Below are 103,366 nucleotides of genomic sequence, written 5' to 3' on the forward strand. Positions count from 1 at the left end.
GCACCAATGGAAGGAGAAGCCTTTGGTCCTGCCAAGGTTGAACCCCCAGTGTAGGGGATTGTGGAGGGGGGCAGTGGCTAGAGGGGAATGGGGAGGGGAACACCCTTATAAAAGGGGAAGGAGAGAGATTAGGGGGCTGATGGACAAGGAAACCAGGAAAGGGAATAACATTCCAAATGTAAGTAAGAAATACCCAATTTTTAAAAAATGGAAAAATTAATTAATTTTTAAAAAGCCTTTAGTGTGACTGAGGGTCATGTGAACTGTGTACAAGTCTCACTCGATCGCTGAACAGAGAGCACCTTTCACCTAAGGATGATAAATGGTGTCCCTAGGAAGAAACAGCGACACCTACATTCTAAAGGACATATCATAAGTATGTAACTTTAAAAACTCTACATAACGAAGGGTAAGAAGGATAGCTACTGCTTGGTAAGGCATGCTTAAATCCAAGCACCCAGGGGGAAAGAGGCAGGGGGATCAGAAGCTCAGTTACCTACATAATGTGGGGGGATACACAAGACAGTTTCAAAAATGATAATGACAATAAATTCCAAAAAAGAAACTGCAGATCTCAGATACATTTCCTGGTGAATTGTATAAGAAATTAAGGAATAATTAGTGGAGAAAAATGAGGAGTGGAGAGATGGTACCACAGGTAAAGGTGCTTGTCACCAATCCTGATGACCTGTGTTTGTCACCAATCCCGATGACCTGCGTTTGATCTCCAGAACTTGAATGTGGAAAGAACCCTGCACGCACGCACGCACGCACGCACGCACGCACGCACGCACGCACGCACGCACGCACGCACGCACGCACGCACGCACGCACGCACGCACGCACAGACAGGCAGAACTCTGTGAATTCAAGGCGATCCTGGTCTACAGAGTTCCTGGACAGCCAAGGAACCTTGCCTTGAAAAACAAAAGCAAACAAAACAAAACCCCCAGCATCCTTTAGGAACTTGTGAAAGGGTTTTTGGTCCCAAAAGGAATCTCTCCCCCAGCTACTACTCATCCTTATGATCTGTATAATGTGTCCACCCCGATCTCTCTCTCACTATCCTCACTATTCTCTCCTGTCTTCCACTTCCCCTAGCCCCGGCCATGTCCTGTCTGCTTTCTATTCTCCCAGTTCTGGACTCTTCCAGATGCCTCTGGATATTTTCTGTTGTCCACAATAGAAACCTTACCCTTCTTTACTGAACCTTCTCAAACATGAGTAGCAACAGCCTATCCCAACAGCTAAAAACCTATGGGCTGGTAAGATGGCTCAGTCAGGAAGAACACTAGTTCTGGCAGAGAACTCAGGTTCATTTCCCAGCGCGACATGGTGGCTCACTATCATCTCTAACTCCAGTTCCAGGGGACTGGCAAAACGTCCATACACATAAAACAAGTAAGTCTTTTAAAAAGCGAAAATCTGGCTGGGGATTTAGCTCAGTGGTAGAGCGCTTACCTAGGAAGCACAAGGCCCTGGGTTCGGTCCCCAGCTCCGAAAAAAAAAAAAAAGAACTAAAAAGCGAAAATCTAAAATAATCTGTACATAAAATATCAGAACTGGCAATAAGGTCACCAGATTCAAGTTCAATATTCCATAAATATCTAAATTTCCACTAATAATACTCAAATACAAATAATTTTTGTAAGCCAAACAGGAAAATCCCCATAGAAGATGACCATTATTGTTGAGAGAAATTAAATTATACTTAAGTGCAGTGCATGCCTTTAATTTTTAGCATTTGAGAGGCAGAGGAAGAAGGATCTCTGTGAGTTTAAGGTAGCCTGGTCTACATAGGGAGCTCCAGAATAGCCAGGACTATGAAGAGAGACCCTGTCTCAAAACAAAACAAACAAAACAAAACAAAGCAAGGTTAATCCCATCAAAGACTAAGTGTTCATAAATTGTAAAGTTAATATCAATGTTATCAATGTGACCATTCTAAGTCAACCTTATAATTTAAAGCAATACCACATTTCATCAGTTTGAGGGTAGAGATAAGGAGAGAATTGACAATTATAAAGTTTACACCAAAATAAAAAGGATTAACTAGTCAAGGCAATCTTAAAGAATAAAGGCAGAGGGGTTGGGGATTTAGCTCAGTGGGAGAGCGCTTGCCTAGAAAGCGCAAGGCCCTGGGTTTGGTCCCCAGCTCCGAAAAGAAAGAAAAAAAAAAAAGAAAGAATAAAGGCAGAAAACTAGTCCCTACAGAAGAGCACATTTATTTATCTGTTGTTTATTCGTTTGAGGCAGGATTTTTCTGTAAAATTCTGTCTATCCTGGAATTCACTTTGTAAACCAGGCTGATCTCAAATTTTAAAAAAAGACCTGCCTGCCATCTGTCTCTGAAGTGCTGGGATTAAATGTGTGTGCAACCAGCCTAGCAGATATGCACATTTTTAATGGTTAAGAGTATGTAAGGTGGGCACAGATCTAGCTAGCCAGAGACATCTGCTATACAACCGAGAATACAGGAGACAGACAGACAGACAGACAGACAGACAGACAGACAGACACACACACACACACACACACGCACGCGCGCGTTGCCAGATATCCTAGAAGGACCCTCCTGCAATTTAGTGGGAAAGTGTTAATCCCAAAGATGGAAGAAAGACCACTGACTCAAACCATCTTGGTCAAATTAATTAAAGCAACCAATTTATTAAAGCAAACGTATTTATTCATGTACACAGCTGCCTCTCCCTAAGGTAGGGTTCGGGGGTCAGCATTGAATGTGAGGAACACAGGATTTGAAACGTGTCTTTCTTGTTTTATAACTTGGTTCCGTTATATAAATCACTCGATCAAAACATTACTACATTAAAAATGGAATTTGAAATGACCCGAATCTGTCATCCTGGGCCAGTCACTTATATGTAGCTCCAGAGTAAACTCCCTTTCTACATCAACACCTTAAGAGAGGAATAGGGGCAAAATGTGAAGGGGCGCGTTCTCCACGAAACCCTTGTGGTCTCACATTTCCACACCCGTACACCTCTTCTCGCGGTCCGGGGAACTAGAGTTAAAGTTTACTGGACTAGGAACTTGCTGGATCACTTCCGGGAGCCTGCTCTAGGAACTTCCGCTATCCGGTTCTATCCCCTAAGTTTAGTAGCTCGCACTAGGTCTGGCGCCCTCCATTATGGAGTATGACGCAAAAGCCCAGAGACACCACAAACCCAAAAACCTCAAGGTAGAGGAGACCCCGCAGCGGAGGCGAGTGGCATGATGCGCACCGTTCGACCCACGCGCAGCTTTCCTTCATGGGGAGGCGCGTGTGCCTTGCGCACAAACCCTTGGCTGCTGATTGCGCAGCGCGCCCTCTCCTAGGGGCCAAACTGCGATCCCGCGCTGGGGCCGAGTTTGCACTGCGCGTGCGCAAGAGTATCATTGAGTGTCGTTTGTGCTCCCGGCGCTGCTCGCCAGGGGGCGAGCTGTACCCTCCCGCCAATGGTGTTAGCATCGCTGCGCGTGCGCAGAAACAGCCGCGCCCAGGTTCTAAAGGACGCGTGCGGCCCCGGGGACGAAAATCAGATTGACAGCCGTGTTCTCCTAGGAGTGGAGCCACGTGGCGCTGGCGATCGCGGCGGAAGTAGTGATGACAATAACATGCTACGACATGCTGGCCTAGCAGAACGGTGCAACAGAAACGAGAAAGTGGCTGGAGTGCTCGCGAGGCCCTGAGGTTCCCTTCCCAGCGCCTCAAGGTAAAAGAATGGAGGAAGTGATTCAGCCTCTTCTCCCTAGGTGACTTTTACAAAAACCAGAGGAACGGAACTACACAAACTTAGGAAAGCGCATGCGCGTCCGATCCCGCTCCTTCTCCCTGGTTGGACGCGGGAAAGCAGGATGAGTAATCCGCCTGGGTTGTCGCTCTTTCTGCGTCGGCTCAAGCCGCGAGGGTCATATCCGTCCCAGATCAGATCCGGAAATGGAGGACGAACCTAGTACGCAGTTTCTGTTCCTATAGATGGGCGCGTGCTAGGCCTTTGTACAAAAACAAATAAAGTTCAGAACGCAAAGAAACAAGAAAGGTATGACTGTTTTCAGAAAACAGTACTAACATATCTTGTCCTGGGCTTGGAACAGAGCTCAGAGCTCAGTGGGGGGAGTGCTTGCAAAGAATGTGCAAGACCCTGAGTCCGATTCCAGAAACGCTAAAAAAAAAAAAACAAAAAACAAAAAAACTAATAAATATTAGAGCTTTAAAAAGGTAACTTGAGTATTAAAATAGAAGCAGAGATAGCAAATCACGAAAATCTCAAAGCACCCATTACAAAAAAAGTGTGTCTTGTGCTAAACAGGCACTTTATAGCAATAACAATTTGTATTCGTTAGTTTTGAATATGAGGTCAGCCTGGAGTATACAGAGGCCATTTTGAATATAAGAAACAAAGCCCAAAACATTAAGTATTCGGAACTTAGGGAAACACACAACTTTTAAATATTTACATTTTTTGGAATTTGCACAATTCAGACTGTCATACATGACACGACTACTGTTGACACGAAGGAGTTATGGTTATCTTGGTTTAGTGAGCCCCAGTGTAACAACATGACACAGATCCCTAGTTCCTGGAGTACGTTAATTGTGAGTAAGCACAAAAGTACACATTTAGCTGTTAACTCTACAGTCTACAAACACTTGTGCTAAACCCAGATGAGCAGTGACCAGGCACACCACTTATTTGTGTGGTGTTGGTGGTGGTTGTAAATGTATTACCAAGTTCACAGAGACAGAAATATGGGTTTGTGAACTTGCCTCAGTGATAAACTGCTGTGGTGACAGACAACTGCTGAGCCCTTGACACCCAACACCTGCCTGAACCTGCATTGAGACCATACTATATACTATATACTATATACTATATACTATATACTATGGCATACATAGCTTCTAGCACCATAAACGCGTCCAAAAGATTGCTGTAGGCCCCCTTTAAAAATAGCAGTCATGAGCAAGAGCTGGGAAAGCCTAGCACCCATGGGGTGGAAGACGAAATACACACGGAAAATTATGTTTATGCCATTTATATTTTTTTCCCTAAGAGAATTAAAAATTGCAAATTTAGGGCTCAAGAGACTGCTCAGTTCTTTTTTTTTTTTTTTTTTTTTTTTTTGGTTCTTTTCTTCGGAGCTGGGGACCGAACCGAGGGCCTTGCGCTTCCTAGGCAAGCGCTCTACCACTGAGCTAAATCCCCAACCCCAAGACTGCTCAGTTCTTAAAAGTACTTGCTGTGCAAGTAGGAAGCTCGAGTTAGGCCCCTCAGCACCCTGAGAAAGTAATGCACACCCGTAATCTCAGCATGGGGCCAGTAGAGGCAGGAGGATCCCTGGAGGCCTGGGGGACAGCTAACTGAGCCCAATCCACTGGCCTATACAGACACAGGGTGTGTGTGTGTGTGTGTGTGTGTGTGTGTGTGTGTGTGTGTGTGTGTGTAGGCCTGAGAGAGATACTGTTTAGAAAGCTCTACTTGCAAGGGGAGTCCTTGGCTGGCCTTTGGGAGCTAAGGTAGTATGTATGTGTGTGGACTGGTGCCCTAACTGATACAAAACTTACCCTAAATAATAAAGGTGATTGCATACATTATGCAAGCAGTGTGCGTTATGCTGAATAGCTGGCTGCTCCTTCCTTTTGCTATGATAAAATATTGCAACAAAGTCAACTTTAGGTGGGGATTTTTTTTTTTCTAGCTCACAGTTCTGGGTTATTCATAGTCCATTAATACAGACCAAACCAATTTGTTATAGGAAGACAGCTTAAGCTGAAAGGGTTCCCGTTCCTCAAAAGCAGCTGCCTGGGGAAGTACTTCCCCTAGGTCAGCCCACAAAATATGCTGATGCAATAGGCCAGGCTGGCCACCACCATACACCTGTAATCCCAGCACACAGGAGACTGAAGCAGGCAGATCTATGAGTTCGAGGCCAGCCTGGTCTACAGTCAGAGTTCAAGGACAGCCAAGGCTACACAGAGAAACCCCGTCTGAAAAGTTGATCATGCATACCCATCCAGTACTCTCTCTTAATTACTGTAGATCTAACATGATTATCTGCCTCCCTGTGACTGCCCACTGTGGGCTTGAACTGTGAACTAAATTAAGCCCTTTCTCCCTTAGTTGCTTCTTTTTTTTTTTTTTTTTTTTTTCTATTCTTTTTTTTCGGAGCTGGGGACCGAACCCAGGGCCTTGCGCTTGCTAGGCAAGCGCTTTACCACTGAGCCAAATCCCCAACCCCTTAGTTGCTTCTTACAGCTACAAGAGACCCACTCTCCTCATGGGTGTGTGGAAACTCATTGGCTCCTGTCAATGACACAGATACTCTATGCCTACTGGACTAACTCCAATGAGAAAACCTTAGACTACTGGCTTCAGGTGCGCTTCTCCAGGAGGCAACACTTAAATAAGTTTCCAGTTGTGGGTTTGGGGCAGCTCTAGGAAGCTTATATTTGATTTTATTTTCTGTTTCACCTTGTTTCTTTTTTTGGTTGTTTCTCCCCCCCCTCCCTCATTTCCCCCCCATCTCAAACTGCCTCCAGCTTCTGATCCTCCTGCCTCCACTTATGGAAGTGCTGGGATCATGATGGGATTTTACCACCACAGAGTTTTGCAACTGGTTTTTCCTCAGACTTGTACCTCATACATACTTTTCCCTCTTACTGATTCTGGTTTGCATCCCTATAGTGTAATAAATCAAAGCGATGAGCATGACTAAGTCTGGTTTAATTTAGGGGAGGAGGCAAGGCCAGCCTGGTCTATCAAGTGAATTAAACTGCACCCCCCTCCAAGGGAAAATATTGAGTCGTGTCATTTTCTTCCTTTTTTTTGGGGGGGGGGTAGGTTTTGTTGTTGTTTTGTTTTGTTTTTTTGTTGTAGGTTTTTGTAGGGTTTTTTGTTTTTGTTTTTTGGGTTTTGTTTTTTTTGTAGTTTTTTTCTGACAGTTTCTCTGTGTAAGTGACCCAGCTACCTAAAACAGATTTTATAGTCCAGGATGGCCTTGAATTCACAGAGATCTGTCTGCCTCTGCCTCCTGAGTGCTAGGATTAAAGGTGTATGCTACCATGCCTGGCTAGACAGTGTTTTAAAATGAATCCAGGATAAATCCAAACTCATGATTCTCCTGCAACCACCTCCCAAATGCTGGGATTATAGTTCTGTACCACCACATTTATCTAATAATCTTATAAAATCAGCTCTAAAGCCAGGCAGTAGTGGTGCATGACAAGCCTTTAACCCCAGCACTCCAGAGCCAGAAGCAGATGGATCTATGGATTTGAGGCCAAACCCATACTACAAAAGCAAAGCTAACCAAACTGCAAAGCTAGTTCAGGACAGCCAGGATACACACACACACACACACACACACACACACACACACACACACACACACACAGAACCCAGAAAATCTAAAGGGTCACTTACCCTCTGGAAATGTAAGCACCCAATAAACTGTTTCTGCATTAAGTTGCCTTTGCATGTTCTTCACAGCAATAGAAAAGTAACAAGACACATATGTACAGACAGACAGAGAGACATAAACTATCACGCAATTAGTGAAAAGTAGAAATCATCAATTTTTAAAAGAGTATGGATCTAATAACTTTAATTTTTCAAAGGCACATGCTTTTCAAATGTCCTCACTAGAACACAGTATAAAACCTTGTAATGTAGATTAGCACCGCAAAGGAAGTCTGTAGGTCATAGAAAGACCTCTTAAGGCATCCAAAATGCTGAAAGACAATGAAAAAGGAGGATTTTACAAGCGTCTAGTGAGCTCCACTTTTGTGAAGCAGCAGATTGCAGTTGCCTGGCTACCTATACAGAGTTAGACTGAGGTAAGGGGGGGTTTCTTACAAAACTGGCTTCACAGTGTGGGCTATTCTGACTAAATGCTGCTTACGTGTGTCGCTAGCTTTAATACCAATCCATGTTAAGTCTGTTTGACTTATGTTCCAAAGAAGCTTTCCTCCGCTTTTTTCTTTTTTTCTTTTCTCTCTTTCTTTCTCTCTCTCTCTCTTTCTTTCTTTTTTTTTTTTAATTTTTCGAGACAGTGAGTCTCCATGTGGTTAGTCCTAGCTGTCCTGAAAGTTTACTCTGTTACCCGGGTTGGCCTTGAACTCAGATCCACCCTCTGCCTCCTGGGTGCTGGGGACAAAGGCAGGTGCCACCACGCCCCTCTGTCTTCAGACCATTTCATAGGCTTCCTGACACAGAATTCAGATCAAGATGAAATGAATGCTTGATGCTTTCAGTTCTCCACTTCTGCAGAAACTGGGTTGAGAATCTGCAACCCGATTAACCCTATTTTCTGAAATGACTTTTGAAAATGGGAGAAATATAAGGAAAATTTGTTTCAAAGAGCCTAGATACCAGGCAGCAAAGAGTATCCTTTGGAGTCAGGGAACAAAGATGAGCTCATCCGTGTCCCAGCTCAAGGCCTTGAGAGGCGGAAACACTATGCTCTCTAGGCTGCTGGGAGCTGCGGCTTGGACGACTGCCGGACTTTAGAGCCCACACACTTGCATGGGAGAAAGTTGGTGAGCGAGGTCCACAGATCTGCAGCACAAAAGCATTCTACAATTTGTGTTGGTAATGGGAGCAGTAGCTCAGGCCTGTGGTCTCAGTCCTTGAGAGATACAGGTAGAGAATTCAGGAGCTCAGGGTCAGCTATCATCAGCTACAAGGGAGTGTCAAGACAACCACTGACATCAGAGCATTTTTTAAAATTTTTTATTATTTATTTATTTATCATAGTACACTATGGCTGTCTTCAGACACACCAGAAGAGGGCATCGGATCCCATTACAGATGGTTGTGAGCCACCATGTGGTTGCTGGGATTTGAACTCAGGACCTCTGGAAGAGCAGTCAGTGCTCTTAACCACTGAGTCATGTCTCCAGCCCTGAGCATTTTCTTTTTAATGAATAGAAATTTAAAACACCTCAGGGTGTGTTGGTAAACCCTTCTAATCCCAGCACTCAGGAGGCAGAGTCAGGTGGATTTCTGAGTTTGAGGCCAGCTTGGTCTACAGAGTGAGTTCCAGTATAGCCAGGGCTACAGAGAGAGATCCTGTCTTGAAAAACAACACAAGGGGTTGGGGATTTAGCTCAGTGGTAGAGCGCTTGCCTAGCGAGTCCCCAGTTCCGAAAAAAAGAAAAGGAAAAAAAAAAGAAAAACAACACAAGCTCACTCTCTCTCTCTCTCTCTGCCCCAACATGTTCCCTCTGGCCTCTCTGTCCTCCTGGCTCTGCTGCCATCTGTCTACCTCTACCCCTTTTCTTCCTCACTCCCCTCCATTCCCCAATAAATTTATACAGAAAGAAAGAGAGAAAGAAAGAAAGAAAGAAAGAAAGAAAGAAAAAAAGAAAGAAAGGAAGACAACAACAACAACCAAAACAAAAACCACATACAAACAAAAGGCACCCCCCAAAAGTCATGACATCTATTGTTGAGCTACACGCTCACTCAGGTCACAGCAGAGAATTTACTGATTGATCAGTACATACGTGTATGAAAACCATGGCCGGGGTTGGGGATTTAGCTCAGTGGTAGAGCGCTTGCCTAGGAAGCACAAGGCCCTGGGTTCGGTCCCCAGCTCCGAAAAAAAGAACCAAAAAAAAAAATAAATAAATAAAATCCAGCATCCAATAAAGATTACAGAATCAGGTGTGGGAGGGGCCCCAGTAAGCCCAGCCAGAGGCAGGGGTTAATGCCTTCTGCGACCACCTGGGCACAAGCAAAACTTCATCTCCAACAAAACCAAACTTACTAGGGGTTGGAGAGATGGTTTGGTGGTTAAGACCAGGACCCATCTAACAAACTGGTGTCCTGAGTATGCCTCTAATCCCAGCCGCCAGTGGAGCAAAGACAGGAAGTTATTTGGGTTAAAAAAAAGGTGGGGGAAGGGAGGGGGGAAGACCCTGATCCGAAGAACAGGTGGAGGGTGATAGAGGGCACCCTCTTCTGGTCCCCTCACACATAGATAGACACATATAAACGGGGGACGGGGGAAGCACAAGCGCTAGCTCTCAGCAGTTAAGAGCATTTGTTGTTCTTGCAGAGGACCTCAGCTTGGTTCCCAGAACCCACACAGTGGCTCCCAATCATCTGTAACTCCACATCCAGGGGATGAGATGCCCTCTGGCAACCTCTCCTGGTACCAGAAACACAGATGGTGAGCAAACATACGTGCATATAAAATACTCATATTCATAAAATAAAAACTCTGCAAGAGAGAATGTGTGCGACCACGAAGTGGGGTCTGCTCCATCTATTTATTGTTGTTGTCTGTGTGGCCCTGGCTGTCCTGGCACTCACTCTACAGACCAGGCTGGCCTTGAACTCACGGGATCTGCCTGCCTCTGCCTCCTGGGTGCTGGGATTAAAGGCGGGCCCCACACTCTGGAAACCAAAACTACAGCTGGAAGTTTTGCCTTCGCTTACTTTGGTGTGGTAGGGGTAAGCTCTCATTACATAGCCCAGTCAATTCTCAAAATCGCAACCTCCTGCCTCAGTCTTCTAAATGCTGTGTGCTGTTCAGCTCCACCTGAGCAGAAGTGGGAGGGAAGGAGCAGGTAGGGAGTGAATGCGAGCCTGCACAGTTTCCGTTCCGCTCAGCACCTGGCAGCCGCAGACGTGAATAGCAGGCAGGCAGAAACGCTGCTGTTAGGACAATGTTACCATCTCCGTGCAGACTTTCCTTACTACGACCTTGACCCTTGGCAGCCATCAGCATTACAGCGGCCCTGTAGGGAGGTAGGCTCTCTGGAACTTGGTTGGGACCAGCACCTGCAGGTTCTGACTTGGCCACTTAGGTCTTATAACTTCTCAGCTTTCTTGTCTTCAGTTCCTTTTTTTTTCTTCTCTTTCTGCCCTGGCCTCTCTTAAGTTGTTTAGCTGTTTCTTTAGTTGACAGACACCCTGTGTCTGGCTCTTTCCATAAAACTCAGTGGTGACAACTCAGGCTACCTCTCTCAGCTGAGAATGCAGTGAAGAGCCAGAGTGTGAGCCTTCAGGCCCACTATCACTCAGGACCCAGAGGGCTTGGAGAAGAGGGGCGGGGTCCAGCATCACCTACCCATCAGGGACATCGCTATGAGAGGCTCCCAGACCCCCGAAATTTCTTCAACAGTTAAACAGCAGTTGCCATCTCTCTCTGAGCTTGGAAACTTGGCACTGGTGACAAGCTGGGCTACTTGAGAGCCTAGCAGCAAACAGAGAGCAGACATCAGAATCCTGGGGAGGAGCACCAGGTCCTCTTTAGTTAGAAGCACTGGCTGTGCACTATCCGCTCTGGGAGCTGAGGGAGGAGGCTCACCCAGCCGAGCTTTGAGTACCCCCAAATAGGGGTGGGGAACCAGGCATGAATTGTTGGGACCGCCTGTGAGGCTGCCAGGACCTCTTCAGCTGTGAAGCAGGAACATGGGCTCTCTCTAGCCATCTAGCTGCTGCCCCCAGCTCTCTTATTAAGCCTTCAGGCCATCCCAGCTCCACTGCCTCCACTGTCCGGGCATCCCATCCCTCTTCTTAGGGAGGGTTATCAGTTCTGCACAGGCTTCTGAAGGCAGGCAGGGGAAGGCCTCCTGGGAGGAGCCTTTATCAGCCTTGATGTTGCAACATCAGGGAGACACAAAAAAGTTTCTCCCAGGCAACTCATTTTATGCCACCCTGCATTCACACAACAGAAAAAAACGAGGAGGCCAAGGAAATTAGTGAGCCCAACGTAATGTATACAACAACCTTAGCAGGCCAGCCATACTCCTGCGTGCCTGTAGCCCTGTCGCTCAGGAGAGGGAGGACAGGTACGTTCTTCTTCCAGACAAGTCAGGGATAAAGTGCAAGATCCTGTCTCAAAAAGAAAGTATTCAATGAAGCATATCCAAAGCATGTTTTATCTTTAGTTATGTGTATGTATGGGCAGAGGTTCTGGCCTAGAACTTGAGTTACAGGCACCTGACATGTTGCTGGGAATTGAACTCAACTTCTTTGAAGGAGCAGTGCAAGCTCTTTTTTTTATTTTTATTTTTTACAGATTAATTATTTATTATATAAGTGCACTGTAGCTGTCTGCAGACACACCAGTATAGGACATCATATCTCATTACACATGGTTGTGAGCCACCATGTGGTTGCTGGGATTTGAACTCAGGACCTCTGGAAGAGCAGTCAGTGCTCTTAACCACCGAGCCACCTCTCTGGGGCCCCCAATAGACATTAAAAACAGAAAAGAGGGGTTGGGGATTTAGCTCAGTAATAGAGTGCTTGCCTAGCAAGCACAAGGCCCTGGGTTCGGTCTCCAGCTCCAAAAAAAAAAAAAAAAAAAAATCCAGAAAAACAGAAAAGAACCCAGGAGTTGGTGAAAAGTACACAAAGAAAATTGCTCATATTGGAGTAAAGTGAGTAATAAATTTGGGGATTTTTCCTATTTATTTATCACTTCTTCTTTTACACTTTAAAAATATTTTATTTATCTGGTGTGGAGAAGGGCCATGGGCCATCAATCAAGCACATATGAAGTCCAAAGGTTTACAGAAGTCTCCTTCTATCTACCATATTGGTTCTGAGGATCAAACGCAGGTCGTTGGTCCATCTTGGCCACAAGTGCCTTTACCAGGTGAGCTATCATCCTGCCAGCCCTGGGATTTTGTTTTAGGAGGTTTTTTTTAATGTGTCTCTGTGTGTATGTGCCCCAGGAGCCCAGAGAGGAGAACGAGAGCCCCTGGAGCTGGAGTTGGATGCCTCTCAGCAGCCCATGGTGGGTGCTAGCGATCTGATGGGATAGGTCAAGAACTAACCATGGAGCTCTCTCCAGTTCCAAGGCTTTGTTTGTGAAGACAGAGTCTCTCTATGTAGCTCAGGCTGGCCGAAAGCTCATTATGTAGCCCAGGATAGACAGGAACTCCAGATCCTCCCACAGGAGCCCCAGGAGTGCTGTAAACCCTGGTGTGCACCATTATTTCTAGCTTAGAAATAAAACATTGTAAAAGAAAGTTCGAAGATTCGAAAGCATCCCCTCAGGGGAAGATTGGGAAATATGAAGCTGGAGGAGGCTGAGGATTCCCACTTTCAATTCCCTGCACCCACAAGGTGGTTTACAACCATCTGACAGCCTCTTCTGACCTCCTCAGGCACTGGTACCACATGTGCCTATGCATACATGCAGGCAGAAAGCATTCACATGATAAACACATCTCTGGGGCAGAGGTAGGATGACAAGGTGAGGGTGTCGGTTGGTTATTTTGGTTTTGTTTTTTAAAACAGGGTTTCCCAATGGACTCCTGGCTGTCCTGGACTTCACTGTGTACATTAGTCTGGCCTCCAACTCAAATCCACGGTCTCTGCCTCCCCAGTGATGGACCCAAAGACATGGGCCACCATGCCTGGCCAAGAGGACAAATTTTTCACAGCCTTGTGCAAATGTGTGTTGTCTAAAACAGAACAAGGCCAACAACAACAACATCTTATAGGCTGGGGATGGTTCACTGGGAAGACCAGTTGCTATGCAAGCAAGAGGACCTGAGTTCCAATCCCAGGTACCCCTTTAGAAGCTGTGCGTGGTTCTACAGCTTTGGGACCAGTGACAAGCAAATCCCTGGAGCACGCTGGTCAGCCAGCTTCGAGAAAACTGCAAGCTTCAAGTTCAATCTTTGAGACCTGGTCTCACAGGAGTAATGCGGAGTTAGAACACCCAGCATTCTGATGGAGCCACCCTCCCATGAGCAGCCGTGCAAAAGCACAGGACTGCGAACTTATGAAGCGCTTGCTCCCGCTGCTGTTTAATTCCCTTGAAGGTATCCTGATGGATAAGTGCAGCCAACTTGCCCCCCAAGAACTTACACAGCCATAGGTCTCTGGGCATAGTGTGTCTGCTAGACCTCCTCAGGATAGGTTTCTCCTAGTGTTCCTCCTCTCCTTTCTCCAGGGCAAACACACTGTTGTCTCGCTGGGGCCAATTACTTCTCCCTCTCTCAGGACTCAGCGGGGCTACAAATCCCATGCCTGCGGTTCAGCATCCCATGGGCACAGTCCTCAGCCCACCGGGTTAGCGGCCCTCACCTCGGGCTCTTTGTCTCTGTGCTCCTAGTCACACCCGGAACCTCGCCAGCTCTCAGAGCACCTAGAGGAGGAACTCCGCAGTTGTAGCTGAGGAGGCTGAGGCTTGTTTACTGTCACCGTGGAAACTCCCAGGCGCCATTCCAGATAGGGCCTGGTCCACAATTCCCTCCTGTGTAGAGCCTGGGGAAGCCCCGCGATCCCTAGCTCTCTACCCCTGCTCAGCCCACCTCCAAGTACCTGGGAACAGTAGCAAGGACCTGGGTTTTGCTGGATCAAAGTGATAAGGTAGGAAAACAGCGCAAGAGGCTGAGGCAGGAGGATCAGAACTTATAGGCTGGCTATCTTAGTCAATGCATCTGTGTCTCTTAGAGAAGTAAATAGAATCTGGAAAGACTCTAATGGTAGAGAATGCACTTAGCATTCTTAAGGTTTTGAGTTCAATCAGCACCTGAACAATAATACTTAGAAAGAAATACATCAAATAGGGTCTCAGGATCGCAAAATCTGGCCTCTGTTGAACTTGGTTTGTAGCCGAGGCTGTCCTTGAACTTGAAGTTGGTTAGAACTTGTATTATTTCTGAAAACATAGCAAGGTGCAGGGTACTCCTCTGATTCCAGCTCTCTAGGGAGATAACTAGGGAAGTAAGAAGACCAGGAGTGGGGTTGGGGATTTAGCTCAGTGGTAGAGCGCTTGCCTAGGAAGCGCAAGGCCCTGGGTTCGGTCCCCAGCTCCGAAAAAAAAAGAACAAAAAAAAAAAAAAAAAGAAGACCAGGAGTACAAAGACACCCTCTGCTTGTTCATGAGTTTAAGGCCCAGGCTACAGGCAATCTGAAACCTAAGACCCTGTTTCAAACAGCAAAAGTAAAAAGAAAGAAAGAAAAGAAGAAAATATAATGTCCAGCTCATCCCTCAGCTTTTTGGACTGGCGTGGGCAGCTTGTTTTCTCATACAGCCCAGGAACACCTACCCTGGGCACCACCCACCGTGGGCTAGGCCCTCCCATATCAACCATTAGTCAAGAAAATGCCTGCTCATAGGCCCACCTGATGAAGGCAATTCCTCAGTTGGAGCTTCCTCTTCCCAAATGACTTTAGTTTGCTTGAAGTAGACAAAAACGGGCGCAGGTGGGTTTTGAAACAAGGTCTCACTCTGTGGCCCTTGAAAGCCTGGAGCTCACTATGCAATGTAGGCCGGCCTTAGTCTTAAACAGTCCTCTAGACTCAGCCTCCTGAGTATGAGATTACTGTAGCCAGCTTAGGTGCCACATTTCCTTTCCGGTGTTATTGTTCGGTTTGGTTTGTGTGTTTTTGTTATGTAGCCTGGCTGTCCTGGAACTCCCTACGTAGACCAGGCTGGCATCCAACTGCACCTGAACAATAATACTTAGAAAGAAATACAGAGATCCTCCTGCCTCTGCCTCTAGACTTCTCATCAAACCCAAGCTTATTTTCTGGGGATTTTGTTTGCTTCCTGTTTTTGTTTCTTGGTGCTGGGGCTAAACCCAGGACCCTGCACATGCTTGGGTACGTGCTCTAATGTAGAGCTACATGCTCAACTGGAAAGGTGGCTACTTTTTTTTTTCTTTTTTCTTTTTCAGAGCTGGGGACCGAACCCAGGGCCTTGTGCTTGCTAGGCAAGCGCTCTACCACTGAGCTAAATCCCCAACCCCGAAAGGTGGCTACTTTTAAAAGTAAATGAGTAGGGGCTGCAGAGACAGCTCAGCACGGAAGATTACTGGCTGCTCTTCCAGAGGACCCAAGTTCAATTCCCAACGCCCACATGTTGGCTCAGCGTGATCCCTAACTCTGGTCCAGGGGATCTAATGTGCTCTTCTGGCCTCCCAAGGCACCAGGCATACACACGGAATACAAACATACATGCAGGCAAAAGGCCTATACACATAAAATAAAAATAAGTATTTTCAAAGGAAAAAAAATGACCGTATAGGAAAAAATATTCCCATAGCCATTAGAGAAATGTAAACCAAACAGAGCAAGTCAGACTGTCTGTCACTGTGCTGGCTAGTTTTATGTCACTTGGACACAAGCTGGAGTCATCTGAAAGGAGGGAATCTTTTTCTTTTTTTTTTTTTTTTTTTGGTTCTTTTTTTCGGAGCTAGGGACCGAACCCAGGGCCTTGCGCTTACCTAGGTAAGCGCTCTACCACTGAGCTAAATCCCCAGCCCCGAAAGGAGGGAATCTTAACTGAGAAAAGGCCTCCATAAGACCCAGCTGTAAGGCATTTTCTTAATTAGTGATTGATGGGAGGCGGTGCCTCCCCTGGGATGCTGGCCCTGGGTTCTATAAGAAAACAGGCTGAGTAAGGCACAAGGAGCAAGCCAGTAAGCAGCACCCCTCCATGGCCTCTGCATCAGCTCTGCCACCAGGCTCCTGCCCTGCTTGGGTTCCTGTCCTGACTGTTTATCCCATGATGAAAACATACATCAAATAACCCTTTCCTCCCCGACTTGCTTTGGTCACGGTGTTTCATCACAGCACCAGCAACCCTAACTAAGACAGTTATGGAGAAAAACAACAAATGTAGCAGTGTTGGTGGGAATGTAAGTTAGTGCACTTACTATGGAAATCAGTGTGGAGGTCCCTGAAAAACTAAATTTATGCCCCAGCTACATAATTGCTGAGGATAATTGCCGAAACCCTCTTGGCTCAGACCCTGGATCCCTCACTAGGGATGGCCAGGTAATAAAGCAGGTAATGCACACAGACATATGTACAGAAAAGCTGGAGTCAGGAGAGAGTGTGCACCTAAGGGACTGTCACCTACTGCTCCTGCAACCAAGCCTCAGCCTGTTTATTACCTTCAGGGGAGGAGTTTGCGAGTCTCGGCACCAGGTCCCTGTAGGCTGGCTTCCTAGAAGTTTGTGTACGTGCTGGTCAATCCCTGGAACTTGGACTGGGAAGAATTTACCCTTGGAAACAGAGCTTCTGCCAAGTATGCCGGAACCAAGGAGAGCCAACATCCCAGTAGAAATGATGAGTTTACACTTCACATTTTGTCCTTCATTGCTCTATCCTTCTGAGCTCCATCCAAAGAAGACTTTTCCACTTTCCCGTGGGTTCCGGGCATGGATCTGTGTTGTGGCTGTGCCCATGTCTATGATACATCCACTCAGGACGTCAGTCACTGAGACTTTCCTATGTTCCCTACGTATAATAAACCCAAAAGGCATGAAAGTCAGCCTACAACACAGATTCCTGCACATCCATATTATTGTGGCTTAATTCTTAGTAGCCAAATCATCTTAGATGTCCATCAGTAGGGGACTGGACAAGGAAAAGGTGACATTTGCACCCACCATTATTTTATTCATGTATAAAGGAGGACTGAGCATGGGGAGATGGCTAGGTCAGTGAAGTGCCTGCCAGGTGTGGATGCCACAGCAGCACACGAAAGCCAGGCCTGACTGAGCACATCTGTAACTCCAGCACTTTGTGGAGCAGACGCAGCAGAGCCCATGGGTTTGCTGGCCAGACTGCTTAGTGAGAGAATCTGGCTTAAAAAAATAAGGCAGGAGACATGAGAAGACACCCAACACTGATCCCTAGCCTACATACACACACACACACACACACACACACACACACACACACACACACACACACACATGGGAAAATAAAAAAAGACAAAACAGGAGAAACACTGAATGTCTTCAATGTCAGAGTTTTAAAAAAAATCTAGAGGCACATAAAAAGAACATGTTTTCCCAGTGTGCATGTCCGCAGAAAAAAAGCCATGGTTACAAGAACTTAACCATAGCTGGGCTGTGGTGGTGCCCATCTTTAATCCCAACACTCAGTTGGATCTCTGAGTTCAAGGCCAGGCTGGTTTATAGAGCAAGTTCCAGGAAAGCCAGGGCTACACAGAGAACCTCTGTGTTGAAATTAAAACAAAACAAAACAAAACAAAGCAAAGCAAAACAAAACAAAACAACCCACAAGAATTTAGCCATGGAAACAGGGCTTCTGCCAAGTATGGCCAGGACCAAGGAAAGCCAACATCCCAGTAGAAATGATGAGTTTCCACTTCACATTTGCTTCTCATTGCTTTTACAGTTTTTTTTTGACAGTGTTCTGTAGCTATTTTTTCCAAACTGAAACTTTCCCTAAGAGGAGGAGGCTTTTAGACTCTTGAAGAAAATTTACCAGGCTCAAGAAAAATAGGGGACAGAAAATTAAAGATTCCGCCAAGGGTATATGAGCAAACAATCTCAGGGAAGAGACTGTTCAGTGCTGCTGTCTGAGCTTTCAGGAGTGGTCACACACTGGGGTGAGGCTTTTGTTAACATGGCTGCCAGGAGTCACCCATGCTCTTGTGAGTGACTCCAGGATACTGATTGGCGCATCACGGTAGGCTTGGGTGTAATTGTTTCTTTAGCCTGCCATCTGCATTCTACTTGCAGTGAACAGAAGTTCACATGGCTCCATAAGTCACCCAACACAGCACCTAAACAGAGGCTTCAGAGAACCAAACATGGCCCCTACCAAGGAGGACAAGACACACAGCTGATCCCTCTGAGGACGGAGCATCTGGAGGGACAATCTTGTTATGGTTATTTCCCCTATAAGTTATAGCATGGCAAATATGTGGCCCTTGCTCTGGGTGATAAAACACAAAACCAGGGCTTAGCTGAAGGTTGAAGTCCCCGGAAAGGAATCCAGGTGGCTGTTTTCCTTCAGGTAACACAGAGTGGTACGCATCCTCGATGAATGGGGTCCTCCACATAAATGCAGGGATGCCCCCAATATTGATGACTGAGTAGAGACTTTATTACAGTAGCACATGTGGAACAAGATCCTGAGGAGAATGTGGCATTGGCCTTGTAGCCCTTGCTTTGGATGATAAAATACATAAAGCTGAGCTGACCAGAAGCATCCCACCCATGTGTGAGGGAAAGAGGACATGCAGATCTTGTCTTCCGCACTGGCCTCTGATTGGCTGAACAAAACTGGAAAAAGCAGAATGTGAAATAGAAGTTTCTGTTTGCCATTTTTTTCCTTCTTTTTTTTTTTTTTTTTGGTTCTTTTTTTCGGAGCTGGGGACCGAACCCAGGGCCTTGCGCTTCCTAGGTAAGTGCTCTACCACTGAGCTAAATCCCCAGCCCCCTTCTGTTTTATTTATTTATTGGTTGGTGGTTGGTTGGTTGAAATAGGATCCCTCTATGTAGCCCAGGCTGTCCTAGAACTGACTATGTAGACAAGGCTAGCCTCAAACATACAGAGATCCATCAACCTCTGCCACCCACACCGTTAGGAAGGGGAGGGGGAGGTAGGACGAGAGGGGCCAGGGAAGGAAAGGAGGAACGTGCTTGGTCTCATTTTAATCTTATTTTCGCGCCATGTTGACTCTGGTTGTGTGTGCGTGCGCCCTTGCTTTGTCAATCAGTAAAAGGCTGGAAATGAGCAAGAACGAAAACTGTAAAGTGATTTTTTTTGTTGTTGTTTTTGTTTGATGAGACAGGTTTTCTCTGTGCAGGTCTCACTCTATAGACCGGGCTGGCCTCAAACTCAGAGATCTGCCTGCCTCTGCTTCCCTGGTGCTGGGGTTAAAGGCGTGTGCCACCATGCCCAGCAAATCTACGTTTCCCATAGGCAATGTATTTGCTATTTGTACTGCTGGGATAGAACAGCACAACCAAAGCAGGGGAGGAAAGTTTATTTGGCTCACACTTCCTGGCTATAGTTGCTCATGGAGGGAGGTCAGGCAGGAACTGAAGCCAAAGCTGCAGTGGAATGCTGCTTCCTAGTTCACTCTCCTTGGCTCACTCAACTTATATAATTGCCCAGCAGTGGCAATTCCCACAGTGGGCTGGGCCCTGGGCCCTCCCACATCAATCATTAATCATGAAGATGCCCCATGGCCAATCTGGTGAGGACATGTTCTCAGTCGGGGTTCCCTCTTCCCAAGTGACTCTAGCTTGTGTAGAGTTGGTAAAACAAAACAAAACCTAACCAGAACAATCCAAATACCTTTAGATTCTTATTGACATAATTAAAGAGTCCAGTGGTTCTCTTCCTGTTATGGTGAACACCCCCCCACAACCATAAAATTATTTTTCCTTGCTACTTCAAAACTTTAATTCTGCTACTGTTATGGTCGTAATGTAAATGTTTTTAGAGACTGAGGTTTGCCGGAGAGATCACGATCCACAGGTTGAGAACTGCTGGAATAGAGACACGAGAATCCATGTAAGCATGACTATTCATCTTCTTGTCTGAAACCTTTTAACACTGTGGGATACTGCACTCTCCCCCCACCTCCCGACTGGAGACAGAACTGTGTAACTACCTCAAAAGACCTCTGCCTTGACTGCAGGGAGGGGAAGGACAGGAATACCTTCATGATTAAAATCTATGAGAAAACTTCATTTAGTTTGCAATAACAGGTGTTAAGTCCAGCTTCCTCAGCCTCGCTCAATTGGGGAAGGAGCGGCACCCAAGAACGACAAGAGACTGAGTTCGATGAGATTAAACAGTCTATCTCCAGTGGAAGGGTGCCTGGTAATGAGGGTGAGGGGCACAGTATGCATAAGGGTAGACAGAGTAGAAGGTACGCTAGTGACTGGCGAGCTAGTACTGCTGTTATGTCCCCTGGGAGGGGACATGGGCGCTTTCGCCAGTGGAGCTGCCAGAGAAGTTACTGGGGCTTTTTGGCCGCGGAGGTGGTGCTGGGGCTTTTGGAGACCCTTGATCGGGCAGGACCTTATTAGGGCCCACTGGGGGTGATGGCAAACTTTCCATTGTGTGTTGAATCTGGATCAAGTATCCAGGTTGGTTTCCATACTTATTGTAAAAGTCGGATCAAGTAGAAACAGGAGTGTTTTTCCCTATGTCTGTAAACTGGACCTTTATATAATCTAGATCTGAGGGATGGCAAGATTTTCCTGCATAAAGAGGGAGGTGACGTATCTCCCAGGTCCAGTGTTTGCAAAAGAGAGAGTTACCCGGTCGGTAGGACTGACTTTCCACTTCCAATCTCCATCGTTGGAGGTCCAATGTCTACAGAAAAACTCACTAGACGCCCCACATTTCCATTCATCTGAAGTCCCAGGGCAAGCATAAAACCCATAGCTCCGGATCAGGTTAGGGGGGTTAGTTTTGGCCGTAGGATTTATGTCCCAAAGACAAAATCCAAGCTCCGGCCACCAGGTTCCTGGCAGTGCACTAGTTCGGGAGCTGTTTATAACTTTTCCTGAGTCAACGTCAACTATTTGCCAGGTTAGGGTCATGGCTCGGTGGGGGTTGCTCTGACTCTTTGCCCCCCCCCCCCCCCGCTGAGTGTACCCAGGTAGGGATCCCGTCCACCTTCACCGGGGTGGGGGTAGTCAACAGTACCAGATAGGGTCCCTTCCAGCGTGGTTCAAGGTTCCCCGCACGATGTCTCCGTATCAGGACCGCATCTCCCACTTGGAACTGGTGAGGTATGGATAGGTCCCTGGCCTCATAGGAGTCCTTCAACTGGTTCCACACTTGGTTTCTCAGAAGTTCGAGGGCTTTGAGTCGGGCAAACAGAGGCTTTGAAGGTATAAGATCAGAGTCACAAGTCATCTGGCCTGCTCTCGTTACCGGGGGAGGGGCCCCAAAAAGGATCTTGAATGGTGTCAACCCAAGTCCTCCCAGGGTATTCCTTGCCCTGAACAGCACAAAGGGTAGGAGGGTCACCCAGTCTGATTCACTGGTCTCTAAGACAAATTTAGTTAAGGTCTCTTTTAGGGTTTGATTCATCCTTTCTACCTGTCCTGAGCTCTGGGATCTATATGCACAATGTAGTTTCCAATTCATCCCTGACTTACCTGGGCAACAAATGCAGGTCCGTTGTCAGATCCAATAACCTTGGGCACACCAAACCTGGGGAATATTTCTTCCAGGATCTTCTTTACTACTACTTGCACTGTCTCTCTCTCTCTCTCTCTCTCTCTCTCTCTCTCTCTCTCTCTCTCTCTCTCTTTTTTTTTTCCGTTGGAAAAGCTTCTACCCAACCAGAGAAAGTATCCACAAACACTAGCAGGTACCTATATCCATATTTGGCTGGTTTTACCTCTGTGAAGTCTACTTCCCAGTAAGCTCCTGGCCTATCTCCCCTTAGCCTGGTCCCGGTTACCTTATGGTGGTGGCCTGCATTAGTGAAGGCACAGGCCTGACACTCGGACGTTACTTTCTGTAGAACCTCAGGCAAATCCAGGATGTAGTAATCAGAGCCTTGGACAAGTTCCTTTAGTTTCTTTGAGCCCAGATGGGTTAGTTGATGGAGATTTTGTACATAATGATAACTTCTTTGCTGGGCAGGATCATGCGTCCATCAGAGCTGGTCTTAATCCCTGGTGTCTTCTCTAGACAGGGCCCAACCTTTTTCTTGATTTTATCTAGGTCTTCTGGAGTATACTGAAACCTTTCGGTGGTCTCCAGGAAGATGGCCTCCAGGTCCCAATATTTTCGTGGTCGAGCAACCAGAACCATTGGGCCCTGAGCCACTCATTTGGCAGCCTCGTCAGCCATACAATTGCCCTTTGCTATGTAATCTGTACCTTTCTGATGTCCAGGGCAGTGGATGATGGCCACCTTCTTGGGTAAATGGATGGCCTCGAGAAGACTTATGATTTCCTCTTTATTTTTGATTTCCTTTCCCCACGACGTCAATAGCCCCCTCTGTTTGTAGATGGCTCCATGTACATGGGCAGTGGCAAAGGCATAACAGCTGTCCGTATAGATGTTGACACAGTTCCCACTGGCCAGCCGAAAAGCCTGGGTTAACTCGATGAGCTCAGCTCTTTGAGCAGAGGTGCCCTCCGGCAGGCTGCTAGCCCAGACAGTCCTTTTCCCATCTACCACTGCTGCCCCAGCCATCCCCTTACCCTCCACCACGAAACTGCTACCGTCCATGAACCAGTTAGGGCACCCCGGCCATGGCTGGTCAGTCAAGTCCTTCCGGGTGCTGGTTTCTTCTGCCAGGATGTCTTGGCAATCATGGATGGGAACTCATTCCTCTGCTTCTGGTAGCAAGGTGGCAGGGTTCAGAATGGCTGGGGGGGGGGCAAAGTTCACTCGATCTGTCAATAACAAGTTCTGGTAGTGGGTCATGGAGGCATTGGTCATCCAGCGATCTGGGGACTGCCGGATTATGCTTTTCAGGGCATGCGGGGCCACGACCGTAACTCTCTAGCCTCGAGTCAACTTGTTGGAGTCTTTTACTAAGACAGCCACTTCGGCAATCGCCTTTAGGCAAGATGGCCATCCCGAAGCCACTGGGTCCAATTTCTTAGATAGGTAGGCTACTGGCCTCTTTCTTCTCTTCCTTTGTTGCCCAGGTACCCTCTCTGTAGCTCTCTCTCTCTTATCCTCCACTACAGCCGCCAGGATCTTGGTCAATGTCCTGTCTCTTTCTCTGTCCCTTTTGTCTTCTCTTTCTTCTCTCTCTCTCTTTTCTCTCTCCATCCTTTCTTCCTCTGTCTCTCTCCTATGATACACTTTCTCCGCTTCCTTTACTAAGTCCTGCAGGGTATAATCCTGCAGTCTCTCTATTCTCTGGAGTTTCTTTCTAATATCAGAAGCCGACTGACCTATAAAGGCCATGGCTACCGCTGCCGCCTGACCCTCGGCCGTGGGGTCAAACGGGGTATACCTTCTGTAGGCCTCCATCAGGTGCTCAAGAAACACTGAAGGGGGCTCAGCAGGCCCCTGCATCACCTCTCTTACCTTGGACAAATTAGTGGGGTGCCGTGCTGCCCCTTTGAGACCTGCTACCAGAGCCCAGTGACAGACAGTTGACTGCTCCCTACCTTCGGCTGTGTTGTAGTCCCAGTTCGGGTGGTTCAGGGGAAATCCGGCATCAGTCTCATTGGGGAGGTTGGTAGGTACACCTCCATACCTGGGGACATTTTTCCTGGCTTCCAGCAAGATCCTCTCCTCCTCTTCAGGAGTGAAAAGGACCTGTAACAATTGCTGGCAATCATCCCACGTAGGCTGGTGGGAAAACATGAGGGATTCCAGAAGGCTTGTAAGGCCAGCTGGGTTCTCAGAGAAAGAGGGATAGTCTTCCAGTTATAAAGATCAGCTGATGAAAAAGGCCAATACTGTAGGGGTTGGATCCTAGGGGGGTCCACAGGTGGCCCAAACGACCGCAACGGGAGGGTGGTGGGCGAGTCAGGCCCTTCAGGGCTCTGAGCCCTCCTGCTGCGGGTTCCAGCCGCTGCCAGTCCCCTTGCCAGGGCACTGGCACCAGCATCATCGAGGCCCTGGGGGTATGGGGGAGGCATGGGAGCTGGCCAATTGGGCAGCTCCTCAATCTTGGGGTAAATCTTGGGTGGAGGGGCTGAGGGTCCCTCCATGGGACTCAGGGTCTCTACTTTTCTTGTTATCACCTGCCTCTCGGGCAGCCAGTACCCTGGGTTCCAGTTTCTTACCCAGGGTCTGACCCACGGTGGAGGATTCAAGGCCAAATCCTCCCAGACCAGAATGTAAGGTTGTTGGTCAGGATGTTCTCCTGGCCCCTCTTGAAACACTATGGCCTTGACATTGCTAATGGTGGCTATATCAAAAGTTCCTATAGTGGGTCATCCTACCTCAAAAGTCGGCCATTCAGAGGTACAGAAAGTCTGCCATGGTCCCTTCCTGACCTCCACCAACAAATTGTGGGCTCTAGTTTTCACTTCGGCCCAATGATCCAGGGTAAGGGAAAGCGGGTGGATACCTTTTGTCCCATCCCCGCCTCAAAATACAGAAAACAAGACAAAATAACCGGAGAGACAAAAACACTAAGGCGCCGAGACAAAGCCTCGGGGGCGGCGCTCAAACAAGAAACCGAAAGCAACTTCACTCTCGAGTCTTTCCGACGAGGAGCAGATGCTCCTCTCGAGGCACAAAAAGGACCGAAGTAGGAGGATTCCACGTCTCCCACACGCCTTGTTCCTTAGGGAAGGATTCCATGTCTTCCCTCTCACCTGGGTCGGATTCCATGTCACCCCACAGGGAGGATTCCACGTCTTCTCAATCCTTCAGAGGTGTCCCTCCGCTCCCCACAGCCACCGGCGTCCTCATGGTCCCCTGGGCAGCTGCTCCTTGGCTCCTACCTGGAGCCCCTCTATGGCCGTCCCAGAAAATACCACAGAAGAAGGCCACCAACAACGACACTCAAGACTAACACCACAACACTGAGGACACAAAAGCAACACACTGAACACATAAAACTGAAACAGCTTCCGAACTTCCAGAGAGTCTCTGTCGCATGGGGCGTTCGCTCAAATCCCGGACGAGCCCCCAAATGTTCAGTCCGGCTTCCTCAGCCTCACTCAATTCGGGAAGGAGCGGCGCCCAAGAATGACAAGAGACTGAGTTCGATGCAAAAAGCAACAAGCTGTATTCGGGCAGAGCTCTGGGTCAATACGTACCTCTTGCAGGAGGCAGAGGGATTGGCCCCGAACCACAAAAACACAGAGTTTATATAGGGTTTTGGATAAGGAGCGGGAAAAGGATGTCGGGGCGATACATGATTGGTCCCCGAGCTTATTCAAAACTTAAGCAAGTTTTGAGTGGGCAAAAGGGATATCTGGGGTCCCACAGATGTTCTTTGTGGCTTTTCTCGGAACTCTGGTTACAGGGTGGAGGAGGTCGTTTGCTCCCTTTGAGTACAGCTATCTGATCTCATGACGTGTCTGAGTTCCTGGAACACAAACTTCCCGGTGCATAGGTCATGTAAGAGTTAACTTGTACGGACTGAAAGCCAGGTTCAGGCCTTGAGTGGGTGGGCGACAGGGACAAGTTTTTGAACATTTCACAGGTAGTTCATCCCCATGTGTCAAAATAAAAACATTCCAGGAACAAGTAGTATGTTTTAAGTTATATTTATTGTTGTTCATTATTCAAGGTGGTCCCATTACTGTTCTAGAGATGGGAAAGGCTTGCAAGGCGAGGCTTCTGCCACGGACTTACACCTCTGCCACTTTAGCTTGCCTTTTATGTTTCTATGATTCGAGCTTTGTTCCTTCCTGTTTTCTTTGTCTGCTCTCCTTTTATTTTCCCCTTGAGATTTTTGTTTGTTTGCCAGGCTGTCCTCAGCCTTGCGGTCCTACTGTGTCAGCCTCCTAAATAGCTGGAGTGATTTTCGTTTTCTTCTCTTTTCGGTGTTTTTGAGACAGGGTTTCTCTGTGTAGCCCTGGTTGTCCTGGAACTCGCTTTGTAGACCATGCTGGACTCAAATTTAGAGATCCATCACTGGCTGGGATTAAAGTCAGGCACCCTTATATTCAACTTGATTTTAGTTTCGTATACCCTTATTGTTTTCCAAAACTGCTCTTTGTATATGGAAGCACAGAAACACTGATGAGTCTCATGCATAAGGACAGCAACAGTCCATAGCTCATGATCTTTGGTAATATTTTCCCCAAGTCTTCAGAAGAGAGTGAGAACTTCTCAGAAGACTACCCTGTTCCCCAGACTCTGCTGGTAGCTAGGTGCACTGCCTGTTTGTAAGGGCCACTGGAGACCTTTAGGAGTCAAGAGAAGCAGTTTATCCCTGCACACAAATGACCTGCAAATGAGTTAGCTGCAAGGAGGCCACTGAGTCTAGACAACAAGTGAAGGAGAAAGAGCTGTTTTGAAGTTTGTCTGATGATTCTAGAGGAAGAGTAGTGCAAAACCACTGTTAACATGCTTCCATACAGCCTTCTAGAGCTTAAAAGGGGATTACTTATTTTATGCATATGAGTGTTTTGCCTGCATATATATTTGTGTACAATGTGTGTATGTTTGGTGCCCACAGAGGCCAGCAAAGGCCATTGGGTCCTCTGGAGCCAGAACTACAGATGGTTGTGAGCCACTACATGGGTGTATGGGTGTTGGGAACTGAACTGTGGTCCTCTGCAGGTTCTCTAAACTCCCAGTCCATCTCTCTACTCTGTAGCCTTAGCCTCCCTCTAGAACACACTGACACACAACTTAATCATAAGACTATGATACAACAATCTAGAAAAATATACAACTGAATACTCTTTTTTAAAAGTTAGCGGAGTGGAAGCCAAGCCAGCTATGGTATTGCACACCTTTGATCCTAGCCCTTGGGAGGCAGAGGCAGGCAGGTCTCTGAGTTCCAGGCCAGCCAGGTCTACAGAGTAAGCCAGGGTTACACAGAGAAACTCTGTCTCAACACACCCCCCTCCAAAAAAAAAATCATGGTGTCATGGTCATCCTCATCTACATAGAAAGTTGGGTCCAGCCTGGGCTACATGAAACCTGTCTCAAACAAAGACAACAACACCTTACCGGCTCAGAAGGCTTCAGTACTTCAAAACAGGCATAAAAGGGGTTGGGGATTTAGCTCAGTGGTAGAGCGCTTGCCTAGGAAGCGCAAGGCCCTGGGTTCGGTCCCCAGCTCCAAAAAAAAAAAAAAAAAGACAGGCATAAAATCAATACTTGTCACCTCTCAGGAGCACGGCTGGGAGAACTCTGTGAAGTTGGTGCTGGCACTGGAAGTTCTTGCGCTTCAGCTGAGGAAGTGGAAGCCGGTGGAGCATGAGTCTGGGGACAACTTGAGCTACATCCGCTAAAGCCTGTAGAAAAAAAAAAAAACAAAAAACGGAGGGAGGAAATTAAGTGGGGACAGAGGAGGACACTCCCTAGCTTGTCAGTGAGCCCCAGCTGCTGAAGCGTGGGGTGGGGTATGTCAGCTAGTTAGCACCGGTACTGACCTTTCCTTTATCTGTTACGGTTTCAAGGGAGAAACACCCACAGGAAATGTATGCAATGGGCTGCTATAGTGATTTGTCCTTACACAACGGAGGAGCAGGCACGGAAGCTTTCTGAGTTTGGTAGTGGGGTGTGTAGAAGGCGGGCCTCCTACACCAAGTGACTCAATCCCCTGCCCTGCGTTTCCAAGGAGTGGGTGTGAAGGGAGGGGGGACACCAGGCGCCAAAACTATAGTTAGAGAATGGCAACTGCTTCAGGCCACAGACAACAATGTGCTGGTCCTCCAAATGTTGCCCAATCTCTGAATCCCCATCCCCAGCAGGGGCGTTGTGGTTTAGGAAATGTTCTGTAGAAAGCAGACATAGTGACTTTGCAACATCTAGGGATGTTCTGTGGGCAGCCAGCAAGTCATGAGGACAGGCATTCTGTTATGCTTGTGAGGAAAGTTGGTTTTGTCCACAGGAGGCTCCAGTCCTATCTATTTGATTTGGTTGAGTTCCCCCATCCCACCCCTATCCCCCACCCCCATCCCGCCCCAATTCAGGTCACCCATCAATGTCACCTGTGTTCCTCAGTCTCTTTCTAGCTTATTTCCTGAGATGGTCTATTGCTGAACTTGAGCTCCTGGGCTTCAGCTAGACTGGCCAGCCAGGAAGCCCATGTTTCCCCGTCTCCAAAGTCCCATGTCTGGAAATTCACTGGGCCACTCTTTTTAAGTGCTTGCTGGGGATCCAAACTGAGGCCCTCGTGCTTGAGCAACTAACTCTATATTCTGAGCCATCACCCTAGGCTTCTCTGGCTTGTTTGTCTTTTTGTTGTTGTTGTTGGTACCGTGTCCTAGTTGAATCTTTTACCATCCCCAACCCTCTTTTTTTTCTTTCCTCAACAAAATTCGTTTTGAGCCAGAATCTCAAGATAAGAGTCCTGACACACCTAGTACTTGGTAGGTAGACCAGGCTGGTCTCCTACCTGCTTTTGCCTTCAGAGTGCTGGCATTAAAGGCATGTGCCACCAGACCTAGCTAATTTGCTTCTTTGAGGTAGAGTACGTAGTCCTGCCTGGTCTGGAATTAACTGTGTGGACCAGGCTGGCCTCAAACTCACCAAGATTTGCTTGCTTCATGCTTTTTATTCTATTATTATTTTATTTTTGCAAGGCAGTGTCTCACTAAACTGCCAAAGCGGTTTGGAATTCACTCTGTAATCCAGGCAGCCTGGGATTATCAGCAGGTCCAATGTATGTTTGTATGTATTATGCATGTATATGTATAATATAGGTGTACACATGTGATATATATATGTATGGTATATGTGTGTATGTATGATGTATGTATGTATGATGTATACATGTATGTATGATGTATACAGGTATGCATTTTGTTCTGCAGATTGTCATTCTGTTGCGTCTGGCTCCTCAGTTCTGGGATCAACCCTGACCCTTCTCTCATTGTCACATATACCAAACTACTTTGTTTAACTAATCATTAATTTAAAGCTATCTCTGACTTTCTTCCTCTCTGTTGTGGATCAGAAAACTCCAAGGTCGACATTATCAAAAGCATCATTACAAAGATGTAACAGTAACACTTCTGCAGACACTGTTAGGTCTCACCCCAAGGACAAAGGGCTAACTGAACATATCAAATCAAACCTGGCCATCAGGTTTTCCCAGCATCCCTCAGTCTCTTCCTGTTCCAGGATTTGGCTGTCATACCAGTCCCCCTACCCTGAACTTCTGCAGCTCAGGGCTGGGCTGCTCTTCCCCCAGTTCCCCTCCTCTATATGTGCTCCAGCCATTTTGGTTTCCTGCCCCTTTTGTCTACCCTTTACTCTCCTGGCTCTCCCCTCACCCCAGCCCCTGTCCACATACAGCCTGCCTCAGGATCGAGTTCACTCTGAACCCTTCCAGATGATTCTGCAATAAGCCTTCTCTGCCACACCTTTGGACAGTCATTGACTTTGTGTTTCTTTCTTTCTTTTTTTCATTCAAATGTGATTTTTTTTTTCTCTTTTCAAGATAGGGTTTCTCTGTGGAGCCTGGCTTTCCTGGAACTCACTTTGTAGACCAGGGCTGGCCTGGAACTGAGAGATCTTCCTGCCTCTGCCTCTGCCTCTGCTGCTGGGATTAAAGGCCTGTACCCCCAAGGCCAAATATGACTTTCGTGAAGTAGTTTTTTTTTTTTTGTTTTTTGTTTTTTTGTTTTTTTTTTTTTTCGGAGCTGGGGACGGAACCCAGGGCCTTGCGTTTGCTAGGCAAGCGCTCTACCACTGAGCTAAATCCCCAACCCCTCATGAAGTAGTTTTAAAAAGTATTATCAAGTCCTAACAAGGAGAAAGAATGTCTCCTGATGAAAGCACAAGGAAAGAGCTGCCATGGTGCCTCTAGTTTGTAATCCTAAGACTCGAGACTAGGCTGCAGGCAGGAGTGGTGCCAACTTTAATCCCAGTGGTCTGGAGGCCAATGAGTTGGAGGCCAGTCTAGTCTACCTGAAGAGTTCCAGGCCAACCAGGGCCACACCGAGACACCCTATCTGGAAAAACCAAAACGATCAAACAAACAAAACAAACAACACTATTGTCTAAGGGGCAAGAGGATCATGGGCTATTGGTGTAGAGATAAACAAGAACTCAAAGATTCCAGGGCTGGACACTGAGCTCCGTGGTAGAATGTCTGTCATTCAGGGGTGTAGTTTCCCCTTCCATCTGTACCAAAGGGTGGGCTTTAGCCAATGCAGAGCACATTGTCAGCTCTCGCAGGGAGCCCTGAAGTTTCCCTCCTGGCTGGCCTGGCTCTGTCCTCCAGCCCTCTTTCCTACAGGAGTAAGGCTCAAGTACCTCCCTTTGGCTGTCCAAATCACTGTCCCCTACACTTGCCAGGGATTGGTGTTCAGTCAGAAATGTGAGACTAAGGGAGGGCTCTAAAGGTCAGTGTCCTTTCCACCTATCCAACCTCGCTGGGTGTAAAAGAGAGGCCACAATGGAGATGGGCACAAGGGCACACGACAGTAATCCCAGCCCTCAGGATGAGACAGAAGATTGCCCAGTACAGAGGAAATCCCAGATCCAAACAAAACACCTACCAAAGACGGTTGTGCTAACACCTACAACCCTACTCTTTGGAGGCCCAGCAGGAGAATCAGGTCGAGGTCACTCTCTGCTACATAGTGAGTTTGAGGCCACCCTTTGAGTCTGCTGAAGTCTTTAAAAAACAAAAAAAGAGGCTGCAGTAGGGCTGGGTCAGCGATAAGAACAGGTTTGCTCTTGCAGAGGACGCAAAGTTTGATTCTCAGAGCCCATATCAGGCCACTCACAACTTCCTGTGCCTCCAGCTCCAAGGGATCTGGCCTCCTTAGGCACTAGCATCTCAGTATACTGGACGCAGAAACACACGTGCACATTACTTTAAAATAGTAAAATTTTTTTTTAAATGAAGCTGCAGTAGAACAAAAGTTTGCTGCATCAGTTTTTCGGGAGACAGGTTCTCACTAAATAGTTTTGGCTGACCTCAGAGACCCTCCTGCCTCTGTCTGTAAGTGTTGGGGCTAACGGAGAGCGCTGCCCACCCTTCTATTTTTATTTGGAGACAGTTTCCCAGGTGGGTCTTGACCTTTCAACCTTCCTGTGCCATTCTTGAAAGTAACTAGACTCATTATCTATGCTGTGCCACTAGGCCTCACTATATGCCTTTTCTCTCATACGTACATAACTATGAAAAAATTTATAACTCAGCCACAGTAAAGATTAACAATTGGATCAGGCATTGGTGACTAACTCCTTTAATCGCATCACTCTGGAGGCAGAGGCAGGAAGACCTCTAAGAGTTTAAGGCCAGCCTGATTTTCAGAGCAAGTTACAGGACAGCCAGGGCTCTGCAGAGAAACTCTGGAAACACTATCTGGGTGTGGTGGTACTTCTTACAATCCCAGTGCTCCCAAAGCTCATGGAGAAGGAAGATCCAGAGTGTTGAGGCCAGATTTGGCTGAATAGGGAATTCAAGGCCATCTGGGGCCGGCGTAAAAAAAAAAAAAATCCTGTCTTTCAGGTTTGGTAGTGTACTCAAAGGCAGAGGCAGGTGGATCTCTGTGAGTTCAAGGCCAGCCTGGTCTGCAAATTGAGTTCTAGGACACCAGGGCTACACAGAGAAATCCTGTCTCGAAAACAAAAACAAAGAAAAAAAATGAAAACAAAAGAAGAGAGGAGAAGATCCTGTCTAAAAATAACGCATGGCAATGTAAGTTAGATGACTGTGGTCCTTCTCAGATGTGTCACTCTCTAACAAGGCATCAGATCCCATTACAGATGGTTGTGAGCCACCATGGGGTTGCTGGGATTTGAACTCAGGACCTTTGGAAGAGCAGTCAGTGCTCTTAACCGCTGAGACATATCTCCAGCCCCAATAGCAGGTATTTTTAACCACAGAGAAATCTTGTTTTTTCACTGGGTTTCTCTTTGTAGCCCAGGTTGGCCTGGAACTCACTATTTAGACCAACTAGCCTTGGGCTTGCAGCAATCCTCTTTGTCCCCTGTATCTTACTAATAGGAAGTTAACTAATTATCCAGCAAATGTGCTGGATGAAGGGAAGATTGAGGGCCTGAGTGGGAAGAAGGATGACCTGAGATGTCACTGTTGCTCAGAACAAGGCACAATACAAAATGAGTTCTCTCTAGAATTCCCCAATTCTGGGCCATGGCTTGTCAGAGGTAACTGAAACTACACATAGCAAAATCAGGTATTCAGGGAAGGAGATTGATGTACTGAGTTTCATGGGGCGAATGCAGCACCCTGTTCCGGGATTACTTAGATAAGTCAAGAGGTTCAAGGAAAGCCAGGCACGGCAGCACACGTGAATAATTCCAGCACTCAGAAGGCAGGAAGATGTCTAGGCCAAGGGCTGCCTGGCTGCACAGTGGAGAGAGGACGCTATCTCAAAAGGAGAGGCAGAAGGAGCAAGGGGAGCTAAGGGCACAGGTTTTCACTGTTGTTGGGGGGGCAGGGTCGGGGGATAGGGTTAAGCAGAGCACAGCTTGAAGCTTGCCGATTAGCCCATTTGAGTAAATCCTAGAGGCTTTGTGGCTGTCTCTAGTTGTCTGGTTCTGGGCTCTCATATGAGTAGGGATGGGTAGTAAAGGAACCCTGATAAGGGAGCTTGCTGGGGCTTCCTGGAATTCTTCAGTGGCAACATGAGGAGCTGAGTGGCACCTAGCCAGGATATAAAAATTGGGTCAAGGCAACATACAGTCATACGCAAACTATGCAAACTCTAACAGGGAGCAGTATTCTGGAGAAATGTATGTAAAGGGAGAACAGTTTTGTTAGCTTTCTGATCCTGAAACTTGATTACCTTCTGTGAGGTGTCTATTGGGTGTGCGTGTGTGTATATCACAGCACCTAAATGGCCATAGAAGCCAACTTTCAGGGATTGGTTTTCTCTCCCACCTTTTTGGGCAGGATCCTTCATTTCTAACATGATGCACAGTCCAGGCCACTGACCTTCCAGGAAAATCTTCACTTCCCATCTTGATACAGCATACAAATATGAATTACCACACCTGACTTCTTAAGAATGTGGATTCTGGGGATGAAACTCACGTCGCCAGAGTTGTGTGATGAGTGCCTTTACCCCCTGAACCATCTGAATAACCTGGGCCAAAAACTGTGACCCCTTCCCCCTATTTATTGTTACCTTCAAACTTTGCTTTTTAAATTACATTTATTTGTTATACTTTTTTTCTTTTTCATTTTTAAAGACTGGGTCCCTCCCACCTTGAGGCCCTGGCTATCCTGGAATTCACAGAAATCCACCTGAGTAAGATATTCAGTAACTTTTTTTTGGTAATGTCTCACCATGTAATTGTTTGTCCTGGAACACAGTATGTAAACCAGGCTGGCTTCCAACTCAAGGAGATCCTCCTCCCTCTGCCTCTCCAGTGCTAGGATGAAAGGCCTGGGACATCACTTCAGTTCTTATTTTGAGACATGTAGAAGAGCTGTGTAGCACTGTCTGGCCTGGAACGATTTTTGTAGACCAGATTGACCTGGATTTACAAAGACATGCCTGCCTGTGCCCAGGAGTGCTGGGATTAAAGTCTTGGGCCACTATGCAGGATGAATCTGGAAACTTTAAAGTTTCAATTTAAATTTAAGATGTACTCCCTAGTACAGATTGTAACTCCTCTTTTCCTTGACATATCTTCTCAGAGTTTTACTTTTTTCTAAAACAACAACAACAATAACAACAACATCATCATCATCAATAATAATAATAATAATAATAGCCCCGGTGTGATTGAGCACACTTTTGATCCCTCACTTTATGCCTCAGGAGGCAGAGGCAGGTGGATCCCTGTGAGATGGAGTCAAGTGAGTTCCAGGACAGCCAGGTCTACAACAAAGAAACTCTTTGGGGGTTGGGGGGCAACCAAAAAAAAAAAAAAAAAGAAAAGAAAAGAGTTGAAGGACAATCTGGGCTACAATGAGACAGGTGAGTGAGCCTAAGAATGAAATCTCTGGCTGTAACAGTCTGGTAACCTAATTTGATCCCTGGAACTCACAAAGTAAAATGAGAAAAGTTGCTCTCTGACCTCGACAGGGTTAGAAGCCACTTGCACCTTTCTCTGCCAATAGTAACACACTTTAAAAATAAATAAAACCCACCCCAGGAGCAGGGTGAGATGTCTCAGCAGATAAAGGTACTTGCTACACAGGACTTTCAACCCAGAGTTTGATCAGGAACCCACAGGGTGGAAGGAGGGAACAGAATATTAAAGGTTTGTCCTGACTTCCATTGAAAGAGCGGCGGCAACTCGCATAAATTTAACAATTTTAACGCCCCACCCTCTAGGCACAAAAAACAAAACCAACACACCGGAGGGGGGTGGCACAGTTTGTAAAACTCGTGCTAAGTACAAGGTTCTGGGTTTACTGCTCAAGAATACTTAATCTAACTTTTGTAGCAACTGTTTTTTTTTTTTTATCATTTGACCTCTAAATATTTTTCTTCTTGAACAGTTTCCCTCCGAAAGTTTTCTTTCCTTTTTCTGGAGTCAGTCTGTTGTGTGTTGTTGTATAAACGTTTCCTTCATCGTTATAGTTGACTTATAACCTGAGACTATTGTGACTGCCTTGTGACTTGATTTCTCCAGTGTTTAGAGACAGCAGCTCACGACCATGCAATGCAGCCCCGGCCTTCTTCTTACGGAGATTACCAGCTCTCGTCCCCACGCCCGCCTAGGCGGTTCTGGAAGTTTCAAAAATAATCTTCAGCTTAGCTTGTATCTCGACATCTCACAGAGAGACCTCCCAAATTACTACACATCCAGAAAATCTACCCCAGCATTCAGATAGTGCTGGCAGTTAGAAATTTAAAACCCTGATTGGGGGCTTTGAGCTACTTCAAATCTCTCAAGACTCTCTGAGATGGCCTTAGGCGGTCTTTCTTTTTACATTCTAGTTTTCAGCTTGCACGCGGTCAATGAATCCTTTGGGATCGCTTTTCGGGGTGCGGAGACGCGCGTGCAGCATTCAGCGTCCTCCCAGAGTCGACGGGTCTTGAGGCTATCTATGGACAACCCCCTCCACCTCCCCCCCCCACCTCCCCCCCACCCCCCCCACCTCCCCCCCACCCCGTTCGCCTACCCCCTCCCCCCAGCTACTCCCCTCCCCCCCGGATCTCCGAAAGTTTGCGCCTGCGCTGTCGCTGTCATCTCCAGTACTCAGAGGCAGGTCCACACCCTCTGGTCCCGCCCCTCGTCCCCCTGGCCAATCCTGGGCTCCGTTCTGCGCTCGTCAGAATGGCGCCCCTGCGGCCCTGTGCCCGGATGTCCGCTGCCTGAGGCTCCGCCCCACCGCCGTCTTGCATCCTTCCGGCTCCGTCGTGGAAGGAGGACTGCGCCTCGTCTTCCTGAAGGTGGGGTTCGGGGAAGGCCAGCCCGCGGTCACGCCGGCTGTGGGAAGGGAAAGTGGGCTCCCCGGGCTACTGTTTCCGGGTGCTCGGGGCGTGGGCCGAGCGGGGATCGGACCGGGGATCTGGAGGGCTTCCGGAAGCGCCGTGGGCGCTCGGCAGGCGGGAGTTGAGGACCAGGCCGGCCTCGCGGTTGACTCGCTCAGCGGAGGCCCCACCGCGAGCGCGCCTGTGGGGGTTTCCATGGTGACAGTAAACAAGCCTCAACTGCCTCAGCTACAACTGCCAAGTCCCCGGGGTTCCACCCTCCTCTAGGTGCTCTGAGGGCCGGCGAGGTTCCGGATGTGAGTAGGAGCGTGGAGACGAGAAGCCCGAGGTGAGGGCCGCCAACGGGGTGTGCTGGCGACTGGGCCCATCGGGCGTTGGACCGCGGGCGTGGGATTCGGACTCCGGAAGAACGGGTCCGAGGTCGTAGCCGCACACCTCTAGCCGTGCGAAGGCGGCCCACTGAGCTTGGGACCGCGTGGCTGGTGTTTGGGGTCGGGATCCGAAGTTTAGAGCATTTCTGACAGGGATTGGGCCGCGTGGCTGAGGTGTGCCGTCAGGGAACGGGGACTGAAGTCTAGAGTTGAGTTCGGTAGGGGCGGGCCGCGGACTGAGGTGTGGGCCTCGGAGACCGCGTCTGAGGCGCACGCCTGGAGAAAGCGCGACTTTTCCTGAGGGCCGTACCCTAACCCCCGGGCGCTGCTCGCGCGCGGCTGTCTTGCCCGGATATTTGGGGGTGAGGGTGGAGCGTTTCTCACCCGCCGCGGGTCACGCTCTGTAGCCAGTCCCCGGGGAGGCCCGGGCGCTGGTTGCAGTTTTGAGAAAGGAAAGCGGGCGCTCACGTGGCCCGAGGCGCCTAAAGTTTCACAAGACTGGGCGGGACGACTCCGCCCACCTCCCACGCCCGGCCCGAGCCTGGGGCCTGGCTTCCTCCTCGTGGCCGGCTGGGAGTCTGGAGCGCCCGTCTGCGTTGGCCCGGTCCCCTGGAGGTATCGCGTTTGCATTTGGGGGTGCAGAGTCCTTGCCTAGGGAGGTTAGTCCGCTGTTTGCTTCAGTTCCGTGTACTTTTTGCTGTGTTTGTGGAGTTTCATGTTTCTGGTGAAAGTTGAGGAGGGCCTGCTCAGCCTTCGCTCGGCGCGTGCTCTGCTGAGCGTTCCCGACACGGCGGGCCGCTGGCCGGAGGCATCCTCCTGATATCCGTGAGGCAGCCCCACGTGGCCTAAGACACCCACATAGCGACCTTGGCGGTTTTTTCTGCCCCTGCCAACCCTGGAACAAACAAGTGGGCCTCCTACCTGCCACAGTTAGTTGCATGCTGTAGCCTGCAACTGGCTGGTGAGTGATCAGGCGAGCCGAGTGCATGTAGCCGCCATGTGGAATCAGCCTCCCGAGCCTGGGCAGTTTTGTCTACGAAACTTTTGGGCTTTATTTTGGCCCGTCTCCCTTAATATTTGTGTGTAGTGGTGTGGAGGTAAGGGGACAACATGGAGAAACCGATTCTTCCAGCGATGGATCCTGGGGGTTGAATTGAGGGTCCCTATCGCACTGATCTATCTCTCACGCCGGGAGTTTTTAAATAATCAAAAATCCTCTAGTTGATCACGTTAAAGATAACCTTAAAATAGTTCATTTATTCGATGAGTCTTTTTTTCCTTCGTGCTTCGGGGTGGAGGTGAAAACGTGGTTCAGGTCTTCCATCTTTGTTCGGACCGAGCTCAGGTACCTAGGCCTGGCCATAAGTGCCATAAGCCACTGAACCCTGTGGAAGTACTTTTGGGTTGGGCTTAGGCCGGGTGGTAGGTAATGTAATGCATGCCTTTGCGCTCAGCGCTCGGAGGCAAACCTGATTTCGAGAACAGTCTATTCTATAGTCAAGTTCCGGGACAACCAGGTTACTCAAACCCCCTTGGTTCCCCTCAAAGACACTTGAGTTTCTAGTAAAAGTAAAAATATCGCAGATTTTCGGGTAGACAAAAAACAGTATGAAGTGGAGTTTTTGGTACTAATTTCTAGACATTCTTTTACTTTTCTAAGTAAGTTTCTGTTTCCGGTGAAATGTTAAGACTGTTGTAGCTTGTCTTTTCCTGGAACTATGTACAACGGACTAGCCTAAGAACTCATTGCCTGCCTTTGCCTCTTGAATGTTGGAACTATTCTGCAACTTTAGAGGATTTTTAACAGTATTCCTGGGTTGAATTTTGATCTTTCTGCCTTTTCTGTCTACCTGATGTTGCGATTACAGGCACTAGAAAGTCTTATCTGTCTTCCCCCTTTTTTCTTTTTGAAATTCCAGATCTCTAGTCACTGAGGATGACCTTGAATTCCAGATCACCTAGCTCCACTAGATTGGATTACCAGACCACACCCCGTTAGTAGTTACTGGGTATGGCAGACAGGCACAATGTGTCAACTCCACCATGTCTGTACCATGCTCGATTTTTGGTAGTAATTTTTTTTTAAAGATTTACGGTTTGAGTTGGAGGAAAGCCTGGGTACCCTGATTCTAAAAGTAAATGCAAAAGTGATTACTTTTTGTTTCTTGAGGTAGAGTCTCATATTGAGCTTTTGTTGATCCAAAACTCACTGTATGTATATATATATATGTATGTTTGTGTGTGTGTATATATATGTATATATATAGGTTAGGCTGGCTTCAAACTCAAGTGTGATCCACCTGATTTGCTTCCACAGTGCTGTGGATTGCTGGGATTAAAGGCATGCACCACGAAGCACATCTACTAAATGGTACCTTTTAAGGGTTTTTATTTAAAGGTGGTGTTAAAAAAGTCTTAGATAAAACCTGACTAAGCGTGGGAGGTGCGCACCTTTAACCCCAGCACTGCAGCGGCAGAGCCAGGCGGGTCTCTTGAGTTCCTGGCTAAGCCTGGTCTACAGAGCAAGCCAAAGTTGTATAAAGCTCAAGGTGCAGATGAGAAAATGGAGGCTGGAAGAATCCACTTGCCAGGGTTACATTCAAAGCTGGGACTTAGGTTTAACAGGGCCAGCCTTCCTCTACTTTTCCTGTCTCTACTGTTTGTGTTGAGAGTTCTTACAAGGTTGATAGCAGAGGAAGAATTGAGCTCAGTTCACCATACTTTATTTCCCAGCAAAGTAAAGCTTATTGCTGGAGATTGTAACTAGGGACTTAAATGCTAGGCAGGTGCTCTCATTTTCCCTGTTTTAGATCTTTGTGTAACCCATGAGTGACTGAGGGTGGGCACATGCTACCAGTGACATGCAGAGTCGGAGGAGAACAGCTTTTGGCTCACTTTGCTACTAGTGGGTTCTGGAATAGAACTGAGGTCATCAGGCTTTGAGCAGGTGCCTGTCTCCTCCCTGTCATCTCTTTCACTTAGGAATTTTATTTATCTTTTGCTTTCGAGGCAGCCTCTCTGTTGTAGTCCTGTAGCTGGTTCTTTAGATCAGGTTGGCCTTAAAATCATCCTTCTGGCTCTCTGCCTCTTGAGTGCTGGGACTAAAGGATATACACTACCACTCTAGGCTCTTTTTCCCTGATTTTCCTACGATTCTCTATAGCCTTGGCTGTCTTAGAATTCTGTAGACCAGACTGTCCTTGAATTTAGAAGTTGGACCTCGGACTGCTCCTGCAAATGATGGGATTAAAGGTGGGTACAAATCAATTTAGCTCTTCAACGTCAATCAAAAAGTGGAGTATGGGGGTTGGGGATTTAGCTCAGTGGTAGAGCGATAAGGCCCTGGGTTCGGTCCCCAGCTCCAAAAAAAAAAAAATGGAGTATGCTTTAGTCTTCACTTCTAAGATTTGAGTGCAGGAGTGAAACATGAAGGCTATGGGCCACCATGTGCAGCTTAAGTCAGTATCCAAACAGGGTTCTAAGTAAGTAGGCAGGTGTCTTTGTACTCCAAATTAAGCCACAGTCAGTGTTTTTTTTTTTTTTAGATTTATTTATTTATTATATATAAGTACACTGTAGCTGTCTTCAGATACACCAGAAGAGGGCATCAGGTCTCTTTACAGATGGTTGTGAGCCACCATGTGGTTGCTGGGAATTGAACTCATGACCTCTGGAAGAGCAGTCGGGTGCTCTTAACCGCTGAGCCATCTCTCCAGCCCCACACAGTCAGTGTTTTTAACTAACCAGCTTTAGTATTGGTTAATGTTTTTTAAAGTCATTTTGTCTACATACCAAGAGAGAAGCTTGTGTAGCTCAGGCTTGAACTCCAAGTAATCCTGTTAGGTTCTGGGATTCCAGTGTAAGTACAGTCTGGGTGTTGTGTGTAGTTCTTTCCTAATATACCTTCAACTTCACATTCTGCTTGTTAGCATATAGTTTACAGGGTCCTGCCTGAGTAAGGGACCAACATAGCATTGCTTAGGAAACATTGAAGAAAGGATCTTTTGTTAATGTGTAGTGGTTAATTTTTCCCTTTATAGAAAGACCTGGCCTTATTATGTAGCCCTAGCTTGCCAGTAACTCAGATTCACCTATGGTTGCCTCCTGAGTGGTAGGAATAGAGTAATAGTTAAACTTTTAAGGTATTGCTCCCCCTTGGTCATGATGTTAATTGCTTTTTATGTTGCTGGGTTTGACCTGGTTTTCTAGACTTTAAAAATCTGCTTTTCCAACTGAAATTATCATATGTAACTAATTTAATTTCGAAGATGGATAATCAGTTTCATTTGATTAAAAGATCCAAGTCTTGAAGGCTGTAGTTAACAGCATATAACAACAATACAGGATAGCTTTGGTTTAGGAGGTATCTCATTTCTGTCCATGGTCCTAAAACTTAAGAAGTGGAGGGGGGATTGGGGGACCTGGGACTGGAGTTTTAAGGTAAGCCTAGGCTATAAGGGATTCTTGAGCCCATTTTTTTTTAAGACTTAAATAATATATAAGTACACTGTAGTTATCTTCAGATGAACCAGAAGAGAGCATCAGATCTTACTACAGATAGTTGAGAATCACCATGTTGTTGCTGGGATTTGAACTCAGGACCTCTGGAAGAGCAGTCAGTGCTCTTAACCACTGAGCCATTTATCCAGCCCGAGCCAGTCTTTAAGAAAGCCAGGTGTAGGGGTTGGGGATTTAGCTCAGTGGTAGAGCGCAAGGCCCTGGGTTCGGTCCCCAGCTCCGAAAAAAAGAAAAAAAAAGCCAGGTGTGATAGTACACACCTTTAATCCTTGCACTTGGGAAAGCAGATGCCAGTTAATCTCTTGGGTGCAGAGGAAATGAAAAGTATCAAAATCGGGCGGCTTATCAGAAGTTTGTCTTCTGCTAGCTAGTTTTTTTAAGATGAAGGGAAAAAAGATGAAGGCATAACCTTGGTTGGTACATCCTACACTAGTCAAATCAAAATTGAGATCTCAGAAGGAGAAAAGACAAAAACTGGCAAGGTGGTAAGAGAACAGCTAAGGAAGGAGGTTTTTTTTTTTTTGTTTTTTTTTTTTCCCGGAGCTGGGGACCGAACCCAGGGCCTTGCGCTTGCTAGGCAAGCACTCTACCACTGAGCTAAATCCCCAACCCCAAGGAAGGAGATTTTAACATTTGATTCTGTGGTGTTTTCAGGATAATGAAAACAATGCAGGCATGTTTGTAAGACATTAAAAGTAGAGAAATTTAGAAAGTGTGTGTCTTTGAAATTTGATCTTTTGCAATTCCAGCATTTGCCAAGCATGGGTAGCACAAGGACTTAATCTAACATCACTTGTGAGTTAGAAACAAGTGGATCTCTGGGTTCCATGACAGTCTGGGCTACACAGAAACCTTGCCTCCAGAAACGGGGGTGGGGGAACCCCATTAGAATGAGGCATTAAGCAAAAAGATAACTGCAAGTTAAGTTCTGGGCCAGCCAGGCTTGCAGTAAAACCTTGTTTTATTGCCAGGTATGGTGGTACAGAAGCAGGACCTTCCCTTCTCTTTCCCCCCTTTGTCCCTGTATGTAGCCCCCTTTTTTCCCTTCCTCCACAGTACACCACTGGCGTGGGGGATAACAGGCTAGGAAGGCAAAGGCAGGCAGACTCTTGAGTTTGAAGCCTGCCTGGCCTACAAAACAAGTACCAGGGCAGCCAGAGCTACACAGAGAAACCAATCCTATCTTGAAAACAACCCCCCTCCCCGCCAAAAAAAAAGTTTATTTCCAGAAACTGCCATTTTCAAGTTTTTTACGTCTAATTTTGTAGAAGACCATTGTTCTTGTTCTTGGTATGAACTCAAAATTGGGTCAAAATTGAGTGGAGGTAGGAGTAGCTTGCCTAAAACCTCAATGTCCAGGACATCATAGTGAATCCAGAATCCAGAGTACTTTGGTAGAAGAATAAAAATTCAGGTACTGGAAATGGAAAGATAGCATAGCCCCGGAAGACGAATATTCGTTTCTCTTACCCAGAACCTGGGTTTGATCCTCAACATCCAAATATTTATAACTCCTCTCTTTTCAAGGAGATTGAGTTCCGCATGCATCAAGTAACACATGCAGCTCATACACCTACAGGTAAAATATTCAGATTATAAGTATGAAATAAAAGGGGGCTGGAGAGATGGCACAGGTTAACATCCTGCTTCAATTCCCAGCACCCATAGAGTGACAACCATCAGTAGGAATGTATATACTATGGGTGTGCGTGGGTGCATGCATATAAAATATACGTGAAATAAAATTGTGAAATTTTAAAAAGGAAATGTTTAAATATTAGGAAGTTTTGATTCCATAATAGAGCATCTTTAAGTGCTGTGTTTTGTAATTTCCCCTTAAAATATTTATGGTGGTATTAGGCATTTGTTCCCTGAAACTGTGTGGTAAAGTATGGTAATTGTCCCTGCTAGATCCACTCTTATGTATTCTTAATGTTTCTTAGCTCTATTCTCATACATCTGTAATTGAGTTCCATCACAGCAGTGTATTTGTATAGTTTACAGTAGTTTTTTTGAGCTCCTGTAGCCAGTCACATGAGACCTTGTGAAGTGTTCTATGGTATCACCTAATCCTTTTCTGAGATGGTATGGAGGTCTGTTCAGAGACCTGGGGCCCAAGCCACAGGTAACCCGAGTTTACTTAGTTCTAGCCTTTGACCATTTTGGAAATGGTTACAGGGAAATGGGGCTCATGATCTGGGAGTATATTCTACCTTTTCAGTTGTAGTTTCTTTAGTTACTGTACTACTATGGGGGGAGAGGTACCAGCCAATCTAAATAATGGAATTTTTAAGTCAATTGTCAGGTCTAGTAATACTTTTTCCATAAACATTTTAAGTGAACTTCATAGTTTGACTACATCTGCCTTATTTTCCATTGTTACTATAGATAATCTTAATTAAGACATACGAAGGTAGCAATAGGCCAGTTGGTGGTGTGTATGCCTACAATTTCATTTGGGATGGAGGCTGAAGGATAAGGATAAGGACTTTTTCAAGGTAAGTATTGGCTACATAACAAATTTGAGGGATAGTTTCAGTGTTATATTTTTTATAAATTTGTTCCTTTGGTTAACTTTAATGTAAGCCTAAAAGATCTATATTAGTATTTAGAACTTTTTAATAGTAGCACAGGCTTAGTGAAATGAACATTAGGGGAAACAGGTAAAGTAAGTAAGTTAAAAGTCTTTGTAGTTGAAAGGTGGGAAACAGCTTCATTTTTTTTTTTTTTTTTTTTTTTTTTTGTAGGCTGTGACTTCCCTTTGGTAAATACTAGCATAGTGCTAGAGTAACACTGGAATGTTTGTTAGTAGCTTCTTGGCCTTTACTGTCTTAGAGTGGCTTAGAGTATTGGACTTGAAATGTAGTCCATCTTAGATCCATCTTTAAGAAACTAAGTGTAATATGTGTATGTTGGTGCATATCTTAATACCTTAAGATTTTTATTATAATTTCTAGGTGAGTTCATGACAGGAAGAAATGATTGAGTTCCTGAATTGAACCAAAAATAGCTAGTCTAGGGCTGAGAGTTGTCTCAGTGATTTTAGTGCTTGCCTAGCATGTACAAGGCCCCCCACTTCATTCCCTAGTACCAGAAAATAAAACTAAAAAGATGGGTCTGCTTTGGTTGCATGCCTTATAGTGGGAGGCAGTCAGGACTAGCTCAAATACCTGTAAAGTTTGAGGTGAGTCTGGCTACATAGTATTTTTTCCTCCACTACATTTAAAAAAAAAGTTTGAGGCCCTGCAACCAGTTTATTTCAAAACCAAGACATCTATAAGGTTGTGCTTTAAATATAATGGCATCCTAGGCCTATTTAAAGTTCCTGAAGAGTAGACTGTCAGTGGTAGAAAAAGAAGTGTATCCCAAATTCTTTTATGCATTTAATAAAATATTAAAAGTGATGAAATGACAAACATTTGTAGAAAGTACTAGAATATCCTGGCCAAGAGTATACTTTAGTCTGTTAAATAAAAGTCTGAAAAATTGTTCAGAGAGAAGAAATAATAGCAATATGAAGAAAAGGAAAATGAATACTTCAGTTAATTTTTAAGCAATTGGTTTTTTTTTTCTTTTTTCTATTTTTCGGAGCTGGGGACCGAACCCAGGGCCTTGCGTTTGCTAGGCAAGCGCTCTACCACTGAGCTAAATCCCCAGTCTTTAAGCAATTGGTTTTGTTTGTACATGGAATTCTGTCGCTTCTGTCTTATTTGGCTAAATGGTTTGTTTTTGTTTTTTTTGTTTTTTTGTTTTTTTGATATGAGCCCCACCTAGCCTTGGATTTGACAGATCTGACTGCCTTCTTAGGGCTGGGATAAATTGCCATGCCCTATCACATTTTTAGAACTATGATCAGCTCATTTGTCACCACTTTTTTTTTTAAATGCACTTCTTAGTTAATAATTTTGTTTGACCGAACTCATCCCAGGAAGGCAGAACTATGCCAGTCTTTTCCGTGTAAATTCTTGGCATCATTGCATGCATTTATTTTGTTTTTTTTGAGACAGGGTTTCAATACTAGTCTTGGATGATGAGGAAGAGAGAGAGAGTGAGAGAGAGAGAGAGAGTGTGTGTGTGTGTGTGTGTGTGTGTGTGTGTGTGTGTGTGAGAGAGAGAGAAAGAGAGAGAGAGAGAGAGAGAGAGAGAGAGAGAGAGAGAGAGAGAGAGATATTTACCATTCTCTAGCTATCCCTCATAACTATTTCCCATCTTCAGGTGCTTTTTGTTGATTGCATTGTGACAGTCTCCATAGCTCAGGCTGGTTTTGAACCTATTGTGTAGTCTACCTGGGCCTTGACAACATCATTTCCTGAATCAGCCTTGTGAAAGCTGAGATGATAGATCTGTACTACTAGGGAGGTGGTGGTAAAGAATTGAGTTTTAAAACTAGCCTGTGCTACAAAACCATGGCTCAACAAACAGAACATCTACCAAGAGAAACAAGTCAAATCATAACACATTAATGGCCCACATTGACTTTAGAATGAAAAATAACATACCATACTTTATAGCCTCATGCAGTTGTGCTCACCTCAGACTTTCATAACTCAGGCATATTGAACTCAATTTTCTGCTTCAGTCTCCACAGTGATATCACACCTTAAACTTTTAACTTTTTCCTTTTCTGTAAGTGCACAATAGAACAGAAACTGAAAAACAGTAGTGATACTTGCAAAGTGACAAACTACTTAAATTGAATAAGGTGGTATAGGGTAATACAGTGCACCAAGAGGTTTTCCTAAGCAGTTGAGACTTAGGTTTAGTACTCTTGGTAGAAACAACTCACATTTTTCTTTCTCGGCCATAGGGTCCTCACAGAGGGCCTTATACATATGAAAAAGTTGAACTATTCTAGCAGGCCTGAAAGTTTTCATTTAGTGCTGTTTTACCTTATGATATGAATTATCTACTTTTGATGACAGGATTTAGAATTAGGTGGATTTTAATACATGTAGTTCTTATGTCACCCCTGGCTGGCCTGGAACTCAGTATTCTGGGGACCATCTTAAATTGCTTATTGAGAACAGCATCTTGCTATGTTATGTAGCTTTGGATGTGTAGACCAGGCTGGGCACTGCCTCTGAGTGTTAGCCACCCTCAACCCCTATTTTCTTTCTCTGTGTGAGATCAGGTAGAAGTCAATTCTTGTGTTAGCTTCAGGAGTTGGTCAGACTTTGCCACAGTCATTTTCACCTAGAGGCTTGAGTTTCTGAGCTGCCTTTGGCACATCAGACAGGCACTGCTCGGTCACCATACTAGGCTTATTTGGTGGTAGGGTAGAACTTAGGGTTTGAATCATGTTAGGCCTACTAGGCCTACTACTTGGATACTTGAACTAACATACTCAAATTTGAATTTTTATAAACAAGGCTTTGGGATTGGTAGATTTCTTTCTTTTTTTTTTTTTTTCCCCGGAGCTGGGGACCGAACCCAGGGCCTTGCGCTTCCTAGGCAAGTGCTCTACCACTGAGCTAAATCCCCAACCCCTATTTATTTCTTATATATAAGTAACACTAGCTGTCTTCAGGCACACCAACACCAGAAGAAGCCATCAGATCTCATGACAGATGTTAGTGAGCCACCAAGTGATTGCTGGGATTTGAACTCAGGACCTCTGGAAGAGTAGTCAGTGCTCTTAACCACTGAGCCATGCCAAATTGGAGCATTCTTACAAAGGGCTATTTTGAACAAAGGAAGAAAATGAACTGCCATTTAGCTCCTGTTGGATTTCCAGTGTTGGATATTTTCCTACACTTGTAGACAAACCTTAGTATCTTACTATCTCACTTATTCTTTTTTTTTTTTTTTTCAGAGCTGGGGACCGAACCCAGGGCCTTGCGCTTGCTAGGCAAGCGCTCTACCACTGAGCCAAATCCCCAACCCCTTACTATCTCACTTATAACTGTTTTAGAATTTGTCTGTTGAAAACCAACTCCTTATTAGTTAATACCATCCTGTGTGTAGCAATGTATGAAATGTACCTACAGAAGCCAGAAGAGCTGCCTGACTTGTGTTTAAGAGCTACATTCCATTCAGCCTTCTGGAAGAACAAGAAGGTGTGCATATGGTTTTCTTTGAAACCCCCGCCCCCCTTCTCTGGCTCTCCTCCTTCTCCTCTTTAAAAAAGTTCTTTTTCCCCAGCTTCCCAAACGTTGAGGTAATAGGTATCTGCAGTGCCTCCATTGACAGCTCCAATTCCTTTATTTTGGAACACCCAAGATAGTACAAATAGAAATTTGAGGTCTGTTCATTTGGGTCCAGAGGGTGGGAGGGAAGTAGCTGAGCTGGTCTGGAGTCTTATGTGCAGCATCCCATTCAAGAGGCTGGAGTTAGGAAGATTGCAAAAGTTCAAAAGCAAAATTGGGAGTTCAAGTTCAGCTTAAACTCCATATTGAAGTGGAGGTGTCTCTACATGAGCCTCTGTCTCAAAAAATCGATCAAACATGGCCCAGACATTGGCAGTTTTTGCTTTTTTTCAAGTCCCTTGATGGTTATCTATACCAGAAAGATTAGCTCATTTCTCATATTTTGTCCCTTTAGTCCTAAACAGTATTTCTATAAAATTTTACTCAAAAAAAGTTAGAGGTTATTTTTTTTTAAAGTCTTAAGCATTTGCAGCTTATCACCAGCTTTAGTCAATAGTGGGCCATTTTGTTTCATGTTTCTCTCCAGGTTTTGCAAAAAAAAAAAAAAAACTTAGTTACAACATATTTTAAAGTATTTGTATAGTAGTGCTTGCCGGGGTTTTCTCTACAGGTGCTTAGGTCAGAGAACAACTTTTGCCCTTTCTCTTCTGTGGGTCTGTGGATGGTTCTCCACTCAGGTGTCAAACAAGCTAGGTGACTAGTGCCTTGCCCCATTTTTTCTGGGCCCTCAAAAAAAAATGAGAAGTGACTGGATTATTTCAGAGGCCAATTGCTTTGAATTAAGATTTGTGGTTGCCTGTTGGGTGTAGATTTTATAAGGTTCATTTTTTAAAATATTTATTTAACGTATATGAGTACATTGTAGCTGTCTTGAGATACACCAGAATCTGTTAGAAATGGTTGTGAGCCACCGCGTGGTTGCTGGGAATTGAACTCAGTGCTCTTAACTGCTGAGCCATCTCTCCAGCCCCTATAAGGTTCATTTTTATACATATGGGCCAACTTAGGTTTAAAAGTCAAGCACTCCTTCCACTACGGCGATACTAGGGATCCAAACCTAGTCAGCCTCTAGGGCTCTGAGGGAACTCGAGTAGTCCCGGCAGGTCTCGAAATCAGCTTGGCTCTGCCTCCAGAGTGATGGTATTAAAAAAATGTATGTACCATACCGGTCATTAGTTTATGTAAAAAAATTTGAGACAAGGCTAAATGATGGGATTAAAGGCGTGCCGCCACCAAGTCGAGTCGGGAGTTTTTAAAAGTTAGGTTATCGTGGAGTCGGCGGGCAAATGAAAAAAGTGTAGAGTGTCTGCAGGTTTCCATTCTGTACTCCGAGTTGATTTGGTTTTACTTGGCTGAGTCTGTCAACGCTTCGTTGCATTCGCCTTTCCAACTGTAGCGGGTAGTCTGTACTTTGCTCAGGTGGCTCCTTTACCCAGAACTCAGCGAGGAGTCTTCCCCTTTCCTTTCCCTCCTTCCCCCACTTCCGGCGCCGGCCAAACCCACCGTTCGCGGGCCACACCTGCAGGCACGCTTTTCTCATTGGTGACATATTGGCGGGCCCGGCAGGGCACTTCCTCCTCTACACCCCGTGACCCGAGTCCGACTGCCGCTGTAGATCACGCGGCTGCTGCTTCCCGGACTCCGGACTCGAACGCCCGTCTCGGCGTGGTGAGCCCCGCTTCCCGCCCGAGCCCCAGGTTACCGGCTGCGTACTTGACCTGCTCACCTTAGAAGTTTCCCTCTTCGAGCTTTTCCACGCTTCGGCCTGCGCGAGTTCTTACTCCAGCCCTCTTCCCCGCCCTCTGGATCTTCCCCTCCCCCACCCTCCGAGGCTCAGGAGCCTCCCTTCCCCCCGCCCCCGCCCGGAAGCTCCCGCCCGAGCCCGCGCAAGCCCCGGGGCGGACCTTCCTGCCCGGCCGGCGCTCGCTGCGCGGCGCGGTCGACTACCGGGCGAAGGCCGCGGAGCAGCGTCACCTTGCCCTCCGCCCTGCTTCCCGCCAAAACGCTCGTCTCAAGGGGCTCCGCTTCCGCAAAAGCGTTTCCCCTGGTCATTTGAACTTCCATTTCAGGTTGAGAACAAAAAGAAGATGCACCTGGACTTTCCCCGGAGCCCTCTGCGTTTTTAAGGCGTCGGGTGGAGTTGGGGTTCGTAAGCCGCGTTCGTTATTGAAAATAGAAGTCACTTCTACCTTCCTCCCGTGGTAAGTTTCAGAGCAGAAAAAGGCAGCAGCTTTGAAGCCGCGGCTCTCCTGGTCTTAAGAGTAGAACTTTCTGAGTAAGAAAACCTGCCTGGATGCGCTCCCGGCGTTCCGGAGGTTAAAACTCATTTACAAAATGGAGGGAGGATGAGGGCGGGCTCCCAATGAAAACTCCGGCGACTTCCTGGAACACAAAGATGCATAGAGGAGGGTGCAGCAAGGCTCCCACCAAGCGGGCCTGAACAAAAGAACTAGGTGGGTGGCGCTTGAGCCGCCCTGTTTGTTCAGCCGATAAACTTAACTAGTCCAGGATTCAGAGGGCGCACCTCTTTTATCTTACCTGGATCTACCTGAAGGCAGTGAAAATCCAGTTTAACCAGTATCACTGACTGGGTAGCTTGTTAGAAAAAAGTCTCAGCCTGTTTGTTTATTTTAATAGTGCATTTTCTTTAGTGTTTAACTTGTGGAAATGTAGGCCTAGCCTGGCTATAGTATAGGAGTCAGTCGCCCAAAATGATGCAAATGGTTTCAGTAGCGTGTCTTGCAATTAAAATCAAATGTCTGGGTGTTCTAACAGTACTTACAAAGACCCGCCATGCCATCTTCTCTTTTACTGGGCATGTCTCCACAGTTCACATGTTCACGGGTCTCGTGCCAGTGGCTTAATGTAGGTCTAGCTGCTAGCTGCATGCAGTATAGTGTCTCCAGGGAGGCCCACAGGTATTGTCTACCACACTAGAAGTAAAAGGTTGGAAAAAGGGGATCGAGTCATTAGAATTTCATGGACAGGAATATGGTTGAAACTCATTAAAGTGAAGCCCTGTTTCAGGGTCTTTGAAACTATTTTCAAAATGGGTTTTTAGCACCGACACCCCAATATCTTGCATAATTTTGGAAAATGAGACAATGCAACTGCAGTTACCCCTATTTTAAGACAACAGGCAGAATAGCCTACCACATTTCCAAAACGAAGAATGCAGCATAATTTGTCATAGGATTCAACCCCTTTCCTCACCATTTGGGAGAAGCTTTGTCACATAGGTTATGATAAAGCAAAAGGCATTGGAGACCCTTCCCCACCTCCAGCATGGAGAAGATAAATAACAGGAGTGTTTTTTCATTTCCAGAGGAAATTCATGCTGGCCTGGATGCCTATGCTACTGAAAGGGTTGGAAGTCTTGGCATAAAGTGCCCACTAGATCCCTGCTCTATTTAAATTTTAAGTTTCTCCTACATTTAAACTAAGCTTAAATTAGTTCTGCTAAGTTGTTTGCTGATGTCCTCTACCCATGAAAAGATGAAATATAAATAACCAGGAAACCTAAATATGTTGGTCCTAGGGCTACAATGTATTTCTGGATTTGAGAAAGAAACTTAGCTTGCTCTGAGCCTAGCTCCCAGGAGGTCCCCTTCTGTACGATGATGAATGGAATCTGAGGCCACGAGACCAATCTTGGGTTTTGTGTTTGTTTTTATTTTTTAAGGAAAACTTGTTATCTTCCATTCTGTGTTTCCTACAGAAGGCATCTGTGGTGGTTCTTTAAGGTAAGCTACTAAAAGATACATTTAACTGTAAGACGATTAATTTGTTAAGCAAAGTTTAGTTTTCTTTGAAGAACTGTCAGTTTTAAATGCTTGGTGAGTTTACAGTTAAGTCAAACTAAAGAACTATGAACTTCTTGGGGGGGTGAGTAAAAGCAAGCTGTAGGTGTTGGTTGACATGTTACAGAAAAGAATGCTTTCTTCCCCTGTTGCTGAAACTGCTTATAAAGTACTTGTTCCTTATGCTTCTTACATGTTTTTAGCTTTGACTAAGCTGCTATACTCTGAAGGAAGGTGTTGACCCTAGGTGGACAGTAAATCCCTAGCTAATCCTTGACCTGCTGTGGTCTGTTCCCTCTGCTAAGGATGAAGTATTGGACAACAAAATTGTCCTAAGTAGGGTCCCAGTGTAGTTTTGAAGACCTTTTAAAACTACAGAGAAGGTTGTTATGAAAGTAGAAAGTCAGACTTATTGTGGGACGTGAGAAGATGTTATTGGAATGGTAGTTGCGCTTAGATAACCCAGAGGATTATCAAGGTTTAGCTGGACAAGGTTGGGCAGAGGATATTTGGGTGGAGAATTATTTGATGTGTCAAATCCTCCAGGGAACAGTGGGGAAATTAAAGGAACTAAGGAGTAAAAAAGAATGATGGATATAGATTAAGAATGTCTGTAGGATCCAAGGATTCTTTTAGTTCAGTCTCTGTTCTAATAACCAATGGGAAATAGGGCTTAGAAGTGGGGCATTGACATAATTGGGTTACAGTTGTTAGATAAATCTTAAGATTGTGATAGAGTAGCAGGGAGTGTAAGTGTTTTCATTAGAGTTAAGAGACGCTAGGAATATAGGAGTCAGGAATTTTGAACGAGTCCCTGTGGCAACACAAGGCTGCAATTCCATCTACCAGGAGGTGGTGAGGCAAAAGGTCTTAAGTTTATTATTATGGTCAGCCTAAGCAACTAGACACACAGTTGAATCATTTAAAAGTGGCTCAGAGGATTTATGGCTCAGTAGAGGAGTATTTTGTTTGCCTGGGGGAGTTTATTTGCTAAGGGAAGTTTTCTGATAACATTTAAGGTGAGCTAGTCTAGGCTTTAATTTTGATAGGGTCCTGCCTGCACACATCAAGTGCATATTTTGCTTAAGGTGGGTTCAGTTTGTGATGGGTTTATTGGAATGTAAAATTTTTATAAGATCATTTGTATAATTGATCAAATATAGGGTTAAGGCACGCTGAACCACCACATGTATCACTGCACAGGAATATCAAGGAAGAGACAGTTCTAGGTTAGCCCGTGATGGATATGAAGATTCTAGAAAAAATGTCTCAAGTAAAAAGGATGAGTGCTGGGATCCTGTGTGGGTGAGAATGGGATGTTCATGTGAGATTGTTGGATCAATTAGTTTTTTTGTAGATTCAGGTGAAACGAGGTATAGAAGTTGAGACTGCCATGTTCATTTGTGGTGGTAGGGTTGTGTGTTGAAAGGCCTTCAAAGATTGAGTCCAGCTACATTTGTGGGGGAGCTGATTGGAACACCTAAAGAGGATTTCCAGGAAGGAATGGTTAAATTCCAACTTTAGTAAGAACAGTGAGCAGAAGAAACAATAGAGGGGTCTTTAAGATTCTGCATTTAAAAAGGGGGAAATCAGTAAGTAACTATAGGCAAAACTGGCCAAAGGTCTTTTTAAACTATGACTGGTTAGTACTACTCACATTCAGTGCGAAGAGACTGGTTAGAGTATAGAGGATTTTCTCTAAATTGGGTCCCTAAGTAGAGTTGTAAACTCTTGTGAAAGACAGGTCCTTGTTTATAAGTTCATAAAACTTAAAGACTTTGTGGCTTTGCTTTGGGAAATTCCTGGTCCCTTTGGAAGTAGAGAACAACTTGAAGCTGCCCAGGCACTTGAAGGGACAGCTCAAGAATATTGTGGATTTGATAGTTTATACAAGCTTTCTCTTTGGGGTTTGGAGAAGGGGGTGCTTTGTCTTGAGATATCTAGGGCAGTGTAGATTAGATTGGCAGAAACTGGCCTTGGAGCTACTTGTCCTGATTCTTCCGGATGCTGGGACTGTAGGCCTCATACTCTTTCTTACACACCCACCCTCCCCACTCCCCAGCAGACTTTCACTAAGTTATGCCATCTCAAATTGAACTTACTGGCTTTGAACTTAACTTGCCTCCAGAGTATCTGAGGCAATAAGGCACCACCAGTTCAAACTAGGTAGTATTTAAGGCCTGATAGTAACCTGAGAGCCAGCATTCACTACACAGTGGTAGATAGATTATGGAAGGTGGGTTGAGGAGTGCTCCTGCCCTCTAGTGGGTCGAGTCTAGGGTTGCAGCAATAAGCAGGGCATAGGTCAACCTTCAGAAACAAATGGACTGGTTCAAAATGTCTGAAGTCACCTGAATGAGAACTAAAGACCGCCTCTCTGGTACAGTAGAACTACTCCCTACAGCCAAGGGTCTGTTCAGTAGAATCAACCTAGCTGTACATTAAAAAACTGCATATAGGTTGTTGATTGGAAGAGGCTAAAATGATAGAAAGTTTGAGGTGGGTTATATGGAATGAAGAGGGAGGAAAAGGCTGAAGGACAAAGGCTGTTAGAAAAACAGGATACACTTAGGGTTTGCACAGTGAGATTTTTTTTACCTAGATATTTGTAAACTATTGGTAGCAATGTCTAGGGAGTTCAACAGCAAATAGATGTTTAGATCTCCCAACAGGTGGTTGCTTCTAAAATCTGGAACCAGAACCCATTTTTCCATAAAAGTGTGACCAAAAATGGGATCTCTGATGACAGGACAGACTTGAAAATGGAGCTGTACATACCCCTATCTGACACTGGCAACATAATCATCAGCCCATTACTCCAGCAGGCACACATGTGCTCTGATTCTTAGTGAGCAAGGAGAAGTACTAGAACTTTTTTATAGCAACACCACATGAGATTAGTTATTTTTGCTGTAGTGGACTTCAGGTAAAAAAAAGCTTAGAATTGGGCAACTTCCAAGTGCCTGCAACTTACAGTTCAATTTACATGTTTGTTTCTATATAGTTACGCATATTAAAACGCATATTAAAGACTACAGGCTATTCCCCACTCATCTCTTAGAGCTTGCACTATATTTTTATCTTCAGGCCACAGGCAATGCAGATTTTTTTTTAATGTAAAATATTCACAAGCCAGTTTAGTGCCATTAGAGCCATTACACTGTTGTTGGGACACAGGTAAGTAGTTTTGTCAGTAGAGCAGATTAGGGTTAAAATGATAGCATGTTTCCTTTTCAAATACTCTTACATATTTAAGAGTAAAGTTTTTCCTAAACTTTAAAAATAAAGTCTGAGGTTCCTGTTGGTTTAATTAGGTAGCCAGAACAGACCATGAACTCCACATCCTGGAATTTTACGTGTTGGTTACAAGTGTGTACTGCCTTCCCTGGCTCATGCTGTCTGTCTAGTCTTAAATGTTTTGAGACACAGGGTATGGCTCTATAGCTCTGCCTGGCCTGGGACTAGTTATATACTTGCCTCTTTATTTCCTGAGTACTGGACTAAAGGTGTGTGCTACCACCCTCCGAGCCTGGCTCTTACATTTTTTTAAATGTGGTTTTTTTTTTGTTTTTTTTTTTGTTTTTATTTATAAGTATAGTGAGTGTGCTTGTGGAGGACAGGGGAAGAATTAAAGCTCTCCACTATGGGCCTTAGGGGGGTCAAAGAAACTTGGGGATTGAGATTTGGTGACAAGGGATCTTATTTACCCACTCTTCTTGTCTTGCTATCCCCTAGTTTAATTTTTGAGAGAGTCCCATGTAAGCCTCTAATTTGTTGAAGAGAGCTGGAACTATTTACCTAGTCGTCCCCCCCCCCCCATACCTGTCAAATATCCATGCTTTAAAGGTCTTGATTATTTTGGCCTTTTGTGGTAATAGGTCTTCGTTTTGATGCTGAGTCAAACCTGGCCTATATTAGGCAAGGGCTTTGCCACAGAACTATAACCCACCCTGCCTGGTCTTTTTCTGTCTTTTTGCTTTAGCACTACATTTCTTTAAAAGGCCACCAGGTGGCTTTTTTGACTGTCTGGGATTTTGTTTGTTGTGATTTAGGCCTGGTGTGGAAGTCCACCTTGGGAGTTTACTTTTTAAAGATGGGGGGGGGAGTTCAGGCCAATCAGGTCCACTTAAGAGTGGAGCTTTGCTGCTAGCTGCCTCCTTTAGAGGGGGAATCTCATTTGTAAACTAGACTGGCTTGGAACTCACAGAAAACAGTACCTGTCTGAAAAAAGGAGTATGACTATAACTAGCACATTTGTAATGTTTTATTTTTACTCATTTTCTGTCTGTGAAATGGGAAACAATTTAATGAATATTTTTACTGTGCATTAAATGAATATTGTATAAAGTAGGCTTTTTTTCTTTCTTTCAGCTACAAAAAATTGCCCAAGCTTGTGTGACATCAACCCTGTCAAGTGTCCATGATGCTGGGCCCTGAGGGAGGTGAAGGCTATGTGGTCAAACTCCGTGGCCTACCCTGGTCCTGCTCAATTGAGGACGTACAAAACTTCCTCTCCGACTGCACAATTCATGATGGGGTCGCAGGTGTTCATTTCATTTATACTAGAGAAGGCAGGCAGAGTGGTGAGGCTTTTGTTGAACTTGAGTCAGAAGATGATGTAAAATTGGCTCTGAAAAAAGACAGGGAAAGCATGGGACACCGGTATATTGAGGTGTTCAAGTCACACAGAACCGAGATGGATTGGGTGTTGAAGCACAGTGGTCCAAACAGCGCCGACAGTGCCAATGATGGCTTTGTGAGGCTTCGGGGACTCCCGTTTGGATGCACAAAGGAAGAAATCGTTCAGTTCTTCTCAGGGTTGGAAATTGTGCCAAACGGGATCACACTACCTGTGGACCCGGAAGGCAAGATTACAGGGGAGGCCTTCGTTCAGTTTGCCTCACAAGAGTTAGCCGAGAAAGCTTTAGGGAAGCACAAGGAGAGAATAGGGCACAGGTATATTGAAGTGTTCAAGAGCAGTCAGGAGGAAGTTAGGTCATACTCAGATCCACCTCTGAAGTTTATGTCTGTGCAGAGGCCTGGGCCTTATGACAGGCCTGGCACAGCCCGGAGGTACATTGGCATTGTGAAACAGGCAGGCCTGGATAGGATGAGGTCTGGTGCCTATAGTGCAGGCTATGGGGGCTATGAAGAATACAGTGGCCTCAGTGATGGCTATGGCTTCACCACTGACCTGTTTGGGAGAGACCTCAGCTATTGTCTCTCAGGAATGTATGATCACAGATACGGAGACAGCGAGTTCACAGTGCAGAGCACCACCGGCCACTGCGTCCACATGAGAGGGCTGCCCTACAAAGCAACGGAGAACGACATTTACAACTTCTTCTCTCCACTCAACCCTGTGAGAGTTCATATTGAGATTGGTCCTGATGGAAGAGTGACCGGAGAAGCTGATGTTGAGTTTGCTACTCATGAAGAAGCAGTGGCAGCTATGTCCAAGGACAGGGCCAACATGCAGCACAGATACATAGAACTCTTCCTGAATTCAACAACAGGAGCTAGCAATGGGGCTTATAGCAGCCAGGTGATGCAGGGCATGGGTGTGTCAGCTGCCCAGGCAACTTACAGTGGCCTGGAGAGCCAGTCAGTGAGTGGCTGTTACGGGGCCGGCTACAGCGGTCAGAACAGCATGGGTGGATATGATTAGTATTGTAGGAACATTTGGGTTATTTCAATCAGAAAATTTCACAGGCAGCCAATAAACAGTCAAGAGCAGTTTATAACTCTAGAGGAAGCTGGGGGACCCACTTTGCACCATGAGTTTGTGAAATCTGGATTAAAAAATTACCTCTTCAGTGTTTCTCATGCAAACTTTTCTTCTAGCATGTAATATTGAGTAAACTAAAAACTATTTTCTTCCGCTTTTCTCAATTAACATTTTTGGTAGTATACTTAAGAGTGATGTTATCTGAGTTAAGTAGTTTAAGTATGTTGAGTGGATCTTTCAGCACACCACAGTGAACACACTGGGGGCATGTACTTTTCTGGAGAACTCAAGGTGCTAGATCCCTGATGCAAAGAGAAGCATTTCTCATGTTCATTCTAGTTTATATTTTCATTTAAAATCTTTAGGTTAAGTTTAAGCTTTTTAAAAGTTAGTTTTGAGAATTGAGACACAATACTAATACTGTAGGAATTGGTGAGGCCTTGACTTAAAGCTTTCTTTGTACTGTGATTTCCTTTTGGGTGTATTTTGCTAAGTGAAACTTGTTAAATTTTTTGTTAACTAAATTTTTTTCTTAAAATAAAGACTTTTTCACAATGACTGGCACAGCTTATCTACTCAGCAAAAGGTAGCAACCTGGGTGGAAGAGAAAGACTTGTTAACGTCATCTTCCAAAGGGGACTTGAAAGTAGTGGTAGCTGGGTGGTGTCTCAGGAAGATTGGGAAGCTGAAGATGACATGAGCTCAAGGTGGTCATCTTGGTCTCCATAGTTCTAGGCCCGGCATTTATGGCTTTTAAAATAAGTGGTATATGCCTTGTTCCAGACATTGACCACAAACAGTCCACCATAGACAAGGAAGCTCAGTCCTTTTCTTATATATAGTACACTGTAAACTATTGAAAAACTGCGCATTTTTTTTCTTGCATGTATAGAAGGATGCTGTGTGTACAGCTTTGTGTCTCTAGATGGTGACCAGAAGAGGGCATTGGGTTCGCCAGTAACTGGAGTGCCATGGTTACTGGGAACCCTACTTGAGTCATGAGGGGTCTCATACTTTACTTTTCTGATCGAGTGGGCATTGCATCCATGTGGATGTTTCTTTTTGAGAAGTGCTATTAAATATGGAGCCAACTGTAGCTCCTGTATGTTTCTACTTGGAGCTTATGCATGGCAGTTATTAATAAGGTGCAGAAGGTTGTTCTGGATGTGTTCAAAGGACTGAACTTGGCAACAAGTACCTGTGCCTCCTGACAGTTTCTTCAACTCAGCAAGTGTCCAAAGTGTGAACCCTAATACCATTCCCTCAGGCTTCAGTACTAATAAAGACTTGGTCCACATTTTCAGAATTTTCACTGATTGCTTCACCCCAGAGCTAGGACGAACTATTGTGGCTAGTGGTAGAAAGAGACCCTGGCACACAGGAAGTGGGAAAAGGTGAAGGGAAGGGTGGGACAGTAAGGAAGGTATAAACTTCTCCAATATACCAGTTAAAGCTAGGTCCCACTTGCGGAAGGTTGCACTTTGAAATGGTTCCACCAGCTACTGAACTCAAGATCTCTTGGTGGACTCAGACCACTTAAACTGCTCAGGGTGCACTAGATTGGTGGTGTGCTGACTGGATTTACATAGGAATGAGGGACTGCCTATGACCCAACCTGTGTAGTAGAGGCTGGACAAACTCAGGTCTCATATCAGGAAAGTCCAGTAGCAGAGAGGAGTTGGTTAGTGTAAAGCTAATCTGACTTCCTGTCTAAATCTATTCAAATAGCCCTGGTCATCCATTCATTGCCTATAGTTAACTCTTGTTAAGAAACCAAGGAGCTTAGTAATTGTATATCACAGCATTTAAGCATCAAAACCTGTTTCAGCACAGTGGACATTTTATAAGACAGAGGTAAAAATACTGCATGTTGTGCTGGGCATGTATCTGCTGGAGACTGGCTTATGTAAGGCCTCGTGTTCATTCCTAGCACTGAAGGAAAAACTGGTCTTTAAGAATTTAAATTTCTGCTAGCATACTTAAGACTGGCTTTACACTTGAAAGATTGCCTTCTAGTTACTTGAAGGCCCACAAGGGTTCCCAGCCAGTGCTAACTTCAAACTCTGGCCTGATTTTGAACTCTTGATCTTTCTACTTCTACCTCCCAAGTGTTGACTATTTGGTTTTTTTGTTTTTGTTTTTGCTGTTTGCATGTGAGTGCAGGCACACATGTGCCATGGTAAGTGGAGATAAAAGAACAACTCAAGTTCTGGCTCTCTACCTTGTTGAGGCAGATTTCTGCACTGTGCCTAGCTGGCCCTTGAGCTTTCAACCATTCCATCTCCACCTTTCATCCCTGTAGATTGGTTCCTAAGATCAAACTCTGGTCTTCAGGCTTGTTGGGCCAGGGCTATTACCTACTGAGCCATTTCTCTGGCTCTGTTTGACATTTTAGCTTTATCTGTGGTCAATAGGTTTTTGTTTTCAGTTTTTAGACACTTGTCTCACTTTGTATCCCTGGCTGTCCTGTAATTTTGCAAACCAGGCTGGCCTTGAACTCTCATCTGCTGCTTAAGTGCATGGAATTTTGTATCACCATGCCTGGCCAAGTGAGGTTTTGGTTTTGTTTTTATTTGAAAATATCTTCGAAGAAAGTTTCTTTAGCTCCTAACATCTTTTAGTGCTTTGCTTGCCTTTGTTGTTTCTGACACAAGGTTTCAACTGTAACCCAGGCAAGCCTGGGACCCAGACTAGTTCTTCCTGGTCCTTAGATGACTCATTTTAGACATGTGTTACCACTCCTGCCAATCTGCTTTTTTAAAATTCTCTTAATTGGACAGGTGGTATTTCAGATTATTTTTAGTTACCTTTCTTCCTTGGATTCAAAACCAACCTAGGCTACGTGCGACCCTGACTTAAGTTTGAAAATCTTACTTCTGTCTTAGGGTTTTCCTACTGCGAACAGACACCATGACCAGCTTTCCCAGGCCTGGTCAGAAAACTTAAGCGTTGGCTCTACCTCTACTAGGTTGTGTGAAAGACTTCACAGAATATCACCTCACCCCAGACAGGGGTCCCACTGCAGACCAAAGTTATGATGATGCAAGAGTTGGTGGATCAGATCTCACGGGTACAGGTAAAGGGTTACTCAGTAATAGGGATGACTCAATACAGCCCACCCTGTTTCTCTGTTGTGCGTGCGTGCGTGTGTGCGTGCGTGTGTGCGTGCGTGTGTGCGTGCGAGCGATGTGAATGCAGGTACATATTCACATGTCAGAAGTTAGTGCCTTTGATCATTCTTTACCTTGTTTTTTTGAGGACAGTGTCTCACAATCTGGAGCTCAGAAGTTCAGTTAGGCTGATCAGAGAGTTCTCACAGATCCATCTGCTCAATCCCACATTTATCCTTAAGGTTATAGTTATACATTGCTGTGCCTGGCTTTTAAGAGCTGGTGATCAGTACTCAGGTCTACCAAATGAGCCATTTTCCCCAGCTTCTTCATTTTGAGAGAAACTTACCATGTAGCTTTGGCTGGTCTGACATTCACTAGGCCAGGCTATCCTCAGACTTGGTGTGATCTTTTCAAATATGTTTTCCAGGTGCAGAAATAGTAGGTGCTTGCCCATCACCCTTCTATTCATTTGTATATTAAGTACTGCAGTTTTAAGTACTAGGCTAGGGGGGAACAACATAGCACGCTCAACAAAGTCCCTAGGTTTCATACCCAGAACAGTAAAAGAAGATGTAGTGGCACTTAAAAGCACTCAGGATCAGGATTCAAGGTCGAGCTAGGCTACAGGGAGCCCTGCCCCAAGGGGGAAAAGTGGATGATAATCTGCAACATAAATAAGTAGAAGGGCCTGGACTACAAAATAGGAAGAGTCGTTGGAACAGCCCTAAATCTCAGAAGCAACATGGTACTTTGGGAACGTGGGTTTAGAACAGTACTGGGTTTGAGTCCTGGTACTTGTTAATAGAACTTTTATGTAAGTTGGGATAATGTGGTTCTCAACCTTCCCAGTTCCTCATGTAATGATTCCCAACCATAAAATCATATTTTGTTGCTTCACAACTGTAATTTTGCTATTAAAAATAATAATGCAAATGTCTTTCTGATAGTCTCAGGTAACTCATATGATGGGGTCATTGGTTTGGGAGTTGAAATGCACAGGTTTAAGAACTGGGACGGGGTTGGGGATTTAGCTCAGTGGTAGAGCGCTTGCCTAGCAAGCACAAGGCTTTGGGTTCGGTCCCCAGCTCCGGGGGGCGGGGGGAAGAACTGGGACAGAACCCCCATTTCTGAGAGGGAGAGGGCCTGTGAAGTTGCCTTATGCCAGGGTGCAATAGTCTAGTGAGAACTTCAGTGAGCTCAGGGAAGCCTGGGGCAGGGGAGAGGAAGTTCTCTACCTGAACAACTTGTCAGAGGAGGAAAAGAAAGGTTTTTTTGTTTTGTGGAGATCTTGCTGTCCAAGGCCCAGGAGAGCTTAAACATCTCTCTGGCTAACACCAGCTCTCTGTCTCTACATACTGCCCCATTTCAAAGGCAGGCTTCCATATGTTCTTCCATATATTGCCACCTTTGCTGCAGCACAACTTGTAATTTGGTACCATTTACTGTCAAGAGAGCCATATACAGGACGCTGTGGCCTTGCATCTCAGAATGGTTGCCAATAGGAGTTGGTGACTATCTAAATTTCAAGAAACAAGGTTGGGTATAGTTGACCAATTGTTAGAGCACTTGGCATTCGTGAGGCCGTGGGTGTGTGCTTCAGCACCACATAAACCAGTGTGATGATACTTGGGAGGTGACAGCAAGTGGAATGGAGCTTCAAAGTCAAGGCCAGCCTGGACCTTGTGCAATGTTTGGTAGCCTAAAAACACAGTTAAGTGAGTTCTTTTGCTGCCACAAAGCAAATACAGGAATAGCCTCTCAGGATAAGTGTGGGGACCTATGGTAGCCTCTCCAAGCCGGATGTGTGGCTGGAAAGCCTGCATCTCCAGGAAAGGTGCAATACTAGCTAAAGCCTTCACCTGAGGCACCTGCATTGCCGAGCAGGCTTCCACCAGGCGGAAGAGCACCAAGGAGCGCCTCAAGGGGGTGCTGCTGTGAAGCTGCTGTAGTGCTGGGATCTCATCTTCACGGCAGTCACCAATTACAGTGGCACAGCCCAGGTCAGTTTTGTGCCCTGGCCATTTGCCTTCCCTGTTCCCTCAACCAGGGCAGGTCTGTGTCCCGTACCCCCCACCCCCCAACCCACCCCCAGGCAATTCTGTACCACAGTTTTCATGCTTTTCTGAACCTGAAAGGTGAAATTCAGATGCCTCAGGGTCTGATGCTGGGCCTCTGCCTCTAGCTGCCTGATTTTTCCAAACACCCAACGTTGCACTCTACCCAACAGGTGGGCTGCTATCTCTGACACCAAGAGGTCCCTGACCCTGGGAACCTCTGAGTTCTGGCTTTTGCTGCTCAACTCTTCTGTTTTGAGACTGCTGGATGCACTCACATCCCAGGGTATTGGAGGAGGAGGTTTCCTATGTGTCAATCTGAGGACTACACAAAATTTTATCAAAACAGATGAATCAATGAAGTCTCACTGGGTTGAATTGGGATTTTAGAGTGACTAAGCCATCATTCTAGGTTATATCATGTGGAGGTGATCCATGTCATCAGAACTGCTAGGGTCTGGGCACAAATTCTAGTCTTTGGATAAGACATTGTGGTATCTTTTATGGCAAGTTCATTCCCATTGCTGGACTTTGACCCATGGGAGAGCATTGGAGGCACACGATGATTAGGAAGCTGTCAATGTAGGATCTAGCTGAGAATGAGCTTCCTTATAAAAAGCCATAGGGACAGACAACTCAGGCATTCCCACATCTTTGCTTTCCCCACATATCACAGGGGGGGGGGGTGTCACAAGACCACAGGACAGAGCAGCAAGACCAGTTTAATATAAAATCAACTTTGGAACACCCTTCCCTGTCACTGAAGACTTAAGTGTGCTCTAGGGAAGCCATTTTGGAGAGGAAGATCTCCAGAGGGGAGATACAGCAGGAAGTCATCAAAAAGCTGCCTCCAAACTTGGTCCTGTGTTCAGTTCGTCAGGTACTGGCAGAGCCTGTGGAGAATTGGGTCAGTTCTTCAGTGACCTATTCCCTTTGCCACCCTATTGTTCTCCCTGAATCCCACCAGAAGCCCAGCTCACCTGGAGTGATGAGTGGAGTGACTTTCTCAGGTAAGGAACTAGAGAAAGGAAACACTCAGATAAGCATCAGGACATTTCCTCAGGATTTCCCATGTCACTCTCCTACAAGGGCATACTTTACATTTATGTATTTGAGCTTTTGAGACGTAGTCTCATGTAGTTGCTCAGGCTAGTCTTATGTTTGGTATGTAACCAAGGATGGCCTGCCGATCTCCCTACCTCTACCAAATGCCAGGATAGCAGGTGTGTACTACCATGGGGGCACAAACAGGAATACTCTTCCATAGTGACTTAATATCAAAGGACTGGTTTTTCTCTCATTTGAGGCCTATGAGAGTTTAATCTTCAAATAAATCCCACTTTTAGCCCAATGACTAGGCAAGGTGTAATGGCTCTGCTGACCCTAGAACTTTATCACCATGTACAAGTGCTGGGCCAAAGATGCATTCAACTGGGTCCCTGTCTTACCTGGGCGTATGGTTGCGCCTACATTTGCACTTGCCACCTAGGAGAGGAAGAACATAGATTCATCGAGAGTCTGAACCTTCCTCTCCCCACACCGCCAATCCCTCTACTCACTCAGGGCCATGGCAATTCCAGCGATGCACAGGAGCCCCCCAAAGATCATTCCTCCCAGTTGCAGGCTCTCCCAGTCTAGGGGTGGGAGCAAAGAGGAGACATTGCTTCACGGTACCCTCACACATTCATTCAAAAGGTATTTATGGGTTGGGAGTGTGGCTTTGTGGGGCACCTTTACAAGCACCCACTTGCCCTATAAATACGTGCTTGCCCACATGGCTGTGAAAAAGACCCAGTGGGTTAATAGGTACATCATATAGTAGTACCTTGTGGGGACAAGTGCCATGAGAGACAAAGGAGACAAACCGACAGGAAGGAGGACAAGGTTCATTGGACCAACCCTAGCTCCATGACCCAAGGTACCCTTTTCCCTTCATTTTGTTGAGCTCTTATCGAAGAACAGGTTTTGTGTCCCACCCACCTTGACTACTGGATCATGTACCCTCCTCATCAGTTGGCTGGTGAAGGAGGTCTAAAGCATTGACTCTGATATAAGGATTGACTATGATAGCGTGGGTAGGGAGGGGGGGTTGGTGTCGGCTCTTACCGTAGTAGAAGGGACTGCCTTTATCTGCAGTAAATGAAAAATAAGGAAGTAAGTACCAGATCTAGGAGATAGGATATGGGGTCTCAGGAGGGAAATGCAGGCAGGCAGCAGGTGTCACTTTGGAGTGTACAATGGTGGCTACTCACCAACTGGACCATTGGCTTCCAAGACAGGCAGACCTGCGTGAGAGAAGTAGAAGTGATTATTTGTCACTTTGGGGTCAAAAGACCAGCATCTAGAGGGGTCTGCGAAGTGACCCTGACCCTAGGCCTACCAGATCCCAAGCAGGCAGGCCTTGGCTTTTTTTAACTCATCCTGAGGCCCATGGCTTCCCACTCACAGCCCTTCGTATATCTTATTATTTTTTTAAAGAGGTGGATTTAAAAAAAAAAGCTTATTATGTATGAGTACACTGTAGCTGTCTTCCGACACACCAGAAGAGGGCATCAGATCCCATTACAGATGGTTGTGAGCCACCATGTGGTTGCTGGGAATTGAAATCAGGACGTCTAGAAGAGCAGTCAGTGCTCTTAACCACTGAGCCATCTCTCCAGCCCGCCCTTCATATAGCTTGCCCTGCTAGTCTGCTCTGAACAGGATGGTTGATTCATTTTTTTTTTTTTTTTTGGTTCTTTTTTTCGGAGCTGGGGATTGAACCCAGGGCCTTGCGCTTCCTAGGCAAGCGCTCTACCACTGAGCTAAATCCCCAACCCCGATTCATTTTTAACCTTGTCTGAGAAGTGTTGGACAGAGCCAGGCTCTTCGCCTCGTGAGGGAACAAGTCTACTTTGATAGCATTGTCCATTTCACAGTTCACCAACTCAGTGGCCGTTGAGCAATTTTTCAGTATCCTCATTCCTCCTGTACTAGCGTTTCATGCAGCTGACACGGTTTAAAGGTGAACACATTTATTGGGCACCAGTCCTACTCTGGGGAGAGGCTGTCTGGTGTCTACTGCCTTGGTAGGTGGAGTGTATGGAGAACTCACCTGCTAGCACCAGGAGAAAGGCACAGGTTATTCCCTCCATATCAACCCAGGGCGAGGCTGCAGGCTGCTGGGTGGGCTGCAGAGCAGAGGTGGGTCTGGGATCTGTGACCTGCCACAGCTCACGCCATTAGGAGGAGGCAGAACTGGTGTGAAAATTAGGTATGCGAATTCCACATGGGCAAGCGCTTATCTGAAGAAAAGGATTGCTTTCCGCTTTAACATCTACAGATGGCACTAGTGATTAATTACCTGGGTATGTGGATTGCTTAATTCTAGTTACGTGTTCAGAACACCCTGTAGTGACCACATTGGGCTTCGTGAAGAGCTTTATAAAGATACTATCATCTCTTTCTCAGAGGTGGGAACTCACAAAGGTAAAATCAAACACTCCAGGGGAGATGTCTGTCCTCCCTAGGAGTGAGAGGTCTTGTCCTAAGCTAGGCTTTCCTAACCAGGTGTCTGGGTCCTGACTCTTGAAAAGATCTGGCCCCAGAGGAACCAGGTTGGGTCACACATTATCTCAGAATTTAGCAACAGGTCTGGAGGGTGCAGTTCCAGCCTCCATGTCTACAGCCAGGAACTCTGCCTGCTCCAAGCAGCCTCAGATCTACTCAGAGCACAGGTACCTGCTAGAAAGGTCTATTAGTGTGTGAGACATAGCCCCCTTCTCCTCCTCCAGGTCCTCCTCCAGGCCCCATTTACAAGTTGTATGTGATAGCCCTTGTGTAGCTGAGTTTTAGAAAAAGCCCTATCCCTTCTTTCTGTATAATGGCAGCTGTTGTCAAAGGTTCCGTTCTGAAGTCCCGGTTACTATCTACTGTACTTAGCTCTGGTCTACTAATGAGATCACAGATCCAGTACCTACTGGCTGGGCTCAGTTCCCTCACATCCACTTACCAGGTGTGTGACTTAGTAGGTAATGCCTCTGTGTTTCAGTGCCCTGGAAATAATAGCAACCTTGTAAATTACGCAGATGAAATTGAGGGAGCTATGATATGCCAATCCTCAAACATATACCCAGCCCTGAAAGTCGGCTACAGTATATATGAGCCGCATGGACCTGAAGATGGAAAACTGGATAAAAAAATTCTTCTGGACGTGGGGGTTTTTGGTCTGGCCAGTCTCTGAAGTTGGTTTTCTTTTGCCCTTCATCAGTTTCTCCTCCTGCTTCCTATAAACCCACAGCTCCTGAATTAAGTCTCATTGTTTGCTTCTGCTTCTGCTAAAGGTTGGCTCTTACTTCCCCTAGTCCTGAACTCGCTGCCACACAGTTACAAAGTCAGAACTCTCCAGGCCTGGAGAGGCCATCTCTGTTCTCACAATCCCCAAATAGTTGCTCAGTTCTCAGAGTCCTGGAGTCGGCACCCACCACCCCTTCCTCAGATGGTCTCTCGGCCACCTCTTCCAAGGAGCACACTTAAGTCCTTGCAAATATCTACTTACCCTGGAGATGACCCGAGCTAGGTGAGTGGTGCAGAGAGGAAGTCTGAGGATAGCCTGGCTGGGTTCTGCTCTTTAAACCCAGGAGCTCCGCCCTGGACCACACACCAGTAGTCTGGAGGGAACTGGTCCTACCTCTTCTGCTCCTGTAGGCAGCCCTCCCCACCTGCTCTTAAGGCCGTAACTCATTTACCACACCCAGGGTAGAGCCAGTGCTGGGTCCTGGCTACTTAGAGCTAAGGAATGAGGGAGAGAAGGGAGAACTGGGACTACTGGATTTCAGTCCCTGCTCCAGAGGAAAAGGGGCTTCCTTAGTCTACCCAGGTCTTAAAGCTCCAGGATTGGTAAGATGGCTTGGGAGGTAAAAGTGCTTGTTACCAAGACTTGAATTTGAGCCCAGAAACTACAATTTAGAATGAAAGCTTACTCAGAAGTTATCTCTGATCTCTCTCTCTCTCTCTCTCTCTCTCTCTCTCTCTCTCTCTCACACACACACACACACACACACACACACACACACACACACACACATAAATAAAAATTTAAAAAGCCCTGGGTCCCAGCCTGCTTGTGCTGTGTGGAGTACCTTGGGGACAGTGACGTAGATAACAGAGACTGGCAGCTACACTATTTTTATTTGAACCTGGTGTTCAGAGAGAGAGGGGGCTGGGTCTGATGGGGACCCATTGGTTCATTTACCATCTTCTTGCTAGACCTGGATACCCTGTGACTTGGGGAACCTTCTTTAAGCTGAAATGAGAAACTTTCCCAGGTAGACTTTTGCCTGCCTCACACAGAGGGAGGGACATTGCCAGGCAGAGGAGGGCTTTGTCTGATGCTGGCCAGAATCATCCTACCATGCCTTTGGATGACACTTGGCCTCTCTGCTCCTTTCCAAGTGAGGGGGACTTGTTCCTGTGTAGGAGGTCACTGAAGAAGAGTTGAGGTTGTCTGTCTTGGGTAGGTGTGGAAAGGGTTGTTAAAGGATTCAACAGTTAACTTTTTTTGAATTTCGTAGATGTGGTGTTCTGCCTACATGTTTATCTATACTGTCTGAAGTATCTGGTGCCCACAGAAGCCAGAAGAGAGTGGCAGATCCCCTGGAACTTGAGTTACAGTTGTGACAGTTGTGAACAGGCATGTTGGTGCTGGGAATCAAACCCAGGTCCTCTGGAAGAGCAGTCAGTGCTCTTAACTGCTGAGCCATCTCTCCAGTCACCCTTCCTCCCTTGAGTACTTTTTTAAAAAGTGGAACACTTCACAAAATTGCATTTCATTACTTCATTACAGTTTGTCCTTTACTTTTTATTATTATTATTATTATTATTATTATTATTATTATTATTATTATTATTATACTTTCTTGAGACAGGGTTTCTCTGTGTAGTCCTGGATGTCCTGGAACTTGCTCTGTAGACCAGGCTGGCCTTGAACTCACAGAGATCCTCCTGTTTCTGCCTCCGCTGGGATCAAAGGCATGCACCACCACCACCACCGCTCAGCGTTTTCCTTTTTAGGATGTCTTTTGTTTATTCTTTGACAATTTCTTGGGTGCTTATGATGTATCTTAATCATATCCATCCAAACTCTGCCCTCTTGTTCCTCTTCTTCCCTCTCCTCTTCTCTCTTGCATTAGTACTGTCTGCTGGATTGTTGAATGATTTTGTTAACTCCTCTTGTGCAGGTAAACACTCGGCAGTAAGTTCATGACTGCAATGGCTGTGTTATGCCCGAGAGAGCACATTTCCCCACACCTCATCCTCCTGCTCTTAATATTCTTTCCACTTCTCTTCCTCAGGGCTCCCCAAACCTTCTTGATGCTGAAGTCCCTGTTAAGAGCATTCTGCCAGGTGTGGTGTGTGCTTTTTATCCCAGCGTTTGGGAGGCAGAGGCAGGAGGATCTCTGGGAGTTTTAGGCCAGCCTGGTCTACATAGAAAGTTCTAGGATAGCCAGGACTACATACATAGTAAGACGCTATCTCAACAACACAGCACCACACAACACAACTAACTAAACAAACAAACAAGGGCTGAGCACTCTGGCAGTCAGATGGCCTCAGAACTCTGACCAGTTACAAGTCTGTCCTAACTGCTGACCACTGAAGAGAGATGCTTCTCTGGCCAAGGTTGAGGGAAGCAGTGATCTACAGGTAGACACGTGAATAGTTAAAATGTGGCTCGACAAACATCCATTTAAGCAAAACAACCGTAGTAGGTTCCTCCCAGAACCTGTGACCTCTTGAGCCAGGGCTTTTGGCTAGGTCTAAAGCCCCAGGTCTGAATTCCCTCCTTCAGAGCAGGCCTCAAATCAAATCCAAACGCACTTTGGTTACCTCACGAACGTCATGCCACTGTCACACATCTAGGCAGGTAGATTTACAGCTGAAGGGCTGACTGCAGGGATGTCATGGATGGCCTTTCTCCCCGAGCGTCCTGCATGGTGCCTTCTGGCGTTATGAAATCTAGTCAGCAGAAGGACATTTTTTAGGTCAGATCCAGCTTGATTTCTCTCTGTCCTGCAAGCAAACTGTGTGGTGTCTTCAGCATTAGTGTCTCACTGCCTGGTTCTGCTGGGCAACCAAGAGCCAACAGCAATAGCCTGTGTGGTTGGGGCCCCCGAGAGCTTCACTGACCTGTAACTCCTTGGGATGCACTCTTCCCCTCATGGGCCCTTCCTAGCTTCCTGGTCCCTACAGACACTCCCTCTTAACCATGTAAATCGAAAGACACAAAGCCACGATTCACATGTGAAGAAGAATGCACCTGGCATTTTTCTTTTAGGTCCGGTGTATTAGTCAAGGTTTCTATTGCTATGATAATGACCATGCCCAAAATAACTCAGTGGGGAAAGGGTTTATCAAGTTTACACTTCCAGTAAGAGTCTGTCCCTGAAGGAAGTCAGGGCCGGAGCCTGGAGGCAGGACCTGAAGCAGAGGCCATGGAGAAGTGCTTATTGGTTTATTCCTCATGGCTTACCCATCCTGGATTCATTCAGTCTTTGTTTCTCGCCTCTCTCCTTCCTCCTTCTCCTCCTCTTCATTGTCTTTTTTTTTTTTTTTTTTTTTTTTTTTTTTTGGTTCTTTTTTTTTTCGGAGCTGGGGACCGAACCCAGGGCCTTGCGCTTCCTAGGTAAGCGCTCTACCACTGAGCTAAATCCCAAGCCCCCTCTTCTCTGTCTTTTGAGACAGGGTTTCCTCTCTGTAGCCCTAGAACTTGCTCTATAGACAGACTGGGCTTGAACTCAGAGATGTGCCTGCCTCTACCTCCCAAGTGTTGGGTTAAAGGTGTGTGTGCCACCACCTTCTCCCCCGGACTCCCCCCTTTTTGATAGAGTTATTCTATGTAGCCCTGGCTATCCTGTAACTCACTGTGTAGATCAGGCTGACCTCGAACTCACAGAGATCCACCTGCCTTTGCCTGCGGTGTGCCGTGATTAACGACGTGTGACATCACACCCAGCATCAGACTCTTTTCTTATGCTACTACCGAGGGCCACCTGTCCAGGGTGATGATGTCGTTCCGTTCCGGGAGAGCGGGACCCTCCGGCATTGACTGTTAATCAAGAAAGAGCCTTGCAGGTTTGTCTGGAAGTCAATCCTACAGAGCTGTTGTCTCCATTTCTCCTTAGATATGAAGCCATGCTCTCAGTAAAGATCCCCTCCTCCCAGATAATGTCTAGGTTTAAGTCAAATTGATAAAAACCAATCAGTACACTTCTTAACTCAATTAGTATATTTTTCCAGTCCCATCCATTTCCCCTCCAGTTTCACTTTTTCTTTTTTTTTTTTTTTTTTTTTTTTTTTTTTTTCCGGAGCTGGGGACCGAACCCAGGGCCTTGCGCTTCCTAGGCAAGCGCTCTACCACTGAGCTAAATCCCCAACCCCCAGTTTCACTTTTTCTTATGGCTGAATAAAATTCTGTTGTGTATGTGTCCTCATCTCTGTCCACTGGTCAGCTGCTGGCCTTCCAGGCGGGTTCTATTTTCTAGCTGTTGTGACTAGAGTGGCAACAAACACGTCTGTGCAGGTTTCTCTGTAGACGTGGCCGATTGCTGTATTCTGAGGGACGGTGTAGCAGAACACATGGTTTATTTTCCACTCTCCGAAAAGCTCCACAGTGACTTCCATGGCGGCTGTACTGAAGGACGTCCCCCACCAGCAGTGAGTGCCATTTCCCCTTTCCCCACATCCTCGCCAACATTTGCTGTCATTTGTTTTGAAGACTGATCGATTTTTTTTTCCGTTTTTCTTTTCTTTTTTTCCGGAGCTGGGGACCAAACTCAGGGCCTTGCGCTTGCTAGGCAAGAGCTCTACCACTGAGCTAAATCCCCAACCCCCACAAAGGTCTTTTTATATTACAGGATTCCTTTTGTTTATTATTGGTCTTATTTCTGAGCAAACATGTGAGTCCTGTTCAGAAAGTCCTTACCTATGCCTGCGTCTTGAAGTGTGCACTCTACCCCCCTGCCCTCACACACCGATTCAGAGTTTCAGGCCTTATGTCAGGATCCTCCGTGCGATCCTCCCTCTGTTTGGAGTTGATTTTCAGAAGTGGTATAGTTGAGTGTGTAATTCAGACAGTTGCTCAGGCCGTAAAATATCACTCCGTGAGCAGGGCGTCAGCTGTGAGAGGGACTACAGTTGTGATGCTGTCTCTCGAATTCTGGGCTAGCAGATTAGTGCAGCGCTTGCTTTGTCCTCCATAACTGCGGGAAGATAAATAACCAAGGACCGAACAGAGTAGGCTCAGAGGTTAGCTAAGGAGAGTGGGAGTGGGTAGCAGAGGTCTTAGTTATGTTTCTATGGCTGTGATAAAAGTGCCGAGACCAAAAGCAGCTTGGTGAGGAAAAGGTTTATTTCAGCTTGTGCGTTCCACACCACAGTCCATCACTGAAGTGACTCCAGCGGGGCAGGAACCTGGAGGCAGAAACTGAGGCAGAGGCCACGGAGAAGTGCTTGCTCTGACTGCTCACTGCAGGACCACCTTCCTAGGCGGGGCATTGCCCACTGTAGGTTGGGCCTGCTCACACCAATCACTATTCAAGAAAATGCCCCAAACACTTGTTTGCAGGCCAATCTGATGGAGGCGTTTTTCTAACAGAAGCTCCGTCTTTCCGGATCGTATCGAGCCAGGTGGTAATGGCACACGATTTTAATCCCACTACTCTGAGTTTGAGGCCAGCCTGGTCTACAGAGTGAGTCCAGGACAGCCAGGGCTACACAGAGAAACCATGCCTTGGAAGACCAAAGAAAAAGAAAAAAGAAAAAAGAATTGGATTGACTTTGAAAAGGAAAAGAAGTAAATAAAGTAGAGGGGAAAGTTGGGGTCCACAAGCTTTAGATTTAGAGGTTGTTAAAGCTATGGGAAGTTCTGGATAATTAGCAAAAGGAGGAGGGGACACAGATGTAAAAAGGAAGGAATGACATAGGAAGAAGAGTGGCAGCTCTGAGAGGTGCCTGGCAAGCAGTGTGGAATCCTTACAGCAAACACACACACTCACTCGAAAGCTGGAGATTATTACTGATAGGAAATAAGAAAGAAGAAGTATTCAGTTGAGTTAGTTGCTGACACATCTGTGCTGAGATAAAGGTGAAATTCTCAGGTGTCTCTGGCTCTAGGAGGCTCCATGTGGTGGTGTGCGTTCTTGGGGTTCCAGAACGCATGTTGTAGAGAAGAGGTTGTGAGGTGGTTCCCCTTAATCCTTCCACTTTGCCCTGCAGTTCTGGTGTATAGCTATTGTATATGTTTGTGTATGTGCCTGGTGTGTGTGTGTGTGTGTGTGTGTGTGTGTGTGTGTGTGTGTGTGCGGTGATGTATGTGGGAAGTCAGAGGACAGTTTGGGGGAGGGGGGCTACTTTTCTTCTTCCTCCTTTATGTGACTCCAGGGATGGAACTCAGGTTGCCGGACTTGTAGGCAGGTGCCTCTTCCTACTGAGCCGTCCTGGCTTTTCTTTCCTTTTTCTTTTTCTTTTCTATGTGACATGGTGTCTCTCTTTATCCCTGGTTGGCTCTGAACTCACAGAGATTCTACCTGTTTCTGTCTATGCGATTCAAGGACAGGAGGTGTGTGCTATCGTGTTTGGTGACCATCTTGGCTTTTTGAGGCAGGGAGCCTGACAATCAGGCTACATTGGCTCTCTAGCAAGTGCCACTGTCTAGCAAGTCTCCACCTCTCCAGTGTCAGCACTAAGATTACAGGTGGAAACTGCTCTACCGAGCTTTTTGATGTGAGTGTTGGGGATTGTGACTCCGGTCCTAACACATGGTTGACAATCACTTCACCAACTGAGCCATCTCCTCAGTCCCAGCAGCACTTCTTTTTCATACGACCACCCTCCTCCTCCTCCTCCCCCTCCTCCTCCTCATCATCATCACCATCATCACCACCACCACCATCATCATCACCATCATCACCACCACCATCATCATCACCATCATCACCACCATCACCACCACCATCATCACCACCATCATCACCATCATCACCACCACCATCATCGTGTGTGTGTGTGAGAGGGAGAGGGAGAGAGAGAGAGAGAGAGAGAGAGAGAGAGAGAGAGAGAGAGAGAGAGACACCTGTGGAGGTCAGAAGACAACTTTGCAGAATTCTCTCCATCCCATTGGCTTTGTCAGGCTTGTGCAGCAAGCCCCTGGGCCCACTATCAGTTACTTTCCTGTTGCTGTGATAAGCTATCCGGACAAGGCAGTTTGGCTTCCGGTTTCATAGTGAGGGTCCATCACCATCCCAGCAGGGAAACATGACGTCAGGCAGGCGTGGTGGCAGGAACAGCTGGGCATTTCTATTATCAACATAGAGAGCCGACCTGAAATGGCACAAGTCTCGAACTCTCAAGGCTCTCCTCCAGTGACATCCTCCAACAAGACCGGACCTCCTAAGCTTCCCCAAGCAATGCACCACCAGGGCCAAGTATTCAAATATCTGAGACTCTGGAAGACATCTAACATTCAAACCACTGTACCCCCCGAGCCATCTCACTATTTCCTTAACAGCTCCTCACTATTTCCTTAACAGCTCCTTAAAAAAGAGAGTTTACTATTTTTATGTGTATGTATGTGTGTGTTAGTGGGTTTATGTGTATGTGTGCCAGCATGAGTTTATGTGCATCACCTATGTGAAGGTGTCCAAGGTCAGAGGACACTGGATTTCCTAGAAGTGAAGTTGTAGGTGGCTGTCAATTACCTGGATTCCCCTGGAAGAGCAATTAACTACTCTTAGTCACCGAGCCATCTCTCCGGTCCCACTCCCAATATTTCTTTATTGTTTTTTTTTAAAGATAGAGTTTTTCTGTGTAACCCTGGCTGTCCTGGAACTCACTTTGCAGTCTTTGTAGAGATCTGTCTCCCTCTGCCTCTCCACGCCTGGCCAGCACTAGGCATGACATCTACAAAAGATAGGTACATTAACAATAGGAGTTGGCTATAGCATAGAACGCAAAGGCATGACTGTCAGCCACTGAGTATACGTTCAGTCGTGGGTACCTCTGAGAGGAGTCACGCAGTGTCCAAGCATGACGCATCCCATAGATGAAGTGGCTTCTCCCCTTTTGTTCTTGGCAAAGTTACACACAGGGAACTCAGCTCCTAATTCCTGTTCCTGTCCAGCTCCCACCAGTCCTCTGCTTTCAACGTGGACAGGTTTTCTTTCTATTTACTAAAGATTTTGGCAATAGAAATGAGATCAGGTCTTTGAAGAGGGCAGAAATTATGCAAAAGCGCTGTCTTTCTGTTGTCCTTCTGTCGGAGCAGGAAGTTAAGGTACCTTCCTTTCCTTCAAAGGAAAGTCTTCCTGCCTGCAGGTAACTGCCGTGTTGTGGTTATTACCCTCTATGGCCTAGGGGATAGAACTTATCTGAGAAGAAGGAATTTCAGACTGAGGCCCTACTTGGCAACTAGAAGACCTCCCACCCCCTTTTTATTTCCTGGGAGCAGTGGTAGAGTCTAGGGCAGGAGGTCAGGAGTTTGAGGTCATCTTCTACATAGCAAGCGTGAGACAAGTATGGGCTACAAGAAAATAGAACAAAAATGAGACTTGGGGGAGCGGGGGTGGGCAGGGGTGGGCCTCCCTTCTATGAACAGTTTTCCTCAGAGGTTCCTCTTTCAGTCACTGTTCCAGGCTGCAGATCTGCTGTGTGTGTACAAGAGCCAACCACAACAACAGTGCTGCACATGGAGCCCTCTGCACGGCCTTCCCTCTGCTCTAAGAACTAGCAGCATGAGCCTCTGCTGTCCCCAGATGCTGTCTTGGTGACATTCAGATTAGTTTTTCTCCTGTCTCCTGGATGCACAAACAGGCAGCAAGAAGATATGTTGGTTACTGCAATACGCACGGTGACTATCTCAGCCTGGGTTTGCATCCAGAGTTTGCGATCATGGTGGAGCTTCTGAATCCAGAGGTTAAAGGAACTAGCTTTCCTTTTCCCGTTCCGGCTTAGAAGGTGTCCGTTCTGTAATTATCTATTGAGTGCTGACCCTGGATGGCCTGCGCGTGGGCAGTGATTAGCAGGAAGCAGGGAGTATGTATTTGGGAGATCTCACAGAGGAAAGAAAATTACTCTCTCCTAAGTGAACAGAGGAAGGCCAGAGGGATGCCCACCCTCTGAAGGAAGGCTCTTCAGGTTGTGTTAAGGGGACGAAGCTCTCCTGTTTCCTCTCTCTCAGTTCTACATGACTGTCCAGGCACAAACGTGGAATTCTCTCCCTCCTGAGACGCCTGAGAGCAAGGCAGCTGACTCTGCCCTCCTGCCTGCCTGCCTGCCTGTGTGAATGGATGAAGCGATCGGAGCCTTAGTGCTATAGAGGGTCCACCTCTGTGGGATCAGGAAGAACTTTCAAGGAGAGACAATGGTTTGCATTCTGTGTGTATTTGTGTATGTGTTTGTGTGTGTGTGTGTGTGTTTGTGTATATGTATGTGTGTGTGCACACATCTGTGTATATGTACACACCTTGGCTGTCCATTCTCGGGTGCCTACCCTTCTCTCTTCTGTGGTGCTGGGATTGTGAGCATGCACTACTGTGCCACATCTGTTTTTGTTTGTTTTGTTTTGTTTTGTTTTTAATGTGGGTGCTGGGGAATCAACTCAGGTCACAAGCAGTTTACCAGCTGAGCTGTCCCACAGCCCCTGGTTTGTATTTGATGAGGGTCTTTGGACATTGTTAAGAAGGTAGGCATCTGGGAGAAGAGAGACCCTGAAAGGATCCACAGAACCACTGCAAACAGTCAAATGCAGTCCCGAGACTCCCTCCTTCACAAGCGTGTTCTCCTGCCCCAGGTCACCTGTCGGGGTAGTGTTTGTACTTCGCATGTTCATCACATGACTTCTCAGCTCTGGGCACTGCTTTCACGTCCTACCAGCACCTTACAGGGTACAACTGCTAAAACAAACACTTCTCAGAATAAACGCTTGGATTTCCCCTTAAACCCTCCTGCCTACTGTCTGTTACCTACACAGCGGTAAAACAGGAAACCCGACTGTCCCAGAATCTATACATTAAATGTTTAAATGTTTTGTTTTCTTCTCTCTCTCTCTCTCTCTCTCTCTCTCTCTCTCTGTGTCTCTCTCTCTCCCCCACCCCCACCCCTCCTTCCTCCTTCTCATCCTTCCTTTGGACCAGGACTTACTATATCAGGGTCTGAAAATTGCTGAGGGAAGACCCCAGACTCAGTATGCAAGATAAAAGAGTGTTTATTCTGCAGAAACAACCAACATGAGGGGGTCAACCATTCTTCGAAATGGAAATCCTTATTGAAGGGAATCAGGAGAATTTTCTAGAGGGATTAGGTAATCTAAAATTTCATTGATGGGTGCTAGGGGGTCACAGGTTCGTCTTCTGATTGGCTTGTGCCAGGCGGTCAGTGGTCTGCATTCCTGTGTCATGAATGCTTAGCCCCAGGAAGAGATGTGGCTGCCCAGCACAGACGACCCATCCTGGGATAAGATATTTCCTATTTTTGTGGTTATCCGAGGGCTGTTCTTTGGGAGGGGGTTTTATGACTTTGTTTTTGAATTTTATGGTATGTTCCTGGAGCTAGTGCTTTATGGCCCAGTTCCTGGGACTTACGGTCTCTTCCTGGAGCTGGTGCCTTATGGCCTTCTTTTCGAAATCGGGCCTGGTCCATAAATGAAGACAAATGGGTTTTATGTGGTCCATTCAACTATGTAACCCTGACTGACCTGAAGCTCACTGTGTAGACCAGGCTGACCTTGAACTCACAAAGGTCTGTCTGCTGCTGACTCACAAATGCTAGTTTTGAAGGCGTGTACCACCACATTCTCTTCATTCAACAGCAAGCGAGTCACTGGTGCTGCCTGTAGCTGTAAATCATCCCCTTGCTGCTCTGCTAGTCCCACAAATACATAATTTGGCTTCTGAGACCCCACACTTCTTTATTTGCTCAGCTCTTTTTTGTGCTTACTGTGCTCCAACAACCCTCGAAACCTTTGGGAACTCCAGGCTTTCTCTTTTTAAATACGGGGCTAGTCTTTCTTTTTAAAGACTTATTTTATGCACGTTGGTGTTTTGTCTGCATGTTTGTGTGCTACATATATGCAGTGCCTTTGGAGGCCGGAAGAGGGTGGGTGTCAGATCCCTTGGAACTGAAGTGATAGACAATTGTGGTTTGCTGCTTCCCTGCTCGATCTGGAACCCAGGTCTTCCAGAAGAGCCGACACTGCTCCTAACTGCTGAGCCATCTCCCCAGCTGGGGCTAGTCTCGAGTGTCAGTGATCCTCCTGCTTCAGCTGCTCAAGTATTGAGATTACAGGTGCATGTTACCTAACCCAGCCTCCAGACCTTTCTTTACATGGTGTCCGTGTATGCGCGCACGTGTGTGTGTGTGTGTGTGTGTGTGTGTGTGTGTGTGTGTGTGTGTGTGTGTTCATGGGAGTATCTGCTCCCTTTCTGACTTATTTCCTTGACGTAGGATCTCTTTGCATATGGAGCACAAAAGTTTTGGCTGGACTGACTGGCTTGCAAGCCCCAGCAGGAGGCCTTTTTTTCCCTGCCCCCTCCCCCTCCACACTCATTTTATTTGGCAAGCCTAGGAAACAGCACATGCCTCTCTTAATAATGCAATCCAAGGCCCTTACTTGCATGTATTGTGAACACACAGTCCTTTTTAAACAATGCACCTCCCCACCTGCCAGTGACCTAGGACCTCCCACCTGCACCAAGCTTCGTGCACACCCCACTCTAACTGTGGGATGAGTTTCTCCTCTCCATGGCAACCATCCACCTTAGAGTCCACTCAGTCATAGTCCAGTTATATCCAGATACAAAGGAAGGACAGATGATTTGGCCTGAACTAGTTTGGGGTGTATGTGCAATAAGGCAAAATGTTTCCTTGAGTAGATTTTTATGGGGAAATTCCTGTATTTACCATCTTATGCTTATGCATAATTGGGCGTGCGTATGATTAAAATCAGATGCATTATGGGAAGGGACGTGTACAACAGAGAATGGTTAGATAACTGAATCTGTCAATCAAAATAGAGAGCCACCCAAACTACCCTGGTTAACCAAACTCCTCTTTTCCTTGAGCCCTGTAAAAAGAAGCCTCAAACAATAATCAGACACCTTGACTTGTGTGATTGTCCGTCTGTCACTTTCGACAGTACATCTGTCTGTTCCGTTGCTTTTCTCTGAATAAAGGACGCTTGCTACATTGGAATCTCGGTGAGCTCTTATTTTAATCCTTTGACTCACATACAAGAACCTAGAAATACGCAGACCCAGATCCTAAGCACAGGTTATACCAGCACCGGGGGTTACAGGCATCCATCATGCCCAGATATATTGCATGGAGATTCAAATTTAGGTCCTCGTGTTTGCATAGAAGGTGCTCCTACCCACTGAGCCATCCTTCCATGCCTATGCGTCGCTATAGGATGATTTCCAAAAGTTTGTTCTTTGGTTTTAAATGACGATGTCTCAAGTATCCCAGGCTGTCTGTAACTCTGTATGTAACTGGGGGTGACAAGGTCTCGTGTCCTAGGCTCTGTGTCTCTGTGTAACTGGGAGTGACCTTGAGCCTTGGATATTTCTACATTCAGAGCACTGGGATTACAGACCAAGTCTCAGCTTGCGGAGTATATGAGACACAGGAAACCGGATTCAGGAGTTCTTTCATTTGTAGCAGCAGAACTACATTCTCAGCCCAGCCTTTTAATCCCAGCTTTTTGGAGGCAGAGGCTGGTGGATCTCTGACCTACACAGAGAGTTCCAGGACAGCCAGGGCTACACAGAGAAACCCTGTCCCAAAGACCAAGTGCTTTTTTGGCAAGTGCTGTTTCCTCTGGGCACTTCCTGTTACACATATCTATTCTAAAAGGAGTATTTGCTCTCTTTTGAAAAGTGGTACCATTCTATTTTATGCTGCTGTTTAAAGTTTCTGTTCTGTTTGTTTGAAGCAGGGTCCCACGTAGCTCAGGCTGGCTCAACTATTTAACTTAGGGTGGCTTTGAACTCTTGACCTGCCTGCCTTCATCTCCCAAGTGTTGCAATTTCAAGTATATACAAATGTTGTTGACTTTGCTATTTAAAACCTTTAGCATAAGCTTAAACAGCTGTGAAGAATTTATTATATATTACAGCTCTGAATACCCACACTATTTTGTACCATATAATCCATTTGAAGTTTACAGAAATAACATTAGTTTGTTTCATAGTTTTTTGGGGTCTCAGACTATATTGACCTGCAGACACACATACACACACACACACACACTCACACACACACACACACTCTCTCTCTCACACACACTCTCTCACACACACTCACACACACACTCACACACACTCACACTCACACACTCACACACACTCACACACTCACACACACTCACACACTCACACACACTCACACACTCACACACACACTCACACACACTCACACACACACTCACACATACACACATACACACATACACATACATACACACACTCACACACTCACACACTCACACACACATACTCACACACACTCACACATACACACATACATACAGACACACTCACACACACTCACACACACACTCACACACACACATACTCACACACATACACACATACACACATACACATACATACACACACACACACTCACACACACACAGTCTCACACACACACACACACACTCTCACACACACACACACCTTTTTTGGGGGACTAGGGGACAGGTTATCACACTGTAGCCCAGGTTATCCTGTGTAACTGTAATTCTTTGGGGTTTTCCTGTTCCCTCTTTGCATCTGAATACCTACAGGGCATTTGTGTGCCTGCCCCAGCCCATCTTTGCTCCGGAACAACTGACACAGAGACCTGGTATTTTGATTAGCAAGGTGGAAGCGTTGTGACTGGGCAGATAGCCATCTATTCTAGCCCTCTAAGCTGTCTACTCCCCAGCGGCATGGCCCTCCACCTTCGATCTGAGTCTCACCTTGGCTTGCTCTGCCCCTTGTGTGTCTCATGGCAAATCCCTTGGCAATTTGCTCATCAAGCTTCTCCTGGACCCTCTTCCTCACAGCCTTCTCCACCTTCTTCCTCACGGTCCTTCTCTCTCCACGCCCTTGGCCCCCTCCTCCCCCCTGCTTCTCTCTCCCTCCTGGCCTGGGGATCTGAAGTCCTGCTTTCTCTCTTCTCTGCCCAGTCATAAGCTGACCAGCTTTTATTATTCAGTCAGTGATTCTTTACACAACACTGATACAGGAGATGGTTCAGTAACCATAACAACGCTACTATATGGACTATAACCAGATATCTGGACACAGAGACCAGCAGCTGAATATATAGGGCATAAGACCAACCCCCAACAATCCTGGAGTTCACTGTGTAGCAGAGACTGGCTTTGAACTCACAGGAATCTTGTTGCAGCCTCCTGAGTCTTGGGATTACAGGCATATGCCATGTTTAACATTTTTATTTTCTTTTAAAGAAATCTTTATCTTTATTTTTATGTATATTAATGTTTTTCCCTGCCTGGATGTCTGTGCACCACAAACCTGAAGTGACCACAGGGACCAGAAGAGAGTATGAGATTCTCTAGAACTGGACTTCCAGGTACTTGTGAGTTAGTATATGGACGCTGGGAACTGAACCCTGGTCCTCTGCAAAAGCAACAAGTGCTCTTAACCACTGAGCCAACTCTCCAGCCTCCCGATTTGCTTTTCCTTCCTCCCCTTCCCTATGCAGAGACTTACTGTGTATTCCAAGCTGGTTCCAGAATCTCCCTTTTTGTACTTAAGCTCTGAGTTGTGGGATAGCAGGTGTTAATCGCCTGGTTACTTCATTCTTTTATTCTTGAAAGTCTTATTAATTACCATTCAAAATTCTCTGTCTTTTTCTCTCTCTTTCCTCCCTGTCTCTCTTTCCCCCTACTTCCCCTTTCCTCCCCTCTCAAAAAAAAAAAAACAACAACAAAAAAAAACTCTGATATTGTAGCCTTGGCTGCCCTGGAACTGGTTAAGTAGGCCAGGCTGGCCTCCAATGCATCTGTCTCTGCCTCCATGGTGCTGGAGGTTAAAGATGTACACATTAAAGATGTGCACCCCCACCTGGCACTGGTCATAATTTCTCACAGCATTTGTGTGCCTCTTAGCAAGGAGGATATTCTCCTGTTTATCTAGTACCTGCTCTCTGTGGGCTATTTTCCAGAACCTCCCACGTGTTAACGCATGCCACCTTTACAGCTGCTACTGTAATTCAGGGCTGCCCACCTCTCACAGGTCAACATCTGAGAGATGGGAGTCATGAGGGAGGAACTGGGTGTATTTCAATGTTGAGAAGCATCTCCCCCCCCCCCCCCCCGAGACTCCATCTTGGAGGCTTAGGGGCACAAGAGGTTTTCACAGGGAAAGAGAAGAGCAGAAGGCTATTGTGAGGGCTTTACCCATCATCCTGGCATGTGGTTTCTCCCTTGTACTGGGTCAGGCAATGGCCATAGCAATGGAACTCAGCCCCCTTTTAGCTTCCTCCCACAGTTCTCTTCAGACAGAAAATGAAGGCTAAAAAGGTGTTACAAAGGTCATCACACATCCAGGGTTTGACTGCTACATCTAAAGAAAGACTAATTAGCAGTTGCAACTCTTCTGTTTTTTAAAGATCATTTTTTTTTTTTTTTTTAATTTTCTGGGCCTGGGTGTTTTGACCGCATGTGTGTACATTGCCCGAGGAAGCCAGTAGAGGGCAGCAGACCCCTGAACTGGAGTTACAGAGGTCTTGTGAGCCCCCGTGTGAGTGCTGGGAATGGAATCCAGGTCCTCTTTGAAGAGCAGTCTGGTGCTCATACCATCTGGTCGTCTCTGCAGCCTTAGTCAGTACATCTTAACCATTAGGGGAACCTTGGTTCCCTTTAGAATTTAGAGTGCTGGGCCAGAGGAAGTGGCAAGTGAAGGCAGCTCCCAGATACGACTTTCCAAAAAGAGACTCATCACCCCAATTTTAGGGTAAGAAAATGTGTTGAAAAGATTAAGTGTTGTGCCCAAGTCACATAGCTGTCTGTCCCCAGAGGTGGCTTCATGACCAGTAAAACTGCAAATGTAGTTTGTTTTTATTTCTTTAAAAAGGTTTAATTTTAAGTGTGTGTGTGTGTGTGGGGTGGGGATGGTGATCAGAAAGATAACCTGTGAGAGTCCACAATACGGGTCCTGGGGATTGAACTCAGGTCATTAGGATTGGTGGCAAGTGCTTTACCATGCTGAACTATCTCACTGTCTCTAATGTAGTTTATCTTTTTTGAGATAGAGTCTCTTTAATAGCCTTGTCGCCAGTTTAACTATTTATTTGTTTATTTTTACAACATTTTATTGGTTCTTTGTGAGCTTCATGTTGTGCACCCCAGTCCCACTCACCTCCCTGTTTCCACATATTGGCCTTTGCAGCCACACAATAAAACTACACAAACAAACAAACAAACAAACCAACACACAAACAAACAAAAAACCCCAAAACAAACAAAGAAGAAACACAGCAAAGCAAAGCATAGGAAAGATCTCATCGCGGAAGCGGTAGTGTGTCAGTGTGTCCCACAGTGCGTCCCTCTGTCCACACATCTTCACTTGCGAATGCTCATTGCAGTGAATCATTGGTCTGGTTTGAGGCCTCTGGCTTTTGCCGCGCTGTCAATATTGGATCCTCACGAGGACTCTTGGTTATCCCATTGTTGCCCTGTGTCATGGAGTCCTGCAGCTTTGGATCAGCAGAACTGGCCTTTCCTGGGCCCCAGTAGTTCACAGATGGCGTAGACGTTGGGGCCGGCCAACTCTAGCCCTGGATCTGGGCCTGGGTGGTGGCTGAGCTGGTCAGCCTCCCGGTTCTCCTGCATCTGCATCCCCAGGGTGAGCGCAACAGCACTGCTCCGAGTAGCCCACCCAGTGCCACCGCCAGCAGTGGGCAGGCTCTGCTCTCTTACCATCACGCCTCCACAGTCAATATCCCTGTGCTGCTCAGTTGAGGCATGGGGCCCACTCTCCCGAGTGCTGCAGCCAGGTCAGCTCTCCCTCTCGCCCCACTGGGGCCCACTCACCCATGCCACCGGGGCCAACTCTACTGTGCTGCCCAGGCAAGGTGCAGGGCCATTTCCCCAAGTGCCACAGCCAGTGAGGAGCTGGGCCAGCTCACTTGTCCTCATGAGGAGCCAGAGAGGGAGGGCATCACCCTCGTGCCCAAGCCACTTCGTGTCAGATGAGTGGCGAGCCAGCTCATCTGCCCTCAGGACCCCAGGGTCAGCTGTCCTGACTGCCTCAGGTGGTGAAGGGGAAGAGGGCATCATTTCCCCACCTGCACCACCTCACAGCAGACCTGGGCCATCAGGGCCAGCAGCTCCTGTGCTGCTGTGCAACTGTGTTGCCTGGGCAAGGTGCAAGGCCAGGAGGGGTCAGCTTTCCAGAGTGCTGCAAGCCAGTGAGGGGTGGGGCCAATCCTGCATAGTCCTTGGCTGTTTTATTTGGTCCCAGGTGGCTGTTCCAACCAGTGCAGTCCCCATGATCTCTAGTGGTAATATGAGCTGTGACACTGACACCAACCCCTCCTGCTGCATGGCCCTGAGTGGCAACACAGACTGGAACTTCACCATGGCCTCAGGTGGCAGGGCTGGCCACTCACAATAGGCTTCTCCTCTCCGCCCTAACGTCTCTAGTTCCCTCTTCATAATGCTTCATAATTCTCTTTCTCTCCCATCTGCCCACTGCTTGTACATCGTAGCGGCTCCTGCTGCAGGTGGGCCGTGTGGCTGGGGGCTCTCTGGGTGACTTCTCTGCCCTCACAGTATGGCATGGTGGCAGGGGAGCCTCTAGGTGTCTACAAACTGCCTGTGAGGCATGGCGATGGACGGGTCTTTGGACTTCTTTCCCTTCCCAAGTTGCCTGGTGACAGAGGTGTCTTCTGTGAGTCTACTGGCCCACCCATGCAGGTTGGTAGCAGGCAGGTCTTGGACTTCTCTCCTCACCTGCTTTGTTCCCAATTTATTTTTAATATGACATAAAACAGTTTTATTGAGATATGATTCTAGTTGGGTGTGGTGGCACATGCCGTACTCAATACAGGGAAGGCTGAGGCCAAAAGGTCAAGGCCTGACCTGCATAGCAAGCACTAGGCTAGCACACCGTACAGAGCCGGCCTAAGGTGGCTGGTACACCGTACATAGCAGGTGCCGGGCTGGTACACGGTACATAGCAAGATTTCTCTCAACAAATAACTCCCAAAGAAACAAACAAGCAAAAGGAGATCTGATGTTCTCACCATGACATTCACTCATGTAACGTGTACAGTTCAGCCTGGAGTGGTGCCGTCTATTTATACTTGGGAGACTGCAGCAGGAGGATTGCTGCAAGTTTGAGGCCAGCCTGGACTCCACAGGGAGTTCTTGGTCAGCCGGAGCAAACACAGTGAGACCCTGTTTTAGAAATAAAGAAATCGGACTGAGTGGGGATGCAGCTTGGTTGGCAGAATGCTTCTCCGTGCAGGACACTCCACACAATGGGACTTTCTCCAGGAATCTCATGGTGGCAGAAGGGAAAGGTGCCAGACAGAGGGGAAACTTGCCTTACTGGAAAGAGATGTCATACAGTTCTAACTACTTGTCCAACCATCTTATGGAATGAGCAGAGCCCAGACAATGAGGCGTTAATGGTGGTTGATCAGAACGGCTTAGGTGTGACTATAGCGGGCTTCTATTTAAACTGTCATCTCACTTTAGGACAGACTGCACTGAGTCACGGTCCCTTTCCCCAGTGTGTCCTTACCAAGCAGACACCCCCCCCCCCTTCTGCTTTTTACTGGTAACTGGGTTTTAAAAATTGGCTTCTTAAAGGATGGATGGCCAAACTTGGCTTTTTTGGTACATCCTGGGACCCAAGTCTGTAAGGAGCGGTGCAAGCCTGTGACACAACATTCAGGTGGAGGCAGGAAGATCAGACATTCAGGGATATGGTCCATGGCTGCACAGTGAGGCTGAGGCTAACCTGGGCTATACACATGACCTTGTCTCAAAAAATAAAAAGAGAGAAAGAAAGAAAAGTCATGGCTTTTGAATTAGGAGTCGAGGAAGAAGGCTGACTCGGCAATGGAAATTTGAGTGTGGGAGCCTGAGGGGAGGGTTTCTTGGTAATGAGTAAAGCTGTTTTGAGGCAGATATTGGTTTAGGAGTGGAAAGAGAAAAGAAAAAGCTATTGTGGGCTTAGCAGGGAGTGTCAGCCCTGCACCGTGGGAGGGGTTTCTGGCCTGTACAAGTACATAGCTCTTTAAAGGGGATAGCAGTGGGTCCTGGCCCCTTAAGTCCTGCTTCGTCCACCTGGCTGCAGACCGTTCTTTTGAGGTCGTGAGCTACAACCTGGTGATCCTGGGCCTTGCCTGGGCCTTGCCTGGCCAAGGGAAACCCTGGCTGTTTTTTTTTTTTTTTTTTTTATCAAAAGGAATTATCTTATCACCGAGCAAGCCATTTGTAAAAGGGGTCACCGATGAATGACCATGGAATTTCAAGTTCTAAGACAGGGCAGTTATAATACTTCCTCCTTCCTCAAAATTAGTTTGTTACCAGGGCTACCAGGGCTGGGCTCCGCTGCTGACTCTGACGGAGGGAATCCATTCTCAATGGTCTTCGAGCTTGCTGACATCTGACTGACTAGCTAAGGACTGGCGTGGCTAGATAAGGTACTAGCAACTCACCCGGAAAGCTGCTGAGAGCAGTGGAGGCATACCAAGTCTCAGAAGCAAGGACTGGGGCCAGGCGGTGGAGAGAACAACTTGAGGCCACGTCAAGCATGAGCTAACACTCCAGAGACAATGGTGAGTTTCTGTCACTCCCTCCATACATCAAGTAGCAGATGACAGGTGGGTAGGTGTTAGGTCACCCTCCTCTTGGGGGTCCACGTGAGGGCGCTAGACTCTTCACTAGCCTGATTTTTCTGATAAGGGAATTTTCGGGGATTTCGAAGCACCCTGCTGTGTCCCTGAGCTGCCTCTCCCTTGCAGGTGTGAGACACTTATCAGTCCACGCCTCATGGTTTCTTCTAAATGGGTTGCGTTTCAATCTGCACAACCAGATCCAGGATCTTTGGGTCTCCCAATTTTGCCCTCAGAGTGGAATCCCCTGTGGTTTGTAAAACAGGAGCCTCTGGGGAATGGCCTAATTAGCATAGGGACTGTCCCAACCTGGGAGGGACAGAGAGGGGACAGTCTCAACTTCCCCTCCTCTGCCTTCACGTTCTTTTTAGTTTTAGTTTCAATTTCCTGTAGTTTTCGTCTGGTGCTTGCAATTAATCCCAGAGCCCTGTGCATGCCGAGTGTGTGTGCGTTACCAATGGGCTGCCCATACCTGCAGCCTCTATGATTCACAAACGTTTTACACTCATTTTTTTCCCCCTTAAACACAAATCCCCTGCTTTTTCCAGCAGAATGTGGGATTAAAGGCCTGTGCTGAGACAGGGGTATCTCTGTGAGTTCCAGGTTAGCCTGGTCTACAGAGTGAACTGTCAGGCCACACTATAGTGAGACCCTGTCTCAAAAACCAAACCAAAACAATGACAGCCAGCTCTTATAATAAGAAAACCGCTTTGGGTCTGGGATGCAGCTCATTGGTGGGAGGGAAGGGTTAGCATGCTCAATTCATAGCACCGAACAACAAACAATTTCATGGGACAGTAGTTGTCAGCCACAGTCACAAATATCCCTGTGCCAGTGAAGATGATTCACACCAAGATAGTCTCTCTCTCCCTCTCTCCCTCCCCCTCTTCCTCTCCCTCTCTCCCCTCTCCCTCCCCCCCCCCCCTCTCTCTCTCTGTGTGTCCAGTTTTGTAGTAGTGGGGCTTAGAGTGCTCAGCTGTAATGGAGCACTTGGGAGGTGGAGGCAGGGGGATCAGATTGAAGGTCGTCCTCTATATACAGGCACAGATTGGTCTTGACTTCATCATCCTTCTGCCTCTTGAGTGCTGGGGTTATGGGTACATTCCTGGCTAATGTTTTTGTTTTTTTGAGACAGGTCACAAGGAGCCCGAGATGTCCTTGAACTTGTTCTGTAGCTGAAGTTGACTTTGACCTCCTGACCTTGTCACTTTTACTCCCAAATGCTGGGATTATTTCTCGTGTGCAGTGGCCCCTTTCTTTCTCTTTCTCCTCCGTGTGTGTGTGTGTGTGTGTGTGTGTGTGTGCGCGCATGCCTGTGTAAGTCATAGGTAAAATTTGAGTATCTTCCTCTTTTTTCACTGTTAAAAAAGGATTTCATTAGTTTTAAAATTGTGTGCGCGCATATGCGGGTGTGCACTCATGAGTGCAGGCGCTTTCCCAGGCAGGGCCATGAGATCCTTTGGAGCTGCATTACAGCTAGCTGAGAGCCACCTGTCGAGGATGCTGGGAATTAGACCTGGGTCTTCTGCAAGAGGACTATGTTCTCTTCACTCCAGAGCCATCGCTCTAGACCCATCACCTTATCTTTTTTTTTTTTTTTTTTTTTTTTTTTTGTTCTTTTTTTCGGAGCTGGGGACTGAACCCAGGGCCTTGCGCTTCCTAGGCAAGCGCTCTACCTCTGAGCTAAATCCCCAACCCCACCTTATCTTTTTTTTTTTTTTAAATATGATGTATGTTTTTTTAAAGATTTTATTCATTTATTATATGTAAGTACACTGTAGCTGTTTTCAGACACACCAGAGGAGGGCATCAGATCTCATTACAGATGGTTGTGAGCCACCATGTGGTTGCTGGGAATTGAACTCAGGACCTCTGGAAGAGCAGTCGGTGCTCTTAACCACTGAGCCATCTCTCCAGCCCCCACCTTATCTTTTGAGACAGCGTCTTTTCATTGAACCTGAAGTTTGCCATTTCTGTTAGACTGGCTGAGGCCTAAGGCCTGACCTTGGACCAACCTGTCTGCATCCGCAGTGCTCCAGTGCTAGTGTTACTGGCTCTTATATGGGTATTGTGGATCAGAACCCAGGGCCAGTGCTTCTACAGCTAACAGTTTACCCACTGACCTCTCTTTTTAGGAAGATAAAATCAAATAAAAAGATTTTGTAGTTTTTAATATATGTGGTACTTTTTTGAGAAATGGTCATTACGATTTCTTTGTTTTGTTGCTTTTTTTGAGACAGGTTTTCCCTGTGTAGCCCTGGCTGTCTTGGAACTCACTCTGTAGACCAGGCTGGTCTCTAACTCACAGAGATTGCCTGCCTCTGCTCCTCGAGGTGCTGGGATTAAAGGCATGTGCCAATACCACCTGGCTGGCCATTATGTTTAAACTGCCCTCGAGCCCTGTGCTCAATATCCTTCTACCTCAGCCTTCTGATTAGTCAAGCCAATGTGCGTACCACCTCATTCAGCCATCATGTAAATTCTTGAGAGCTACTAGTTGTTTATAACAAAATAGTCAGACACTAATAAAGTAACCTCTCATGAGCAGCGTTGTGATCCTCCACACTGAGGGTCTGAAGCTGCAGCACAGGACTGGAGAACCATTTCTCCTGAAGAGATGGGATGAGTTCATCTGTCTCTGTTTCTTTGCTGTGCTCTTTGGTTTGAGCACGGGGTCCATGAGCCTCAGGTCCACTTCTGAGTTGGTCTATCTGCCTTGGAGAAGACAAACAGACCAGCATTGCATCTGAAAGCTTGACTTGTATAGACACCGTGCCCAGCATTCTGTGCCCTATGTCCCTCAGTAACACAGTGAGACCTAGAAGTGGGAACTGAGCCGTTAGTCAATCAAAAAAACCTTTAACATTAATTGCCTATCACATTTTAACTCTGTTGATAATATTAACTGTGTGCTCACTGCTTCATGGGGGAGTGACTCAGAACATAAAATTAATTTCTACAAGAAATTATGAAAGAGAAATAGGTCTTCCAGTGTGATTCCTTTAAAAGTTTTATTGATGGATTAGGAAATGTGCTTTTGGATTATCATTTATTATTGCTAATATGTAAAATGTTTGAATGTTGTCAAATTTGGGGACACTGGCCAAATACTGTAGAAATATAAGAAGCAAGATTCAAGGGTACTTCATGCTTGTTTGTGCAGTGCCCGGTCTTAAATACACTTTGAGTAGGCGATGGTCTTTAAGAGTATTGTTGGGCTGGAGAGATGGCTCAGCTGTTAAGAGCACTGACTGCTCTTCTAGAGGTCCTGAGTTCAATTCCCAGCAACCACATGGTGGCTCACAACCATCTGTAATAGAATCTGATGCCCTCTTCTGGTGTGCTTGAAGACAGCTACAGTGTACTCTAATACATAAAATAAATAAATAATTCTTTTAAAAAAGAATATTGTTTATATCTCAATGGCCTTAAGAGAGCCCTTAAAAGAGTTCAAGTCCTGGAACTTGAAGCAGGTCAAACCTGCAGAGGAGGTCTAGGCTTGGGTGGGCACCTGTTCCTGGTTTGCTTTCTGTGCCTATGACAAACTCCAGCTTAAACCCCATCCCCATCAAAACCCATCACTGAGAGAAGACAGAAAAAGGAGATACGGCAGGAACCTGGAGGTAGAAGCTAGGCAGAGGATGTGGAGGAAGGCTGAGAGCTGGATCACCCTGGTTTGTTCAGTTTTCTATCTTATAAAACCCGGGCACATCTGCCTGCCGAGCGGTAGATCACTGACAGTAGGGTGGGACCTCCCACATTTATCATTTATTAAGACAAAGCCACACAGATTTGCCAACAGGTCGATCTTATGAAGGCAATGCACCCATTAGCATCCCCCTTTCTAGATGACTCTAGCTTGTGTCGCTTTGACCAAACACACCACAGTCCTGAGCTGGAGAAAGGGCAGATTAGGGGTAGGTCCATAGCTTGGGGAGTGGCCAGCGTGTGGTAAAGTCATACCTGGGATCTGGGGTGTCAGGGGAAATGGCCTGGGTTCGAGGCTTAGGGGTCTAGAATACAGGGGTAGGCATCGGAGGCTGGCAGTGAAGGCCCTAGGCATGGAGGGAAGGTGGAGTTGAAGGGGGATCAGGTCATGAGGTTGGGAGGTGGATTTGGGAGAGACTCTTCAGGAAGGGTGCACAAGTCTGGGGAAGGGCCGTAATGGGAGCAGAGCTGCCGGGACGCTGACCCAGAAGCTCATGCCACAGAAAGCCCATGTCCTGGAGTTAAGTGGGGAGCAAGAAGGGCTTTCTGCGGTGGCTAAAGAGTGGAGTGGAGGGAGCTTTGCTCACAGGTCACCTTCTCCATTTCAGGAGTTTAGTAGGCTCCAGATGTAGAGCAGAAATAGTGAAGGCACAGAATGGGCTTAGGGAGAAGGGTATTCTTGTCTTGTCTGGGACCAGTTGGGTGTCTTATAGGAATTGGGGGTTGTCTCTTTTCCTTTCTCGTCTGTTTTTAGTCATGGTGGCTGGTGGGTGTCTGCAGTCTTCAAGGGAACAAAGAAAGATTGGACAAATCAAGGATAAGTTAACCCTGTATTACAGTTTGAGACAGGCAGTTCTTGGTGATCACCAAGTCTACATAAGAGCTGTGTAGCTGAATTAAAGGTTAAGGCAGGGCTGGTGATGGGGCTCAGTGGATAAAGCCACTTGCCTTCAAGCCTGATGATCTGAGTTGGATCCTTGGACAGAACTGACTCCCCTAAGTTGTCCTCTGACCTCCACAGGCACATCTTGGTGTGCAAACCCTCCACACTCAATCAATCAATCAATCAATCAATCAATGACTTTGGAACATGGAACATGTTCTTAAGTTTTCTATTTTACTAGTTTATGTGTATGGGTATTTTGCCTGCATGTATATCTGTGAACCACTTTTGTGCCTGGTGCCCACAGAGACCAGAAGAGAGCGACGGATCCCTTGGATCTGGAGTTACAGGTAGTTGTAAGCTGCCATGTAGCTGCTGGGATTTGAACCCAAGTCCTCTGGAAGAGGAGTCAGTGCTCTTAACAACTGAACTATTTTTCCAGCCCCTGTTTGGTTGGTTGGTTTTGTTTGTTTGTTTTTGAGTGCTAGAGAGATGGTTCAGAGTTAACACCCCTTCCTGCTCTTCTGGAAGTCCAGAATTCAGTATTTAGCACCCACATTGGGCTGCTTACAACCATCTATAACAACAACTCTAGGGGATCTGACACCCTCTTCTGGCCTCTGTTAGCTACTGCACTCACACACCCATACCACCCACACAGAAATATGCATAGTTAATAAAACGTAAAGGCAGCCAACGGGACAGACTGGAAAACGTTCAGCCTTCACATCTTGTCCTGGGCACTCACTGGACACCTGCAAGTCCACTGAGGAGTCAGCGTAGGCCCCGTGTGTGTGATGGCGTGGGCCCCATGTGATGGCGTGTGCCTTTAATCCCAGCATTCTGGGAGCAGAGTCTGGCCAGCCTAGTGTATATAAGGAATTCCAGGCCAGCCAGGGCAACCCTGATTTCAAACAAAAAAAACCAAAGGCTGAAGAGATGGCCCAGTGGTTAAGAGCACTGGCTACTCTTCCAGAGGACCCTGGTTCAATTCCCAGCACCCACGTGGAAACTCACGTCTGCCTGTACTCCAGTTCCAGGTCTTCTGACACCCTCACACAGACACCAATGCACACAGACAGAAAAGAAAGGTAGATTAACAAAACAAAAACAATTCCTAAAACAGCAACCAAAATGACTGTATTCCACAGAAGTGGCCTTCAAGACCATGAAAAGTAACTTAGGTAAACATCATAACGTACGGCAGAAGAGCTATTCTCTGCCAAGCATGTGACCTGTAAAATAACTCACCTTTAAGCCGGCTGAGAGCTGGTGAGCCTGCAAGGTGTATCTAGGTTTGTCTTTAGTAACTCGATGGGCGAGAGATTGACTCTAGGAGGCTGCCTCACATCAGAGTTGATTTAGGATCCATACTAAAAGCAGTTCATGGAATGAGCTTCTCAATCCCCCTTCCTCAGTGACACAGCTTGGATGTTGTTTGGCTATGTAAAGTGGGACTGTGTTAGGGTTTGGTTGTGGGACAAGGGCTTAGACTTGGTCATGGTGGAGGGTCAGGACACGGGTGTGTGTGTCAGTGTGGGGGAAGACTCAGAGTTTAAAATACAGAAGCTTCGTCAGTATAGAAATGTCTCTACTAAGGGCTATTTTGAATAGACAAAAAAGGACAAAGAAACAAAAAACCAACTAAAACAATGTAAATGTGCATTAAAGGAGTGTCCACGGTGCTGGAGAGATGGCTCAGTGGTTAAGAGCACTGACTGCTCTTCCAGAGGTCCCGAGTTCAAATCCCAGCAGCCACATGGTGGCTCACAACCATCTGTAATGAGATCTGGTGCCCTCTTCTGGTGTGCCTGAAGACAGCTATAGATATAATAAATAAATACATCTTTAAAAAAAAAAAAAGAGTGTCCACACTGACCAGAAGAAGACAGTCATAAGTTCTCTCAGGCTAGGAGCTTAGTTAACTATGAAGCAAATGGGTTTTTTCCCTCTGGACTTACGAACTGAATGGATTCGAATTCGTATGTATCTACGAGGGTTAATGTACGTGGCAGATCATGGATGGGAAGCAGGGTGCTGACACGTCACCTACGCGGAGTTAAGACTGTCATATAAACTACATGGAGGACTGAATCGACACAAGTTTTAAAACGAGTGCACAGTTGAAACTGGGTTCACCTCAAGCTGCGAGAGCTGGAGTGAGCGATGGGTGTTACACCCCTCCACATACCTGCAACAGCAGGTCTTTCTGTCTGCCGCTGCAGCCTCTTTGCCTGACTGCAGCTTAGGATGTAGGCGAAACAGCGCCAAGGCACTGTTGGCAGAGTTAAGAGTCTTCCGACTCACCATTTGAAGCAGCAGCAGCATGGCTAATTTGAGGAAAGCATGGGCGGTTGACGGGGTGGTGCAGCCAGTTGGGAAGGGGGCGTACTGGTGTTTGGAGTCTGTTCTCCACACGGGCAGAACCTGTGGCCTGGGAAACCTGCACGTTAAGAGCAGTAGAGGGGTTGTTGGGGGCGGGATGTGGCGGGGAGCAGCTGTGGCTGGTCAGGCTGGAGGCATGAGGAAGGACCAAGGGGACCAGGAAGAGCTGGTCATGTGGGGAGGGGGAGGAGGACTCTGGAAAGCCTCTAACAGTGCTTGACATTTTCTAGGGGCTCTCAGTGCATTTAATTGGCTTCACGTACCCCAAGGGCTAAGAATCCCTGTGTTCTTTTACGGAACAGAACTTGAAGTTTGGACAGGATAGACTTGGCGGGGCTCATCCGTCTCCACAGCCCCAGCTTTGTGCAGGGGAGCAGGTGATATCGGAAAATAGAGGCACCGAGTGGCAGTGTCACCTGTTGCTAAGCGGTCAAAGCAGAGTTTGAATGTGGGTAGTCAGGTCCAGAAGCTGGTAGTGGCAGTTTTTGTGCAGGAAGCCTGAATGTGGGCCAGGTGAGTGAGGCAAAAGGGATTCATGCAGGAATTTCTCCCATGACCATTTCATGGAGTTGCACTCGCTACGGCCCCCAAGTCCTTCCCCCTATATTCCTGGCATGCATCAGAGCATGAAATACTCATGGGTCACTGCTCCACTGGGGACACAGGACTGTCCAGAAAGACTGGAACAGGTCCTACAGGCTGTCAGGCCTACAGAGGTCTCTAGTCAAGCCCAGGAAGGACCACTACTTCACCCAAATTCTTCTGTCTCTGACTCATGGAGCCCAGGCTAGCCTTAAGCTCATTTTTTAGCTTGAACTCCTGATCCTTCTAGGTGTTGGAAGTGTTGAGACAGGATCTCACTATGTAGACCAGGCTGGCCTCAAAATCACAGAGATCCACTTGTCCCTGTTTCCCAAGTGCTGTGCTGATTAAAATTGTGTGCTATCACACCTGGCAAGTCCAGATCCTTAAAATTGTTTTTAGTTTTTTGTTTGTTTTTGTTTTGTGTGTAGGCCAGGGGTCAACACAGGGTAAGCAGGTACTCTACCAGGTCCATAGCTCTGTTTTCTCCTGAATATGACTCACACAATGTACGTCTGTCTTCCCTACAATGGAGAAGAGGCAAAGTGATGCACATCTGTATTTCTCATATGGCAAAGGGGGAAAGTGATGTTCATCTCTATCTCCTCTAACAGGGAAGAGGTAAGGTGCAGAGTCTGGGAAAACGTACGACTGGACTTACCATGCAGAGCAACAGCCTTGCTCCGTCTGGGGAAGGTCCTACAACCCATTTATAACAACCTGTCATCAGAGCCAACTCTCCTGGAGCTGGCTGTTCAGACGGGGTTAGGATCGGCTGGAGACCTATGGGAAAAGCTGATGGGGCTCTCCCTGTTGGGATCTCACCTCAGGAATGAAGCATGGCACTTGTGGTCCTGAAGTCCTGTCTCTCTCTGCCTTCATGTCTTGGACGCTGCTCCTCTGCCTCTCTTTGTGTGTCTGCCTGTGTCTGTGCCTTCCTCTCCAGCCTCTGCGTGACTTCCCACCTCTTCATCCCACCTCTGTAATTTCCTGGTTTTATGGGGCCTGCCCATATTTGTTTGTCTGTTGAAATTTCTGACTCCAGACGCCCTGATCTTCTGAGCTAGTTTTAGCAACACTCGGTCTGGACACTCACTGTTCTATCGTGTGCCAGCTGAGTGCTGGACTGCCTTTGTGGGCTGGGCCTGGTCTCTGAGGAAAGTGGTCCCCTTCTGGTGACCAGAACAGGGACAGTCAGCAGACTCAGCCTCATTCCCACCACTGCTGTGCTCGTGGCTGAGATACCCATCCCCAGGTTAGGGGGCAGTAAATTCAGGGTTGACAAATCTGTTCAAGCCCACAGGAAGTACTGTAGTCTCACTTCCCTGCCCCTTTCCTGGTCATTGAACATCTAATTGAAATTCTATCTAGAGTCAGGACTTGCCTGTTGTTTTAAGACAGACAGGGGCTATGTAACTCCGGACAGACTGAATCTCACTATGTAGCTCGGGTTGGCCTCAACATCAGTGATGGCAATCCTCTGGTCTCAGCTTCCTGAGTTATGTTTCTTCACTCCCGGCCTTAGACTCCCACCGCTCATGCTGTTGTAGAGGTTTGTAAGGTGAATGCTACACCAGTTAGGCTGTCAGAACACTGCTAGGGGACATGGCTGCACAGGCTGGAGCCCAGCATTTCATACACAGAGAGCTCGGGGCACAGAGAACGCAGGGCGCATTGCACTCTGTGCGTTTCCCATCCATTTCCCTGCCTGCTGCTGCTCTCCCTTGCTCAAAGACTGGCACGGGCTCAGCTTTCCCAAAGGACTGGACGGGACCACTCACAGATGATCTGACTGAAGTAGAGGCAGGGATGGGACAGGAATGTTTATTGGGGCAGGAATGTTTTCACACCATCCAGGTGCCTTGATCACTAAACTTAACCAAATACAAGGTATCTTGTCTAATATTAATTGGGTCATGATATATTTTATATTTTTAATATATATGTATTATTAAAAAGTGCAAGGGCTGGGAAGATCGCTCAGCAGTTAGAGCCCTTGTTGCTCTTTCAGAACCTGAGTTCAATACTCAGCACCCACATTTGGCTCACAATTACCCATAACACTATTGCCAGGGGATCTGATGCCCTCTTCTGGCTTATGTGGGTCATGCACCCATGTGGTGCACATACATACATGCATGCAGGTGAAACACAAACACTCATATGCATAAAATAAGTCTGAAAAGAAGTGAGTGGGGCCCCATGTAGCTCAATGGTAGAGACCTTGTGTCTTAAGGTTTCTTTTGTTGCAACAAAACACCATGACCAAAAAGCAAGTTGGGAAGGAAAGGGTTTATGTGACTTACAGTCCCATATTTCTGTTCATGATAGAAGGAAATCAAGACAGGAACTCAATCAGGGCAGGAATCCAGAGGCAGGAGCTGATGCAGAGGCCATTGCTGTTTACTGGCTTGCTTCCCATGTCTCTGTTCAGTCTGCTTTCTTTCTTTGTTTCTCTCTCTCTCTCTCTCTCTTAAATTCTTTTTAAAAAAGATTTATTTACTTATTTTTTGTCTTTCAGACACACCAGAAGAGGGCATTGGATCCTATTACAAGTGGTTGTGAGCCACCATGTGGTCACTTGGAATTGAACTCAGGACCTCTGGAAGAGCAGTCAGTGCTCTTAACCATTGAGCCATCTCTCCAGTCCCAGCCTGCTTTCTTATAGAACCCAGGACCACTAGCCTAGGGATTGTACTACCCATAATGGGCTGGTCCTTCTCCCATCAATCACTAATTAAGAAAATGCTTCACAGGGTTGGGGATTTAGCTCAGTTGTCGAGCGCTTGCCTAGCAAGCACAAGGCCCTGGGTTCAGTCCCCAGCTCCGAAAAAAAGAAAAAAGAAAAAAAAAAAAAAAGAAAAAAAAAAAGAAAAAAAAAAAAAAGAAAATGCTTCACAGTTGGATTTAAGAGGCATTTTCTCAACCGAAGTTCCTTCCTTTCAGACAACTCTGTCTTGTGCCAAGTTGACATAAGATTAGCCAGCACATTTTGCCTAGTGTGGACTGTACCATAGGTTCCATCCTGAGCATTGTTTTTAAAGATGAATATGTATATAAGTGTATATGCATAGACTTTATATACAGTTCCTGGAAAAGCACTGTATTATCTAGTCACTGTATATGCAAATGTATAACTTTGCTAATTATAATGTGTGTATATTTGCATATCTCTATATTGCTCTGTCTCCACTTAGAATTAAAATAAGGACTAATTTATAGTTTTGTTTCTTTTCTCTTTTTTTCTTTCTTTGTTTTGTTTTTGTTTTTGTTTTTTTTAAAGATTTACTATCCATTATATATGAGTACACTGTAGCTAGCTGTCTTCAGACACACCAGAAGAGGGCATCGGATCTCTTTACAGATGGTTGTGAGCCACCATGTGGTTGCTGGGAACTGAACTCATGACCTCTGGAAGAGCAGTCGGGTGCTCTTAACCGCTGAGCCATCTCTCCAGCCCTTGTTTTTGTTTTTTGAGACAGGTTTCTCTGTGTAGCACTGGCTGCCCTAGAAATCACTCTGTAGACCAGGCTGGCCTCAAAGTCAGGGATCTGCCTGCCTTTGCCTCCCAAGTGCTGGGATTAAAAGCTACCACTGCCTGGCTTCTTTGTTTGTTTGTTTTCAATGTTTTTATAAGCATTAAATTTATATATTATGTTTATATAAACAATTATATAAATTATATAAATATATATAATTACTGTGGTAGTGCTGTGAATCGGCACTATGACCAAGGCAACTTATAAAAGAGAGCATTTAATTGAGGGCTTGTTTACAGCTTCAGTGATGAGTCCATTGTTATCATGGTGGGGAACCGGGCAGCAGGCAGGCAGGCAGGCAGGCATGGCGCTGGAGCAGTCTGAGAGCTTACATTTTTATATGAAAGGCGGAAGCAGAGAGAAAGGAAGACTCTGAGCCTCACCTCCTCATCCTTCCTAAACAGTCCACTAAATTGGAAGCATTCAACTATATGAGCCTATGGGAGACATTCTCACTCAAACCTCCACTGTGTTTGTGTGTGTGTGTGTGTGTGTGTGTGTGTGTGTGTGTGTGTGTGTGTGTGTGTATGTGTGTTGCTAGTGATTGGATCCAGAACCTTCTACATGTTAGGCAAAGTTCTTTTTTTCTTTTTTAAAACAACAGAGATTTGTCCCTAAACCCCTTTAAGTTCTTTTTAAACTTTTTATTTATCTTTTGACAATTCCATAGCCAGCAAGATGGCTCTGTGGGTTAAGGTACTTGACTTTAAGCCTGAGGACCCGAGTTCAACCTCTGGGACCCCAGATGGCAGAAAGAGAGAACTGACCCTCATGAACTGTTTTCCAACCTCCCCACATGCCAGTTACAAATAAATAAATGCAATAAAGGACTAAAAAGAACATTTTATCCTAATCATATCCACCCCCCTCTCCCACCTCAACACATCTCCTTCCCAGCTTTCTGGATTCTGGTTTTTCTTTTCTAACCCACTGAGTCCGATAGGGGTAAGTTTCCTGGTGGGTCACCCATGTTCCAGTGGAAGGTCACATACCCAAGAGTATATGGCCAGTGGAAAGTGGACTTAATGGGTTAAAAAAAACCAAAAGCAAAAAACTCACAGGACATGAAGTTGGGTAGGAAGGGAAGGGGGGTGTTGGGGAGTCAGGGGGTGCAGGTCTGGGAAGAGTTTGGGGAAGATAGTGAATATGATCAAAATACATTCCACAAAAATTCCAATGAACTGGTAATAACTAATTTTTAAAACCAAGAAAATGGTTCCCCAAAACAATATACTCTAAGGTCCTAACAGGCAAGTTTCAGACTTCTGGGCAGAAAAGCCTCTTGAAGCCCTGTGTGACATCATGTAGAGAACTGAGCAGGGCCAGCCTCTGAGCCCAATAAGTGTCTGGTGGGCAGCACCCATCCTGCTGGAGCCCCTCCAGGCCTTTCTAGCTGTCTAGATGCATGGTCTAGACTCTAGGTCAGCCACTGGGCCATGACTGCTACTGTCTTTTGTCACTCTGAGATGGTTAAGATTATTTTTTTTTTAAATAGAGAATCTGGCTTTTTTTTTTTTTAAATACCTTTTATCTTATCAGTGGTTCAGCCATTAACCGTCCCAGAAGAAAATTGTCAGTTGTTGGGATTACAAGTGTGTGTCCTCATGCCTCTGCTTCTCTCTCTCTCTCTTTCTCTCTCTCTCTCTCTCTCTCTCTCTCTCTCTCTCTCTCTCTCTCTCTCTCTCTGTGTCTCCCTTCCTTCCTGGGGATGTAGGAGCTCAGAGGGTACATCCTGTGCTCTCAGTAACATTATCTGCACACAGGCATACAGAAAATGTTCCCACACCAGAGGCCTCTTAGCCCCTCCCTCTCCTCTGCGGGATCAGCCCTGCCCTTGCCCAGTCAGGAAGACGCTCACTCTAGCACCTCCCAGAGGCTCTCAGGGTCTTCCAGATGCTTTGTTCCTGTGGTATGGTTAACACCTGGCCAGCCATAGCTGTGCCCCTTTGTCACAGGAAGCTGCCTTGCTCAGAGAGATCCCCACAGACTCCTTAGGGGCAGGTGAGGCCAGATTACGTAAAAAAGGGCTGAATCTCCATTGATAACCCTTATTCCTTGCTCAGGAGTCCTGGGCAATGTCACAGCAAAGGAATGAGGCTGGTTCACTGTTACTTTTACGTAAGACAGCCATATATGAAAGCAGCCTTGGCTATGCCAGCGACCTTTGCAGCAGATGCTGCTTGTTTGTGTTGTTAGCAAAGAATCCTTCATCACGTGTCCTTTCACGTGTTTGCTTTAACAGAACATCCTCTCTCCTGGGTCTGCTTCAGTGAAACATTTTTCCCCGAGGAGTCGGCCTTAGCCTTTCACACCTGTGTCCACTTTAACGAAACGTTCCTTCACGAGTTTGCCCCAGCAAAATCCAACCGATTTTCCAAAGAACCCTTAGGTTTCCACTTCACGTAGTAGCTCACAACTATTCATAAATCTAGTTCCAGAGGATCTGATGTCCTTTTCTGATCTCTGCAGGTACTAGGATGTGATACATGTGATACACACACATACATGCAGATAACACCTCCCCCTAAACATGAGACACATATGTGCACAGGTACATCTATCCATCCATCCATCCATCCGTCTGTCCATCCATCCATCCATCTATGCTATCAACAGTTGGCTGCTTTTTTGCTCGCTTGTTTTCAGGGTCTTTATATGCTCAGGCTGGCGTCAAACTTCCCTAGGGTCAAGATGACTCGTCTCCCCCAGCCTTCTAGGTAGTTTGCTCCATGGGCCCATGCTCTGTGCCCAGCCTACCATCAGTTTCATATAACACCGTTTACTGAGTCCTTCCCACTCTGGCACTGAGATGACCATTTTTTGGAGATGCAATTTTTGGCTTGTGGCGTAGAGTGGTTTTCAGCTGGAGGTATAATTCCGGGGGTAGAGCGCTTGCCTGGCATGCATTAAGCCTGGGTTCCCTCTACAGAATGAGGAAAAGAATGATGAAGAGGTGTTTTGGCAAGGGTGGCATGACTGAGTGGCCTGGTTAAATGCATCCAGGAACCAGCTACTGAAGAAAGGAAGCAAGCAATCGTCTCTTCTGGGGTTTGATACAGAACTATTTCATAACGGTGTCCTCAGGGAGCAAAACCGTGAGGACACTAATAGCCCAGGGCTCTCCAGTCACCCTGAAGAGTAAGGATTCTAGGTCATTTTTATTAATACCCCATTCTATTAATACTCTGTACATTTGCACATACAAAGTTAATCTTTGGACTTCATTTTCACATTTTAGAGCATCCTTCTAGCCCATGGACCAGATAAACAGGTCAGCAGGCCAGCTCTTGAATAGTAAGCAGATCAAAAACTGGACCTAATTAAATGCAAAGAGTGCCACTATGCCTGTCATTTCTAGAACTTTGTTTGTGTGGGATTGCCCTGCCACGGTGGTAAGATAAAGGACAAGTTTCTGCAGCCTTTGATTGTCCAGGAGGCATCTGTGGCTCTCAACCTTCCTGTGACCTTTAACACAGTTCCTCATGTTGTGGTGACCTCAACCATACAACGATTTTCACTGCTACTTCACAATTGTATTTTTGCTACTATTATGGACAGTAATGTAAATATCTGATAATACAAGATATCTGATACGTGACTCCTGTGAAAGGGTCACTCACCCCCAAAGTGGTCAAGACCCACAGGCTGAAAAGAACTAGTTTAGCACATGATTTCCCCTCCCTCAACTTTAGTGTCTCGTCATAAGACATTAAAGTGCCTGTTGGAATAGACTGGACTCACGGTTGAATCATAAGCAGCCAAGAAGGCACGAGACAGAGGCTAGTGAAGGGCACGCAGAGCCAGCCGTGCGTTCTTCAAGGGTTTAACCTGATGCAGGAACACAGCAGAGGGAAGGAAGGAGATGGTCACAAAGAAGGAAAAGCACAGAGCTTAGGAGGGGCTCAAAGGGCTGGGCTCATCTCCAAGGTGGCAGCAGGTGGGCTCGCTCCATCAAAATGTCAGTCTAGGGACATAGGTTACGTCAGAAGTTATGGTGTGTGTTCACCGAGAATTTATTAAAGCTTTTGTGCTTTTCCCTCATTAATAATTAAGTTTTTTTTTCTTTTTTTTTTTTTTCCAGAGCTGGGGACCGAACCCAGGGCCTTGCGCTCGCTAGGCAAGCGCTCTACCGCTGAGCTAAATCCCCAACCCCAATAATTAAGCTTTTAGCCAGGCCTGGTGATATGTACATGTAATCTCAGCTACACAGGAGACTGAGGCAGGAGGATTGAAACAGCAAGGCCTATAGGCTTCCAAGTGAGTTCAAGGCCAGCCTGGGCAGTGAAACAGAATTGTCTCAAAATAAAAAGTGAGAAAGTTCTAGGAGCAGCTGGGTATGATAGTGCTCGCTTTTAATCCCCACACGTAGGAGGTGGGGGAGAGGAGCTCTGTGGGTGCAAGGAAAGTCTGGTTTTCATACACATTCCAGGACAGTGGGGACTAAATAGAGAGACCCTGTCTCAAAAAAAAAAATACTGGGAGTGTGGGTCAGTAGTAGAGTCCTGGCTTACCATGTGCAAGGGTCCTTGGTTCCCTAGTTTCTCTGTTTCTGTCTCTGTCTCTGTCTCTCTGTCTCTCGTCTTTTTTTGTCTCCCCTCTTCCTCACACATGCACACACACATGTATACACATAACAAGATTTGCCTTAGAGCGGCAGTAACCCTGATCCTGTGCCTCTCATGTAAGGGTGCATGAGTCAATTACTGGAAAGGAACAGAAATCTAGGAACAGGCCCTACTCACGCATTCATTCGATTTGAACCTAAGTACAAGGCAGCCCAGGAAGGAATGGCTTTTCAGCTGATGATGTCGGACCAGCTAGATATCCTTGTACAGTGCTATTTGTACCTTGCTTCATGTGGCCAGCATTCACAAGCCCCCGTGTGGAACAGCATAGCCAGAGTGAAGCTCTGTTCATACTCATGACCCATGGGGAGTTGCGGGACACAGGGCAGGTGATGACTTGGAGCATTCCTTGTAGGACACAAGCTAACTCTACTCATGAGTCAGTTGTTGGGCCTGTAAGGGTCTGGAAAGAGAAGGGGGCATGTGACCTGCCTGGGTTGTAGGGGAAAAGTGGTCTGGGTCACCAGAGGGAGCCTGGCGCTGAGCCTGAGGCTCCCTTAGCCTGAGCTGGAGTTTTCAAGATGTATTTTGAGTATTTTCTGATTATGTGTCTCTGTGTGGCTGTGTGCATGTGACTGTAGGTACCAGTTGAGACCAGGGGCATCTGATGTTCTGGGGCTGCTGATGTTACAGGAAGCTGTGAGCTACCTAACAGTTTTGGGAAACATCTTCCTCCTGGTTTGGGGTATGGGAGGTAGGTGGTCATCTTGTCCTGCTCCTACCCTAAACCTACTTTTGTTTGTAAGTCTTCAACAAACTCTATTCCAACAAGGCCTGCCAGACAACTGGGACGTACACAGCAGGTAAGTGACAGAGTAGGCATTTTCAGTGGTACAAATGCTTCACTGGCAGTTTTTTTCTCTTAAAGCTTTTAAAATTAGGTTTATTCATTTGAGTTTATGTGAGTGTTTTACCTACATGTATGTATCATGTATGTATGTGTAATGTGTGCATGCTTGGTGTCCATGGAGGTCCGGGTTCAGGATGGTTGTGAGCCACGTATGGGTAGTGGAAGTTGAACCTTAGTCCTCTACAAGAACGACACATGGTCTTGATGGCTAAACTATCTTTCTAGACTGCTACCTTAATGACTTAGTGTATTCTACAGAATTGAGAGCATGTGCGTCCGAGAGATATTCTCATTCCTATTCGGTCTCCTATGAGCTGAATGAACTTGGATTCAATTCCTGATCCCACAAGCCTCAGGATGGCATATGTATCTGAATTTCCAGACACTTGAGAAACCGAGGCAGGAGGATGATTCGAGGCCAAGATATTTATGACCTGCATGGGCACTTTATCAAGCCCACTCGTGATGGTTTGTATATGCTTGGCCCAGGGTGTGGCACTATTAGGAGGTGTGGCCTTGTTAGAGTAGGTTTGTCACTGTGGGCGTAGGCTTAAGACCCTCAACCTAGCTGCCTGGAAGCCAGTTTTCCATTAGCAGCCTTCAGATGAAGATGTAGAACTCTCATCATGCCTGCCTAGATGCTGCCCTCCTCCCACCTTGATGGAGCTGTAAGCCAGCCCCAATGAAATGTTTATAAGACTTGCCTTTATAAGACTTGCCTTGGTCATGGTGTCTGTTCACAGCAGTAAAACCCTAACTAAGACACCACTCCCACCCCACATCATTCTTTAAAAATTTTATTATTGGGTTGGGGATTTAGCTCAGTGGTAGAGCACTTGCCTAGCAAGCGCAAGGCCCTGGGTTCGGTCCCCAGCTCCGAAAAAAAAAAAAGAAAAAAATTTATTATTGTATTTATTTATTGTGTTTGAATTTACCTGCATGTTTGTATGTGTACATGTGATATCTGCCTGATATCTGTAGAGATCAGATGAGATGTTGGACCTCCTGGATGGATTCTGGGAATGGAACCTGAGTCCTCTGTAAGAGCAACAAGTGCTCTTAACTGCCGAGTCATTTCTCCAGCGCCAGGGACCAGCTGGGGTCAGCTCCCCCTTTCCATCTCCTGGGTTCTCAGAACCAAACTCAGGTCCTTAGGCTTGGTGACAAATGCCTTTACCTGCTGAGCCTTCTCCCCAGCCTGAAACAACCATCTCTTAAAAAATAAATACAGTGTAAGTGGTAGAGATGTTCCTTTAGAGTGATTACTGACTACCTACTGTGTGCTAGGCCTTGTTCCAGATGCCTGGCTGTGCCCATGAACCTCTCATTCCAGACGCCACCACTCATCAGTTCTTGAGAGAATTCGGAGACAATACACGAACCGTGCACGCAGCCCAGCCTGGCTCCCAGCGGCCACTGCCTCCTTATCACTCTCTTTCTCTATAGTGTGACTCCCATGATAACAAAAATA

General features: G+C 46.4%; 2 protein-coding genes and 2 long non-coding RNA genes across 13 annotated transcripts; 2 read left to right on the plus strand and 2 right to left on the minus strand.

Annotated features, from left to right (window-relative positions):
• Window positions 1-2,648: 2,648 nt before the first annotated feature.
• On the plus strand, window positions 2,649-14,949 carry LOC134486838 (uncharacterized). The gene is made up of 2 exons (XR_010066261.1): window positions 2,649-3,713; window positions 13,263-14,949. It is a non-coding gene; the product is annotated as an uncharacterized LOC134486838 (long non-coding RNA).
• A 4,231-nt stretch (window positions 14,950-19,180) lies between these two features.
• On the minus strand, window positions 19,181-28,239 carry LOC120102375 (uncharacterized). The gene is made up of 2 exons (XR_005503848.2): window positions 25,013-28,239; window positions 19,181-21,590 (listed from the first exon to the last, which is right to left on the minus strand). It is a non-coding gene; the product is annotated as an uncharacterized LOC120102375 (long non-coding RNA).
• A 7,383-nt stretch (window positions 28,240-35,622) lies between these two features.
• On the plus strand, window positions 35,623-56,822 carry Hnrnpf (heterogeneous nuclear ribonucleoprotein F). 8 transcript variants are annotated; one of them, NM_001037287.1, is made up of 4 exons: window positions 35,623-35,659; window positions 48,806-48,937; window positions 50,419-50,479; window positions 54,908-56,822. In NM_001037287.1, the coding sequence occupies exon 4, from the start codon at window positions 54,957-54,959 to the stop codon at window positions 56,202-56,204; it is 1,248 nt and encodes a 415-aa protein (NP_001032364.1). In that variant the 5' UTR covers window positions 35,623-35,659; window positions 48,806-48,937; window positions 50,419-50,479; window positions 54,908-54,956; the 3' UTR covers window positions 56,205-56,822. The 8 variants fall into 8 exon arrangements, with proteins under 8 accessions (NP_001032364.1, XP_017448364.1, XP_063142730.1 ...); XM_017592875.3 differs by having other exon boundaries at window positions 35,634-36,029; XM_039108313.2 differs by lacking the exon at window positions 35,623-35,659 and adding an exon at window positions 36,124-36,731.
• A 5,313-nt stretch (window positions 56,823-62,135) lies between these two features.
• Window positions 62,136-66,073, minus strand: Fxyd4 (FXYD domain-containing ion transport regulator 4). Of its 3 annotated transcripts, none has more exons than NM_001368663.1 (9): window positions 65,969-66,000; window positions 65,423-65,465; window positions 64,526-64,601; window positions 63,684-63,716; window positions 63,538-63,561; window positions 62,991-63,065; window positions 62,880-62,916; window positions 62,412-62,449; window positions 62,136-62,324 (listed from the first exon to the last, which is right to left on the minus strand). In NM_001368663.1, the coding sequence occupies exons 3-9, from the start codon at window positions 64,563-64,565 to the stop codon at window positions 62,308-62,310; spliced, it is 264 nt and encodes an 87-aa protein (NP_001355592.1). In that variant the 5' UTR covers window positions 64,566-64,601; window positions 65,423-65,465; window positions 65,969-66,000; the 3' UTR covers window positions 62,136-62,307. The 3 variants fall into 3 exon arrangements, with proteins under 3 accessions (NP_001355592.1, XP_038964236.1, XP_063142727.1); XM_039108308.2 differs by having other exon boundaries at window positions 62,138-62,324; window positions 64,526-64,643; window positions 65,969-66,073; XM_063286657.1 differs by lacking the exon at window positions 65,969-66,000 and having other exon boundaries at window positions 62,138-62,324; window positions 64,526-65,596.
• Window positions 66,074-103,366: the final 37,293 nt, after the last annotated feature.

Source organism: Rattus norvegicus, chromosome 4 (genome assembly GCF_036323735.1).
Source record: "Rattus norvegicus strain BN/NHsdMcwi chromosome 4, GRCr8, whole genome shotgun sequence".
Lineage (NCBI taxonomy): Eukaryota > Metazoa > Chordata > Mammalia > Rodentia > Muridae > Rattus > Rattus norvegicus.

What these genes read in the sequence shown, in the direction of transcription:
- Hnrnpf (NM_001037287.1), top strand. Translation starts at nt 54,957, where the DNA reads ATGATGCTGGGCCCTGAGGGAGGTGAAGGCTATGTGGTCAAACTCCGT.
- Fxyd4 (NM_001368663.1), bottom strand. Translation starts at nt 64,565, where the DNA reads ATGGAGGGAATAACCTGTGCCTTTCTCCTGGTGCTAGCAG. An exon ending in GGAAGCCAATGGTCCAGTTG is followed by an intron (nt 63,562 to 63,683) that starts GTGAGTAGCCAC and finishes CATTTACTGCAG; the next exon opens with ATAAAGGCAGTCCCTTCTAC. An exon ending in AGGCGCAACCATACGCCCAG is followed by an intron (nt 62,450 to 62,879) that starts GTAAGACAGGGA and finishes TCCTTTCTCTAG; the next exon opens with TTCCTTACCTGAGAAAGTCA.